Source organism: Ambystoma mexicanum, chromosome 5p, assembly GCF_040938575.1.
Source record: "Ambystoma mexicanum isolate Mex_15411 chromosome 5p, UKY_AmexF1_1, whole genome shotgun sequence".
NCBI lineage: Eukaryota > Metazoa > Chordata > Amphibia > Caudata > Ambystomatidae > Ambystoma > Ambystoma mexicanum.
The window spans coordinates 1,299,222,165-1,299,366,343 of NC_090930.1; positions in this window are offsets into that span (position 1 = coordinate 1,299,222,165).

Consider the following 144,179-nt stretch of genomic DNA (forward strand, 5'->3'; position numbering starts at 1 on the left):
GTCAAGCTCGATGGCATCTCTTCTTCTCACAATTTAACTTCACAATCACTTACCACCCTGCCCGCTTCAACACCTGAGCTGATGCCTTGTCCCCCGTCTATCACCGGGACCTCCCCCAACTTGGTGGATCATCCCTTGGTATTGCTGTGTCGGATAGTATGCAGATGTACATCGCAACCGTCTCTGCGTTCTTTGATTGCAGACTGGGTTTCCTCTCATGCAGCAGAGTGCACCGACCTCAATCTTGATATTGTACAAGGCCTACCTTACATACAAGGCAGACTATACCTGCCTCCGGGAGAGGCACATTTACGTGCTCTTGCATGGTCCCATGATTCCTTGATGGCAGCTCACCCGGGTCAACTGAAAACCTTGGAGCCTGTTCGACATTGGGCATGGAGGCCATCGATGTCCAAGGACTTAACTGACTATCTTGTTTCTTCTGCGGTCTGCTCCCAATGCAAAACCTCACGCTCAAAACCCATGAGTCTTTTACAGCCTCCCCCGGTGCTGTATAAACCTTGGTACATGGTCTCCATGGATTTTATTGTGGATCTACCACCCGTGGGGGAATTTAACACAATATGGGTGGTCATGGACTACTTCACAAAGATGGTGATTTTTGTTGGTTGCACTGGTCTCCCTTCAGCAGCCGTACAGGCTGCCTTGTTCCTAAAAAACTTCTTCAGGTTTTTTGGTCTTCCCTCAGTTATTGTTTCAGACCGGGCTATGCAATTTATGTCCCGTCTCTGGAGGGCTCTTACACTCTCTCTTCAAATTGATGATCGATTTAGCTCCGCCTACCATCCGCAAACGGATGGCCAAACTGAGAGGGTGAATGCCACCCTTGAGCAGTATCTTCGCTGTCTTTGCCTTCAGTATCAATCCACCTGGATGGCGATGCTGGCTCCAGCGGAACATGCATACAATGATTCCATGCACTCAGCCTCTGGGGCATCTCCTTTTTTCGCTCTCTATGAGCAGCATCCCCGGTCCTTACCTCTGGATCCGACCCTTCCTGTGGATAAGCCAGCAGCTCGGGCCTGTGTTTGAAACATCAGTAATGTACACGGTTTTGTCCGGTCTCATTTGGTTAGGGCACAGGAGAGAGCTAAACGTTATGCCGATCGGAAGTGTCTTCATGCTCGGTATACTGGGTTGGCATAAAGGTTTGGCTGTCCACACGGAACCTGAAGATCCCTGGCAAACGTTTAGTTCTCCCAAAGATTTCAGGCCCATTTCCGGTGGCGGCTGTAATTAATCCTGCAACGGTGTACCTTTCATTGCCATCCTCCTGAAGGGTGCACTCAGTATTCTATGTCAGCCTTTTCTAGCTGTGTCTTCTCTCAACTAGACTGCCTTCACGCCGCCCGCATTCATGTGGGCAGTGATCTAGAATATGAAGTGGGTGACATTCTGGACTTTAGGCTGCGCAGGGGTCGCCCCTTCTACTTGGTTGACTGGAAGGGTTACGACACTGAGGGTCGATCTTGGGAACCTCTGAGTAACATTCGTTCACCTGCCCTTGTGCATGGTTTCCATGCCCGCGCTGGGTTGGCGCCGACTTTGGGGGTGGATGCTGTCACACTTCGCAGTGCGTACAAGCGCTTGCAGGACTCCTCCATGCCTCGTATCATGCGCATCTAAATACCCCCTGGTGAAGGGCGTAAAGTCCTCGCCCTTCCTTGTGGTGTACGGCACTTCATGGCACCGTTTTTTACAAGATGGAAACTGCAGCACAGAGCAAAGCAGCATATGTTGTAGAAGTACTACATATCCCATGCTGCCTGGTTGGTTTTCATGTGACCATTTTACGCTCTCCCTAATTACGTTCACCTTCATAAACAGCTGTGGGCTATTCCTTGCTGCTTCTGTTTGAAGTTGCTACGCTGAAGTTCCGTCTTAGTCTGGCAATTTGGATTCTGTTTTTCTAGCTGTGTCCGGACTTCTTCTTGCTAAAACCTATGCTCTACCTGTGTATAAGGACACCTGATTTGTTATACGGACTGCCTTGCTCATAGTTTTTGGTTGAAACTTTGCCCGCCCCTGTACCAGGATTTCTGCTTGTCATTTGGATTGCTTTGACCTTCGTTCTGCAGTTGACCTCACTCGCACGTGTACCAGAACCCTTGCCTGCTTATTTGGTTTGCTCTGCCTTTTGTCTTACTGCTGACTTTTGCATGCCCGTGTACTGGAACCTTGTCTGCCTCTGGATTGCTTTGCCATTTGATTTGGTTTCCTTCATCAACTCCCGAATACCAGGACTTTTGCATTCGTCCTTCGGCACACATTCACTGCTTACCTGCTCATCAGCCAGCACATCTCTGTTCTCCTTCACCACACAGTGCATATGCCTGCACTGGTGGGATGGTGAGTCATTCCACTTCTCTCTGCTTGGAAATGTGTTTATCACATATATGTCTCTAACCTAAAGTACTCCACGCACCTGTATCCTTTCCATTTTATGCACCTGGAACCACCAAGACTCCCTCCTGTCATAGTAACCTAAGTACTGGAACTCCTTCTCTCCTCCTTCGTGCATAAAGGACGCTACGCTGAGGTTGCACCAACCCGGAACCAGAGTGCTCCTCGTGTCGCCCGGGGTAGAATCCTTACTAACCTTCCTTTTTCTTATTTTTTACCTGTCGTTGTCTCCTATTGTACTTTTTTTTGATAGGAGGACAGTCAGTGTCTTTTGTAGCCAGTCTGGGGGAAGACATATCAGGTATACTCTGTGAATCTGTGGGTCATATCTATATACTTAATTACCTTGTACTTATGGTCTTTATTTTTTCCTTGCAGCCGGTTCCATGGCGGTGTGTTCTCCCCACTCTTTTAAGTGATCAAGACCCTTTTTTACTGTTCCTTCAGTAGAGGGCCATATCATTGAAAAGAGTTTAATTCCCTCATAGAGAAGAGGCTCGGGTAGGAGGCTCCAACCCAAGCTCTACAATCAACTCCCAACACCTTCACTGATGTGGTCTTCAATCTCAGGCATTCACCGTTCGGTGAGTAACACCCACACTGCTAAAACATATTTCAGAAATGAGATCTGGCTACAATGCTGTCCTCCTATATGACATTGCTATGTACATTTTTTTGCTGTTAAGCAATAGAGCTTTGTTTGGATGTCTCCTTCAAGAAGTGTATTTTCACACCTCACAGCAAAATTTCACATTGCTTAAACATATGCTAGAACTATAATCTAATTTCGATGTTGTTTTACATCATACGGTTATGTAAGCAACAGAGCTTTTCTTGAGACCTAGCATCATCCGAACAAGCAAACCCACAAAGATCACCAGATACTGGACAAATTGACAATTTATTGTTTCAATGCACTGTATTTTTGCTGTCTTGTGCTCTTGTACTAAGAACACTCGCTATGTTAAAGCCATGATTTATCTATGTATGTGCCACAGAACATTTGCTTCTGCTTTTTGTATTTCTCGAGACCTAGCACCATCCCAATAAGCAAACACACTAAAATTCCCAGATTCTAGATGAATTGACATTTTGCTGTTTCTATGCTCTGTATCTTTGCTCTCGTATGCTCTTGTACCAAGAACCCCGGATACGCCACTGCCATGAATCACCAATATATGCGCCATAGGACTTTTGCATCTGTTATTTGTGTCAATTTTGGACCCTTGTTCTAACAGCACTACAACAAGCAGAATTTTTTTTATTTTCACTGTGACTTTCCAACTAGCACAACAGCCCGCTTCCAACCAATACATTGGCTGTACCCTGATGCGCATGCTGTAGGTGCTGATTCTGATCCCATCACTGTAATTGTCTTGATAGAATTGTCTTCTTTTAAAATCATACATGCCCCGTAGCAATACGTTGGGTCTTTAAGCGCAGAAATTACTAAAAACCTATGAAATTCAGTAAAACATTTTTGTTAAAGGGACATTATGGTTCCAAGTAAAACCAAAAAAAAAACCTGAAATTTGCTAGTTATGGTAAACTAGGCAACCATAACTCGCGCCACCACTGTGCACTGCTAAGACTAACACCCAGGACATCAAAGATGACATCACAAATGTCATTGATGACTGCTTCCCATTCTCTTTCATAAATTGCACATCTATATATAATTAAAAAAAAATATTATGTGTGTTTTACTTCAGTTCTTTGTGTCTTATTTTTTTAAAAAATGCAGTTTGGGTGTCCGCGAACAGAGCGGGTGTCCGAGATGTCCGCAATTAGCAAAAAGGGGTTGTCATAAGGACACTATACCTGTCCGTACTGTTCGTAGGCAAGGTGAAACTGTTCTAAGAACACCCACAGTGTCCGGGGATGTTCGTAATTAAACAAAATGGGGGTGTCCTGAGGACACTATGCCTGTCCGTACTGTACGCAAGCAAAATGGAACTGTCCTTAGAACACACCCAGTGTCCGGGATGTCTGTAATGAAAGAAAATGGGGGTGTCCTAAGGACACTATATCTGTCCGTACTGTTCGTAGGCAAGGTGAAACTGTTCTAAGAACACACGTGGTGTCCGTGGATGTTCGTAATTAAACCAAATGCGGGTGTCCTGAGGACACTATACCTGTCCGTACTGTATGCAAGCAAAATGGAACTGTCCTTAGAACAAACCCGGTGTCCGGGATGTCTGTAATTAAACAAAATGGGGGTGTCCTACGAACACTATGCCTATCTGTAATGTCCGCAGTCAAGTTGAAACTGTTCTAAGAACACACGCGGTGTCCGGAATGTTCGCAGTTAACCAAAATGGAGGTGTCCTAAGGACACTATGCCTATCCGTAATGTCTGCAGGCAAGTTGAAACTGTTCTAAGAACACACGCGGTGTCCGGGGATGTTCGTAATTAAACAAAATGGAGGTGTCCTAAGGACACTATGCCTGTCCGTACTGTACGCAAGCAAACTGCAACTGTCCTAAGAACACACCTGGTGTCCGGGATGTCCGTAATTAACCAAAATGGGGGTGTCCTAAGGACACTATGTTTGTCCGTACTGTACGCAAGCAAAATGCAACTGTCCTTAGAACACACCTGGTGTCCGGGATGTCCGTAATTAAACAAAATGGTGGTGTCCTAAGGACACTATACCTGCCCGTACTGCCTGTAGAACATCTGCGCACATGCGCATCACACCCATAAGTCCTCCGAACATTGAACCTGTTTGTAACTGTTTGTCTCACTTATGTCGCACTTTTAATTAGTTTCAGGACCCGAACACTGTCCGTAGAACACCCGCGTGCATGCGCATAACCGTTCCCGTGCATTTGGTGTCCTGCGGACACCCGTATCCTTCGACGACATGTTCGCGGTGCCATCATGTGACCACACCCATGTTGAGCTTGTGTTCTAATTTCGGACACTGTCCGGGTCTCCAAACATATAAAAAGTACCTTTTCAGGCAATCCACAGTATTTTATAGAAGAAATTCACCATAGCACATGTCCCAGACAATGACCCTGACTTTTTACATACTTTTTGGACATTTTTGAGCCTTTTTGGGTTGTTCGATCTGTCCGTGGACAGTGCGGGTGTCCGCGAAGCACGCACCCGCACCCCTTTAGAAGGCCACACCCCAGAGCTCTTCCTCATTTTGCTTCTGGCTAGCTGACAGAACACTGTCTACTTTGCATTGAAATCTTCCAGATTTTGCTACCTTTGCTGAAACCTGATGGCATCCATGGCTGCTGTTCTTCCACCTGGTGCTACATCTGCCTCAGCAATATGGTGCTGAGTCGCGGGAGGCCTGGTTCGTACAGCTTTGGTACGACATCTATGAAGTGACACCTAAGGTCGTTCCACGGTGGGGCTGTTCGCAAGGTTGTACCTTGCGATCAACGTAGTAGGTTGAGTTCCTCTACTACATCCTCTGTTTCCGCTCCGTTCACCACAAGAGACACTCCTGTGGGAGAGCGCATCCCCCCAGCATCCCTCCAGCTGCCTCATAGGCCATTCACAATGCTGATGACCCTTACCTTTCGAGGGTCACAGTTTGGTGTATGTACTGCGACGCAGTACTCTGCTGGGGGGCAAGACTTCAGAGTGCTTTCGAGACTGCAGTCTCGGAGCACGAGAAGACCTGCTCACTACCTAAGTAAGGCCCACCTTACATCTTCCTATCTCCACCTGCCCTTTCTTATCCCCGTTGTTGGTGTCCCCCCTTACCTTCCTTTCCCCTCCTCTCCAAGTGTGTCATGTGTAAAAAACCAAAAAAATATAAAACCAAAAAAATAAAAAATAAAATGCTCTTTTCAGAGCCGCCTTTCACAGTCTAAAAATAGAAGTGACAAGTAAATGAAGCAGGGCCCTGTGTATTTTTTGGAAGTCTGTGGACAGTTCCTGGACATCTAAGATTTTGGGGTGCTGGCCTATCAAAAGCATTGCACTTTTCTCTGGGAGGAAGTGGTGGCTCTGAAAAAAGCCTTTTGGTGGTGTTTTTTTGTGTTTTAAAAACTTGAAATAGTCAACACCTACTGAAAAATGGATGGCTGTAATTCCACAAAAGGTTGCAATGCATTTTGTACATTTCCCAGAAAAATCTCATTACCAGCATAAGTAAAATGAACTCCATCTCTGCAAAAAATGTATGTGCTAAAAAACATAATATTTTCATTGTGGAAAGAGGACATGCCAACATCTCTTAGGAAGGCACAAACAGTCTTATTAAAATTCTGCCTTGCTTTCTCCATTTGTGGACCAAATGAAGAAGAACTCAGTCACATTTGTCTCTACGCAATACGAGAAACAATTACTTGGGAATTTGGAAACATGTCCATGACCTTCCCAAGTCCTTCTTTCATCACAAATTGCAAAGAAATTCCTGACACATGTCCTAAACTGCTCCCTCCACAATGAATTATAATTATGTCTGGATAAGGCTCTGTCTCCAAAGTAGCACAGAGAGGTACCAAGTCCAACCACTTCATTCCACGCAGTCCATGCCAGTGCACTTCCACATGAGGGAATCTAAGATCTGCAGCTACTCCACAGCATTCTGCATGCACCTCCAACCAATGTATCCATGAGTCTCCGAAAATCCAGATAATCTGTTTTCTGAAAAACACAGCCATAGCTAACTGTTCTTCTCTCAGGAAAAAGACTTTCTGACAAACTCTCTCCTTACACAACACACCCACTAAACTTTACTGACCAATCACTTGCTCGCTCATTCTCATTTGCATGCCTCTCCACCCCAAAATCCCTGTATGTAATACGAGGTGTCCGCGGACTACCGCCATGTCCGCGGACATATCTAAAATCTGAGCATGGTGAATGTATATTTAAATAGTGTGCCCCATTTCCCCTTTGAGGTTGGCTCTGAAAAGAGCAGTTTTGTGGGGTTTTTTTTGTTGCAGATGCTTAATAAACACCTGTTATTTTGTATTCTTTTTTTTGTTCCTTACTTTACTCCTAACATATTCACATAACCTTCTCCAAAGCAACCCTTACATTCCAAAACAGAATTGCATTTCCCAAAAAAGATAAGGAAATACCATCTTCTTCAAAATTAACAGCATTACTGTAATAAATGTTCTCATTATTACAGAAGAACATACCAGCTCTAAGCATGAAAGCACACATGCCTCAGTTGATTGCACACCCAGCAATGTTTTGCTGAGGACAAAAAACAGAACTATTGTCCCATATTGCCCTAGGTACTAATCCAGAAAAAAATACTTTGCAATTTGGAAAGATGTTCATTACTGCTTGAACCAAATGTTCCAAACCTTCCAACAAAGTAGGGGCACTGACATAGCCCAAATGGAAAACTCCATAGTGCAAAACTACCACATCGGGAATGTTCATCCTGCCCACATCTTCATACACTTGTACAATTCCTTGTTCATTGCAGTCAGGCACAGTGCTCCATACCACCTCCACTCCTTTAACATCAACATTATTTGCCACATGCTTGCATTGAGCATACTGCTGTAAAGCATGATCAAACATACCTCCAAGCGCCAACACCCTGACTTTCTCCACCTCTGCCATCTTCACTACACTCAGTCTCTTTCAACACAAATCCACAACCCCAACATCTGATTGGCTGATCCCTAGAGTCCCTTTTCCATGCTGGATTTGCTGGAAAACCCCGGATGTGGCACGCCCTGTCAGCGGACAGCCGCGATGTTTGCGAACTGTGTAACTCTTAGACAGCCCTTCTACCCTTTCCACATAACTCTCTGTGCCATTCCATCATTGGATACAGCTAAGCAGTCACACAACCATCCACCAATCACATCCAAGACCTCTACATCTAACTCCATCATCAGAGTTCAGCACTTCAAATGTACTGTTCATCACTCTGAGTACAAGTCTCATATCATTGGAAAGCACCTACTACAAAAACTACTCTACAAGTCTCAAAGACTTCTACTTGCAGCTGCATGCATATCCACATGCATGAATACAAACTACAGGTATGCATATTATCTTCACAGTACATGTACAACTCTTAAAAATGCATGTAAACAGAGTAACTGCCACTTAACCTGTATAACCTATAAAATGAATTTATTGTCATTTTTTCCATTTGCTATAATCAACTGTCACTTCCAAACCTGTCTGCTATCTAATTTATTGTTTACACACACACCTATCTAAATAATTATAATATTAGAAGATGGAAGAAATAACTATATTTGTGGAAAGACACTTAGTAGTATATCATAAAATTACACACAGACAGTAAAATGTCATGCATCTTCATACACTCACACACATAGACACGATCATTGAAATGCTCCCAGCTGCAATAACACCACTACCTGTAAATCACATCCTTCTGCTTTATTATCCACACCTTCACAAATACATATATTCCATACTTTTCTATACAGTTTCTGCCATTTACCTTATAAAAATTGCAAAATAAATATATCAGTATTTCTTCTTTCTCCTAACATTCTATAACACAGCTTTAAAAAACCAAGTGAATTTCATACACTTAATATTCTACTCATTTACAAAGCATGTTGATCTAACATAATATAAATAAAATATAAAGGTGGCACATAGTCAAATGAAACTGCATGCATACACTATGTTCAGAAATCAAACAAGAATACTACTACAAAGACATAAAAATTAACCTCTCAATTAACATCACTGCTATAAACACACAAAATTACTAACTTCTTACTTTTACAATTGCAGTGAAGACCACTCTCATGGAAAACAGCAACATCCGAACTACAAACACCAACTACAAAGAAACCTGCTCATGGCACAAAAAAAGAGTAAGTACAATACTACCTTTGTTTCTCTGCCTAGTCTTTAAATCTCTCCACGATCTTGCTCCCCCTTATCTCTCCTCTCTCCTCTCTTTGTACACTCCCTCCCACTCCCGTCGCTCTGCTGACCACTTTCTTCTCACTGTTCCTCCTTCCCCTTGTGCCACATCCCATTTCCGCTCCTTCCATCTCCTAGCCCCCTTGCACAGGAACTCCATACCTCTCTCAGTCTGCTCTATTTCTACCTTTTCCTCATTCTGCACTTTCCTCAAATCTCTCCTTCTCCATTCCCCACCATGAAACCCCCCCACCTTCTTGCCCCTAGCCTTATCTCCTTAATCACCTCCCTCCCCTCCCGCACCCCCATTCTCATCCTTCACCCCATCCGTTTCCCTCCTCCTCCACTTTCCCACTCTTCCCTCTCTCTCACTTCTACTGCACTACTCTCCTTCTCCTCTTCAGTTTAATTGCACTACTTACTGTTTTGTTGGTTTGATTCTCAATTTTAAATAGCTTTCCCTGTTACTGTTATAATGTTAATTGTTATATGTATCCTGTTGTTGTTAAAATGTGTTACTCAAACACACTGTGTGGGTGATTCATGTAATTTGTGCACCTAAAAAATGAAGATTTGTACACCATTCTGCCCACAAAGCACCATTTATTAAACAGGGATTAGTACGCAGAACGGAACACAGATCCCCGTTTTTCTGAGCACAAATAACATAACTCAGCCCCTAGAATATTAGTATTACAAAACAAAGAATTGTTTTAATTTTATACCATTTGATTTACTATTAGTGATTATCCTCATCACTAGCTCACTTTCTACTGTCATCTGAACCGCAATATAGTAACACACAAATAGAAGAACAGCCTTCCCAACTAATTGTAGCTGCCCAATGCACAATCACAGACCACCAGATACATTATTACCATCATACTCAGACACTCATGTATACAGAACACATACATTGCACCACAGCCCAACCCATACCTTCTTTTTTTTGTTTCAACAGACCCCACAGAATGCCTACCAGAAAGCAAGTCCGTAGAAACAATGCAGAAATAGAGAAAATGAAAATAAAAATGTCCAAAATAAGCATCCATCTCTAGCAGAGTTTGTACAAAAAGGTCACACAAAACAGCTAATACAGTCATTTAGCAAAACAAAACAATCTTCCAGTACAGAAACGTTGCCTCCTCTGTCAAAATGTAAAAGAAAACAGAAAATGATTAACAAGAATTTAGCTACCACTACTGCTAAAACTATTCCTATAAATCTTGATATAGTAGGACGTAACCATACCAAAAAAGTATATTAGCAAAAATGTTCCGTCACAGAGTCCTTCAGAATCTTATAAAAACGGGAGACTAATCATGCACAACCCTTAAAAACTACTGTAGAAAATTAATCTTCGAAGCTTTGATAGACAGTGAAATCCTTCTCAAAAGAAAGTTATTTATTTTAGTGTTAAACAGAATGAAACCACTAACAAAACTAAGAATTAAATTACAGAAAAACTTCTCAATAAACAGAATGTCAACAAAAATAACTTCTTAAATATCTGTGGAGGTGAATGGAGTCACACCACAAGCAATGAAGAAGCATACAAACAAAATCAAACAAACACAATTATCATACATGGAGGAGGTTATGAAAAACTGAAAAACAGTATCAATTCTCCATTCTACTGAACCAGACGTCCAGTATACAAATGGCCATGCACGTCAATGTGTAACATTGCCAAAAAATCTTTCAAATTTTTATGCCAGTTCCTCAATCAATACGTGAAAGGCAAAATCAAAATAAAACTGCTGCAAAATATAGATACCTGTCCAGTGCGCAAATACACAGGACTTCAAGGACATTAATTGGCCTGCACTTCAGGACCTATTTGCAAAAGCACCTTCCATCATATCAAAATGATATCAACACATCATTCAACTATAAGAAATCTAGTCTATAAACTGTACTATGCTAAAAGTCCTGCTTTAGCACCAGCGAATTTAAATAACAATCTTCTACATGGTACAGCCAAAGACCTACTCGAAGAAATCAACCATATCCAGAGAAAATATTTTGGAAGTGAAAGCCACTTACAAAATATTATAGCTTACAACAGACTAGCAACAATTCTGTACATGGCAACCTTCTACTACACACATACAAAAAAGAAATACTAAAATTCAAAAGTACACCTGCTGAAGTCCCAAACCATGTGTGTGTGTGTTGCCGCAGAACTTTTTATAAAAGTAACATAAAAACTATAGACGTAACATACAGAATAGAAGACAATGAAGATTCCAAATGGTTTCAATTATCTCTCTACCTTATAGCAGAAAACAAATAAGAAATAACTGACCCCTTAATACTTTGAAGTTACTGCACTACAAATTTGACAACAATCAAACTCCTTCACGTGCAATCACAAATAATTTAGAATTATTCACACTACCAAAACCCCTGCAACAACTCAATTTATATGAGAGCATCATAATTCAAACAGTGTTGCGAAGCAATAATACGCCTTCAACCAAAAACAGCAAAATTACCTACCCCTGAATTGGTGAAAGGCATTTGGGGCAAAGTAGTGTATTTACCATTAGATTTAAAAGAAAATGTGCACACTCTGGGAGTGCAACGTCCAAAAGAGCAATCTTTAATTGTCTTAGTAAATGGTGTACCTACAAAAGACAAACAAATTTGGCAACAACTGGTAGACTTAAATAAAGATAGACAAGCCTTGCAATATCTAAAAGACAATAATGAATACTACAAAAAACAATATTGAATAAAACTTAAGGGAAACAACTGAAATAATTCAAGAGTCACCAGAAACTGGTCAATTTGAACTTCTAGATCCTGCTACAGTATCCAATATTTTAGACCATAATACAATTAATCCATTACACTCTAATGACACCATAGAAGATGCACTAGAAACGTACCAAATGCGACAAACGAAAGGATCACCAATCAGCATATGGGAAAAAAGTATAGAAGCACATGCTTTTCCTCTACTCTTTCCTACTGGCAAAGGAGGAAGGTACGATGATAGACCTATTCAAATAACAGCATCAGAATACCGCTTGTTACGGATGTATTCTGAAGATCCCAGATTTAGACAAAATGTGGAATACATATTCCACCTACTCTTTAAAAGTGAACTAGCAACTCTATGTTACGGAGTTGCACACACATTAAAATCAGGAATCCATTTTCAAAATATGCTAGCTATGCTATTATTACAAAAAGTGCAAGAAAAAGATGAGGTTTTGCAATCAAACATTACAAATCTATTAGCAAACATGCGTGGTACTAAAGAGTACTGGTTCCGACGTCATGGAGATGAATGTTATATGATAAGAAACCTTGGCCGACCCACTTAGTTTGTTACATTAAGTTGTGCAGAATATGCATGGGAAGATTTACATGATTTCCTACGCATATCAAACAAAAACAAAACAAACATAGACATACTAACACCTGGAGAACTTTGCTCTCTAGATCCTGTTAATGTTCAAGATATTTCCATCATCGCTTCATTGCTATGCTACACTTCATTTGTAATAAAACTGTTCCTCCCCTCGGAGAAGTGCAACACTTCTTTTGGAGAAAAAAATACTAAGCCAGAGGAGCACCACATATCCACATGCTTTTATGGATTAAAGATGCTCCTAAATTTGGTCAAGACAGTCATGCCACTGTGTTACAGTTTATCGAAAAATATGTCACTTGTGAAATTCCATCAGAAGCAATAAATAGTGATTTTCATGCACAAATTGTACAATTTCAAAGACATAAATGTGGCAAATTTTGTCATCGCAAATACAAAAACAAAGGAAAATACTACACTAAATGCTGTTTTGGTTTCCCTAGACCAGTTTCAGAAACAGGTGAAGTGAACAACTTCATGTCTTCAGTTAGACATAGTGTTAAAGGTAAATCACCTAAAAATACATATTACATAAAAAGAACAGAAGAAGCAAAATATATCAATGATTACAATGCAATCATTGCCCTATTATGGAATGCAAACATAGATGTGCAGTGCATTGTAGACAATTCCACTGCAGTTGCACAATATGTTACAGCCGACTTAACCAAAGCAGAAAACACAGAGCTTCAAGACCTCTTGAATGACCTGTCATCAGACAAAACACTGTCTCAGAATTTGTACAGCTTGGGCATAAAAAAATGCTCTCCCATAGAGAATGTGGCTGCTATGAATCTGCAGATCGTTTAACTTGTAAGACCTCTGGAATGACCTGTCATCAGACAAAACACTGTCTCAGAATTTGTACAGCTTGGGCATAAAAAATGCTCTCCCATAGAGAATGTCGCTGCTATGAAGCTGCAGATTGTTTAACTGGTATTGCTTTGTATGGAAAATCTGAAAATATAGTATGGCTAAGTCTTGGTCCTGCTAAATCTAGAAAAAGAGTTCTCAAATCATACGACAACATAGAAACAATAGCCAAAAATTATCCCAACATCCAAGACATTTTGCAAAGCAATTTACTAGACACATACTACCCAAACAGAAGTACAACTTTGGAAACCATGTGTCTATACCACATAGCCCAAAACTTCACATACGAAATTAATATAAAACCCGAGGAGAAAAAAAAGGTAGATACAGAGTGACAAATTGTGAAGGCAGCTTAGTAAAACTTACCAAACCAAGTTTAATCAATCATATCAAATTGTCATTAAAAACTCCTCAACATAAAGAACTATATTAGATGCCCCTGCTACTACTCTTTAAACCATGGAGAAAAGAAGAAGAGATACTAGATAACTATGACACCTATGAAGACACTTTCAAAGCAAATGAAAGCACTATAACCGATGTAAACTTCACACATTACAAAACAATGTTGCACAATGAACAGCAACACAAAGAAGAATTCCAGGCCCAACTAGATAAGGACACTCCCGACAGTAGTCAACCTTCTATAAGAGGAAGCCAAGAACCACTCGGACAGCCACTAATGGCAAATGAGGCAGGATTAGCTAGGCCAAAAGTAGAAAACACCATGCGTCACTATGAAAATACAGAAGACTTAACTGTACTACAATCAAAACTGAACAATGAGCAGCGTAGCATTTCTCAAGAAGTAACAAAAGAGACTGCACATGGTGTACAACATGAAGATAAAGAATGTACCTGCCAAAATTACAAACCTATACTACTATACGTCAGTGGTGAAGCTGATTCAGGCAAAACATTCTTAATAAAAATCATCAGCAAGTTCCATCAACAATTGACACACAACAAACTTTCAGCTGTTGTAACTGCCCCCACAGGTTTAGCTGCCTACAACATAGGCAGTGTCACTTTAAACCGATTAGTACTCCTTCCAGTAGAATGCCAAAACAAATTAGAATATTACAAACTTTCTACAGAAGCTGCAATGGAACTACGCAGTGTTAAAACAAATGAAAATGTTACTAATTGATGAAGTGAGCATGGTCTCCAACCTAATGTTGGCTTTTATTCACCTCAGATTACAAGAAGTACTCAAAACAAACTACGAAGAGCTCTTTGGAGGAAAACACATTATTGTTTTCAGAGATCTTCTTCAATTGACACCAGTGAAAGGTAAATCTATGTTTAAAACCTTAGGACACAAACTCTGCCATAAAACTGTTGGCAGCATAGGAAATGTCAACCTTTGGCAACATTTCCAATACAGAGAATTAACAGAAAACATGCGCCAGTCTGCAGACCTCACCTACTCCAACATTTTTAAAAGTATTATATTTGGTGTACTATTTCAAGAAGCACAAGCAATATTAAAAACCCGGCACATCCATGCACTTTAAGGCCATAACTCATCTGCTACTGATGTCATGGAACAATTAGAGCACAACAATGTCAATTGTATGTCCTTGATGCCAACTCTTGCAAGCTGTTCCAAATTCAATGAAACAATGTTGAAAAAAGAAATGCAACCAATAATTGAAATTTCCTCCACAGACAAACTGGACATACATGGTATGACACTACCCATGTGTCAACAAGCCACAACAAGACTATATGCCTTAGAAAATTCTATCTCCAACACAGCTGGTTTGGAGAAAATATTAAAATTGTCTTTAAACTATAGAGTAATACTTAAACGTAACCTTGACGTGGAGCAGGGACTAGTTAATGGAGCACTGGGTACAGTTGTTGGCTTTCAAACATACCCACGTGACAATAACATTCAGTTTGTCAATATTCTCTTTGACAAACTTTCAGAAGTAAAAAGGATCGGGCGCTCAACAGCTCGATTCCTTCTTTTCAAAGACATGTATGTACGCAGAGAACAATTTTCTATAACTCTAGCATACGCAGTCACCATTCACAAATCACAAGATCTAACCTTAGATAAGGCATTGATAGATATTGGGAACACAGTCTTCAAAGAAGGCATGAGCTAGGTAGCACTATCATGCTCACGTACACTTGACAGTCTATTTCTAATCAATACTTTGATGCAAGTAAAGTAAACGCTGATATTCATTGCATTTTAGAATACAATAGACTACGTGCACTATACATCCCCCATCTAAAAACATATCCTGTTCCACAAAAAGCAAAACATTGTAAAATAAAACTACTTCAAACAGAAATGCAACAGGATGTCACTACAAATCCTCCAAAGAGAGTAAAAGAAACTAATGCTCCATTAATTAGTACAACCAAAGAAGATTCTATTACTCAAAGTAACTCAGGTACTTCTTCGAAGAAGAAACACACACTCCAAAAAAATCTTGGACACAGAACTATCTCGTCCATTAAGATTTTCAAATGTAACTGGTGTAAGTTGCTACGCAAATGTAGCAATCAATATGCTATTTCAATTACCACCAATTATTGACAACATGTACTTACACAGTACAGACCAATTGTGTTTACAAATGTTAGTCCTTCATAGAAATGCAACCAACAATCCTGACAACACCTGCAGTGTTCATGGAATAAGACAAGAATTGGACTACTGTGCTGGAATGGTGAAATTCACTATAAACTCACAAGATGATCCACAAAAATGTCTAATGTACTTGCTACAAGTACTGGAAAACAAAAACATACCTATAAATGAAATCTTCCAGATTTCATACATGTGGAAACATACAATATGCAATATGAGCAAATCCCTAATGAACGTTTTGTGTATGTATCCATACCTTACTGTGAATCTGTTGCATTTCAGCAACTTGTGCAAAATGCAAACCATGGCAGATTATGTACTACCTGCAATTCAGATAATCGCTCCACCTTACTAATACAAACACATAGTAAATATGTAATATTAATGCTTCTATGTTACAATGCAGATGGTACCAAAAACAACTGCAAGCTGACTGGATTCACACATGGTCAAGTATCGCTTGGTAAGAAAACATTCACAACAATAGGTATAATCTACCACGCAGGAGCCACAACCAATGCAGGTCACTACACTGCATATATAAAAAAGAATTGTGGATGGTTTGAATGTAATGATAGTACCATTACTCTAAAGCAAACATTACCAGCAAATCTAATAAATGCTTATTTAATCTTCTTAAAACCAAAATGTAATAACTAATGTGTACTTACACTTTAACAAAACTTCAATTACAAAACTATAAACAGTTAGAATACGCCAACAGGTATCTAACTGCTCCAAGATTTTTCAACAACCAAACAAATAAATCAATACCAATAATAACTAATCTGTGCATAAACATTAATAAAATTTCAATTAAAAAACTATAAACCGTTGATTGATTGATATTTTATTTCTATCGCGCTCGTACACAAGTGTTTCAGAGCGCTACAAGGCAAGGGAGGGGAACTGGGGAGAACAAAACAGCGATCTTACTAGGCCCAGTGACATTGAGAACGTGCAAGTGCATGGGAGAGGGGGAGGGGAAAAGTGCATGGAAGGGGGAGAGGTGGAAAGTGCGAAGCAGAAGAGAAACAGATAAATAACAATAAATAAATAATAAAGGCAACAAACAGTGGTAATGTAGCCAGCAGTTTGCAAGTGCTAGGTTAAAGGCAGCAGACAGGGTAGGTCTGATAAGTACAGGAAGAAAAAGCAGGGGCTGTATGGGTACAGATACAGACCCCAGTGCAAGGGGTGCCCGGAGGCAGTGCGGGAGGGTGGCAGGATGAGCAGGTACCTGGGCCCAAAGGACAGAGGGTGGCCAGGTGCATGGTGCCAAGAGAGAAGAGATCAGCAGGGGAGAGGGGGAGCGAAGGCAGAAGAAAAGAGCAAGGTCTTGAGGTGCTTCCGGAACCGGAGATGGTTCTCCTCAAGTTTTAGAGTGGCAGGGAGGCTGTTCCAGAGGGAGGCCCCAGCCAAAGACAGAGATCTACCCCCAGCTCATTTCTTAGAAAAACGACTGACCCTGAGGGAGTTGGAGGTAGAAGAGCAAAGAGCTCGAGAGGGGAGGTATTTGCGGAGGGATAGCTGAAGGTATTTTGGACCCAGGCCCCAGAAAGCCTTGTGGACAATGCAGAGGGTTTTGAATACGCAAACAGGTATCCAACTGCCCTAAGATTCTATACAACCAAAAAGATAAATTAATACCACAAAATTATAACAAGAAATAAACAGTTAGAATACGCCATCAGGTATCTAACTGCCCCAAGATTCTGCAACAACCAAACAGATAAATCAATACCTCTAAATTATAATAATATTAAACAGTTAAAATATGCCAGCAGTTATCTAACTGCCCCAAGATTTTGCAACAGCCCAACAGATAGATTAACAATTTGAGAATATAAATAAAAATTATAAACAGTTAAAATTCAACAATAAGTATCTAACAATCTGCAACAAGCCTACATTAGCCAGAAACAAGTAAACACTGAAAACACAAAAAATAAATGTACTATACCAAAAGGGAAAAAAAAGGGGTTTTTTAATCTAACATGGATTTTTTTTTCACAGACCCAATGATTTAACAAACACAGAAACTAAGCAAATTGCACAGTACACTGTTTTGTACTCTCCTAAATATGAGGGTCGAAATTAATACAAAATGTCTATTATTCAATGTTATAAGTCCTTACAAAATACCAATACTAACATGATATTTTCTTTTATCACAGAAATTGGCAAAGAATATATGTACTCCAGTTACCAAACTAAACAGTAAGTACATTATAATAAGTACAACTCATAAATACTGCTCCATAACACAACCATTGAAGCAAACAGTGCATATAACTTTGGTCTTGGGTGCATGGCCTTTGACCATGCACCCAAGACTCTAGGCCCTGGCCACAACCACTGCAGCATATCACACCCATGGTGGCTTATAACTTCAGTGCTTATAACTTTGGTCTTGGGTGCATGGCATTAGCCATGCACCCAATCTGTAGGCCCTAGCCACAACCACCACAGCATATCATACCCATAGATCACACCCATAGAATCAAACATTTTAACTATGCCATATGGGCATTTTTTATATCCGCAGACACCACAAGTGTTCTTAGAACAGTTCCAACTTGCCTGCGGACAGCATGGACAAGTATTGTGTCCTTAGGACACCCCCATTTTTGTTTAATTATGGACATCCCGGACACCGCGCATGTTCTTAGAACATGTCCAACTTGCCTGCGGACAGCACAGACAGGTATGCAAAATGTTTACTTCCATGGATATGTTATACTGCAGTGCTTGTTACCAAACTGTACAATCTTAATGGCATGATGTAGCTAAAACTTCACATACAAACTATACAAATCAATCAGTGCATAAACTGTAGATTTGCAAATATTTCATATATATTTGATTCTATGAGTGTGATCTATGGGTGTGATATGCTGCGGTGGTTGTGGCCAGGGCCTTGAGTCTTGGGTGCATGGCCTACGGCCTACAGCCTTCGGCCATGCACCCAAGACTTTAGGCCCTGGCCACAACCACTGCAGCATATCACACCCATAGATAACACCCATAGAATTAAACATTTTAACTATGCCATACGGGCATTTTTTATGTCCACGGACACTGCAAGTGTTCTTAGAACAGTTTCAACTTTCCTGCGGACAGCACGGACAGGTATCGTGTCCTTAGAACACCCCCCATTTTGCCTGATTACGGACATCCCGGACACTGCGTGTGTTCTTAGAACAGTTTCAACTTGCCTGCGGACAGTACGGACAGGTATAGTATCCTTAGGACACCCCCATTTTTGTTTAATTACAGACATCCCGGACACTGCGCGTGTTCTTAGAATAGTTCCAATTCGCCTGCGGACAGCGCGGACAGGTATTGTGTCCTTGGGACACCCCCATTTTGACTGATTACGGACATCCCGGACACTGCGTGTGTTCTTAGAACAGTTTCAACTTGCCTTCGGACAGTACGGACAGGTATAGTATCCTTAGGACACCCCCATTTTTGTTTAATTACAGACATCCCGGACACTGCGCGTGTTCTTAGAACAGTTCCAACTCGCCTGCGGACAGCGCAGACAGTTATTGTGTCCTTAGGACACCCCCATTTTGACTGATTACGGACATCCCGGACACCGTGTGTGGTCTTAGCACAGTTTCAACTTGCCTGCGAACAGTACAGACAGGTATAGTGTCCTTAGGACACCGCCATTTTTGTTTCATTACGGACATCCCGGACACTGCGCATGTACTTAGAACAGTTCCAACTTGCCTGCGGACAACACAGACAGGTACCGTGTCCTTAGGACACCCCCATTTTGATCCATTAAGGACATCAAGGACGGCTGTCAAAATGAACACAACGGAGGTGCCTGCCGCCTAAATAAGTATAACATTTGACCCATCTCTTACTCCCCCACCCTCCCCAAACACTCTTATACACCAACACACTTGCCAAAATTGTATTTCTCCACCATTTGTCACTGCGCTGTCCGCAGATGTCCGTGGATACAAGATGGCGGGCGTTTCCAAAAATCTGACGCACTCCACGCTCTTCACCATCCAATCAGCAAACACGTCACATGTCCGCAGAAATGACGCAAGTTGATTAGCCAATCAGGAGACTGTCCATGGAGCAAACAGGGAAGTGTGTCCGCGGAGCGCACATAGATATCACTAATTATTTATGACCTACTTTTTGGACATTTTAAAAAAACTAGTAGACAGATTTTCACCAAGTTTACAAAAGCATGCTTTCGGGACCAAGACGCTGCTCCTACTGCACATTTGGTGAAAATCCGTCCAGCGGTTTGGGCTGTAGGCGTGAGTAAAGTTTTTTCCCCATTCAGTTTATGGGAAAAAAAGAGGTTTTGGGAGCCCCCTATAACTTTGCCCCCCTGGACCAAACCTCACCAGACTTTTCAGAAAAATTCAGAGTGGGCCATATACATATTTTATCTTTTGACTAGGACGAACATCTCGGATGATTTGTGAAATATCTTGAAACATACGCTGCTCATGCACGAAAGCCACCACCACAGGTTTTTCTTCCATGACAAGTTCGGAACATTATTGCCTGCATTACTACTGAAAGACACACCTGCGCTTTTATGCACTAGATACTCCACTTAGGTTAAGTGCCACAAATCTATGCTAGTATATCACCCTATACACATGTGTTTCACTGTGTTTGGACAGGGGTACATTTATAATGTACTTCATTTCCTTTATAGAGGCTCTTTTTTTAAATTATACTGCTTCTTTTGCAGAAGCCTTCCAGGAGCCATGACTCTTGTGGATACGTGACTACAGGTATTTGGTTTTCCTTTGTTCCCGTACTCACCTACTCATTTAATTGATTCTCTTGGTACTCAAAATACGTAATTGTTACCTGACTCTTGCAGGACTGAATTTAGAAAATTACGTTGAACCTTTCCACAACGTGACCTATTCAGCACCATTGTATCGTGTTCAGCCCAAAGGCACCCTCTGCTCATTACCCACTGGTATGTTGACACCCACAGCTTTACACACACACTCTGCTTATTTTCGGTGTTACTCTCTAGTCAACAGCAGATTTGTCAAGAAAAATACATTGGAATACTCATGCAAATACATTATATTAGTTTTCCTCAGCCCTTGATTCCAAGACAAATGCAGACATCACTGCCAGGAAAAATCAATATACAATCTGCAAAATACTTTATTTCAGTTTCCCCCCTACCAAGTGAAGGAAAACAAACACAGACACAGGTGATATTTACTGAGCATTGTGTTCTCTCTACAACAAGCATAGTGGTACGGAAATACTACTAAAGTTCCCATAAAGAAATCTGGTTTGTGGAAACAAACGTAACTAACACATCTACAGGCTTACTTAAGAGTTTCTCATTTTTTGATTGATTTGATGTTTCGATTTGTCTTTTGCTAACAACTACACGTGTAGTGAAGCTCTTGGTAAAGAAGCAGTGGCAATAGAGGTGAGTAACATAGAAGCTACTGAAAGAAGAATGATTTAAATTTCTTAAGAAAATCTATCCGGTGCCTGATACTATGGACCTCTAATGGCAAGGAGTTCCAAAGCACTGCCACATGCACTTTTTATACATGTACTTGTGTAGAGGAGACCATGGAATTTTTCTACTTGAAATTGGGAACAACAAACAGAAAATTAAAGGTCGACTGGAGCTCGCTACTTGACACAAACCATGAAACCTTTTAATGTAATTATGTGGGTACATGTCTGGGAGTATTGTGTGGATAAGTATGAATGCCTGGCCTTTGACGATGGTGCATCTGGTAACTAGTAAAGTCTCCTAACAACACATTAAAGGTGAGACTGCTTGGGAGCGTTGGTCGCAATTCTGCCTGTGATTCAAAGTACCTAGAGCCATTGCTCCAAGAAACATCACCTTGCAACACACCAGCTACGAGCAGGCAATTGCATGGGCAGAAGAAGCACAGTTTTCCTGTCATAAAAAAAGACAAAAGCATCAGTTAGTAAGATGACAAAGTATGCTGGAATTGGCTTGGGAAGACATTGTAGCAACAAATAAAGTGCCATACAATCAAGCTTTAGCTACTATTTTTATATACACAATAGGAATATGTGATTAGATAGTATACGGCATGGATTTTAAATGGCCAGTATAAAGAAGAGGAAAATAATTGTGAACTTGGTTGAGGCTAAGAGAGTTTTCCTTCATCCACGTCTCTAGAAGTTTGAAGATATCGTGAATTTGCTCCATAATTTCCTCTGGGCTGCCTGCCAATATCAGCAGGATCTGGGTATCATCCACTTAAGTTGTGAAAAATCACAATGTATCATGAAGAGGCTTGGCAGACATAGACATTGATCAATATGGGCTAACAGCAAGATCCCCAAGCCACACCACAACTCAAAGTGGTAGAGAAGGATTCCTAGAACTCCAAATTGACTGAGGACATCCTATTGCACAGGAAGAAATCATTTGTTAGCCATACAATTGGGTCCGATGCTCACAGTGAGTTCGTCCAGAAGAGTTTGGTTGAAAAACTACAGATGATTTGCGAACTAGCGCAACCCCACCTGCTCGTCCCAATATCCTATCCGTGTTGACTATAGAGTTATAGAGTAGCAATGGGAAGGGCCAAAGATAGTGCCACACCACAGTGAGGTGTAAGACATGTTTTCAAGTTGGCCAAATCACCAAATAAATAGGCATAAAGAGTTTATATATTTCAAACGAATGGCATACTCATAAACATTCATTGATAAGAGCTCAATGCAATGTTTCTCATCAGCAGGTAAAGGGTGTATTGGCAGATGGGAGTGGCCAGTTTATTCGGGGAAAAACCTTACTTCATTGTATTGCTGATAACATGAACGTAGCTGGAGGGCAGCAGAGTGCTTTACATCAGGAGTTTGCCAGCATTGGGCTTGTCATTTGCATACAGTAGCCCAATATTGTTGGTGGATGTTGGACAGAATGTGTATGTATCCCTTAGCTAGTGTTGAAAAATATCGCATTTCTATAGTTTTGTGGAACAGGGGGATGGTTGCAGCATTTCAAGCCTCTAACCGGATATCATTCTAGATGATTGTGATATGACAGGAGAAGGTCTGCATGCAAGTCTTCTCTTTACGCGCTAGCTTAGATTCCAACCTTTTGATGATTGACCAACATGAGGCAGGAGAGCCTCCCAACGTGTAGAGTGTAACCACCAAATATGTTGTTGATCCTTTCGAGACTGCACTTGTAGGTGATGCATGCAGCTTTGAATTTGATCCTGGTGGGGAGGCAGAGCCAGTAGTGCTCTTGAAGTGTAGTAGTAGTACACTCAAATATGTGTCTGCCTGTGGCATGAGTTGCTGCATTGAGGGGGGGGCAGATCCGTTGCTGGAAGCCCTTCAAGGAAGGAATTTATCTCCATGATGTGTGAGATCACAAGTGCTTCGACCATTGTGCAGACGTCATGCTTAATATGAAGATACTGGGGGATATGAAGAAGCCATGAACTGTGAAGCTCTGGAAAGGCAGGGCAGTGTTGTAGGCTAACAAATCAGAAATAGCAAGCCATGATAAGGGGTTGCTTAATAGGGGTATATATTCGCTAGGCAAGAGGGATGTGCAGAGGCACGATAACCATACCAATGGTTCTTGATAATCCAATAGGAATAGTCCTTTCCTTTCTCAACTAGAGATTTAGCATCTGAGATTTGTTAATGGGGACTGTGGTGGTGAAACATGGGATCTGTGAGTATATGATTCCTATTAACATATTTCTGCTAACAGTGCAAATGCAGAAAAGATAGAAAACAGTATTTTTTGATAACTAGAGAAACCCTTGATATGGTGTGAAGTGGAGGAGAACTGGACGTTTTCTCAGAGGAAATCGTTGCAAGAAAACAGGTCGCTGGGATACACAACAAAGTGGTTTGCAATGTCATGCTTCACGTCAGCACTACACTCTGACCCAAGTATTGTGTACCCTCATGTCTCATTGAGATGATGCACCATCTGTGCGATGCAGCATGTTATTAGGAAGTGAAGTCGTAAGGGTGGTCGTAGCAAGAATGGAGTGGGGAAAGATGAAAACATGGCAGTTAGTAGTATGTATCCTAAGGGCCAGAAGATGAAACACATATTCTGGACAATCATAGGCACACAGAGAGCAGCAAGGAGCCTCAACAAACATGTCAGGGGAGGGGGTGAAAGCACCATGCAGGAGAGGCCAGTATGAAATCCAGTATGGCAGCTGACTCCTATATAGCTTTAGGCCAGCCCCTTAAGAGACCGCCTGACCGGGAGCAAATGAACCAATCAGGGAGCAGCCCAACCACCTTCACCCAGCTGCAAGGAATTCCCTCGGAGCCCAACTCAAGGGAGAAGGAGGCACCATAAAAATTGAAGTCATTTCAATCAGCCTTTCTCTATCCTTGTTTCGACCTGGAGGATAGCAAATCCTGGGAGACCACCTGACAGGAAACTTGGCATTTGATGTTCATCCTTGGAGAGAGCTTTGAGCACTGCATATCGTGGGAAACCCTAAGTCAGGGTAATTGACAGCAAACTGGCAGATGAGAGGAGAGCTGGCCAGTGGTGGGTAGCAGACGCTAGGAATCCTGGACCAAAGAGGTCCATTTAGAACTGCAAAAGCAAAGTGCTACAGGGAGGATACCTTTGTGAAAGTTAAGACTGGGGAACCATGGGAGAGTGTAGAAAGAGTGGGTTTAACAGAAAAAGATGAATTAGAGGAGAATAGTATCAGCTTGGTGAGGGAATCTAGGGGTGCTGTTTTGGAAGTGAGTGTACAGGCAGAACAGAACATATACCTGAATCATACAAGGAAGAAAGGGGAGAGAACTTTGAAACTGAGTTAATATTAGACAAACCTGGAAGGAGACTTAAGGAATACCACCAGCAAAGTAGAATGGAAGAAAAACAGAAAGGGAGTGTGAGGTTTACCGAAAGAGGGGAAGAGAATTCTTGTGGCAAGAGTATGGCAGAAACGGTTTGTGAAGAGAGAGGTAAGGATATCATGTGGGAGATTGAAGCAAGGGTCATTATCTGGGAAAAAGGGAAATAGTGAAGCAAGTCAGATCATACCAGATTGAGAGGATGTTGGAGTGGTAACCACTGAAGACAAATTGAACTGAAGAGAGACTAGACAGAGGGACAGGCTTGGTAGTATGTTCATACCAGGATTGTCCACCTGGAAAGAAGAGGAAGTCACACTGAGGAAATTAAGAAAAGTTGTTGGGTAAGCAAGAAGGACGTTGACTACCTTTAGAGGAGTAATAACATATGCAATAAAGAAACAGGAGAGGCAGTGACCAAAATAGATAGGTTATAGAGGACCATATTGGTTAAAGGAAGGATGAAGTAGTGGGTTGAGGCTAGAGACAGCAATGCTTTGCTGCTAGTCAAACAAAGGATACTAGAAAGGGAAAAGAGAAGAAAGGCAGCCCTGGGAAGCAGCATAGGAGGAAAAAGGGGGAGGTTAGGAGCAGGCCCCACCTCTCCATTAAACCCCAACAGGGCCAACAAAACTTCCCAGTGAGCAAGACCGTGAGTGAAGGCTAGGAATGAGAATGTAAAGGTTTGGCAAATCATCAACGCATGTCTCTGCTAGGGAGCTATGGGAATGAAGCAAATGGCGATTTGCAGGTCAAGTAAAGAGCCAATGGAAAAATCCACCTTCCTTACATGTACAAACGGAGGAGAGGAGACCTCCTCTTTGAGAGGTTTGTGCACAATACCTTTGTTTGGATGCTGGAGAAATTTCTGTTGAACATTAGGAATGCGGGTTACCACAGTTTGGGATATGTGTCAAACATTTTAAACAATGCACATTGCTGTGAAGAAGCACCTTTGCTGTAAGAGGAGAACGAGTATTGATTTGGATGCATTAAGAAACCCCAGGGCTCCAATCATCACTTTAGGAGCAGACTTTTGAAGCATTATCCATCAATTTGTTATGAGTCACTTTATCATCTTGTCCCCTTATCATTTTGTTTTCCACCATTATCCTGCCAATGTTAGTATTTGAGTAGAGATCACCTTTACACTGTATATTGTATGGACAGTTGCAGATACAATCTTTAAAACCCCTTTTCGGCCTCTATTTCTGATGGTGTCAGTGATGAAGTGTTGAGTCCATAGTTCAAGAGGCGGGTCCTTGCAACAATACCTTGTGGCTCTATTTGATAGCGGCCTGATAGTTTATCACCTCTTACTCCACAATCATCAGGCTAAGCAGTCTGAATATCAGAAGAATCAGAAGAATCAGGGATCAGAAGAATCTGTCCCCACCTCACATATCACTCCAAGTATACCCTAGTCGTATTGATTATCCTCATAATGCTGCAATACTGCTACAATGTTCTCATGGAGACTAAAGATCCCTGGTTTGGTAATTTCGTTTTTGTATTACTGTTAGCTATCTTTGTCAGGAATATATTTTACCCTGAAATTCATATTAGTATTGATCTTTTTCCTAAAACATTTGATGTTTTGGTCCTCTATTTCCAGTTTTTAGGTGGTCTTAGTGCTCGCATTAGTTTTTGGATATATGTTATTACCGATGTGCAAATGCATTTTTTTCTTTAACACATGTATAATAAATACATAAATAACAATGAGGCTGTATTTATCCCCTTCATCCATATACTCACATTTCCCACACATACTTTCTTCAAACACCTCTGTTCACTCGATCCATGCAGGGTAGACATCTTTACAAAACTTTTACTATTTCAAACCCTCCTCCTTGTCTATGTATTTATCAATGGACTGCCTGTCCTTACCCATCGAACTCCAGCTCTCATTAATCTTCTCTGTAACTCTGTGATCCCAGGTCTTACTAAAAAATCTCTGTTTCACACACAACTTGGCTTGTCTCCCGTTTCTGTTTTTTTTAGCCTTCTTGCTCATTATTGCTGGAGCTCTCTAGCATCTGGTATTACGAATGTTACCATTGTACTAGCTTCGAGTTTTAATTTTACAACATCTGCTATCTGTCGAAGGGGAACCCAAGACACACAGTGACATTGCTGCTTCATCCGAAGGCCGGTTACACTATTCTTACCTCTACATAATGAAAATCCACTGTAAATGTCTGCATATTTTTTTTTTTTTAATATATTCTGCTCATGTTCCATAGTTTCCTCTCAGCCACCCATCGTATGATCATCCCCATTTCAGAAACATATCTGAAAGGTGGAGTGGATTGTGATGTATTACTGCATAGCATTTAAAGGACTTTTCTTCCATTTGAGAAGAAATAAACTAACATCACCTTTCCAAATTTCAAAATGAGCCTGATAGTTATCCATCTATTGCTTGATGTACACTGGGAGGAAAAACTGTTCACAACAAACTGAGATCATTTGTAGCTTGATTCACCCACCACCCCTTTAAAACTTATTGCATGTTCTTGCTTCAAATGCACCATGTCCAGATCTATGTTCAGTGCTAAGATGTGACAGCTCTGAAATGTGCCCTAATTTAGGGAGAATGATTCTGACCATCGTCCATTTAGTATACCCACAGCAGAGTAGCTATCTTATTGAGCAGGCCGACATTTTCAAAGATGGGAGCTACATCCACATTTTCATAGTACGAAAACGTGGAATGTGGCGTTAAACCCCAGTTGCAAGGGTTGGAACAGGGGGGATAACGGAGCAGCATCCCAAGTATTTGGCCTGAGCAAAGCACTTGGAATGGGCTTAGCCGTAACGCAGGGTGCTATATAGTCAAGCAAAAGCTTTCTCAGCAACAGGATGCAGCATGTCTACTTCCTCCTATTAGTGTTGGGCATGATTAATCAGATTCAGAGTCTTCAACCTACTGATTCCTGATACGGCTTGCCCGGCCCTGATGTAAAGCCAAACTTGTACTCTATATGTTCTGTAGGCATGAGATCTATCCAGTAATTTCACATCACGCTTACAGAGGGATGTTTTATTATATGAATCATAGAGCCCAAACCTGGGGTAGGTATGTTTCATAGCAATGCATTTGATTAACCCTAAGGACATTCTTATTTGAATAGGATCTATCCTTGCCTAGACAGACACTTGGACTCTCTCTAAACTTAAGTAAACGGAATCCACTTTATTTCTTAGGGAATGTTCCAATTACATGCAAGAACTGCACATGATATATCTGTTAGGTTAATGGTATAGAATTGGAACTCAAGGGGCTGTTTCAAGCCATATCCTATCCGACTATCTGAATCAACCCATTAAAAATGTAGTTTTTGGAGTTTTTTGTGTGAAGCAGACAGAAGCTCTCAGCTAACTTATCTACTCTAGCTGCAGCACTATGTATTGGCTTGAAAGTCTGTGGAGTCATACTTCTATCTAAGTCTACTATCATATGTGCATATAGCCGTCTCCTTTTGATATCTTCTAATAAAGTATATTTCTGCATATCTGTGCATTTAGGAGATAGTGTGCCTTGGATGCATTGCACTGAACAATAATTTGTCTACTAGGTTATATTTTCAAGGAAATGTTTTCCTTGCATTTTAGTTTACTCTTTTATGTCTAAATCCACCTGGATCCGCATTTTTTAAAAGATATTCACAGCTGGGGACGGACACTCATCCAATCAGGAAGCTGGAACAGTGGGCTAGAATACTCTATGCACTGCCTGCTCTTTCCAGCCACCAAAGGCCCTTTCCCAGGTGGTGCCATCTTCATTGTGAGTAGGCAGCATGCAGCCCCACACTGCTGTTCCCACCACCTTCCCCACCACCCCACCCCCAATACAAACCTTAGGCTTTGGCAGCAGCAATATTTTAATTTTTTTGTCAGGAGAATGGGCTTGTGCAATACACATGGGACCCATCTCCCGAAAACACATAAATTAAACCATTTGAACCCCAGTTGCACCCTGGGGTGGGATTGGCTACCACCTCCTTGTCGAGGGGCAGACATGGACAGTAACGGCACACAGGCCTGCCTTGGCTTGCCGTATATAGCCATAGGATTGCCACATTCTCATACATATTGCAACCAAAGAAAAAAAGAAGGAACATATACTTCATCATTAAATACATACTGTTCCTGTATGGTGTCTAACACATATTTAAATGCAATGTCATTTTGGAAAAAGAAGTCAACGGACTGCCTCCATTTGTCAAATTTCTAATAAGATCAGGCCAAAATTGCCACATATTCTGCAATTAAATGGGAAGAAAGACAAACATATTATTATTTATTCAGAACAAGTGGCGTGTGCTTGAGAGGAATGCATGTATTAACCTCTTTTCTTTAAGTGTTCTACCTTCCTAGAGCCAGCCAAACACATTTTATTACGATAAGGAAAGATCTGTGAGAAATGGGTCAGTCGCCAACCCTCTGAGTAGGCTAAAGAAAACAGATTTGCACAGAGTACCTTGAAACCAGGGTTGAGGACATTGGATGAGGTAACGTGAAAATAAAGCAGAGGCAGTTTCAAGGTAGTCAGATGATGATGTCTCATTGGGTGTAGAATGAAGAAAAATGCATAATTCTCCCATAATCTTGTGCGGACCTCATTTATGATAACATACTGGACAGAGAACAGTCACCAGAAGAAAGGAGAAGTGGCCATCTAACTGGCCTCCGATCAACCTTGTGTAAATGTCAGAAATAGCTATGTAAGAGGCGACAAATACATTGTAAACAAAGGGTGTCTCCTCTGGATCTTTAATCACAGCTTCCAACACAATCACAACATCTTGATTCTTGTGAAATTGAAGATGATTAATTGGCAGCACACTCATAAAGACAACATTTCTAGCGAGATGACATTTGAATGGAGTCTATCAAAATTCGTTATTTGCACCCGGGGAAGGCTGCTCAGCCAATCGGGTAGCTGGAACAGCGAGCGAGAATACACTATGTACTGCCCACTGTTTCCAAACACTCATGGTCCTTCCCCTGGAGGTGCGATCTTGATTGTGCTGTGTTTAGTGTGGTTTCGTCAAGGGGGAGAGAAGGTTTTGGGGGGTTCAGTGAAGGTTTGGGTGGCTCATAACTTTGGCAATGCTTTACGGATCTGCACGAATCTTGTCAAAAACAACATAGACTTGACGGAATATTTTTTCAAGGTTTCATGTGGTTTCATCAAGGGGAGGGGGTGCAAAGTTGTAGGGGGGTCACTGTCGATGAAGAGCAGTTTTTGGGTGGCCTATAATTTTGCCTTTCAATGAATCTGCAGGAATCGTCACATAAACAATACAGACCTAACTTTGAATTTTCTTGTAAAGTTTGGTGCTGCTACGTTAAGGTTGGGTAAAGTTGTAGGGGCAGGGGTCCGACACATTTTCAAATCTTGATAGACTTGAATGGGGACAGCATTTTGCTTGCAGCCATGGCCTTTGACCATGAGCAGTTTGTACATCTTTTATCCATGTTCACTGTATATTTGAAAATACTAACATGCCATAAGCGATGGCCTTTGGCCGTGCCCACTGTATTACACGGCGCGCGGTAACGGCCGTGTAGTTATGGTTAAGTTGCTAAACTCATAGGAAGAGCACTTTCTCAGCGGCTTATAACACATGCTACCCCTGGACGAATCCGCACCAAACTTTGCAAAAAAATTATATGTCCGGCTCTGAATCTTTTCGCCAAGTTGGGTGAGGTTTCGTGCAGGGGGGGGGAGTTTTAGGGGGAATCCCATATTATTTTTTCCATAGACTGAATGGGGAAGAACTTTGTGCATGGCTACACCCCGAATGGCTGGATGGATTTTCACCAAATTTACTGAGCGGGGGCTTGGGTCGGAAAGCGTGCTTTTGTGTGTTTGGTGGCAATCCGACCAGTAATTTGTTTGCAAAATACTGAAATGTTCATCCCAAAAAATTAGTGATATCTGGGTCAGCTCCACTGACCCATTTCCCTGTTCGCTCCATGGACTGAAGTGTCATTGGCCTGCGGTATGTCGTGCTGTCAGCAAACAGTGGACGCGGACGGTGGTTGGCTGGAGGAAAGTGTGCTGTGCGTCAAAGGTTTTGGGAAATGCCACCATGGCGTATCGGTGGATAGTGGCGCGCCAAAAGGCATTGGAAAACATGGTTTGCAGGATCAACTGGGTAAAAGAGGGTCAAGCGAAGATATTGGCAATGTTTTGTGCTGTAGGCTATGGCTGCCGGTGGTTATGTAGACTTAGTGAGTTTGCGTTGTTTTACGGCGGCGGGTTTGTGGGGAATTATTCCCATGCATGTCTGACTTTGCTTGCAGTGGTTGTGGGTAAGGCATAGCCTTTTTACTGCATGGTCATGGCATGTAGAAAGAGGCTAGGGCTTGGGCACCACCCCCGCAATGTAATGCCTCAATGCATGGGAGAGCAGTGAGGCACTTAGCGGTTAGGTATGTGGCCGAGTTTGGTCACACCATTGCTGCAAGGGAGGCCATAACGACATTGAGAAATGGAAGGCTTGTGTGGCAGCCCACTGTTGCGATATGGACCATTCCCGCAGCTACTGACATACACTGCATTGATGGTTAGGTGCACAGGGGACTATAATATGTTGGTTAGTGTAGGCAGACTGTATAGGGTATGGGGAGTGCATTGGAGATAATATGAGGATATTTGCAGTCAGTGTACTATGTTGTGATTTGCCTTCAAAAGCCCTACTGCCTTGTGTGCATGGCTACGGCCCTTGGCCATAATATTGCGGGCACTGGTTGGAAGTAGGTTTGAGAATGTTGCCTTATTTGGGTCCGTTAGTGTAGCTATATGTACTTATAGGCAGGAAAGCACTGTGGGAAATGTTACCATGCATACCTATATTGCCTTACAGTGGGTGTGTAGTAGGACTAGGCAATTGGGTGAATGGGCGGAGGACATAGGTGGGTAGTTGTGGAGGCGACTATAATTTTTTGGTGAGTGCAGGCAGACTCCATTGGGGATGGGGAGTGCATTGGAGACAATATGAGGATATGGGCAGTTGGTGTGCTACGTTGTATTGTGCCTGCAAAACCCATGCTGGCTTGTGTGCATGGGTGGGGCTCCTGGACATGACAGGGTGGGAACTGGTTGGAAGTAGGTAACAGAAAGTTGCCTTGATTGGGTTCATTACTGTACCGAAATGTACTTGTGGACAGAAAAGGTAAGTGGTCACATATTTCCATGCTGGCCACTGGTTGGAAGTAGGTTGAATAATGTAGAGTTGTGTGAGTTTGTTAGTGTACCCATATGTACCGGTAGTCAGGAAAGGTACGTGGCCACATGGTGCCATGCATGCCTCTATTGCATTTTACTGGGTGTGTTGAAGGAGTAGGCTATTGGGTGCATGGGTGGAGATTGTAAGTCTCCACCTATGTACCAAGAACCTAGGCCTTGGGCACAGCCTTGCTTTAGGGAGGGCAGTCAGACATTGGCACATGGAAGGAATTTGTATGGAGGTACCTACTTACACATCATCGGTGGGCAGTTGCAGAGGGGACTATCATTTTTTGGTGAGTGCATGCAGACTCTATTGGGGAGGTGGAGTGCATTGGAGACAATATGAGGATATTTGCAGTTATAGTGCTATGTTGTGTTGTGCCTGCAAAACCCATAATTGCTTGTGTGCATGGCTGGGGCCCTTGGACATAACAGGGAGGCCACTGGTTGGAAGTAGGGTATAGAATGTTGCCTTGATTGGGTTAATTACTGTACCAATATGTACCTGTGGACAGGAAAGGTAAGTGTTTACATGTTTCCATGAATGGCTCCATTGCTTTGCAATGGGTGTGGCGAAGGATTAGGCTGTTGGCAACAAAACCAGAACAAAATTCTGCCATGTATGGGAGTACAGTGATATTGGTATGTGGACTACACACGTATGTACAAAGAGTAGGGTAGGTGTTTGGCACAACACCTGGAACGCAATTCAGGCATGTATGGGAGGATTGTGATAATGGTGTGTGAATTGCACACATACGTAGAAAGAGTGCATTGAGTCCAGGTACAGTGCATTGGGGATGGGGAGTGAATTGGAGGTAATATGAGGGTATTTGCAGTTGATATATTATGGTGTGTTGTGCCTGGAAAGGTGTACTGGATTGTGTGGCTGGCTAGGGCTCTTGGATGTAACAGTTTGGCCACTGGATGGAAGAAGGTTGGTGAATGTAGCATTGTGTGAGATAGTTAGAGTACCCTTACGTACGAGTAGCCAGGAAAGGTACATGGCCACATGGTAGCATGCATGCCTCCATTGCATTTTAGTGGGCGTGCTGAAGGAGTAGGCGATTTGGGTGCATGGGCGGAGGCTATAGGTCTCTGCCTATGTACCCAAGAGCGTAGGGCTTGGGCACAGCCTTGTTTTAGGGATGGTAGTCAGACATTGGCACATGGAAGGAATTTGTAAGCAGGTACTCACATATACTTTATAGGTGGGTAATTGTAGAAGTAAGTATATTTTTTTGGTGAGTGCAGGTAGACTCCATTGGGGATGGGGAGTGCATTGGAGACAATATGACGATATTTGCAGTCAGTGTGCTATGTTGTATTGTGCCTGCAAAACCCATACTGGTTTGTGTTATTATAAGCATACCATGTGCCATACAATACACTTGTAAATATGTAAGTGTCCTAAGGTCCGTGCCTTTGGAGAATCACTGTGGAGAACATGGTGTAGTTTGTAAAGGAGCATTGGTGAGAGAAGACACCATTCGCGTTAGGAGTGGTGTAGCTGTGAACCGAGCCTCGCCTCAGGGAGTGTGGTAAGAAAGTAGGACATGAAAGGATTGTTTTACTGCGTAACGTTGGGGGAAGGTGCACAGGCGACAACCTTCAGAGGCTATTGGGGATGGGGAGTGTATTGCAGATGATATAAAGGTTTTCTAATCGGTGCACCATGTTGTCTTGGGAGTGGAAAATGCCTACTGCTGTGTATAGATGGCTACGGGCCTTATACGTAACAATGTGGACATTTTCCAGAAGTAGGTTTCAGAACGTTGCCTTCTTTGGGTCAGTTCTTATACTGATATGTAACTCCAGTTTACACGGTTGGAGATATGTATGTCTCCTGTGGGTGCTCATTGTCACAGCATGGTTGTGGAGGACATTTTGCAGTTGGCACACCTGTAGAGATGGCGTAAATTGACTGCACTTGAATATGGTGTACATCATTGGCCTTGTTGCCATTCACAGACTGAGATGCCACAATTAATGCACAGTATGTTATACCTCTCATAATAGCATGTAATCTGAGAGTGAAGGAAGGTAGTGCGACATTACACACGTTAATAAGCATTACACATGTAAAGTATGGATAATGTACAGTGCAACACACAAACATTTGCATCCGACAACATTATGAACATCGTTAAGCCCAGCCATATACAGGATGGCAGGCCATCTGACTGTTACCTGTGTTTGGTGTACTTGTTGAGATGGGCAATGGAAGCAGTTGGAGCTTTTAATGTGTGCAATTTTAATGTGTGCATCTCTTCCGTTAGCTATGCTTGTGTGCCACATACACCATCACAGCTGTCACTGGCATCAGTGACTTTACTTGTGGACAGCCTTTCCTCACGTCGTGCACTTCAGGTATTTATTTTATGTGCATGCCAAGCGTAGCACACTCTGTCATGTGAGCACCTACCTCTGGAAAGGAACAATATAAACAAAAGCAAAAGCGGACATGCGCACACAAAGTATACGGTTCCAGAACATTCTGTACTTTAGTAACAATAGAGTGAGTGGTTGGAAGTGCTTTATTTTGCCACAGAATATAAGTGACAGTGTGCCAGTTGGTGCATTTACCATTCTTTTATTTCGCAAACAAAATCCAGTGACCAATGCCATCTGTCATCTGTGCAATTCTGTACTTCTGTTATCGTCTGGCAAAGTGGGAAAAGGAGTACGCAGTGGTGCTTGGTGGATTATGTGGAATAATACATTGGGCCTCATTACACGGTAGGAGGTAACCATGCCGCTATTAGCGGTATGGCTACTCCCTTACCGGATACCGGGTCCGGGTAGGTGGTATGGGGACTTAGCGGGTCATTCCGACCCTGGGGGACCCGGTAACTCCCCATTCCAAATACCATTCCCCATTCCCATTTGAGGCCCCATAGGGCTCGATGGGAATGGAGAAGGAGCTAATACTGGTACCGCAATTTGCGGTACCGTTATTAGCTCTGAAGTCCCTCAGTGGCTCCCGTCCTGGACCCGCTGAGGGACCTCGTAGTAGGCCACTAAGGGATTACCAGCACTGGTGACCTTGCCGGTGCCGGTAATCCCTTAGCGCCTACCGTGTAATGAGGCCCACTGTCTTGGAAAGGTAGAGGAGGTAGCATCTGGTGCCTCTGGGATGCTTTACAGAGTAAAGGTTTCCTGCTGGTTCGTATAGTAGGAACCGCAAGTGGACATACCGGGCAATTTTGGTTGGCCCAGATAATAACGATGGAAAAGAAATTGCTTATGGTAATCTTCCAATGGTTGGACCACCAGCCGTCTATTGGAAACGGAAGGTGTGGGATGCGCAGTACGGTGCATGATATCTGAGTAGAAAGAGGAATAAGAGTAGATGTAAGTAGCGGGTATTAATTGTAGCATACAGGACAAAACTTTGCGGGAAGGATGTTTTAATAGCTGGCTGCCTGATGGACCATGTACTGTGTGTTAGTGCGTAGCGTCACATGTTAACTCACTGCCTTGGTGTCTGGTTTGTAGGTAATATTGTGATTGTACGGCAGCACACAAGAAAATGTCTTGGAACCATTTGGGACTAGATGCTGTTTTCATGTATTTCCTTTTACAAAAGTTGACAGTGGTAGCGAGTGTAGTTGGACCCATGGCACGAGGTGTCTGTGTGTCTGCATAGAAAGTAATACAACAAGAAACCTAATGGGGGTCACCTCGGATTACTGGAGAATGGAGGAGCTGCTTTGTTAAGAAGTGCGTCAATGAAATGTGACCCATGGATGTTTGTGTGCCGGTTGACCACTGCATGCACCTATGGCCATTATAACATTGAGTACACTGAGGGTGCGTAGACATAGTAATTTTGCGAAAGGGCATACAAAGGGCAGAACAGGGAATGTAGCAGTGTCCGAGTACGCAGAGGGTGTGGTGCTTTAGTGTACGACTTGCGTTCCATGTTCATCTTGCCTTGTATGTCTGCATTTGGAGGGGATGGGGAAGAATGGCAGCAAAAGAAAGTGCAATAACAGCTCCAATTTACTGGGAATGGTGGAGATATGGCAGTATAACAGCGTTTTTTTTACTGCTGTCACAAAGGTACGTGTAATGTACAGAGAGAAAGTGAGTGGTAGAGTACATTTTTAAATATGCATACTGTGGAGCACGTTAATACATGTTAATCGTAATACACATGTGATGTAAAGGTGTACTTACATAATTTTGGCAAATTCCATGCTTCTATTGTGTAGGCGTGAAATTGCAGTCTACCTTTGGGGCACATGGACAGAGGAACTACAGTGTAAGTTGTCTTTTTTTGCTAGACTTCTATACAATATCTGAGCTTGGAGCTAAACATGCTTCCCCTTCACGGCTGTTTTATAATGAGTGTGTGCCCCGTTGAAGGAGAGGCATGTTAGGTTTCGATTTCCAGAATGATGCAGGAAAAAAAGAAAGGAATCAGCCAGCAACATGTTTTGATTGTAGCATGTATTTACGAATGTTGGTAGTGTCATTACGGTGAAGGCAGTGCAATGTACAAGTTGATATGATGGTGCCATACAAATGGTGCCGTGAATGCACAGATGGCAAAATATATAAAATGTGCTCGTGCAGTGGGTAAGGACTAGTTAGATGTGCAGTGTGTTACGAGGCAATGGTGGGTGATGTCAGACTGTGTTTGCTGCTTCAGAAGACGTGAGTGGTCCATCGTACGCAGTTTGGTGCCGTGCTGCATGACCTCGTTTGGGGCTACTGTTCAGGAAAGGAAAGCAGTTAGTGTGAACGTTTGTCTAACATTGTAAGGCAGCTATGGGATTTAAACAGTGTTTTCTTTACACAATAAAAAGGGAAATAGAAGTTTAAAATGTTAATCAGAATGGCAGTGGCTGCAATATGGCTGGGAAGCTATGATCTATGTGTTGCAGTGAAATATGGGTTGGATATGTTTCTTGGAAATGGTGTACATAACAATGAAAATGACCTAATGGCCTACACGGTACCAGTCGAAAGCAAGGAGCAAATGTTTCAGCATTTAGGACAGCTACGTAAGATGTATTGATGCATGCATGAAGTTGTATTGTTGTGATTGTGCATACTGTAGGGTTGGTTACTATTGTGTTGTTAATTCAGCGTACGCACTTATGATAGGCTTAGGTGACCAGTGTACGTAGGAAACAGGTTATGTAATCTGTGGAAGAAATAGCAGGCAATGTCAACTGTAGTTGCTAAGGGGTAGCTGCCTGTGTTATGTGTGGGGGTGGTGGTACATGGATAGATGTTTGTATGTATAGTTCTGCAGTGCAGCAGCAATAGTTTGCAGGGTGTACAATGTTTAGTGTATGGCTGGAGGCCTTTCAATGTACAGGGTGTAGTGAAGCATGTACGGCATAGGCACACGCTGCATAGTGTATTATAGGTGTGCATTGTGAATGGTGGTATTGGTATGTGTATAGCAGAAATAAGTGCACTTATTTCACTTGTAGAGAAGTATAATAGCAATCATTGCACACTTGCTGTTTGGATTGAGGAAGGATTGCACTGTGTTTTGTGTATGGAGTGTAAATGTTGTGGTACTGGTTGCTGCATTATCTGTGGGAAAAGAAAACAGAATATGTTAGCGCAGGTATTTTGTTAGTTTGCAATCTACTACATGTCTTTCTTTTGTGGACCCTCATAACTAGTACTTCCTAAGTACTATGCTTTGAACCAGTGGACTGTGCAATTAGCACAGTTACTATGGTTCTTTGCATAATCATTGGGTCTGTGGGGAAAAAATCGATGCTGCCATTTTTTAAGGTGTACTCTTGAAGTTGGAGGAAATGTAATGGTGTACAATATCTGGACTATACATGCTGGTAGGATGGGTGGCGTTGTATAGCAGATGTTGATTTGTAAATGTTTACCTGCTTCCTTTTTGTACCACTGTTTCTTTATGCGTTTGGTTGCTGCTGGTGGTTTGCAAGTATTATGACATTGTTCTGTGCTAGTGCAGAAAGCGACGGTAATTACATACCTGTTGGCGTGCTTTAACTGCTCATACTTTGGATGTGTTTGACGTTATGTTTGTAGCACAGTAGTTGTTGAAGGTTGAGTTGGGTAGTTGTGATGTTGCAAATAACATTGTCATATTCAGGTTGCAGTTCGATACCAGGTGGCATATTCTAACTGCTTACAGTGTCCTGTTCGTAAAGGGTACGTAGAGAAGCCTGTGCATTCTTACTTGGACATCTGTGTACATTTTGAAGTGGTACTGTCCAATTGCAGATTTACGTGCTGATACGTCCATATGTGTTGGTGTTGTATGACTATTCTTGGAGAGCTGGTGAATGATTTGTGTAAGTGGTGATTTTAGAGGTTACTGAGGATAGTTATGAACCCCCATACTTAGCACTTTCCCTTCCATGTATCCAGTGGAAAATACTGGTACTGTGCCTTGTGTACATGTAGTGTTTATGTGACTGTACTCCTTGGGTTCATTGTGGATAACATTGTCCAACAGACACTGTAGTGGATTTCGTCAATGCTTCCAATATGGTACGTTGCTTTAGGTCGATAGTGTGGAAGGAAAAACATTTTTTGTTCTCTTACGAAGATACTGGTTGGTGCTGGGGAGTAAGGTATAGTAGGTTTGTACATCAACAAGTACATTTTGGCTTCAAGAATATTAAGTAGGCATTTGCAAGTTTTGCAGGTAGCCTGTGCTTTGGACAGATGGAAATATCATTGCATTCCCACCATGATGATTGCTTTCTAATGTATGCAGTATAGTGGACTCCATTGGTGGTGGCCCTTTTGTGGTAGATTACGGCTACAGTGTGAAGGTTTTTTTGCTAAGTGATACATGTCCATGTGTGAAGGCAGTAAGTTTGCAGTTGTCTGGTACTGTCGGCATTGTATCTTAAGTTGCTGAAATGGAATGGAGTCACAGTTAGGTATTGATACATACACAAAAAATTCATTAGGGACTTGCTCCTCAATGGCATGGTTGCAAAGAGTGCGTGTATGTTTCCACATGTAGGAAATGTGTAAGATTTCATTTATAAGTATGTTTTTCTTTCCAGTATTTGTAGTAAGTATAATAGAAATTCCTGTGGATCTTCTTGTCGGTTTAAAGTGAATTTGACCATTCCAACACTGTAGTCCAATTCTTGCCTTATTCCTGAGACACTGTAAATGGTGTCAGGATTACTTACTGCATTTCTGGTAAGGACGAGCATTTGCAAACACAAGTGGTCTGCGCCATCTAAATAAATGTTTTCAAAACGGTTCTACGTTATTTCGCCGAACGAAATTTCATCGTGGGACTTTTCATCGCCGACCCTTTCATCACCAACATTTTTAAAGCCCCCTTACTTAAATAATCATACCCCAACCCGCACAAACACCCCCTCCTGAAAAAATGTTTTTTAAAAAAAATGGTGGCGATGAAAGGGTCGGCGATGAAAAGTCCCACGATGAAAAATACTTCGACGAAATGCGTGCATACCTTCAAAACTAATGCTATTTGGAATAGAACATTGATTGTTACATTTGCATAGCAATTAACACCTGTTGTATTGGAAAATTTGAATGGCCCAGGTACTTCTGTGCCTGAGCCCTTTTATGGAAGGGTACGTGGTTTCTTTGCAGAGGCATTTTTTTGTGGGTGGAGTTGGGTTTGGTTTGTTATTTTACTCCTTTTGTATGTGCTTTTGGTAGTTGCTGTAGTATGAGTTTCTTTCAATTTCTTTGATTGTGGTGTGGCGAAATCATTTAGTACTTCTGATGGATTGAGCCTTCTTTTCAAACCTTTTGGTTTCTGAGGAATAGCGTACATTTTTAGATGGGGTGTGTACAGTGCAGGTAGTCTATTATGCTCTATGATGCAAGGAATTTCTGCACTGACTGCAGTTGCATCAAAATGAACTAGATACAGTCCTTACAGTGTACATAGCATTGACAGAGCTACGTAACTCATGCCTTCTTTGAAGACTGTGGGCCTCATTAGGACCCAGGCGGTAAGGGGTTTACGGCGGCGTAAACAGCGCCGGCCCTTACCGCCTGATTCCGAGGTCCCTTAGCGCCATGGAGGATTTAACACCTGCTTTTAGCAGGTGTTAAAATCCATTGCGCTAAGGGACCTTGTTGTTAATTACGCCACCGTAATTTACGGTGGCGTAATTAACGCGTTCCCCACTCCCATTATGCCCTATGGGGCAAACATGGGAATGGGGAAGGGTAAATGGGGATTGGGGATTTACCGCCCTGCCAACCTCGGAATGGGGCGGTAAGTCCGCCAACCACCATGGCGTAAACGTAGTTTACGCCATGGTGGTAAAGGTACGACCCAGGCGGTAACTTACCGCCTGGGTCGTAATGAGGCCCTGTGTTGCAAATATCAATCAATGTTTGATCTAAGGTTAGACCTTGCAATTTATGAATAGTTACTGCATAAATTAGCGAGAGAGAAAACTGTTCTCTGCGTACATAAATGTATTTGAAAAGAAGGAATCTGGCAGTTGTGCGTACTATATTTTTGATTTCTGTAAGTTTATCAAGCTTGATGTTTACAAACTGAATGCTGTTGTCCCATGGGTATGTCTGGAAGCTAACAACTGTACCAAGTGCTCCATTAACTAAACCTTGCTCTACGTCAACGTTACAATTTTGCATAACTCTACTGTTGACACACAAAGGTAAAACATTTTCCAAACCAGCTATTTTGGAGATGGAGTTCTCCAAGGCTTGTAGTCATGCTATGCCTTGTTGACACATGGGTATTGTCATACTGTGTATGTCCAGTTTGTCTGTGGCATGAATTTGCACCAGTGGTTGTTTTTATTTTTGCGGCATGACAATGACATGTTTTCCTCCAAAGAGTTCTTTATAGTCTGTTTTGAGTACCTCTTGCAATCTGAGGTGAATCAAAGCCAACATTAGGTTGGAGACCATGGTCACCTCATCTATTAGGAGCATTTTCATATGTTTCAAAACTCTGCATAGCTCCATAGCAGATTCTGCTGAAAGTTTATAGTACTCTAATTTGTTTTGGTGTTCTACTGGAACTAGTAGAAACCGGTGCAGAGTGACTCCACCTATGTTGTAGGCAGCCAAACCTGTAGGGGCAGTTAAAACTGCATAAAGGTTGTTGTTTGTTAATTGTTGGAGGTATTTACTGATCATTTTTATCAAGAATGTTTTACTTGACCCAGCTTTACCACTTACATCCAACAGAACAGGTGTTTGCTTGTTACAGGTGCAATGTTTACTTTCATGCTGCATACCATGTTCAATGGTTTCTCTAACTTCTACAAAAATGGTACGCTGTTCATCGTTTAGTTGGGATTTAAGTACTTCTAACTCTTCTGTAGAGTGCTCATTCTGAAGCATAGTGGAGGTTACCTCCGTCATGGCAAATTCTGCCTCATTTGCTATGAGTGGCTCTCAAAGTGGTTCTTGGCTCCCTGTTTGCGAAGGTTCACTGCTCTAAGTGTCTACAGTTAGTTGTACTTGAAGTTCTTCTTCTTGTTGGTGTTCACTGTCCAATATGGTTTTGTAGCGTGTAAAGTTTTCATCTGTAATTGTGCTTCCAGTGGCTTTGAAATCATCTTCATATGAGGTGTAGGTGGCTAATAAACCTTCTTCTTTTCTCCATGGATTGAAAAGTTGCAGTAGAGCCATGTACAACAGTTCTTTGTGTTGAGGAGTTTTTAATGACAACTTCATATGATTAATTAGGCTGCATTTGGTAAGGTTCACCACGCTACCTTCACAACTTTCCCCTCTGTATCTACCTTTTTCCTCCTTTGGTGTAATGTTGTTTTAGTATGAGAAGTTTTGGGGTAACTGGTACAAGCACAAGTCTTCTAAATTACTACTTCTGTTTGGGTAGCATGTGTCCAATAAGTTGTTCTTCAAAATGTCCTGGCTGTTGGGATCGCTTTTGGCTATTGTTTGTATGTCTTTGTACGATTTAAGTACTCTTCTTCTGGATGCAGCAGGCCCAAGGTTTAGCCACACTATGTTGTCAGATTTCCCTTGTAAGGCTGTGTTAGGCAGTCAGCGGCTTCATATCTGCCACATTCTCTATGGGACATCATTTTAATGCCAAAGCTGTAACATTTTTGTGTCAGTGTTTTGTCAGAGGATATGTCATCCCAGAGGTATTTCAGCTCTGTTTTCTCTGCTTTGGTTAAGTAGGCAGTGACATATCATGCAACAGCAGTGGCATTGTCTGCAATGTACTGTACATCAACATTGGCAAAGCATAAGAGGGCAATAATTACATTGTAATCATTGATGTGCTTTGATGCTTCAGTCCTTTTTATGCATTATGTGTTTTTAGGAGATTTTCCTTTCACACTGTTTCGAACCAATGACATGAAGCTGTTCACTTGACCTGTTGTTGAAACTAGTATAGGGAAACCAAAGCGGCATTTGGTATATTATTTGCCTCTGTTCTTATATGTGCATCAACAATACTTGCCACACTTGTGTATTTGGAATTGCAATCTATGTGCTTGTAGGTCACTATGGGTACTTTCCTAAGGGATTTTGCAAGTGACATATTTATGAATCAAATGAAAAACAGTTTCATCACTTTCCTTACCAAATTTAGGAGCATTTTTAATCCACAAAAGCATGTGGATGTGTGGTATTCCTCTGGCTTGATATTCTTTTCTACAAAAGAAGTGTTCCACTTCTCTGAGGGGAGGAAGTGCTTTATTGCAAATGAAGTGCAGCATAGCAAGGAAGCAATGATGAAAGTATTGTGAAACATTTACTGGATCCAGAGAGCAGAGCTCTCCTGGTGTTTTCATGTCTACACCTGTTTTGTTTTTGTTTGCTACCCGTAGGAAAGTGTACAATTCTTCCCATGCATACTCAGCACAACTTAAAGTGACAAACCATGTGGGAGGGCCAAGGTTGCGTAGCATACACCATAGATCGCCATGCCGTCGGAACCAGTACTCTTTCATACCACGCATGTTTGCCAAGAGATTTGTAACACTTGACTATAAAACGTTGTCCTTCTCTTGCACCTTTTGAATTAGTTGTGTAGCAGACATGATTTGGAAATGGGAACCTGTTTTTAATGTGTGTGCAACTTCATAACATAGCGTTGCTAGTTCACTTTCAAAGAGCAGGTGGAATATGTACTCCACGTTCTGTCTAAATCTAGGGTCTTCAGAATACCCTTGTAAATAGCTGTATTTTGATGCTGTTATTTGTTTGCTTCTTTCATCATATCTTCCACCTTTTCCAGTGGGTAAGAGTAGAGGAAAGGCTTGTGCTTCCACACTTTTTTCCCATATACTGATTGGCGCTCCTTTGGCATGCTGCATTTTATATGTTTCTAGTGCATCGTCTATGTCATCTTTGGGGTGTAGTGGGTGCATTGTATAGTGATCTAAAATACTGAAGGCTGCACTAGGATCTAGACGTTCAAATTGGCCACTTGTTGAGGAGTCCTGAATAATTTTGGTTGTTTCTCTCAGGTTTTCTTGAACTTTGGTTAAGTCCACTAGGTGGTGCCAAATTTTGTAGTCTTTTGTAGGTACACCATTTACCAGGATAATCAAAGATTCGTGTATTGGCCTTTGCACTCGTAGAGTGTCTACATTTTCTTTGAGAACTAATGGTAAATAGACTACTTTACCACGAATGCCTTTCAGTAATTCCGTGGGAGGTAATTTTGCAGTTTTTGGTTGAAGACCTATTATTGCATCAAATGGGTGCATTCTTTGTATTATAATGCTATCATCAACTACCATGAGCTGAAAAGATCCTCTTTTTAGGGGCTGTGTGGGTGAGGATCGTGGAACACAAAATCTAAGGAATCCCACAGAACAGCTTCCTTCCCTTTCTGCTAAGAGTGAGTTATCCTAGATGCATGCAACCCTCGTCATGTTCACCCCTTAACCAAAAAAGGGCGAATAACCATGTAATTATCAAAAATACACATTTTAATATTTAGCAAAAAACACTTTACACATTACAATATATTTTTCTAAAACAACACAACAATATGTTTAAAACACTCACTAAAATTCATACCAGTGTGTGTACATATTCTACAAATGGCAAACAAGCAAACATTTAAAATGTGTTTTTTGTGCCTAACTGGAGGGTGTGTCTCTATTTACCCCTCTACTGTTGTTAATGATACCCTTCTTGATTCATACAGGAAAAAGAAACTGTGCCAACACTTAAAGAATGTGTTTCTAGAACCAACATGAATCTCAAAAATAAACACAGGAATAAATCCCCATTGTATATCCTGTCGGTGCTGTCATCAGGGCACTTAATTTTTGTTATATACTGGTACGTATATCTTCACGTGCCAATTGCCATAGTTTCAATATTTCTAAAAAACAAACAAACATTTAATCTTAAAAACATGGTTTTCAATTTTTTACACAACAAGTCGTGCATAGCATCTTTTTCAACTTCATCTCCATTTCTACTGTAAGCAGAGGGATTTGGTAATTCGTGGTCTTATTACTGTCCACTAATACACAATTTTTCAACATTTTACATATCCTAATTTCGTACAATGTCCTGATTTCATACAATTTTTCAACTTTTTACATGTCCTACAAGGGAGAGGAAAACATCCCCATTGTTCAGAACAAGGCGTTCCCTTATGTGAATGTTTACCTTTTGCTGGTTCTCCAGACATCGACACTAGTAACCATTCCGTATTAGCTATACGGTTCCACCCTTCACTCCTCTATTCCTCCAAGGGGGTGGGGGGACTGCGCGGAGTACCTATCCGCTGTCCACGATATTCTATGCAGAAAGAAGTAAAAGCCCGTATTACTGGGGACTATCCAGAAAAAGACTGCACTTCTACGTCCTATTTCACATAGGGCTTACCAATTGAAATATCTCCCCAGAGTCTCGCTTTTCAAAAGGACATGTGGAGTCCAAGACCTCACTGGATATTGTTGCCCGTATTGTAACGCAATCTAATCAAAACAAAAACAAGAGGGGAATGAAATTTCTTCTCTGCGGGCAAACCGAGGGTATTTGTTCTTAGCGCATTCATCTTACCTTACGAAAAGACTTGTGCGCTTCCCATCTCCTGTCCGTGCCATACGCTGTCACCTGGTGTGTTGAAGCGGCAGAACGATCATTATTTGTCCTGGGCTATTTATCGAAAAATGCCTCGAATCACGTGAGGCGCACGCGAACGCGTGCGTCATATTATCACGTGATCGGCGGCCATCTTAGTATGGGTATCATGTCCACCATCTTGGAGCAGTATCTATACTTTGCTCAATACTCCACTTCAACTGACAGTAGCCCGTAACTAAGAGATTGTATGTCCCAGTCCAGATTTTTTATCTAGATGTAATAAGATGTCAGGCACCATGTGCATTGTCAATATACACATGTGTGGATTGCTTTAATGTCATATTTAGTCATGATCATATCATCTCTCATGACACCTAGCTACGTAATTTAACCCACTATTTTTTGTAATGGATGAATAGAGACCATTCAATTGAAATGTTTAAACCGTTCCTTACGGTATCCAAAGAATAGATCCACTTTTGTTCAGCTTGTCTCAATTTTAAGTCTCTGTTCCCTCCTCTTGGTTGGAGACTTATCAGCTCAATAATGAACCAGTGGATGTCATCCACACCATGGTGAGCATCCTTAAAGTGTGCCACCAGGGGTTTCTCTGGTACCTGGTTCTTCACACAGGATCTGTGCTCACAGATCCTTTGCAGGATAGGTCTCTTGGTTTTGCCGATGTACAACAAACCGCACAGACACTTTATACCATACACCACCCATTTAGAGTTGCAGTTGGTGAAGTTTCTTAGTTCCCACTTTCTACCTTTCAACTCTACATATTTCATGTTTGATGTTAATTTACAAATGAAAAAGTACCTCAAACGAATTGTACGGAAGAAGTTCCGCATTTCTACTTCCATAGTGAAGAGGTCAGCTTTATTCACTGGTACAAAAGATAAACCTTTACTTAAGACACGGATTTCTGCGGGTGTCAGAATATGATTACTCAAATTGAAAATCGGGATCACCATATCGGTGGTCCTGGTTGCCACTGACGCGTTCGCATTTCGTGGTTGCCCGGTTGGCAATGATTTGCGGAGGTGTATACTGAAGCACCGGAGCACTGGAGCATTATTAACACTGATGACTTTTCCATCAATAAACCGCGGTTTGCCTTCCGCCGGATGCCTAATCTGAGAGATAAATTGGTACATACCTACAGAACCCCCATGGATGGGCATTCAAGCCCCCAACCGACATTGTGGAATTTGCCACCGGTGGTAGGTCATTACACGTGTGGCAGATGTTCGGTTTGTAAATTAATGCGTAGATAGTTGTACAGTACTTTCTTGTGCAGGTGCTTTTGATTTATAGGATATTTGACCTCTGCGTGTTTAACGGCTGTTATGCACTGTTCAATAGAGGTGCTGGCATTACATGCATGTAATTGGTGGATGCGTATCTAATACTTTAAGAGTAGCCAATCAAGGAGTGCTGCTGAAAGAGTACTTGAAAGGGAAGAAGGACTGACCCTGCTTTACGGGGCCGCGGCCCTCGCAGTAGTTGGGGAAATCGCAGTGCTACATGCTGTCCTTCGTAATGTGCTTGCTATGGAAATGGGACTGCGGTTTAGCGATTCACGTATGTGTGTGCTTTTGTGTTCCATGGTAGGATGTTCTTTTGTGCCCATAACAACGTTAGTGTTTTTGTGTGACGTTTGTCAGTGGCAGTGAATCATTTTTTCCCCTATTGCAATTAGTAATCCGTTGCGCTATGCAATGTATGCTGCAGACTCACATGTAATACATGTAATACTGTATGGAGGACAAGCAGAGAACAACCCCTAAAAAGGAGCACTCAAGGTGTTTCTTTATATGACCCTTTAGCAAAATGAGAAAAAAACACTTTGCACAACTTCTACGAAGACGCCCATTTTCTATGACGCTTAAAATGTGTTTGTGCAGTCCCGTATACTGGGCAATATTTTGGTGAAAGCTGTGCCTTTTGGGGGTGCGCATGTGCTACATCCGGGTCTGGAGGAGTTGGGATTGGTCAATATGAATTTTTGGGTGGGTTGTGTAGCAACAGATTGTGCCAGAACGTCTGTTTGCCAATAGGAGTGGACATGGCTACGGGCACGAGTGTGTCATTTAGTAGGCGGACTATATCGCTGTTGGGCGGCTCGTGGATACTTTGGGTACAAGTTTATGCAGAACGTTGTGCACTAGCAGCACACCTTGGTTTCCATAATGTCGATGTGCACTGGTATGGAATACGCAGGGTGCAGTGGTTCCATGTGGGTTCTCTTTGTGCCAGTTTGGTGACACTTCCATCCAGATATTATTGTTGTTCATTGTAGAGGGAACAGTTTAGGGCGTGTTACCGGCATTTCACTGCAGTTTGCAATGAAGGAGACATTTCGGCAACTCATGAAAATGTTTCCAAATCACACATAATTTTTTCTTGCATTGCCCAGAGACAGATGTGGCTGCGTTCTTCCTTCTGTGGGCCACAAATGGAAATAGCGCGGCGCAATGAGAACTAGGCTGTTTGCGCTTTTATGCGTGACATTGGCATTTTCTCCTTCCACAATGAAAACATTACGTTTCATAGTAGGAACATTTTTCATTCAGATGGAGTTCTTCTGATGGATGCTGTCAATTAGATCTTTCTGCGTAATATGCAAAATGCTATGCAACACTTCCTGCAAGTGTAGGACGCATTTTCCCTGTGGTTGTTCACTACTTTTAATGTTGAAAATACAAACAGCAAAAAAAACACTACTTCTTTTAGCAAATGTGTACAATGTTGCCATCTCTGTACGCGGGGCTTATAGGCAGCGTCCCGCCTGCATGCTTGCATTCAACTTCTATTTTTGAACACTGCAAGGTGGCTCCGAAAATAGCCTTTTTGTTTCCCCCACCCTCTGGCTGTGTAGCATTTTTCCTGTTGTTATAAGACACCAGAAAAGCCAGCACTGGAAGGGTGATTTGGCTAAGGGTACCAACCACAGGGATAATAAATCGTACGTGGAGAGCACAGGATGTGGGGTGCACCTTACTTGGGTAGGGGGCTCGTTTGTTATGCTCCCGGACCGAAGCCTCAAAAGCACCTCGTAAATTGTCTCCCCTGCACAGTACTGCATCGCAGTATATGCACAATACAGTGACCTTTGAAAGGTAGGGGTCTGTTGCACTGCGTATGTCCTCCAAGGCTGCTTGCGGGACGTTGTGGCCCACTGGAGTGTCCCTAGTGGTGGCAGGAGCAGATGCAGAGGATGATGTAGAAGACAATAACCTACTGCCTGCTTGGAATAGCTGCCAGGTGGTTTGCTTTCAGGTGGCGCAGCATGGAGCTGGTGCCATAGCTGTACAAGCCAGGTTTTCCACGACTGAGTACTATTTTGCACTCAGTGCACTGCACCTGGTTTGCATGAGATTTTGGCCCATCTCTAACGGTCCTAAATAGTTTCCACACCCAGGATTGACCTGCTTTAGGCAATGGTGATTCCTTCAACTTTATTCTCATTTCTTTTTCGATGTCCCTCCACATTATGATGCCTGTCCCCTTGATCAGGACTTTCAGAAGGAGGTGTTGTGGTGAGGGCGTGGCTGCTCCTGAGTTAAAGATAGTAGCAGAAGTTCTGGTGGCCATTACTTGGAGAAGTAGTTTTCAGGCACACAATTGGTGAGAAAGCAATTTCTGCCCCAACGAACGTGCACCGGTGCTCTTCTGTAGAAAGCCAAACAGAGCACTTGTGGGGTGTACCCTTTTATAAGGCTGATGTGGAGCATGTGACACCACAAAGTGGCACTAACTCTCTCCCTACAATATCTATATGTAGAAGAAAGAGTGGAGAATATCTGCAAGGGTGCGTTATCACTGTAAATGTCCTCTTCCGATGTGTACGGATCTTGGTTGTGTCAGCCAAATAAGGGACCACGTGCACCATTGATCCTTTACCATGGTGACATCGCCATTGTTCTCCATTTGCAAGCTTGTCTGCTGGATGTATATTGGCTGTTATACTTTGTAGCCACATGCATAGTTCTCCTACCAAGACTCTTGGCATCCCCGGACTACTTAAACATATGGCTCACGCACATTGCACATTTCTACGTACGCTTGCGGTGAGCACGATACAGTAGGTGGAATGTTTACGTGCAAAAATACTTGCATGACGTAGGTGCACGCTTCCAGCTAGTACAACTACATCACACGTTTATTCTCATATGTTCACCAGGGACAGTGTTACCAGGCGTCACAGGATGATATACGCATGTGCGCAGTTATGCCACAGATATACAGATGGTCCTGCAACTTTTTACAGGCAGTTGTGTGCATGCAAACATGCGGCCCGTAGTGGCATCCTACGGATGGTTTTATTGTGATCGCGCATACGGCACCCAGGTACAGCGATCAACCACCTCCTCCATTTTTCTCACTTGCAATCATCCCCACTAGTGCTGTGCCCTTCACTCTTACAATGCCTTGTGAAACGAAAAAAAAGGGACATACACAATCAGTACTAATTAATATATCAATCTTTATTAGCACACATTCATAGCAACTATTCGGAAAGGAAAGGGGGACAAGAAACAAATACATATATTGGGGATTTTCCCATTTCAACAAGCTGCTGGTGAGGGGAAGAAGGGATTGAAGTCTCATCGAAGCGTCTCTCATCACTCTCAATTTGCAGGGAAAGGGGGCTGGGAAATGGGGAAGGCGGGCATGTGCAAGTTGAGCAATGATATCTTATTTTCCCCATTATATGTTCTTCTACAAAATTTCTCAAATCGGCAAATTGGAGGAGCAACTGATCGATGTTGGTGTCCAGGCGGTGGACTTGTATATGCCCAGCGTTGACTTCAGTTTCAGTGTCTGTATGTTATTGTGGAAAAGGTGCTGCTTCTGGTGCACTGCTTTGCATTCCGGTTTGTTCTGTTAAAAGACAACAAATGTGGTTAATTCACATGAAGTATTACATTGTGATTGTGTTCATCTTGCCACTGCGTTCCATACCTATGGGGTTACTATGCTCCCTCATTTGGTCATGCGGGAAATTCTCCTCCAGCCAATCAAGAGTGCTTGCCCTTGCAGTAATTCTTTCCCTTTTCACAGTGCAGTGGGAAACAATGGGCCTATCGTTATCACTCATTTCTTCATTCAGAAAATTCTCCTCCAGCCATTCTAAGGTGGAAGCCATTGATGCGCACAAACAGAAAATATCATGCTTAGCTATATTGTACACTACGGGACCTTTGCAATTACAACAAAAATTTTTGTGTACTTACCACGTTGTTTTGACATTCTGTTCTCGGTAGTTGTCGTCTACTCCTCTGCCTCTTCGTTCTTTGTTTGATTGTGCAGCAGGTGTGTGGTAACATTGATGAAGGCAAACGTCACTTCTCTTGTTGGTGCTTTCCGTTATGCTGCATACCCTATGACTTTGTGCACTTTGTTGCGAAAGTACAGATTTTGTACAGCTATGGGATTTTCCCTTCCTATTCACACATTTGCTGCTGTTTGTATATGTTTTTTTGTCTTTGCTGCATGTTACCACTTTTTATGACCACTCCTCCCTTTCTGGGCATGCTGGACTTCACAAGATCTCCGCAAACTGATGCAGTGTTCCCAACATTTGTGCCTATTACTATAGAGCCAACGGCTTCAGTATGTTGTACAGTATATCTTTACCAACTAAGCGTATCCTGTAAAAAAACTAATGCAATTCAGTGAAAGACACATTATTACACGGATGCTATGGTTTACTTGTGCAACTCAAACAGTATCACTTTTCCTGAAAAAACTATGATATAGAACATTATGGTTAAAGTGCCCTACTAAAAACCAATGAAATTCACTAACAAAAAACATTGTTAAAGGGACGTTATGGTTAAGTTGCACTACTAAAAACATTTCCTCTTTATTGATAAAACTAGCTTAAAGCAACGTTACGGTTAAAGTTCCCTAGTAAAAACCTATGAAATTCAATGGAAAAACGTTGCTACAGAGACTAGCTATGGCCTTTAGCTATGGCCACTAATTACAGCTTTCAACGTTGCACACTCTATAATTTAAAACAGTGACAGGACAGTAGGCAGCGCTTTAGCCATACAAATTGGTATGTTGCAATACTAACTGAGCACTAGCTATGGTGTTTGGTGATGGCCATTGACCACAGCCTTCATCATGGCCAAGTCCATGGCCTAAATTGCTATTAAGAACATCTATGTTTTTATGAGCTAACATATAAATCATGTTATGTCTAATGCCACTATTTATGTAATCTGTTATATACAATGTAATTAGTGTTGTCACCAATGATGTAATCAGTGATGCAATTTAAGGTGTTATCAGTGTTCTCCTACAACATGTAATTAGTGATGTCATCAGTGATGTGATCTGTTATGTAATCATTGTGGTCATAGGCTGCACAACAGGGTTGCACAAAGTTAAGGTGGCTTTAGCTGATTTTCAGCAGGGTGGGGGGGATTTACATTAAGTTCTCACGTTAACGTCCATGAAACTAAAGTCTTGAATTCTTTGCCATTTATTCCATAATTAACATTAGTAAAAATGCTGATAGGGTTGCAGTTATTATTTTACTGGACAATATTACCAGATTAAAACTTTTGTACTTCTATTGTGCATTCTGCAGCCATTGCCTCTGTGTATGTATTATTAGGTTCTTGTATTAAAAATAGCACTCCAATATAATATTTTGTTTAGATGAGTACATTTTTAATACATTGCGTAGTTCATGAGAGGTATCCCAATCACCCATGACATCTTGGTAGCAAAAGTGCATCCCTGTGCTTTGATGCATGTGGGCTTAAGCGCCATATACATTTGTAAACATAAATAGTGTAAACACAAACCCTTGTACGGACTTTTCATCAAAATTAATTTCAAATGTGATGTCATCAGTGATATCATCATTGATGTCCTGTGTGGTGGCATGAGTTATGGTTGCTTAGCTTACCATAACTGTCCATTTTCAAGGGTTTTTCAGTTTTACTTGTAACCATAACGTCCCTTTAACAATTTTTTTCACTGAATTTCATAGGTTTTTATTAGTGCAACTTACCCATAACGTCTTTTTAACAACGTTTTTTCACTGAACTTCATAGATTTTTACCAGACTCCCCTTAATTTGCTACAAGTTCCTTATACCTATTTTTAATGATTACAAAAACCAAAAATCACACTCCCCCACAATGTAGCTGCTCCGATTGTACGTGGACATCAGGTAGCATTCACAAAACCCAGAAGCACAGGGGACAACAGAAAATGTTATACCCTTCAACCAACACACACATATACATAAAACAACAACATACATAAAACAACATTATCGCGTCCATGTAGTTATGGTTAAGTTGGTGTTTCCATAGGAAGAGCATTTATTGGGTGGCTTATAACTTCGCTCCCTCTGGACGAATCCTCACCAAACTTTGCAAAAAAGTATATGGCCCACTCTGAATTTTTTTGCAAAGTTTGGTGAGGATTCGTCCAGGGGGGGAAAAGTTATAGGGGGGGTCCCAAAACTTTTTTTTTTCCTATAGACATAATGGGAAAAAACTTTGTGCACGGCCACAGGCCAAAACGCTGGACGGGGCTTGGTCCCGAAAGCGTGCTTTTGCAAATTTGGTGTAAATCCATCCAGTAGTTTTTTATAAAATGACCAAAACGTAAGGCAACGTAAGGCAAAAAAATTAGTGATATCTGTGTTCGCTTCGCGGACAGACTTCCCTGTTCGCTCCGCGGACAGCACCCCGATTGGCCCATGGCCTTGCGTCATGTCCGCGGACATGCAACGTGTTCGCTGATTGGACGGCGAGGGGCGTGGAGCGCGTCAGATTTTCTTTGGCGCCCGCCATCTTGTATTCGCCGTCGACCGCGTACAGCGCGGTGAAACGTGGATAAAAAATTGTATTTAGTGCTGTGTGTTGGTGTGTAAGAGTGTTTGGGGAGGGTTGGGGAGTATGAGATAGGTTCACTGTTTTGTTTTTTATGTGCTAGATGTTTTTGTTGTGTTCGATTTGACCGCGGAGAACACGGCTGTTCTGACATTTTGTAAATAAACTAAATGGTGGGGTGTTTAGAGGATGGAGTATGTGTCATTTTTGTTCGCAAGGAAGGTGAAAATGAGCTATGAACACTCGCGGTGTACTTAATTGTTCGTAAATACACAAACTGGGGGTGTCCTCAGGACGCTGTCCGTATTGTAATCTGTCTAGTTGAATGTGTTCTAAGAACACTCGCGGTGTCCCAAAATGGTTGCAATTACAAAAAATGGGGGTGTTCTGAGAACGTTGTTTGTATTGTTCATTGTCAGGGTGAAAGTGTTTTAAGACCACTCCTTTTGTCCGCTAATAGTACAATTTACTATGGGCGTCAACCAAATTTTTGTCCACTAAAGAAACGATAAATCCGCTGGTGTGCGCCGACATTATGTGATAATCCTATGACTGGTGCTATTGACCTGGCTGACTTGCTTTTGCGACACTAAATCATATCTCCCGCCCCTAAGCCTGATATTATCAAAGCATTCATATTCCCCGCCTCTCTCCGTGACGTTACAGGGTGCGTCATCAAACGCGCCCAGTCCTCTCCAGTCCTAAGTGACTTTACACAGAACCCGGAAGACAACACATATTATGTCACAACACAGCGCGCCACAATTCAGAATATGAAACAGTGATTTAAAAGCAAACAGCAAGATTGTAAATTTTGTAAAGTACATTCATTTGACATCAAATGTTTAGAGAATATTCAGCAATTTGCATTTGTCTTTGTTGTCGATCCGCAAAAGTTCATGTTGAGGCACGCGATGTTCCTTTGCGGTACAGAGGGTGTTAGATCAGCTTACAACTCAGTGTGCCACAATTCGGAATATGAAACTGTGGTTTAAAAGTAAACAGCAGGATTGTACATTTGGTAAAGTACATTTATTTCACATGAAATGTTTAGTGAATATTCAGCGATTTGCTATTGTCTCTGCTGTCGATCAGCAAAAGTTTATTTTGAGCCACGCGTTGTTAGGTAGATAGGCTGTTGGTTTATGATAAAAGCAGTAAATGGTCGCTCTGGTAATCAGAAGGTTGCTCCAACAACGAGCCATTAGACCACCCTATTGGTTGGTATGTTGTTTTTAGCCGCAAGTACTGTGTAAGGGCATATTGGTTCTTGGCGATTGTCCCATAAAATGGTGAGGGTCATGAAGTTGCATATTTGGACCTGCACCTGGCAGTAGAAGACCCCATCCGCTGGGAGTCTGTAAATCGTGACATAGGCAAAATGGGGCCACATTCCTGTTTTAAAAAACATAAATTAGTCCCACCGGCCGATCTTCATTAAAAATCATCATTTTATTTATTAGGGTGTGAAACTATTTGCTATCGAAGATAGTGCAACGGAGTATGTTAATAATAACATAATAATATTTTCCCATTCATATAGCGCTAAGAACCGTGAGGTATCTAAGCGGTGCTTATTATTAACCACGGTGTGTGGTGCTCATTTATCGACCACGGAAGGATGAAAGGCTGAGTTTGGCCTTGCCGGGATTCGAACTTGCATTAGCAAGCTGTGCACGGATGTCAAAGTGAGCGTTGTACTCGCTGTGCCACTTGACAGGCTACAGTGAAGTGGCACAGCGAGTATAGCGCTTGACCGCCTATAGACCGGTTACATTATTTCTATTAACCCACCCTGTGTCGTCTGCCTTTTTCAGAGCCCTCTAAACAACAGGGGATCAATTCGGCGGTGATAGTGCGCGGTAGAAAACATTATGCCACTTTCAACGAACAAGTTCAACTTGAGCGGTCTTTAATGCTACTCTATTGTAATTATATTTGGTATAAAATAATCTAAAGGGTTACTTACAGTACAATTGCAATTTCCATTGTCTACGAGTAGTGCAGTCCCAAAATACGACTCTGCGTGTGCGAACGATCTTTCGCATAGTGATATAATATATAAAAGTGGTTTTGTTTCAGAAATTTCATCCTTATCTTCTCTTACGTTTTAGCAACACTCCTTCAAGAGAAGTCTTTCATAACAATCTCTGTCTGTCAAGGTCAAAACACAATACAACCTTATAGTCCGCTTCGTGAGCCTCTCCGGGGTCCGAGAAAAAAATGGAAGCAGCTGACCTTCACTGTGAACAACCATAAATTCTTACTTTGCAACATTCTGTGTAAAGCCGTCTGTGAGAAGTTGGTTTTTGCATGCCATGTTTGTATATTGTTTGCGTGATATTAAAAAAAGTTTGTTTAAGGGACGTTATGGTTCTAAGTACAGCTGAAAGACCCCTGAAAATCGCAAGTTATGGTAAGCTATGAAAAATAACTCGCGCCACCACCGTGCACTGCTAAGACTAACACCCAGGACATCAAAGATGACATCGCAAATGTCATTGATGAAATCACTGATGACATCACATGTGTATGTACTTTTCATGGAATTTGTGTACTAGGTATTTTTATTATAATGTTGCGAAAAAAGTGTCAAGGATATTGCAATAAATATCATACCGTTATTAGTGCTTTGAACGATGCATTGATATAAATCGCATTGTATTATGGGATTCTATCTAGTATACTGAGCTACGAATGGAGAAACATAGCATTGTTTGCAGAGTACAAGATGAAAGTATAATATTTGTAATGTTAATATGTTGAATAATGAAATGATAATTGTCCTGAAATGTTCGAAAATTCACAAAATGGGAGTGTTCTGAGGACGTTATTCGTATTGTGTGATTGCTTAGCTGTATGCAATGAGGGAATGGCACAGAGAGTAAAGTGGACGCCGTCCGCGGACACCGCGGCTGTTCGTGGACAGGGCGTGCTACATCCGGGTTTTTCCAGGAAATCCAACATGGAAAGAAGACTGTACGGATCAGCCAATCAGATGTCGAGGTTGTGGATTTGTGTTGAAAGAGACTGTGTGTAGTGAAGATGGCAGAAGTGGAGAAAGTCAGGGTGTTGGTGCTCGGAGATATGTTTGTGCATGGTTTACAACAGTACGCTCAATGCAGGCATGTTGCAAAGAACTTTGATGTGAAAGGAGTGGAGGTGGTGTGGAGCACTGTGCCTGATTGCAATGTACAGGGAATTGTACGAGTTTGTGAGGATATGGCCACGATGAACAGTCCGCATGTGGTAGTTTTGCACTATGGTGCTTTCCATTTGTGCAACGTCAGTTCCCCTACTTTGTTGGCTGATTTGGAACGCTTGGTTCAAGCCATAATGAAGAGCCTTCCAAATGCGAAAGTAATTTTTTCTGGATTACTACCTAGGGCAATATGGGACAATAGTTCAGTTTTTTGTCTTCAGCAAAACATTGCTAGGTGTGTCATCAACCGAGGCATGTGTGCCTTCATGCTTAGAGCTGGTATGTTCTTCTGTAATAATGAGAATATTGATGCCAGTAATGCTGTTAATTTTAAAGAAGATTGCATTTCTTTATCTTTTACGGGAAATGCCTTTCTATTTTGGAATGTAAGGGTTGCTTTGGAGAAGGTTATGTGAAGATTTTAGGAGTAAAGTAAGAAAAAAAAACAAGAAAAAAAATACAAAATAACAGGTGTCTGACAAGCATCTGTAAAAAAAAAAAAACGGCTCTTTTCAGAGCCAACTTCAAAGGGGAAATGGGGCACACTATTTAAATTTACATTCACCATGCTCAGATTTTCGATATGTCCGCGGACATGGCGGTAGTCCGCGGACATGAAAATCACTACGAGGGGGTTAGTATGTTCTATGTTACATGTATATGAAGTCAGGGATATTATGGTTAAGGTGTGCTACTAAAAACCTATGAAATTCAGTGAAAAAACTTTGTTAAAGGGACGTTATGGTTAAGTTGCGCTACTAAAAACCTATGAAATTCAGTAAAAGAACTTTGTTAAAGGGACATTATGGTTAAGTTGCGCTACTAAAAACCTATGAAATTCAGTGAAAAAACTTTGTTAAAGGGACTTATGGTTCAAAGTAAAACCGAAAAACCCCTGAAATTCGGCAGTTATGGTAACATAAGCAACCATAATTCGCGCCACCGTGCACTGTTAACACTAACACCCAGGACATCAAAGAAGACATCACAAATGTCATTGATGACATCACTGATGACATCACATGTGCATTTACTTTTCATAAAAACTCTGTACAAGGGATTCTTATAATGCTGACCAAAAACGGTCAAGGATCATTGGGATAAATATCATGAGCTAATGAGTGCATTAAGCAATGCATTGATATAAATAGCATTCTATTATGAAGTTCTATCCAGTATACTAAGCTACTCATGCAGAAACATAGGCAGTGTGTGCAGCATACATGATGAAGGTGCCATATTCATAATCTTGCCATGTTGAATACTGAAATGATAACTGCTTTCTTATTAGAGTTTTGCGTACTGTGAAACATGTAATAAGTAGATAATAAAACCCACTTAATACATAATTATTACAGACAAAACACAAAGAGACAACAACACATACAAATATGAGTATATACAGGGACAGTGAAGTAAACAAAAAAGCAGAAGTAGTAGAGCAATCGCCCCATCAAATTCCCAAAATATAAATGAAAGACACTTCAATGAAACTTCACTCCCTCCCTCCCCTGATGATCATTGTATAGAAATTCCAAACCCTCCCATTTATGTTTCCCATTCCTATACCCCATTCCCTTTTTTATAAATAAATGTATTTTTATACTATAAATATCTTGTATATTATTCAGTCAATCTTTTTTTCTAAATTCCAATGAATAGTCCACATACTATACAACTGTTCAGGCTGTCTGTTAACTTACAAGTGTTCAAGGTGTCTGTTTACGAAATAGTGTGTTCCTGGACATCGCGTTGTGTCCGGACATGCCCGGTCTGGCAAGTACTTTTAATTAGTCTGTGGGCAACATGCCAGTTTGCGGACATCCATGCCCATGCGCCCTGCATCTCCTGCTCAATGGATGTCCGTGGACACTCACCGCCACGAATGTCCCCAGAAGTCATCATGTGACTGCACCTATGCAGCATGATGGCATGTCCACGGATGTGTGTGTCACACAGACAGTTGAAACTGCATTTTTGGCCAATCTAAGTTGTTTTAAGTTGAACATTTACCCTTCCAGAGTTCCTAGACCCATTCTTAGTTAATCTGTCAACTTTTTACAACTTTCCAAGGCCTATTTTCTACTCAGTAGTCCATGGATAGTTGCATGGTCTGCGGACTGCTCCTCTGAAGGGACCCGCCCATTACTGTTAGTCATTCTCAATGTGGCAGATCAAGAGAAAGCATCTGTTCATAGCTACTTGCTGCAGGAGACCTACAATGGCATCTGTCATGGCCATCACTCCTCCCCAGTCACCACCCCCACCACTACCACCACAACAACCACCTGGAGAACCTGGACAGGGGAACAGTTCCATGTATGCAGAAAAGGACGAAGAAGAGCAAGATGTGGTAGAAGAATTGCCTACCTCCAGCACCTGGAGTGAGTCATGGGTGTGGTGGTTTTTTACCACTGTTGGTAGTGTACGGAAGGCTTGGGCAGCCAAGGTAAGATGCACTGAGTGGCATGTCATACTCAGTTGTGGAAAACCTGGACTGTACTCCTACGAGACCACCTCCATGTGCCACCACACCAATCCAGCCACCCGGTGCTTTGAGAAATGCTGTTTCTTTCTCATGGAGAAGCAGGTTGGCAAGCTCTACACCATCTTCCTCAAACACTCCTTCTACCACACAGACTACTCCTGTGGGGCAGAGGAACCACGCTGTTGACCCTTACCTTTCTAGGTCACAGAACTATGTTTGTACTTCAACACACCGATCTGCAGGTGGCAAGCAGTTTCATAGTTCTTTTGAGGCTGCGGTCAAGGAGCACGAGAAACACTGCTACCTACCTTAAAGTTAAGGCCCACCCACCATCTTCTCTCTTCTCCCTCACCCCTCACCTTATCTTTCCTCTCCTGTAAAAACCAAAAAAAAACAGAAAAAATACAATATCAAAAAACACAAAAAAGGCTCATTTAGGAGCCACATTTCACAGTAAAAAAATGGAATAAAAATAAAAATCACAGGACGTTTGGCAGTCTGCATAGTCCACAGACAGTACGAAAGTCTACAGACACCTGGAAAATTTCAGGCGTGGGGTGGGAATTAAAATGAATGAACTTGTTTTAAATAAAAAAAATGGTGGCTCCCAAAATAACATTTTTTGTTGAATTTTTGAGGGATTTCTTTCACTTTTAAAAAAACTGCTTCTAATTTTTTTCTGTTTTTGTATTTACTGAAACTACTAAAAAAATACTCCACAACATATTTCACATAATCACAAAAATCTTTCAATGCATTTTGGATATTTAAAAGAAAATCTGATTTCTGACATCGGTCAAATGCACTTCATCTCCTGGAAAAATATCCACAATATCAAACTTGATATTTTCATTATGAAAAGATGTAATTCCAAAATCCTGCAAATACATACAGCTTTCTCGATTTGTGGACCAAATAAATTAGAGCACATCCACATTTGTCTTTGAGCTATGAGAGCACAAGCAATCTTGGAATGTGAGAACAGTTACATTAACTTTGCAAATACATCCTCAATGGCATTCTGTAAAGAGATTCCAGTGACATAGCCCAAACTGTTACCTCCACAATGATGAACAATGATGTCCGGATCTTTGAAAGTAACCATATTCTCACGAAATGGGAGCAATTCTGCTTCACTTCATTCCTTAAACTCCATACTATGAAACTTCAAATTCTTCTAATCCAAGAGTCTCAGAAAATCCAGACTGCTCAGAATATACCTTTAGCCAATGAACCAAGGAATCACCCACAATCCAGACATTCAGCTTCCTCAAAGACATAGCCATAGCCATCTTCACTGCATACAACAAAGATAAATCTTGCTAACCAGTCTTCCTGTACTACACTACCATGAAACCTGATTGGCTGAACCCCAGATGTCTGCGGCCATCCATGACTGTACGTGATCTCTGCAGTCTCCTTTCCATGCATGGCATGCTTAAAGGACCCAGTTGGCAAGTGCACTGTCTGCAAAGTACTGCAGTGTCCATGGACGCCGTACCACAAGGCAGCTCTTCTACCCTTTTTACTTTTATGTTTGTAACACGCCCCTTACTGGCTGTTTTCAAACAGTTACACATCTATCCACCAGTCACTTTCAGAAACTCTACATGTAACCCTGTAATCTAAGTTCAACACTTCAAATGTATCCTTGAACTCTCAGAGTACATGTCTCCTGTTACAGCCACCTGCATCAAGAACTACTGTGAAACTCTGCAAAATTTCTATTTGCAGATTCAACAATATCTACACCTAAACAGACATAGTACAAGTATGCTTATATTTTGAAAAGTAGTTTTTTTCAACAACCTTCATAAATATATATACAGAGTTTCTGCTACTTACCCTGTAGTAACCTTCTCAATAAGTATATTCTTTTTTGTAACCACTCCACTAAATGCCTTGTATTGCAGCATTCACCACATGCTCACATCAAGTGGCAGTTCATTTCAATGCTATGCTTTTAAAAATGTTTCTTTTTAGATTATTTAGATGAAAGTTAAAAAATGCATATGTGCATTTAAAGCAGCACTGTGTGTAACTTTTTTCTAAACGAAAGGAAAAGCAGTTGGAAAAGATTTGTAGAAAAGACATTTTGGAAAAATTGCATACAATCAATATCAGGTGTTCGTAAAGCACAAGGACATTCTTGCAGTAGAACAGTCTGGTTTTCCTCCTAATCATGGGCAGAGACTGCTCTACTAGACTTGAACTCTAATATTGCTAACATTTCGAGGATGGTAATGCAGCATTACTTTAGCTTTTAGATCTTTCTACCACATTTGATTTAGTGCACCATTGCCTTTTGGCAGATAGATTGACCAAGGTTGGCAAATGTACTTCAAATAATTGCTTGGTCCTAGAACCATGAATGTGCTGTAAGACAGTGTGCAATCATATAGAACCTCCCTTGCATGTGGAGTCCCTCAGGGCTCCTGCTTGTCGCCTTTGCGTTTTAATATCTACTGGAGACACTTATGTGATCTTCTCTTCTGTCTGCTTTGGGGGTGCAGTTCGCAAACTATGCGGATTATACCCAAATTGTGTTGAAGCATTCTGGTTCTTATGTTCATGACTCTGAGACAATTAACAAGGTTGTTTTAGCCATACAATCATGGATGGCTCTGAACTCTCTGGTTCTGAACAACTCTAAAACAGAACTACCAATTTTAGGGACACAAAAAGTACTGAAAAAAACTGGACTCAAGTTATAAGAGCTTTACAATTGTAGACCATGTTATCCTAGTCTCTAACTCTGTTAAGACATTGGGAGTCTTTTTTGACTACCAGTAATCATTTAAGAAGCAGCTCAGCCATCTTAAATTGTCCTACTCTTATTATGTCCATTTGTTATGGCAGATTTGCCCCTTCTTATTGGAGGCAGATTGAGCAATGATCGCTGTCGCAATCTTAAACACAAAACTGCATTACTGCAATAGTCTGTTGGTAGGGACCTCACAGACTAATATAAGAATATTGTAGGTAATTCAGAAAAGAGCTGTACGGTTTGTCTGTGGGTTGACACGTCTTGCCAAGGTCACTGAGGCCCGGAAGGGATTACACTGGCTTCCGGTCCAACATAGGATTCAGTTTAAGGGCCTAGTCATGGGTCCTCATTAGGAGGTTGGAGGAATGGGTTCACCGGTGCCAGTAATGGTGCCGGTATACCCATTCCGCCCTATTACAAGGTCTCCTCCCAGGACCCGCAATGGACGCCTGGTAAAACCAGGCGTCCTTACCGGGTCAAGCGGGGAGACCAGGGAGCTAACAACTATGGGGGCTCGAATGGGAATGGGGATGGACCGGGTCTGGGTTCCTCGCACGAGGAATTACCGTGTCCGCCAAGGTTGGCATGGCCCGGTAAGTCCTCATTTGAGGAACCCGGGCCTGATATGCGGTAAGGAGGCAACCATGCCACTAAATGCGGCATGGTTACCTCCAACCTCCTAATGAGGGCCATGGTCTTTAAATGCCTCCGGGATAAGGCCCCTCCTTATCTAACATCAAGAATAAATAGGACTCCTTTTGGACGTGTTTTAAGCTCTAACAGCACCACCAGAAACCTCAAGAAATTTGGTGAAGCAAGCTTGAATTTTTGGGCTCCTGCTCTATGGAACACACATCCCTCGGATCTTGTGGAGAGCGCCTCGACTACCCACTTTAAAAAAAACATCTGAAGCATCTACTTTTTGACAAAGAACTTGGTTAATGTGCTGTAGGTGCTGTAGGTACTTTGCCCCTCTGTACATTCTTTCCTGTGAGTTATTTTGATGATCTGTTTTGTGAGCGCCATGAGGCCTTTGGGCTAGTGGCACTATATAAAAAATAAAATAGATAGAACATTTTTAAGTGGCATTTATATGATTGGAATGGATCATGTTGGAGAGTATGCATGTACTGCCAACATTTTTTTACTTCCACACACTAAGTGCCACTTAAAAAATGTTTTTCAAATCTTTTCCATCTGCTTTTTCTTTCTTTTAGAAAAATGATACACACAATGCTCCTATAAATGCACATATGCATTTTTTAACATTCATGAAAATGCTCCTAGAAAAGAAACATGTTTAAATGGTTAGCATTTTCCATTTTTCATTCCATATACATGTCACACTTTCCAATCTCTCATTACATCCCTTAATTTAACACTATTCTTCACCTGCTCATACATATTTCTATACTGCCAAAGTATCTATTTGCACCTCACCTTACATGTAAAATACTGTTCTTTCCCAACCTCTACTATAAGACATCAACCACTGCTGCAACAACAATCTGCCATTACATTCCCACCAGGCCATAGTTTCCCTACTCTTCAAAAGCACTGCAACGCATTACAAATACATTGCACTGCAAGCACAGCACTTCTTTTATTGAAATCACCAGCATACAAATAGCCTAGATGTGCACATTTTTTAATTCCCATTTTTGGCCTGTTCCTTGTAATGTCCCAAAATCACTACTCATACTCAAATTGCAACATAGTGAACATACTTTATTATACCACCCATAACACAACTTTATTTAATCCTTTTCCTAACAAATCCTCCTACCTTTATAAATAACAACCTTTCTTACTAAAAGTAATTCACCATTACAACATATACCCACTAACTTTCTTTTACAATTACAGATAAAACAAGATTGCAGAAGACAGCTTCCAAAAAAAACCACTCTTCACATCCTACAAAGTAAGTACAGTAATATGGCATGTATACCTCTCTAATTGTAACAATGTACATTTACTATATATTAGCATAGAGTATTCTCTTTTAGTCAACAACATGTCACTCTTACTCTTTCTGTTCCCATCTAGACATTGCTCTTTGTTCACTACACCACCAATTCCTTACTGGCTACAATACATCCCTCTCTCATCAACTTCTATCCCATAATTGTACCTCCTTACTATTTGATACCCCTATGCATACAAGGTCTAAATTCCAACCCAACATGTTTCACACTTATTGCATTCCAAATCACTATCACACATCACCACACATACATACATTACCTCTTCCATTTTTCATTATACTCATACAACCCTCATACCTATGCACTAAATCACACCATTATAACAACCACTGTTTTCTTCAAAACATCATAATGTCCCTACTTATTCAATCACACCACCACTACCTTACTTACTAGCCCAAGCCCATCACACCTGTACAGATTCTTACTCTAACAACCTTCCCAACCACACCTATCATCCCACTACATATTCACGCAGTGATCTGTTAATCTCTACAAACACATGCACACACCCATCCACAATACATGAATATACATTCCACAACTTTCAAACCCAAACTTTATTTTTTCCCAACAGACAAAACAGAATTACTACTAAAAACCGAATCCATAGAAAAGAAAGAAAAGATATAGCAGATAAGAATGCAAGCAAGCCATATAGTCATCCACCTCTAAAACAATGTATAGAAAACATTAAAACAAAAGAGCTAGTAACCTCACTCAACAAAACTAAACCAGCCAAAACTAAAAAAGTAAGGTCCCACCTGCAAAAAGCTTAAAGTAAAAAAAGATGTACAAACAAAAGCAGACCTACGAATGAACCTAATACTATGGGACTCATTCTGAGTTTGGAGGTAGCCATGGTGCTATTAGCACCATGACTGCCTCCAAACCCGGGTCTTGGTCCAGTCTGGCTGAATGGGGACTTACCGGGTCATTCCGACCTTGGATAGGGCTCAATGGGAATGGGAAAGGCGCTAATTACGGGCCCGCAAATAGCAGGCATGTTATTAGCACCCTGGTCCCTTGTGGGTCCCGCAAATGATGTGTGGTCTGACCACACATCCGTTGCGGGTCCCGCTAAGGGACCTTGGAATAGGGCGGTAAGGGTTTGCCGGCACCGCATCCAACTCGGAATGAGGCCCTATATATAGCAATGCTAACATAGCCACAGTAAAGCATCCCCAAAAATAAATTTTCAATGTTCCACCATAGAGTTCTTCACAATCTTATAAAGACAGCTAGAAAGACTGTTAAAAACTGCTCTTCAATCCTGAAAGCTCTAATTGACATCACATTTCTAATAAAGACAACGTTGTTTATATCGATTTTAAACAGAATTTAAACAACTAACTAAATTAATCAATAAATGACAACAAGTACTTTTAAACATCCACAATGCCAATATAGATACCTTTTCAAACTTCTATGCAGGTGAATGAATTCACACAAGCAGCACTGAACCATATTTCAATTAAGAGGTGTATTAACAAGAACAAAATAAACAATGTTCATAGACAGTAATGGCAGAGGGTATGAAATGGTAGGAGACCCCATTATGGCAAAAGACAACCTTATAGAAAAAATTTCCCCAACAAACTTTCAATCAAATGTTCCTTTCGTCCAACCAAACCATCCAGTGTACAAATGGACATGCAGCTCAATATGTAACGTACGTCAACACTCCCTTAAGTCTTTACAACAATTCCTCATCACCATGTGAAACTAAAAGACGAAGGTAGTATGAAAACTTTACAAACCATAGACTCCTGCCCAGTGCACAGCCACACTGGACTGTCAGGTTGTTCATTAGCCTCCATTTCAGGAACTGCTTGCAAACGCACCTTTCACCACATAAAAATGTTAGCAATACACCATTCCACTATACAGAATCTTGTGATTGGACTACACTATGCAAAATACACCATTCCACTATACAAAAAAGTCCTGCTCTAGAACTCCAAAATTTAAATAACATTCTCCTATATGGAACAGCCAAAGAACTCCTTCGAGAAATAGAGCACATCCAAAGTAAATATTTAGGAACCGAAGTTGACTTAGAACATTCAGTAACTTCAGAAAACATTAGCAAAAGCCTCACAAACACCAACCTCCTAACAAACACAAATACAAAGGAAATAGCTACGTTTCAAAACACATCTGCCAAAATACCAGACCAAGTATGTGTCTGTTGTTGCATATTATTAGATGTGGCCTACAAAATAGAGGACAATCAGGAATCCCAATGGTTCCAATTAGCTTTATATATAATAACAGAAAATAAATACAAAATAACTGACCCCTCAATAGTTTGCAAATACTGCAATACAAACCATCAAAATAACCAAATGCCATCAGTTGCTATCACCAACTTAGAATTATTCCGACTTCCAAAGGCTCTCTAACAACTTAACTTGTATGAGAGCATTATAATACAAACAGTACACCAATTTCAAGCTATAGTACGCCTTCAACTGAAAACAGCCAAATTGTCTCTATCTGAGTTACTAAAAGGCATTTGTGGCAGAGTAGTATATTTGTCATTAGATCTTAAAGAAAATGTAGAAACTCTAGGAGTGCAAAGGCCAATAGATCAATCTTTGTTTAAACTAATTAATGGTGTACCAAAAAAAGAGAAAACAACCTGGCAACAACTAGTCGACTTAAACAAAGTTAGACAAGCCCAACAATATCGCAAAGAAAACAATATAAACATAGAGGAAATCTTAAGAGATATTACCCAAATAATTTAAGATTCATCACCAACTGGCCAATAGCAATGTGTAGATCCTGTTACTGCAGCCAACATTTTAGACCAGTATTCAATTCCGCCACTACTACACTCCAAAGACAACATAGAGATGAATTAAAAAACATACCAAATGGGTGAAGCCAAAGGATCTCCAATGAGCATATGGAGAAAAAGTGTAGAAGCATGTTCTTTTACTCTACTCTTTCCTACAGGAAAACAAGTAAGATATGATGAAATATTCATCCAAATTACTGCATCAAAATATCAGGCTTTAGAATGTATTCTGAAGACCCTAGATTCAGTAAAAATGTAGAATACATTTTCCAATTTATGTTCGAAAGTGAACGAGCAACTCTACGTTATGGAGTTGCACACACATTAAAAACAGGGTCTCATCTTTTTACATGTACGCTACCAAACTGCTTCAAAATATAAAAGACAAAGATGAAAATTTGCAGTCAAGTATCACAAAACTCTTGGCAAACGTGTGGTATGAAAGAATACTGGTTTCAATGACCTGCTGATGTACGTTGTATGCTAAGGAACCTAGGCCCACCCACATGGTTTGTTACTTTAAGTTATGCAGAATATGCATGGGATGACTTGCATGGCTTCTTATGCAGTGCAAACCAAAATAAAGAGGGAGTAGATATAGAAACACCAGGAGAGCTCTGTTCTGTTGTCCCTGTCAATGCATCATGGTACCTTCACCTTTGCTTCATTGCCATGCTGCACTTCATCTGCAATAAAACTACCCCCCCACTCTGAGAAGTAGAACACTTCTTTTGGGCAAAAGAATATCAATCCAGAGGGGCAACACACATCCACATGCATTTGTGGATTAAAGATGCTTCAAACTTGGCCATGACAGTAATGCCACTGTTTTACAGTTTATTGAAAAAACATTACCTGACATCCCTTCAGAAACCACACATAGCGACCTACATACACAAATCCTACGCTTCCAAAGTCTGGCAAATACCGCCTACGTGGTTATAAAAACAAAGGTAAATACTATTCCAAATGTCGCTTTGGCTTCCCTAGACCAGTTTGCACAAAAGGACAAGTAAATAGCTTGATGTCTTCTCTTAGACACAGTGTAAAAGGCAAACCCCCTAAAAACACATACAACATTGAAAGGGACGAAGCATCCAAGTACATAAATGATTACAATGCAATAATTGCCTTCTTGTGTAATGCAGATATAGACATACAATATGTTGCAGACAATTCCACTGCAGTTGCAAAATATCTCACAGCCGATCTCACCAACGCTGAGAAAACAGAGCTAAAAGATCTCGGATGACATATCATCTGACAAAACACTGTCACAAAAATTGAACACCTTTGGTATAAAAATGCTTTCCCATAGACTATGCGGTTGCTTTGAAGCTGCAGACCGTTTAACATGTACAGTGTTATATGGCAAATCTGAACACACTGGGAGTCATTACGAATTTGGAGGTAGCCATGGTGCTATTAGCGCCATGGCTGCTTCCAAACTCGTGCCCGGGTCCCGGTTCCTTGAATGGGGACTTACCGGGGCATTCCAACCTTGGGGACCCAATAAGTCCCCATTCAAAATACCCATTCCCATTCCCATTCGAGCCCCCATAGGGCTCAATGGGGAGGTAGCCAATAACGGGCCCGTTAATAACGGGCCTGTTATTAGCTCCCTGGTCCTTTAGAGGCTCCCACTAAGGGCGGCTGGTAAAACCAGCTGCCCTTAACGGGACCCGCTAAGGGACCTCGTAATGTGGCAGTAAGGGGTTAATGGCACTGGCATCCTTACCGGCGCCATTAACGCCTTACCACCACACTTGTATTGATCCCCATTATCTGGCTAAACCTTGGCCCAGCTTCATCTTGAAAAAGAGTACTAAACTCCTACCAAGGGATAGAAACAATAGCCACAAATAATCCCAACAGTCAGGACATTTTTAAAATAATTTAAGTGACACATACTAGCCAAACAGATGTACTGCTTTGGAAAACACGTGCCTGTCCGATATAGCTGAAAACTACTCCTACAAAAATAATTTCACACCAACTAAGACAACTGGAAAATATTCAGTCTCAACTTGTGAAGGAAGCCTAGTAAAACATCTGAAAATCAGCATAATTAATCATATCAAGTTAACATTTAAATCTCAGCAATATACAAAACATTATTACATGTCCCTACTGAAACGTTTTTAACCTCGGATAAAAGAAGAAGAATTATTAGCTGTCCATGACTCATTTGAAGATGATTTCAAAGCAAATTGAAGCAGTATATCAAATTTACATTTAAAAAAATACAAACAAATGTAGGACAAATGTAGGATAATGAATACCAACAAGAGGAAGACATTTAAGCACTACTAGTAAATATACTCCTATGGGCAGTCAACCGTCCCGTACAGCAGAGGTCTTCAAACTGTGGGGTGCACCCCCTGAGGGTTGTAGCCCTATTCCCGGGGTGGGGGGCAAGACCCCAGCATGAAATGTACACATTTAAAAATGTACACACACAATCACGTTGATTGTGCAAGTGTGTTAGGTGCTGTGGGGCCCAGGTGAACGGGATGGCATCTTTTAACTAGATACCTATCATAGATTTCTATTAAAAAATACAATTCCTGCCCCCTGGGCTCACCAGCATCAATTGTACACTGTTTGGCCTTTTAACCAATTGTATTTACAAAAGTATGTTCTAAAATGCAACATTTTAACCAATTATTTAAACAAATTTCATGGGGAAACACCCCAAACCCACTTTGATTGGTTCATGCTCCCTCAATATGCTTTTTAACTGTAGCATATCTGTGGAAAATATTTATGCCCCTCCACTTAAAAAAATGAACAGCAACCACTGCCCCATGAACTGTGCTTGGAGCAGTGTGAGGGGAGCCCGTTGACTGTGGTGGGAGCATTATGGGTGGAAGCCATGGATAGAGGTAGGATCAGGGTGGGGAGAATCTAGGGTCTGTGGTGGGCTGTGGAGTACTCAGGGATTGGGTAGGAGTGGGATGAGGGAGCCCAGGGACTGTGATGGGGGCAGGTATGGGAGCCCAGGGACTACACAGGGAGTACTGTGCTGTGACGTTGCACGATAGTTCATAGCCATTTGGACTTAATGTCCATTTGGAAATTTTGGGGGGGGCAGTCTACCCAAATTATGCCCGGGGGGACCAGGCCAGAAACGTTTGAAGACCACAGCCTTACAGAAAGTCAAGAACCACTTGGAGAATCACTCATTCTAAAAGAAGCAGAAATAGCAAATGACAGAGGTAGAAAATACCATGTGTCAATCTAAAAAATCTGAAGAAGATTTGTCAGTGCTCAAATTACAGCTAAATGATGAACAGCTCACCATGTATCTAGAAGTCACTGAAGACATTGAACATGGTTTTAAACATGGAACTCAAACTTGTAGCTTTAAAATGTATACACCTCTTCTTCTGTATGTAAGTGGTGAAGCTGGTTCTGGCAAAATCTTTTCAATTAAACTAATCAGAACATTTCTACAAAACTTAACAAATGACAGCTTTTTATCTTTTGTAACAGCCTCAACAGGTTTAGCTGTCTACAACATAGGAGGTGTAACTTTACACTGACTACTGCTCCTCCCAGTAGAACACCAAAACAGTTTAGAATACTACAAATAATCATCAAAAGCTGCTACTGAAGTACACAGACCTGTTTGGAGGAAAACACATCATTGTTTTCGGACACCTCCTACAGTCAACACCAGCAAAAGGTCAACCTATTTTCAAAACATTGTAATACAAACAATGTTGTAACACACTCGGCCGCATTGGAAATGTAAATCTGTGGCAACATTTTCACTACAGAGAACTAACTCAAAACAGGCATCAGTCTGAAGATCTCACCTATGCTAACATTTTAAAAAGCATTAGAACTGTTCTGCCTACTAAAGATGCAAAATGCATCTTAAATACTAGACTAATCCATAGCTATATTGGCAAAACACATCTGCTCCTGATGTTATGGAATAATCAACTCCACAAAATATAAAATGCATGTCCTTAAAGCCAACCCTTGCAAGCTGAAGTCTATTCAACTTTACAATGTTGAAAAAGGAAATGCAACCCATACTGCATATCAGCTCCAGAGACAAAATGTGTCAACAAACAAAATTACAACTAAATAGCTTAGAAAAATGTATCGCAAGCACAGCTAAATTAGAAAAGTATTAACTCTGTGTCTAAACTGCAGATTAATTCTAAAATGTAACCTTGACGTAGAACAAGGTTTAGCCAAAGGAGCAATTGGTACAGTAGTTGGCTTCCAAACATTTCCCCATGAAAACAACATTCAGTTTGTCAACATTCACTTTGACAAACTTGCAGAAGTTTATAAAATAGGCCACACAATTGCACGTTTCTTTCTTTTCAAAGACATGTATGTACACGGAGAACAATTCTCTCTATCGCTTACATATGCTGTCACTATTCACAAATCACAAGGTGTAACCCTAGATCATGCATTGATTGACATTGGCAGCACAGTCTTTAAAGAAGTTATGAGTTACGTAGCACTTTTTCGTCTGTGTACACTCAATGGTCACTTCCAAACAACTGCAAGCCCGTCAAAGGATACAGAAGCACAACTCTCTGGTCAATTTAAATTCAGCAACACAACTGGAGTAAATTGCAATGCAAATATAGCAATCAATCAACTCTTCCAATGGCCACCAATTGTTCACAACATTTACCAAAATGTCTCGGGCCAGTTGTGTCTGCAAATGCTCCTCCTTAATAGAAATGCCACAAATTATCGTGATATCACTTACAGTGTCTCAGGTATGAGGATTTTTCTCGAACCTGACTGCAGAGAGGCTCTGCTTTGATGAAGTAGTTCCTGCTGGAGCAGGACACGAATACCGCTGTTATCCGATTTCTGCTGCAGTGTTTGACAGAGAAACGTGCCTGTCGCAAACCCTCACAAGTCAAACTCTGGAATCTAGTTTCGTTAATCAACATGTTCCCATTCTGATCTTGAATGGAGGGTCAAATCAGAACACTGAGTAAACTACATATTTGTGTTCCTTTCTGCTAAGCAATGTATTGTAGCGAGTGTTATGTAAAGTAAAACAAACAAATTAACAAAGCTAATATAAACTAGTAAGTGTTTCGAACAGTTAAATATGCGTAAAAAAACTGAATATTTGGCACTTGCGCGACTGGATAAAAAAAAGCAATTGAAGCTTCAAACATGCACGTTATGAACAAACATTAAGTATAGACTATGTGAAAGGTACAGTGAGCAAAAAGCGTGTGCTGCAAACTCTCATCTCAGAACAGGTTATCATGCCATGTTCATTCTGGAGAAGAGTGCCTGCTACCTTTTTTTAAAATATGTGCAAGGAACTTGGGGTTGGTCATCCTGAGTTACCTGGGGGCAACCAGACATTGACTCCCTGCTCACATCTGCTCAGAGAGGCACAGCTTCACGTCACTGATGAGGCCCAACAAGGCTGAAACACGTGTATGGGGATTGCTGTTGGTACTCTTGTGCAGAGAGGAATTGCCATAGCATTTCAGTGCTGGACTGCCCATGTGGGCGGGACAAAGACTGATATGCAAATTGGTATTTCCCATCTGCGAAAGGTACAGTGAGCAAAAAGCGTGTGCTGCAAACTCTCATCTCAGAGCAGGTTATCATGCCATGTTCATTCTGGAGAGGAGCGCCTGCTACCTTTTTTTGAAATATGTGCAAGGAACTTGGGGTTGGTCACCTTGAATTACCTGGGGGCAACCAGACGTGGACTCCCTGCTCACTGTGCTCAGAGAGGCACAGCTTCACGTCACTGATGAGGCCCAACAAGGCTGAAACACGTGTATGGGGTTGCTGTTGGTACTCTTGTTCAGAGAGGAATTGCCATAGCATTTCAGTGCTGGACTGCCCATGTGGGCGGGACAAAGAGTGATATGCAAATGAATATTTCCCATCTGTGAAAGGTACAGTGAGCAAAAGTGTGTGCTGCAAACTCTCATCTCAGAAAAGGTTATCATGCCATGTTCATTCTGGAGAGGAGCGCCTGCTACCTTTTTTTGAAATATGTGCAAGGAACTTGGGGTTGGCCACCCTGAGTTACCTGGGGACAACCAGACGTGGACTCCCTGCGCACTGTGCTCAGAGAGGCACAGCTTCACCTCACTGATGAGGCCCAACAAGGCTGAAACACGTTTATGGGGTTGCTGTTGGTACTCTTGTGCAGAGAGGAATTGCCATAGCATTTCAGTGCTGGACTGCCCATGTGGGCGGGACAAAGACTGATATGCAAATTGGTATTTCCCATCTGCGAAAGGTACAGTGAGCAAAAAGCGTGTGCTGCAAACTCTCATCTCAGAACAGGTTATCATGCCATGTTCATTCTGGAGAGGAGCGCCTGCTACCTTTTTTTGAAATATGTGCAAGGAACTTGGGGTTGGCCACCCTGAGTTACCTGGGGGCAACCAGACGTGGACTCCCTGCTCACTGTGCTCAGAGAGGCACAGCTTCACGTCACTGATGAGGCCCAACAAGGCTGAAACACGTGTATGGGGATTGCTGTTGGTACTCTTGTGCAGAGAGGAATTGCCATAGCATTTCAGTGCTGGACTGCCCATGTGGGCGGGACAAAGACTGATATGCAAATTGGTATTTCCCATCTGCGAAAGGTACAGTGAGCAAAAAGCGTGTGCTGCAAACTCTCATCTCAGAACAGGTTATCATGCCATGTTCATTCTGGAGAGGAGCGCCTGCTACCTTTTTTTGAAATAGTTAGAATACGCCAACATGTATGTGGCTACTTTAAACATTCCCTTAATTACAAAAGACTTCAAACAAACATACTACCACACTTATCCTAACATAATTACAGCAAGTTTTATTGTAATCCTCTATGGATTTTATTTCCCAGTGATTATTTCATGTCAGTAAAACAGTGTAGCACACACTAATGTTGTACCAAACATAGTACATAGAATGTACTGTTTATGAGGGTCACAAAAGTAAATCTGTATGTATAATTGTATGCAATTAAAGCATTTAAACTATCATGCTTAACAAATTTTACATTTTATTTCACAGAAAAAGAACCAGAGATTCTGTCTTTATTACCACATGCAACTAAGTATCCATACAAATTATTATCCTATTTGTTATCTTCACAAAGAAACAAATACATATTCCATAAGCACTATTCTCAATAGTACTAAAATCAAAAATACTGTATACACTTCAATTATATCATTCCACCATATTACAAATACTGTATACTCCCCCTACAGTACCTATATTTAATATACCCATATTACTATAGTATGTGTGGCCAGTATCCAGATTCTTGGGGCAGGGCCCACAACCATCACAATATAATGAAACCATATGACAAGTGCTTTCAATACACCTTCAAATAGCAAGGCCCACCTAGAACCCCCTGCAATCCAAATGATCTCTGTGGACAGTAAAATTGACTGCGGACTCGGCAGCACCTGCATACCCTTTTTCACCTATAAAAACAGCTTCATGACAACTTTATTTCACTCCCCCACCCTTTCCAGTACCTCTTTGGGCCATCAAATAACCCCAAATGTGTTTTCCAGACTTTTTGCTCACCACAGTGTCTGCGGTTAGCGGCGGCTCTCTTTGGATCCAACGATCCAACATGGCATCTGTTTCAAAAATTATGACACCATCCAATATTCGTGCATTTCTGGTGTCCGCAGACATTGAGACACGCCCTGATTTGCCCAGAGCCGTCCGTGGACTCCAAATCAGGAAATGTGTATTTTTTTTAAAAAAAAGATTTGAAAACTACTGGACAGATTTACCCAAAATTTACAAAAGCACACCTTCGGGACCCAGCCGCTGCTCCTGGCACAAGTTAGTGAAAACCCATCCAGCGATTTGGGCTGTAGGCATTAGCAAACCTTTTTTTTCCATTGTGTCAATTGTGGATTTCATACATCTTGGGACCCCACTATAACCCCCACCCCCCAGATGAAAACTCACCAAACTTCGAAAAATCATTATGAGGGGACCATATACTGTTTTTACTATGTTTGGTGAGGATTTATCCAGGGGGAGCAAAGTTATAAGCCACCCAAAAGAGCTCTTTCTATGAGTTGAGCAACTTAACCATAACTACAGGGCCCCTAATACAGGCCCTGTAATAGTCACTGAAAAAAACCTTACTTACTTTGCAATTACGTTTTGCAGATTTAATGCAACAAAACCCTTGAAATTCAGTGGATGTGGGAAGTCATGACCAGCTTAACTTTGTGCTGTGACCATAATACATGTCTTTCAGGACTACAAGCCAGGGCCTTTGGCCCTTGCCAGTGAAAACATCCTTTGGTCATATATTTTAATACACTTCCGGGCCACTAGCCATGGCCTTCAGCCATGGTAAGTGGCCATACCCTTTGGCCATACCCATTATTATACATGTTCCCCCAAAGTGTTTCTTTTGAACCCTCTAGACAGCCACAGACTTTGGTCTTGGCCACTATACATGTCTTTCGGGCCCACTGCATATTTCAAAACTCTACCGGGCCACAAGCCCAGACCTTCCGCCATGTTCCCCCACTGTACATGTTCACCCAATATGTTTCTTTTGGACCCTCTAGGTGTCCACGGCTGACTACACATGTCTTTTGGGCCCACTACCCATGGCCTTTAGCTGTGCCCACTGTATTAGGAATGTAACGGTATAACGGTATACCGTTAAAGATACCGTGAACCACTCAATTGAACATTAATAACCGTCACATCATTTATACCGGTATACCGTTTATACCGTTAAGTGTGCTTTTCAATCTGATTTGAAAAGGCTGCAGTAAGCAAGTACTGCACAGTCTTGGTCTTGCACCGTTGGATGTGCCATCTGCCAAGTAGTTTCAGTTGGAGCAGTTTTTAATGCCATTCCATAAACGGCACATGCCTGACACAAGATCAATGTGTTAGCAATAGGAAGAATACATACAGGGCCAAGAAGGAAAAGGGTTTACTTTGGGTTGGCAGCTTCGGGGTTTATTTATTTATAATGGATAATGTTTGCTAAACATATGACAATGGGGGATTTCTCTGGTTCTATTATTGAATTTACATATAATAAGTCACACTGAGAAATTCACTAATCTCTGTGGGTATTCCCTGCTGCCATACCAAAGGGTAACATGTCCGTGATTACTGAACACCTTTTGGCCTGCAAGTAAACTAAAGGCTGTAGCGTAAAGAGAGCGTGCGTGTGTGTGTGTGTGTGTATATACACAAGCGTATACTACCATCAGCCTCCATTGATCTGTGGGATGCAGGTTATAAAGATAGCAACATGTTCATCTTCACCAGTAGCCAGTGGGGGAGCTAAAAGCCTAAATGACCACTTAAGAAAAGCTTTTCAGTTTGCTTTGCCAGTCGCAGCAACCCCCCCTCTCCACATGTGTGTTTGGTGGAAGCAAGGGGTGGCATTTCAGTGGAAAGTATGTTGAAAAGCCCAATTCTGGCCCTGGGTGCCTGGTTTTGTTTGTGATGATAAATCTGACAATTTATAACCTTTTAGAAAATATTTGTTAAGATTGGTTAACTCCACCTGTTATACTGCGATAACCATGATATACTGTCATTTGGCAAGAAGGCTATCGTACCATCATAAAACTAATACCGAGACACCCCTACACTGTATATTTTAAAACACTACCGTGCAACTAGCCATGCCCTTCAACCATGTTGGGATGCAAGTGCAGAAACTCAATTGTGAAAGGAGGTTCAGACTGCATAAATTCTATTAGCAAGGAGAGCTACTACCTTAGTGTCAGCATTTCCACGTTTGGGTTAGCATTTCAGCACTTGTGCTATTTGTAGTTAGCTTTAACACACTTTAGAGAGCATCACATAGTGAAGGGAGGAGCAGCAACAATGTTGTTGCATATGTTTACAGTTTAGGCCCAGGATATTTTAAGGGCTGTGTATCTAGCATTAGTGAATTAAGTGTGCTTTGTTTGTATTTAGGAGAGCTCAGAATGTGTTGCTTTGGTAATTGGTGAAAGCAGGTCAAGATTGGGGCCACCTTGAGGCAAAAGAAATCAATCAGTGGAACCAGATGATATTTACAGTATCTAATTTTTCATGACACTGGCTTGGGCGGCTAGGTTCCTAGTCTAGCTCCACAGCACCTGCTCTCTTTGTGCATCTGCAGAGCTATCATTTAAGCACAAGCCCAGGTAGGTAAGGGCCGTCACCTCAACAATCTTTTCTCCATTGATAAACCATGATTTTGAGGAGCATACCTCTTTTTCTTCTTACCAAAAGTTAGAATTCTGCTTTTTTCACTTTGATTCTCAATCCATTCAGTTCTACATACTCTTCTAGGGCATTCAGCTGTCTTTGTAGCCCCACCTTAGTTCGATCAAGTAGGATTAAGTCATCTGCAAAAAACATTCTTCCAATGGGTATTCCCGCTAGCTTCGGCGGAAAACACCTTACTTTATTGAAGGCTTCTTCTACATCAGAGACAAACAGGTTGAAGACCGCTGGAGCAAGAGGACATCCCTGTTTTAAACCGTTAAAAGTTTGAATTGGATCAGTCACAAGGCCTTTTCATACCTTATGCTGCTGTATCTAGCAGCAGCCATTGCGTTGTCACAAGGTAACTGTAATAGGAGTAGCAGTGTCATTATTATTACAGAGCTGGACTGTTAATAAGAGTGTTACTTACAGTCTATCAGACAGAAATAACAGGCTTACATGCATTATATGTATATGATTCTTCTTATAAATGCAGCTTCCAGTCACTGAATATGCAAGCATTTTGCATCGCAAATAAAGCGCTCAATGATTTCAGTTAGTCTCCCAGGACTTCAGATGTTATGAATTACATATTTGATGTATTTTCTGCTTCAGATGTTTCAGCTGTATATTTACAGCAGGTCACTTCACTTTTGGAGAGTTCTGTGGCTGAATCGCAGTGTTAATCATTTTTGTAAATCCCTTTGAACGTCCCCCTTCTTGTTTAGTCAGGGACATACAAATGGCAGCACAAACACTTTCACTATGAAAGTAAACTTTACACAGACTTTCGAACTTGTCTGCTCTTCCTTGAAGGTCGACTAGGTTTTCAAATCTCTTATCTGCTAGTTGCTTGATGGAGTGGTCCGCATAACAGTGAGGAGAGCAAAAGGAAAATAATGTTTTTGAAGATCGAAATTGGCTGTTCATTCTGTTATCTGACCCTATCTGTTGTCATAGTAACTGTTTTCTTTTAACCTAGGCCATCAGAGGATTTTTCTCGAACCTGACTGCAGAGAGGCTCTGCTTTGATGGAGTAGTTCCTGCTGGAGCAGGACACGAATACCGCTGTTATCCGATTCCCACTGCAGTGTTTGACAGTGAAACGTGCCTGTCGCAAACCCTCACAAGTCAAACTCTGGAATCTAGTTTCGTTAATGAACATGTTCCCATTCTGATCTTGAATGGAGGGTCAAATCAGAACACCGAGTAAACTACATATTTGTGTTCCTTACTGCTAAGCAATGTAATGTATCGAGTGTTATGTAAAGTAAAACACACAAAATAACAAAGCTAATATAAACTAGTAAGTGTTTCGAACAGTTAAAATATGCGTTAAAAAACCCGAATATTTGGCACTTGCGCGACTGGATAAAAAAAAAAGCAATTGAAAGCTTCAAACATGCACGTTATGAACAAACGTTAAGTATAGACTTACACGTGAATTTATGTTTCACTCTTTCCTCTTGAATTCAGCATCATACGTGTGATTTAAAAGTAGATACACATATTAAATTCATTAAAAGAGATAAGATGCGTGTTTAAAGAAATGCCATCTAATGTGCGCCTGAAAGTGTCCAAAACAGAATGATCAATACATGTGTACAAGAGGAATGAAATAAGCAACTATTACAATGTTCATCTGATTACCCATCATTGCTAATTATAATCTAAATATCTTATTATGTCTGGACAACACCACTAAAATCCCGGATAATGTATTGATCAGATGGAAAATTGAACATGGGCCTTTTCCACCTTCTCACTCTCTTTGTTTAAGGTAATGACGGGAAGGTTAACTTAGACAACGCCAAATTAAATACACCTGGCCTTTCCGATAAGTGACATTTATAGCTGTTTGTTTTACTTTCTAAAATTGAGAAAATACAGCCAGTCCTCTTGTTTCAACCTGCGGTGCTCTCTTCAAACAATAGTTATCTCCAGTGTATGCAACACAGTGGAGCTTTACTATTGGGTTAGCTGATCTGAAAATATATTTTAATAATTACATTAAAAAAAAACTTCATGTATGGTACTTACCAGGTTCCATTAAAGGGTGTGCCACAACAAATGTACCTCCTGCAGACATCTCCAACTTACTCTCCTCTGCCAAATTAGCACATTAAAAAAAGTCTTTCTCAGTGATTTTAGCGTCCCAGAGTCACAGGCGACAACCACATTCAAAGCATGCATTTTGCACTGATTGCTTCCACGGACCTTAAGCAAATTGGACTCTCTCCCCTACACAACAGAGGCAACAACCTAGACTTAGTCGTCACATCATCCCCATGCATCGCCTGTTTAGACCTTATCCCACTTGATTGATCTGACCACACCGCCATCCAATTATTAGTCACCCACTGCACTACGGCTCACAAAGGTCAGGCTAAATGCTCTCTCACTCAACGCCACTCATTCAAAACCTGCCCGGTCATTGAGCTAGAAGCAAACTCTGCAGACTTCCCAAACAGAGGGAATGCCTCGGGAATGGTGGAATTATTCAGCAACTGTGCTATGAAACTGGTGGACACTCATGCCCCCCTAAAATCCAGCTTGGCTAAGACCACACCATCCCATTGTACACCCCGAGCTAGCCTCCAAGAAACGCTCAATCAGAGCCCTAGAGAAATGGTGGCACAAAAACCATAAATCAGGAGACCTCATTAGCCTCAAATCTCTGCATGCAAACCATAGGATTATGACTACCGAGTCTAAGGCTGCTTAGTAATCTACCACCATTGGGAGAGCCTCTAACAGGAGAAAATCCCTCTTTGAAGTAGTAAAGCATTGTACCAAACCATCACCTAACCCAGAGGTACCAGCAACTCCGGACAAATGTGACAGAATCAACACATTTTGTCTAGAAAGAAATGACTAAATCTGAGAGACAATCAACTCAACCTCTCACAGCATTAGCATCGCCTGCACATCAGCAGGAACACTGCCCCTCTGGACCAAATTATCTCCCCTTTTTCTCCCAGATCTCCCAAAAATGATTGCCTCCCTCAAACCGACTTCCTACTCTGACGTTATAATTCCGGTCTTCATCATTAAACAATTGATGGGACTGGCACACTCTTCAGCATCATCAATGAATCCCTCACAGAAGGATAATTCCCAGACACCCTCAAGACTGGTCTCATACGAACTCTTTTGAAAAAAAACAACCCTAAATCTGGATAACTGGGTCAACTACAGGCCCATTATGAAACCTTACGTTTATTGGGAGAATCTTGGAAAAAAGTAGTTGCTATACAACTACGTACCAGAATCGAACAACTCAACGTCCTAAATTACTATCAGTCAGGGCTCCACCCAAAGTGTAGCAATGAGACAGACACCATCCGGGTGGTGGATGATTTTCTCCAAATCATAAATAAGGTCAACTCTGCCTCCTCCACCTCCTTGCCATCTCAACTGCATTCAGTACCGTCAACCACTGCATCTCTCTCTCCCTCCTTGCTGACAGGATGGGATTCTCTGGCACTGTCCCAAATTGGTTTACCTCCTACCTCTCAGGCAGACACCAGGCTGTGCAAATGAACGTGTGTTCTAACCAACTCCAGATTTCCAGTAGAGACCCCCGAGGCTCCATCCTCTCACCAGTCCTTTTAAACCTTTACAGGGAGTCTGTGGGCACTCTCTTCAAAGATCCCAGTATAGCCATCCACCAATACGCAGATGATACGCAGTTGTACATGAGAGTAAATAGCATGCATTACATCAATTGTCTCCGTAATTACCTATCCATAGTCCAGTCCTGGATGTTGACTGTCTACCTCAAACTAAACCTATCCAAGACTGAATTTGAATCCTCATCGGTCAGCCCGCTAATAAACAACTTGTCCTACAATGACTCAATGATATGCACCTTGAAGGATTTGATCTACAACTATCAGACTGTGCAACATCCTTAGGCTTTACCATTGACAGTAATCTGTGCTTCCAGAAACACATAGGCAGGAGAAGGCCTTAATTGCCTGCATCAGAATCTCTATCCTTTGAAAAATCAAACGCTTCATCCAGCATCATGACTTCTGGACTGTAGAGCAGGAGCTTGTGGTCTCGCACATCGATACTTTTCAAGACTGCATGTATCAACTTCAAAGAGGTCATTAGCAAACCAGTGTACCTGGCAGCTAAGCTCCACAAATCTGCTGGCACACGCTCCTTGTGCTGCAAACCGACCAAGCGGCCTGAATCACTACTCGTCCGCAACGAGAGGACCTTAAATAATTCTTCTTTTGTCATGCACTCACCATCTAGAACTTGATCCCCCACAATTCCCCAATAGCGCAAATCTCCCGAAACATGGCTCTTTCAACAACACCTGACCAAGAACTAGTTACATTGGACACACATACCAACATAGAGACCTCACAGGTCTGCGATACTATTAAAAGATGCCAGCCCAAATGCCGGCTATGCACACTCTGTAACGCGCTCTTCTGCTCTCGAGCTAGGTCTGCGCTTTAAACAATAAAAAAATAAAATTAAAGTTAAAGTGTACTTTTACTTGTCTAAACATATCCCAGTCAACGATTGGTATTATTTTTTTCTCCCTGGAGGATCTTTGCAACATTAGCTTCTCTAAAGTGTAACACTAGGGACCTGATTTACTAAAATGTGTTCAATGGTCTTCCCATTTAAAAAACATTTGTTTTGAAATTGGTTAAAAATAAAAACTTAACAAACTCATCAGTGAAAATAATTTACCTGATTTCACCATTTTACAAAACATTCTAAACACTCAAATACGTACATTAACATCCAAATTACTAAACACATAATAACACATGCAGCTTCATATACACATCCCCGTGGTAACCTGATAAAAGATAGACATTGATTAATGTACATTTCAGCCAATTTCAAACATTTTACGAAACCCACATTATTGTAAATCTGACCTTGGTGTGTACCTGGCGGTTTCACATGCTTTTCCTATGTGCTACAACAAATGGATAAAATGGCCCAAAGTGACAGTCTACTTGGAAGCAAACTGTAAGGTGGAATAATGACAGAAAACAGGTTTTACCGCTCTTTGAGCATTCCAAAATTATTGATTAGTGTGAAATACGGGGCAAATTAGGTGTGATACCTTTAAGGGCAAAGCAGGTGCCCTTTGTACAGAATATCAAATTGCCTCCACCTCGAGCTTTTGTTGGAGTACATTTTAGGCTCCTCCTTTTAACTGCAACACACATTTGTAGAAAACACAATGCAACAAAAAACATACAATTACAGTTTTCAATAATTGAAAGGGTACTCAAATCAAAGGTAGCGATTGAAACCTTTAATAACAATATTTGTATTTTTTTTCAAATGGGTGGAGCATATTGACACCTATGTAAGCTAGGATGTGAGCTAAATAATGTGTGCAGCACATGGTTGGTGTAGTGTAGTACATGGGTTACTAACATTTTGTTTTTGCGACAACAAGGGAGTGACATTGGTTACTAACACTTAGTATAGGGAGGAATTGGGCTTGATTTGTTAGGTCACAGGCTGTGAGTGTACTAATATTGCAGCAGTTTCAGAAAGTAATGCGAACATTGAAAGCTGAACAGCAGGAAAGGTTCAGAGAGTGCGATGCAACAGTGTCATAGTGCTTGAAAAGAGCATGTTTCTTGTTCATACAAAGGCAAATGTGGGGAGAATAGAGGGAAGTAGGATGAGGTGTGGTGATAGGGGACATCACTGAATGGGAGGGAAATGTTACAGAATACATACAGAGCTTTATGAAGGGCGTAGTGTCGGGAAAAGATGCTGGGAGAAGACAGGAGAGGAATTCATTTTTGGACTTTTATTTGGGCTACGGTGACTGGGTTCTTTGAGGAGCGAGAGCTGAAAAACTGTGGGACTTTGGGCAGACTGGCTCTGCTCTCTCCATTTGAATTGTGTGAGAAATCGTGGGACTGTCTCAATAAATTTGCCACTCTCAAATACAAAGCATTTGTTTTTTGTGATTCCTGTTTGAAAGACCGGGGCCTTGGGTTGCTGGTGGTTGTGATTACCTGCTATCTTTTGGAAGCTGACAGAGAGAATGGCACACATTATGAAGACTGTGTCCTGACAGAACCGGGCCCAGATGTTCCTAGCTGCAGAAAGGGGGCTGGCGACCCAATGACGAGGCAACCTTTGCGAGAGGCATTTTGAGAGTGTCTAGGGATCGCTTGGGGGGGTGAGTATAAATAGGTCAACAATCAATCAGGACCCCCTTCTGCAGGGCATTATAATTGGCAAGGTGTCAAAGTGGACAAAGAAGGCACACACCCACCCCCCTCTTTGAGGTAACAAAGGACGAATGGAGTAGCCGGGATCCAAAGTATTAGATGAAGGTCTGTTTTGCTACATAGAAGAGGTCATAATCTCATAAATCTTACTGCCAACCTAATGTTAGACAAGGGTAGGGATATAACCAAGGGTTGAAAATGTAATCATATTGTATAGCCTTCATCACTAATGAATACCAATTAGGGTTTTCCAGGTTAGAGCCAAGACTCATATATGTGCCCATTGTAAAATGCTTATTGATGCAGAGTGTGTCTTTCTGGCTGATGAAACTGAATATATATATATATAAAAGTGCCGAACTGTGAAAGCGTGCAGTGGTCATTATTTTGTGTAGTTCCTTTTGGTTTGCACCTAGCGGTAACTGCACATCTAGAATGAAATGCATGGCACAAAGCATGTAGATGCCTAGCTAAAATCCCATGATATAAAACTGTGCCAGAAAGAGAAGTGTGGGACTTCTCCAACACCACCTAGCATTAAGAATATTACAATACTTTCACACTATAAAGGCAAGGCTCACCAGATAGGTAAACTTTTTCCAAGGTGTAAAATCAGATTGTGAATACATAACAATCAACAGTTTATAACTGTAGACAGATATTGAGATACACTTTTGAGAGGCTCAGCTTCACCTCACTGAGTGGGCCCAACAAAGCTGAAACACGTGTCTTGTTTTGCTGATGATTCAGAGAAGAATTGCTTAGCATTTCACTGCTGGACTGCCCCTGTGGGTGGGACTGACCAGACTGATAAGCAAATTAATATTTCTCCTCTGTGAAAGATCAGTGAGATAGACCCTCCTCAGTGGAAGAAATAGCACAGAACATGTGTTTTGACCTGTACTCTAGCACCTTGAAGCATCTATTATGCTACATGTAATTACCAATTAATTACTTCAGAACCAATAACCTGTCAGACTTGAAGGAGGTTGTAAAATACTGCTTTAATCTCAAGACGTAAACCAGGGTGAATAAACACACATCAATTCGACTCATGCAAGATCACAATATTGTATCATTTAGTTCTATATTTTCTAATACTAGATGGGTTATCTATGATGTCATCCTACGTGACAAACTTCAAAACCTATTGAGGGGTGGAATTGGACTAGGGATCATGTATACTTATAGAAAATGTGTGTGTTAGTTTCTCATTGGTGATCTCTTTTCTGTGAGACACACCCTGAGATACCGCTAATCACATGGTATAGGTTATTTGTCATAGCAGGAAATGTTGCAGTGGACTAATATTTTGCAACATTGTATGAATATAAAAATGCACATGGGAGGCTACTCTAATTGGTTGGCAACCCAAATGCAACCTTGGAAATTTTACTTGTTAGCAGTCCGTACATAGAAACAAAACCTAGGTGGTTGGAAATATGTCAGCTCTTCCTTTCTTTCCCAATTAGACCATCCTCTTTCATCGGTAGGCCTCATGCAATGTCTTCCATTTGAAGACTGACCTTGCCAGTCTGCACTGTCTTGTGACTTTTCGAGGAAGTGTAGGTAAACTGCGATCTTAGCACCAGGCCCAATGAATAGTCTTGGTTTGCAAGCTCCTCATTACATGTTGCAAGACCATGACAATGTCCGTTTTGACGTTGCAGTTAATATCATGTGATTCAATTATACTGGGTGTAGTTCTCCTTGTAGCCTTTAGAGACATGCTCACTCTATCCCATGTTAACTTTGTTCCCTTTTAATTATCTAATACTTAGCATCAGTAAATATTCTTATCTTCCTAATCTTTGGGAAACATGTCCTTGCACATAGTTTGCTTGTTAGACTACCTTTGTGCTTTTTCTTTCATCTCTCGAAATAGCATCCTTGGTTTTAAGCCAATGTACTCCAATATTTTGTAAGGAAAACAGCTTCTTCATCATCATTTCACATTAAGATCTTGGGCTTGTATTTTGAGGTAGTTGTGTTGATTGACATAAACCTTCATCCATCGTGTTCTGATGGTAGTTCTAAACAATAAATATATATCTCTTATAAGCAAGCTTCTATGTATTCTTTCTACTTTGCGTTTCAGCGTATTTACAGTTATTGACTAGTGAATATTTAATTCTTCTTTAAATTCATAAATGCTGCATCACAGAGTACATGTTCCTTCTTAAGTATTTTTATATTGTTTCAACATAGGCTCATATATTTTCTTTAGGACATTCTTTTGCTGTCATTAGACTTTGTTTAACGTATACCCATATCCTGCACCATTTTATCCAGGGCTGCTTTATGACAATTCGGCAAGGGACATCCTTCTTTGTAGTTTTCATCCACTGTTTCAGGATGGGGGTATCTTCTGAATGGTTGCCTGAGTGCATATCATTTTTCATATAGTCAACGGGGTATGGACATATTTCATGAACGTGTACATGGGTTCCCAATTGTAGCTCTTTGTCTGTTATTCCTTTAGGGAGGGTAAGGGGGCGGTCACTAAGGAGAATGCATCCACCTGCTCCTCTACACAACCATGTTTCTTCTCAGTAGAGGTGATCCTATATTCTTGTTAGTATACAGAGATGACCACAATAAATATCAAATAATGTACTCAATAGCCTGAAATATGTGCAATTAAAAACTAAATAAACAATACAAGTGATTTAGACTTTTTTTTTATAAATTCAAGTACTTAGTAAACAGTTTGCCTCTGTCCTCTCTTTATAGATTTGCTGGGGATATGTACTCCCTCAGCCCCAGAAGCTAAGATAAAGTTCAAAACTTTAAACACTGTCCAATGTTCCTTAAATGACGATAGGTTCACTTGAGGTCCCAACGCGCTAAGGGGGTAATTCATAGAATTTAGCGCACAAGTGGCACACGCGGCTGGCGCACAGTGTGCGCGTGCAAATCTCTGCGCCAGCCACGTGCGTTAAAATCCATTTCCGCGCACAGCGTATTCATGGATTTTAGCTACCAAAACCAGCCGTGGTGCACAGTGGCGCAGCGACCCTGCAGCAGCGCCAGTTACGCCCCCAAGAACGCCCCTTGTGCAGGGAAAAGCCATCAAAATCCCCAATACAGTGCAAAGGGCTGTGCTAACCCTCTACCAGTATACATGGCAGCCACACATCACATGGCAAGCGGGGAACGTGTATTACTGGGGTGCGCAGGAAGTTTCACACGCGATTGGCCCTGTGCGAGTGGGGCACGTGTATTACTGGGGTTCGCGGGAAGTATCACACGCGATTGGCCCTGTGCGAGCGGGGTACATGCATTAATGGGGTTCGCGGGAAGTTTCACACGCGATTGGCCCTGTGCGAGTGCGGTTCGTGTATTAATGGGGTTCGCGGGAAGTTTCACACGCGATAGGCCCTGTGCGAGTGAGGTACGTGTATTACTGGGGTTCGTGGGAAGTTTCACATGCGAAAGGGCCTGTGCGAGTGGGGTACGTGTATTACTGGGGTTCGCAGGAAGTTTCACACACGATTGGCCCTGTGCGAGTGGGGCACGTGCATTACTGGGGTTCGCGGGACGTTTCACACGCGAAAAGGCCTGTGCGAGTTGGGTACGTGTATTACTGGGGTTCGCGGGATGTTTCACACGCGATAGGCCCTGTGCGAGTGGGGTACGTGCATTACTGGGGTTCGCAAGAAGTTTCACACGCGAAAGGGCCTGTGCAAGTGGGGTACGTCTATTACTGGGGTTTATGGGAAGTTTCACAGGCGAAAGGGCCTGTGCGAATTTGGTACGTGTATTACTGGGGTTTGCGGGAAGTTGCACACGCGATAGGCCCTGTGCGAGTGGGGTACGTGTATTACTGGGGTTCACGGGAAGTTTCACACGCGAAAGGGCCTGCGCGAGTGGGGTTCACGGGAGGTTTGATACACGATTGGCCCTGTGCGAGTGGGGTACATGTATTACTGGGGTTCGCGGGAAGTTTCACATGCGAAAGGGCCTGTGCGAGTGGGTTACGTGTATTACTGGGGGTTGCGGGAATTTTCACACGCGATAGGCCCTGTGCGAGTGGGGTACGTGTATTACTGGGGTTCGCGGGAAGTTTCACACGCGAAAGGGCCTGTGCGAGTGGGGTTCACGGGAAGTTTGACACACGATTGGCTCTGTGCGAGTGGGGTACGTGTATTACTGGGGTTCGCAGGAAGTTTCACATGCAATAGGCCCTGTGCGAGTGGGGTACGTGTATTACTGGGGTTCGCAGGAAGTTTCACACGCGAAAGGGCCTGTGCGAGTGGGGTACGTGTATTACTGGGATTCGCCAATGTTTCACACGCGATTGGCCCTGTGCGAGTGGGGTACGTGTATTACTGAGGTTCGCGGGAAGGTTCACACGTGAAAGGGCCTGTGCGAGTGGGGTACGTGTATTACTGGGGTTCGTGGGAAGTTTCACACGCGATTGGCCCTGTGCGAGTGGGGTACGTGTATTACTGGGGTTTGCGGGAAGTTTCACACACGATTTCACTGTCAGAGAGGGTAGGTGTATCTAGTGGGATGCACGGGGAGTCCCACACGTGAATTGGCAGTGTGGGTCCTCCCAGGTGTGCCCTCCACCCCATCCACAGCCCCTGCAGGCAACCCACAACACAGGGGACTACCCTGCAGCCCTGGGCATGCCCCCCAGCCAGCACACATGTCACCTTCCACTAGTGATCACCAACTCATGTCCCCCTGCACCCCCACCCCCCAGCAGTGAGGGACACCTGCCAGCAGGCCCCCACTCATGTTCCACTCATGTCCCCCTGCACCCCCACCCCCCAGCAGTGAGGGGCACCTGCCAGCAGGCCCCCACTCATGTCCCTCTCATGTCCCCCTGCACCCCCACCCCCCAGCAGTGAGGGGCACCTGCCAGCAGGCCCCCATTCATGTCCCACTGATGTCCCCCTGCACCCCCACCCCCCAGCAGTGAGGGGCAACTGCCAGCAGGCCCCCACTCATGTCCCACTCATGTCCCCCTGCACCCCCACCCCCCAGCAGTGACAGGCACCTGCCAGCAGGCCCCCACTCATGTCCCCCTGCACCCCCACACCCCAGCAGTGAGGGGCACCTGCCAGCAGGCCCCCACTCATGTCCCACTCATGTCCCCCTGTACCCCCACCCCCCAGCAGTGAGGGGCACCTGCCAGCAGGCCCCCACTCATGTCCGCCCCTACACAAAATAAAGAAGCACAATCATGGGCCACTTCGACACCAAAAAACCACATCACACCACCCCATTCTTGAGACGCAATGCTTTCCCAATCCACCCCACACTGACATGCCAATCTCAAGACACAAACCAAAAGTCAACTATGTACATCAACACATGTCCGTCACACAGATACACTGGTTGGCATTGATTGTGTAAACCCACATTTTCACATGCTTCAACCCAATGAGCGAATCCCACACATGGAAATAAAATATGAATATGTATTATGAACAAAAATAAATAAATGAAATGAAATCATACAGAAATAGCAAACATGAAATGAAAAGCATGTGCAAAAGATGAGTGAATGAAAATTATAACCAATCCAATAAAATGTGAAAGAAAAACTGTCCAAACTCTCCCTCCACCAACGCAAATCCAAAGGAAAGGTAAAAAAAAAAATCCATTGCTTCAAAATCATCATGAAAAAAAAAATCAAATTATTCCATAGCCCAACTATTTCCAATACATTGTCCCAAAAAAATAATCTACGAAACTACATAAAAATAAAACTATATACAAATGTGTGTGGCATTGTCCATTGACCACAAATAAAAGGAAAAGGAAAAGGAAACCTAACTCTAAAAACTATTTACAATGGCAGCGGGCTAGTCCGACGACTCACTTCCCGATTTCCAGGTCCAGGGTATCATCGAACTCCTGCTCGATGTCCCGGAGGCAGTCCTCTTCCATGGCCCTGAGGGTTCGCAGGGACGATGACATGTGGACCTCCAGGTCCCTGCGAATTGCCTCGAGGCACTCGGCCCGCCTCAGAGCCCTACGCATGGAGTTCTCCGCCCTGACCATTGTGAGCTGTGCCTCTTCTGCCCGCTGCCACTCTGCATCTGTAGCATGGCCTAACCGCTGCCACACGGAAGACACTTCCAGTCCTGGGTCCTCCTGCCCTCTGGCCGATGCTTGCCCCTCCGATGTTGAAGGCCCCGAGCCATCATGGCTCCCACCTTGTTGCTGCTGCTGCTGTGCCTCTGCCTGTACCCTGGCTCTTGCTGCCTGCATATCCTCCTCTGGCTGGAGTGCAGTTGTTGAGGTGGCCACCCCTGCTGGACGTCCGACTCCCGCCTGTAGCAGGGATGTGTCCTCCACCAGCCTGGCCGCAGGGTCAGAGGCAGCTCCACAGGGTACCCAGGTGATACATGGGTGGGAAGATGGCATGGAGGACGACTGGCGCATAGGGGGTTCAGGTGAGGAGGGGGTTGGAACAAGGTCCAGCAAACGGAGGAATCCAGCCCTGGTGACCCGTCTCAGTAGGTCAACGCGGTCAACGAGGCATTCGAGATGACATGCAGTGTCGTCACGAAAACACTGCAGATCACCTTGCATGCCCCGTTGATGCAACGCCACAAAGGTCAGGCTAAATGCTCCCTCACTCAACGCCACTCATTCAAAACCTGCCCGGTCATTGAGCTAGAAGCAAACTCTGCAGACTTCCCAAACAGAGGGAATGCCTCGGGAATGGTGGAATTATTCAGCAACTGTGCTATGAAACTGGTGGACACTCATGCCCCCCTAAAATCCAGCTTGGCTAAGACCACACCATCCCATTGTACACCCCGAGCTAGCCTCCAAGAAACGCTCAATCAGAGCCCTAGAGAAATGGTGGCACAAAAACCATAAATCAGGAGACCTCATTAGCCTCAAATCTCTGCATGCAAACCATAGGATTATGACTACCGAGTCTAAGGCTGCTTAGTAATCTACCACCATTCGGAGAGCCTCTAACAGGAGAAAATCCCTCTTTGAAGTAGTAAAGCATTGTATCAAACCATCACCTAACCCAGAGGTACCAGCAACTCCGGACAAATGTGACAGAATCAACACATTTTGTCTAGAAAGAAATGACTAAATCTGAGAGACAATCAACTCAACCTCTCACAGCATTAGCATCGCCTGCACATCAGCAGGAACACTGCCCCTCTGGACCAAATTATCTCCCCTTTTTCTCCCAGATCTCCCAAAAATGATTGCCTCCCTCAAACCGACTTCCTACTCTGACGTTATAATTCCGGTCTTCATCATTAAACAATTGATGGGCCTGGCACACTCTTCAGCATCATCAATGAATCCCTCACAGAAGGATAATTCCCAGACACCCTCAAGACTGGTCTCATACGAACTCTTTTGAAAAAAAACAACCCTAAATCTGGATAACTGGGTCAACTACAGGCCCATTATGAAACCTTACGTTTATTGGGAGAATCTTGGAAAAAAGTAGTTGCTATACAACTACGTACCAGAATCGAACAACTCAACGTCCTAAATTACTTTCAGTCAGGGCTCCACCCAAAGTGTAGCAATGAGACAGACACCATCCGGGTGGTGGATGATGTTCTCCAAATCATAAATAAGGTCAACTCTGCCTCCTCCACCTCCTTGCCATCTCAACTGCATTCAGTACCGTCAACCACTGCATCTCTCTCTCCCTCCTTGCTGACAGGATGGGATTCTCTGGCACTGTCCCAAATTGGATTACCTCCTACCTCTCAGGCAGACACCAGGCTGTGCAAATGAACGTGTGTTCTAACCAACTCCAGGTTTCCTGTAGAGACCCCCGAGGCTCCATCCTCTCACCAGTCCTTTTAAACCTTTACAGGGAGTCTGTGGGCACTCTCTTCAAAGATCCCAGTATGGCCATCCACCAATACGCAGATGATATGCAGTTGTACATGAGAGTAAATAGCACACATTACATCAATTGTCTCCGTAATTACCTATCCATAGTCCAGTCCTGGATGTTGACTGTCTACCTCAAACTAAACCTATCCAAGACTGAATTTGAATACTCATCAGTCAGCCCGCTAATAAACAACTTGTCCTACAATGACTCAATGATATGCACCTTGAAGGATTTGATCTACAACTATCAGACTGTGCAACATCCTTAGGCTTTACCATTGACAGTAATCTGTGCTTCCAGAAACACATAGGCAGGAGAAGGCCTTAATTGCCTGCATCAGAATCTCTATCCTTTGAAAAATCAAACGCTTCATCCAGCATCATGACTTCTGGACTGTAGAGCAGGAGCTTGTGGTCTCGCACATCGATACTTTTCAAGACTGCATGTATCAACTACAAAGAGGTCATTAGCAAACCAGTGTACCTGGCAGCTAAGCTCCACAAATCTTCTGGCACACGCTCCTTGTGCTTCAAACCGACCAAGCGGCCTGAATCACAACTCGTCCGCAACGAGAGGACCTTAAATAATTCTTCTTTTGTCATGCACTCACCATCTAGAACTTGATCCCCCACAATTCCCCAATAGCGCAAATCTCCCAAAACATGGCTCTTTCAACAACACCTGACCAAGAACTAGTTACATTGGACACACATACCAACATAGAGACCTCACAGTTCTGCGATACTATTAAAAGATGCCAGCCCAAATGCCGGCTATGCACACTCTGTAACGCGCTCTTCTGCTCTCGAGCTAGGTCTGCGCTTTAAACAATAAAAAAATAAAATTAAAGTTAAAGTGTACTTTTACTTGTCTAAACATATCCCAGTCAACGATTGGTATTATTTTTTTCTCCCTGGAGGATCTTTGCAACATTAGCTTCTCTAAAGTGTAACACTAGGGACCTGATTTACTAAAATGTCTTCAATGGTCTTCCCATTTAAAAAACATTTGTTTTGAAATTGGTTAAAAATAAAAACTTAACAAACTCATCAGTGAAAATAATTTACCTGATTTCACAATTTTACAAAACATTCTAAACACTCAAATACGTACATTAACATCCAAATTACTAAACACATAATAACACATGCAGCTTCATATACACATCCCCGTGGTAACCTGATAAAAGATAGACATTGATTAATGTACATTTCAGCCAATTTCAAACATTTTACGAAACCCACATTATTGTAAATCTGACCTTGGTGTGTACCTGGCGGTTTCACATGCTTTTCCTATGTGCTACAACAAATGGATAAAATGGCCCAAAGTGACAGTCTACTTGGAAGCAAACTGTAAGGTGGAATAATGACAGAAAACAGGTTTTACCGCTCTTTGAGCATTCCAAAATTATTGATTAGTGTGAAATACGGGGCAAACTAGGTGTGATATCTTTAAGGGCAAAGCAGGTGCCCTTTGTACAGAATATCAAATTGCCTCCACCTCGAGCTTTTGTTGGAGTACATTTTAGGCTCCTCCTTTTAACTGCAACACACATTTGTAGAAAACACAATGCAACAAAAAACATACAATTACAGTTTTCAATAATTGAAAGGGTACTCAAATCAAAGGTAGCGATTGAAACCTTTAATAACAATATTTGTATTTTTTTTCAAATGGGTGGAGAATATTGACACCTATGTAAGCGAGGATGTGAGCTAAATAATGTGTGCAGCACATGGTTGGTGTAGTGTAGTACATGGGTTACTAACATTTTGTTTTTGCAACAACAAGGGGGTGACATTGGTTACTAACACTTAGTATAGGGAGGAATTGGGCTTGATTTGTTAGGTCACAGGCTGTGAGTGTACTAATATTGCAGCAGTTTCAGAAAGTAATGCGAACATTGAAAGCTGAACAACAGGAAAGGTTCAGAGAGTGCGATGTAACAGTGTCATAGTGCTTGAAAAGAGCATGTTTTTTGTTCATACAAAGGCAAATGTGGGGAGAATAGAGGGAAGTAGGATGAGGTGTGGTGATAGGGGACATCACTGAATGGGAGGGAAATGTTGAAGAATACATACAGAGCTTTATGAAGGGCGTAGTGTCGGGAAAAGATGCTGGGAGAAGACAGGAGAGGAATTCATTTTTGGACTTTTATTTGGGCTACGGTGACTGGGTTCTTTGAGGAGCGAGAGCTGAAAAACTGTGGGACTTTGGGCAGACTGGCTCTGCTCTCTCCATTTGAATTGTGTGAGAAATCGTGGGACTGTCTCAATAAATTTGCCACTCTCAAATACAAAGCATTTGTTTTTTGTGATTCCGGTTTGAAACTTTGAGAGTGTGAAAGACCGGGGCCTTGGGTTGCTGGTGGTTGTGATTACCTGCTATCTTTTGGAAGCTGACAGAGAGAATGGCACACATTATGAAGACTGTGTCCTGACAGAACCGGGCCCAGATGTTCCTAGCTGCAGAAAGGGGGCTGGCGACCCAATGACGAGGCAACCTTTGCGAGAGGCATTTTGAGAGTGTCTAGGGATCGCTTGGGGGGGTGAGTATAAATAGGTCAACAATCAATCAGGACCCCCTTCTGCAGGGCATTATAATTGGCAAGGTGTCAAAGTGGACAAAGAAGGCACACACCCACCCCCCTCTTTGAGGTAACAAAGGACGAATGGAGTAGCCGGGATCCAAAGTATTAGATGAAGGTCTGTTTTGCTACATAGAAGAGGTCATAATCTCATAATCTTACTGCCAACCTAATGTTAGACAAGGGTAGGGATATAACCAAGGGTTGAAAATGGAATCATATTGTATAGCCTTCATCACTAATGAATACCAATTAGGGTTTTCCAGGTTAGAGCCAAGACTCATATATGTGCCCATTGTAAAATGCTTATTGATGCAGAGTGTGTCTTTCTGGCTGATGAAACTGAATATATATATATATAAAAGTGCCGAACTGTGAAAGCGTGCAGTGGTCATTATTTTGTGTAGTTCCTTTTGGTTTGCACCTAGCGGTAACTGCACATCTAGAATGAAATGCATGGCACAAAGCATGTATATGCCTAGCTAAAATCCCATGATATAAAACTGTGCCAGAAAGAGAAGTGTGGGACTTCTCCAACACCACCTAGCATTAAGAATATTACAATACTTTCACACTATAAAGGCAAGGCTCACCAGATAGGTAAACTTTTTCCAAGGTGTAAAATCAGATTGTGAATACATAACAATCAACAGTTTATAACTGTAGACATATATTGAGATACACTTTTGAGAGGCTCAGCTTCACCTCACTGAGTGGGCCCAACAAAGCTGAAACACGTGTCTTGTTTTGCTGATGATTCAGAGGAGAATTGCTTAGCATTTCAGTGCTGGACTGCCCCTGTGGGTGGGACTGACCAGACTGATAAGCAAATTAATATTTCTCCTCTGTGAAAGATCAGTGAGATAGACCCTCCTCAGTGGAAGAAATAGCACAGAACATGTGTTTTGACCTGTACTCTAGCACCTTGAAGCATCTATTATGCTACATGGAATTACCAATTAATTACTTCAGAACCAATAACCTGTCAGACTTGAAGGAGGTTGTAAAATACTGCTTTAATCTCAAGACGTAAACCAGGGTGAATAAACACACATCAATTCGACTCATGCAAGATCACAATATTGTATCATTTAGTTCTAGATTTTCTAATACTAGATGGGTTATCTATGATGGCATCCTACGTGGCAAACTTCAAAACCTATTGAGGGGTGAAATTGGACTAGGGATCATGTATACTTATAGAAAATGTGTGTGTTAGTTTCTCATTGGTGATCTCTTTTCTGTGAGACACACCCTGAGATACCGCTAACCACATGGTATAGGTTATTTGTCATAGCAGGAAATGTTGCAGTGGACTAATATTTTGCAACATTGTATAAATATAAAAATGCACATGGGAGGCTACTCTAATTGGTTGGCAACCCAAATGCAACCTTGGAAATTTTACTTGTTAGCAGTCCGTACATAGAAACAAAACCTAGGTGGTTGGAAATACGTCAGCTCTTCCTTTCTTTCCCAATTAGACCATCCTCTTTCATCGGTAGGCCTCATGCAATGTCTTCCATTTGAAGACTGACCTTGCCAGTCTGCACTGTCTTGTGACTTTTCTAGGGAGTGTAGGTAAACTGCGATCTTAGCTCCAGGCCCAATGAATAGCCTTGGTTTGCGAGCTCCTCATCACATGTTGCAAGACCATGACAATGTCCGTTTTGACGTTGCAGTTAATATCATGTGATTCAATTATACTGGGTGTAGTTCTCCTTGTAGCCTTTAGAGACATGCTCACTCTATCCCATGTTAACTTTGTTCCCTTTTAATTATCTAATACTTAGCATCAGTAAATATTCTTATCTTCCTAATCTTTGGGAAACATGTCCTTGCACATAGTTTGCTTGTTAGACTTACCTTTGTGCTTTTTCTTTCATCTCTCGAAATAGCATCCTTGGTTTTAAGCCAATGTACTCCAATATTTTGTAAGGAAAACAGCTTCTTCATCATCATTTCACATTAAGATCTTGGGCTTGTATTTTGAGGTAGTTGTGTTCATTGACATAAACCTTCATCCATCGTGTTCTGATGGTAGTTCTAAACAATAAATATATATCTCTTATAAGCAAGCTTCTATGTATTCTTTCTACTTTGCGTTTCAGCGTATTTACAGTTATTGACTAGTGTATATTTAATTCTTCTTTAAATTCATAAATGCTGCATCACAGAGTACATGTTCCTTTTCGGGCATCAATTACATTGACTTTCTTAAGTATTTTTATATTGTTTCTACATAGGCTCATATATTTTCTTTAAGACATTCTTTTGCTGTCATTAGACTTTGTTTAACGTATACCCATATCCTGCACCATTTTATCCAGGGCTGCTTTATGACAATTCGGCAAGGGACATCCTTCTTTGTAGTTTTCATCCACTGTTTCAGGATGGGGGTATCTTCTGAATGGTTGCCTGAGTGCATATCATTTTTCATATAGTCAACGGGGTATGGACATATTTCATAAACGTGTACATGGGTTCCCAATTGTAGCTCTTTGTCTGTTATTCCTTTAGGGAGGGTAAGGGGGCGGTCACTAAGGAGAATGCATCCACCTGCTCCTCTACACAACCATGTTTCTTCTCAGTAGAGGTGATCCTATATTCTTGTTAGTATACAGAGATGACCACAATAAATATCAAATAATGTACTCAATAGCCTGAAATATGTGCAATTAAAAACTAAATAAACAATACAAGTGATTTAGACTTTTTTTTTATAAATTCAAGTACTTAGTAAACAGTTTGTCTCTGTCCTCTCTTTATAAATTTGCTGGGGATATGTACTCCATCAGCCCCAGAAGCTAAGATAAAGTTCAAAACTTTAAACACTATCCAATGTTCCTTAAATGATGATAGGTTCACTTGAGGTCCCAACGTGCTAAGGGGGTAATTCATAGAATTTAGCGCACAAGTGGCACACGCGGCTGGCGCACAGTGTGCGCGTGCAAATCTCTGCGCCAGCCACTTGCGTTAAAATCCATTTCCGCGCACAGCGTATTCATGGATTTTAGCTACCAAAACCAGCCGTGGTGCACAGTGGCGCAGCGACCCTGCAGCAGCGCCAGTTACGCCCCCAAGAACGCCCCTTGTGCAGGGAAAAGCCATCTAAATCCCCAATACAGTGCAAAGGGCTGTGCTAACCCTGTACCAGTATACATGGCCGCCACACAGCACATGGCAAGCGGGGAACGTGTATTACTGGGGTGCGCAGGAAGTTTCACACGCGATTGGCCGTGTGCGAGTGGGGCACGTGTATTACTGGGGTTCGCGGGAAGTTTCACACGCGATTGGCCCTGTGCAAGCGGGGTACATGTATTACTGGGGTTCGCGGGAAGTTTAACACGCGATTGGCCCTGTGCGAGTGGGGTACGTGTATTAATGGGGTTCGCGGGAAGTTTCACACGCGATAGGCCCTGTGCGAGTGAGGTACGTGTATTACTGTGGTTCGTGGGAAGTTTCACATGCGAAAGGGCCTGTGCGAGTGGGGTACGTGTATTACTGGGGTTCGCAGGAAGTTTCACACAATATTGGCCCTGTGCTAGTGGGGTACGTGTATTACTGGGGTTCGCGGGACGTTTCACACGCGAAAGGGCCTGTTCGAGTTGGGTACGTGTATTACTGGGGTTCGCGGGATGTTTCACACGCGATAGGCCCTGTGCGAGTGGGGTACGTGCATTACTGGGGTTCGCAAGAAGTTTCACACGCGAAAGGGCCTGTGCAAGTGGGGTACGTGTATTACTGGGGTTTATGGAAAGTTTCACACGCGAAAAGGCCTGTGCGAGTTTGGTACGTGTATTACTGGGGTTCGCGGGAAGTTTCACACGCGATTGGCCCTGTGCGAGTGGGGTACGTGTATTACTGGGGTTCGCGGGAAGTTTCACATGCGAAAGGGCCTGTGCGAGTGGGTTACGTGTATTACTGGGGGTTGCGGGAAGTTTCACACGCGATAGGCCCTGTGCGAGTGGGGTACGTGTATTACTGGGGTTCGCGGGAAGTTTCACACGCGAAAGGGCCTGTGCGAGTGGGGTTCACGGGAAGTTTGACACACGATTGGCCCTGTGCGAGTGGGGTGCGTGTATTACTGGGGTTCGCAGGAAGTTTCACATGCGATAGGCCCTGTGCGAGTGGGGTACGTGTATTACTGGGGTTCGCAGGAAGTTTCACACGCAAAAGGGCCTGTGCGAGTGGGGTACGTGTATTACTGGGATTCGCGGATGTTTCACACGCGATTGGCCCTGTGCGAGTGGGGTACGTGTATTACTGGGGTTCGCAGGAAGTTTCACACGCGAAAGGGCCTGTGCGAGTGGGGTACGTGCATTACTGGGGTTCGCAGGAAGTTTCACACGCGATTGGCCCTGTGCGAGTGGGGTACGTGTATTACTGGGGTTTGCGGGAAGTTTCACACACGATTTCACTGTCAGAGAGGGTAGGTGTATCTAGTGGGGTGCACGGGGAGTCCCACACGTGAATTGGCAGTGTGGGTCCTCCCAGGTGTGCCCTCCACCCCATCCACAGCCCCTGCAGGCAACCCACAACACAGGGGACTACCCTGCACCCCTGGGCATGCCCCCCAGCCAGCACACATGTCACCTTCCACTAGTGATCACCAACTCATGTCCCCCTGCACCCCCGCCCCCCAGCAGTGAGGGGCACCTGCCAGCAGGCCCCCACTCATGTCCCACTCATGTCCCCCTGCACCCCCACCCCCCAGCAGTGAGGGGCACCTGCCAGCAGGCCCCCACTCATGTCCCTCTCATGTCCCCCTGCACCCCCACCCCCCAGCAGTGACAGGCACCTGCCAGCAGGCCCCCACTCATGTCCCATTGCACCCCCACACCCCAGCAGTGAGGGGCACCTGCCAGCAGGCCCCCACTCATGTCCCACTCATGTCCCCCTGTACCCCCACCCCCCAGCAGTGAGGGGCACCTGCCAGCAGGCCCCCACTCATGTCCACCCCTACACAAAATAAAGAAGCACAATCATGGGCCACTTCGACACCAAAAAACCACATCACGCCACCCCATTCTTGAGACGCAATGATTTCCCAATCCACCCCACACTGACATGCCTCTATCTCAAGACACAAACCAAAAGTCAACTATGTACATCAACACATGTCCGTCACACAGATACACTGGTTGGCATTGATTGTGTAAACCCACATTTTCACATGCTTCAACCCAATGAGGGAATCCCACACATGGAAATAAAATATGAATATGTATTATGTACAAAAATAAATAAATGAAATGAAATCATACAAAAATAGCAAACATGAAATGAAAAGCATGTGCAAAAGATGAGTGAATGAAAATTATAACCAATCCAAAAAAATGTGAAAGAAAAACAGTCCAAACTCTCCCTCCACCAACGCAAATCCAAAGGAAAGGTAAAAAAAAAAATCCATTGCTTCATGATCATAATGAAAAAAAAAATCAAATTATTCCATAGTCCAACTATTTACAATACATTGTCCCAAAAAAATAATCTACGAAACTACATAAAAATAAAACTATATACAAATGTGTGTGGCATTGTCCATTGACCACAAATAAAAGGAAAAGGAAAAGGAAACCTAACTCTAAAAACTATTTACAATGGCAGCGGGCTAGTCCGACGACTCACTTCCCGATTTCCAGGTCCAGGGTATCATCGAACTCCTGCTCGATGTCCCGGAGGCAGTCCTCTTCCATGGCCCTGAGGGTTCGCAGGGACGATGACATGTGGACCTCCAGGTCCCTGCGAATTGCCTCGAGGCACTCGGCCCGCCTCAGAGCCCTACGCATGGAGTTCTCCGCCCTGACCATTGTGAGCTGTGCCTCTTCTGCCCGCTGCCACTCTGCATCTATAGCATGGCCTAACCGCTGCCACATGGAAGACACTTCCAGTCCTGGGTCCTCCTGCCCTCTGGCCGATGCCTGCCCCTCCGATGTTGAAGGCCCCGAGCCATCATGGCTCCCACCTTGTTGCTGCTGCTGCTGTGCCTCTGCCTGTGCCCTGGCTCTTGCTGCCTGCATATCCTCCTCTGGCTGGGGTGCAGTTGTTGAGGTGGCCACCCCTGCTGGACGTCCGACTCTCGCCTGTGGCAGGGATGTGTCCTCCACCAGCCTGGCCGCAGGGTCAGAGGCAGCTCCACAGGGTACCCAGGTGATACATGGGTGGGAAGATGGCATGGAGGACGACTGGCGCATAGGGGGTTCAGGTGAGGAGGGGGTTGGAACAAGGTCCAGCAAACCGAGGAATCCAGCCCTGGTGACCCGTCCCAGTAGGTCAACGCGGTCAACGAGGCATTCGAGATGACATGCAGTGTCGTCACGAAAACACTGCAGATCACCTTGCATGCCCCGTTGATGCAACGCCATCCCACTCAGGACAGGCTCAACCCGGTCCCGGATAGCCACGTCCGCAGGGAGAGGAAGGCCAGTTGTTGTAAGCGGATCCCCTCCCTGAAAACGGGTTTGGACATAGGCATCCCTGCTGGTGCAAGATGATGTAGTCACAGGATCGGGGACAGGATTACACACAGGCACCTCCGCGGTGGCCTGTGCTGCCTCCTGCCCCTGCACTGCACCACTAGCACCAGTGGAATCCCAACCTCCAGACCCCGTGTCTGTCCCTTGCAAGGCCTCCTCCTCCACCAAACCCCCCCACCAACCTGGACGACTCTGTGCCATCTTCATCCGTCGGACCCTGTAGGATCTCAGCTGCCCCTTCTGCTGCCGAGGAGTCCAACTCCGACCTCCACCTCTTCTACCTACCCTCAGCAGCTGTGGCCTGGGACGCGACACCGGACTCCTCACTCCCTGACGAGATGACAACCTGGGAGGGGAGCCGGGCCTTGCATCTCCGGCTGGCGGTGCGATCCCTGCCGCTGTATTCCAGAGCACCCTCTCCACCCTCTTCATCAGTTGATGCTGCAGACAGGGAGAGATAGGACACAGGCATCAGGCACTGTACAATGGACTGATACACACATGACAGTTGCACCTGAGTGGCAGTGTCAAACTTCAGACATGGCATCACAATGCCCAACACACCTGTCATTTCAACTCACACACATGAGCAATTCCACAGCCATATCACAACAGCCAGCACCATCCATACACATACAACAGCATGAGCATCCAAAGGTGAGCCAGACATCACATAAAACACAGGGAGTGGAGTAGACATGCACACACACCACCACACTTACATGCATGTCTACATCTCATCCAACTGTTGCAGTGATGAGATCGCCATACATGTCAGATCTGCCATTCAGCCTTCTACATATCAGTGTCACATGCATCCATGTTGCATCACAGTTGCACATTTGTCAAATGCACACACATATGCACATGTACACAGTGCAGATACATGCATTAGGAACCACCATCCATGCCACAACCATGCCAATGTACATACACAGAAATTCAAACATGAGTGCTCCCACACCTGCATTTGTCCAGCATGCTTACCAACACATACACCATCAATGTGTCTCACAGCTGAGAGGACACACATGTGGCAGCCTCATGTCCATGATTATACACATCCCTACATGGCCCTACAAAAACACGTGTGCAACCTGCACACTACTGGCACACCACCACACGCACAGCGTCCAATCACCCTGCATGTACACTTACTGCTCGACTCCAGACGGGTCCGCCTCTCAAGGATCTGGACGTAGAGCGCTGGGCATATGCATTCCAGGACCCTCATTTGGTGGGCTGACAGCTGGCCCCAGCACCCCTCGGCATCTGCTGCCTTCGCGAGGCGCCGGGCCTTGTTGAGGGTCCTGGACCTGAAGTCCTCCCAGCGCTTCTTGACATGATGTAAGTTGCGGGCTGCCACCCCCTCCGCGTTGATGGCAGTGAGGATGTCCATCCAGATCCTGGTCCATCCTTCATTGTCAGCACGCAAACTTCCAAAGAGGGCATCATACTGCCCCAGGACTTGCTCCACCAGGACACCAACTTCCCTGGCACTGAAGCTGGTGGCACTCTGCCTCTCTGGCTGGGGAATGCCAGTGCTGCCAGATGGTGTTGTGCTGGACATGGAAACCCCAGAGGCAGGAGTGGGTGGGCAACTGGGTCCTGGGGCTGGGCTGTGGAGCGATGGAATCCCAGTTGGGAGTCTTCGGTTCCAGCAGGGGTGGTCACAGCAACTGCACCCCTGGCTGACGTGCAGGCAGCAAATGGCAGGGCACGTGGGCAGCAGGCAGTCAGGCAGCAGCAGATTGCAGGTGGGAGCGTGCTCGGGGCTCTGGGGGGCAGTAATTCGGCCTTCTGGGCATGAGCGTGGTTTTCCATGTGTTTTCACGTGGCCAGCTTGATACGGAGTGATTTGGCACATGAAAAAATTGCACGTCAGCGTGTAATTGGAGGAAAGGCCCTTAGCGCGTAACCGCGTCAGCACACGTACGCGGTTTCATTGGACCAAAGGCCCTTAGCGTGTAAGCGCTTCTCTGACGTTACACGCGTGGGCATTTCCCTCGTGACGTGGGCATAGTGGTTCAGCGTGCATGAAAAAACTGCACATCCACGAGTGAATGCGTGTAATCCGAGGAAAGGGCCTACGTGCGTAAGTGACGTGACGCGCGCAGGCGTTTCCCTCAGCACGGGTTAAAGGTAAGCGGGGCCAGCAGTTCGCTGTATGTGCCTTTCGTGGAGCCCGATGTGTGTAGCTGCTTTGTTTTGTTTCACGCGCCATCACATCTTCACAGCGATCGAGGACGTATCTCTACTTTTGGCAGGGGTATTGGCTACGCGTGTTTTTCATTATCACGCTAGTCAGACGGTGAGTCACGCACGCTATTTTTCCCACTGCAGGTGCCCCTGTGTATCGCACCCGTTTTCAAGGTCATGGTAGCCTGCGTGTCCCCGATCGTATGCGTTTTTTGTGTTACTGGGTGCCACCGCGTACTGCGGGAGGTTGATTCCACGCACGTAGGCTGCAGGGTTGCGTGCACAATTTTACTGTAGTTTTGGGGTGCCTGAGCGTAGCGTGACCCGTCACTACATCACCAGGCTCACATACAGTCTTGCAGGTGCAGGGGGGCTGTTAACATCTTGCATCTCACCCCCTTCTCCCCAATTGCCCAGGTCAATTGTGGTGAGCACCTCCCATTGGCACTACTCCATCTGTGCCGGCACTACTCCATCTGTGCCATGGTTGGGAGGCCACCAAACGTGAGGGGTGCCTCAGCTGGGCATACTCCTCGTGGCGGGCGTGGTCAGGGACGTGGCTGGGGTGACCAGGGAGTCGGGGGCTCCAGGGTGTCCAAGGTGGCCGCAGAAGGGGAAGAGGCAGGGATGCGCCACTTGAGCACGATGTTGTGCCATGTGTCGGTGCAGTCATGCCACCACCCCCTGTGGTTCTGGAGATGCAGCTTCTGCATCTGGCACTGGCGCCCGTGTGACCCGGCAGTCCGTTTCATCGACTGCCACGAGCCCAAGGGTAGTGGTAGCTGCAGGTGCAGTTGTGGACACCACCACCCAGGCTCAGGGTCTGCCAGTGCAGGCTGCGTTGGTGATTGAAGAGCCCTTGGAAGATTTACAACAGGACCGGAGGGAAACCGTAGGGGCACGCAGGGCTGCCCTGACCAAGACAGTAATGTCATCTGCTGCCCCGAACAGTCGGGTTTTGGCAAGTGCAGGGGCAGATGAAGCCAACAACACCCCGGTTGTGAGTCTGCCAACCAGGACAGTTGCGGTCAATGACCATGCCACAGCGGATGTTGATGCGCAGGGTCCATTAGAGGGCACCCAGCTGCCACTGACACAAGTCAGCCCTTTGGTCATTCCTCCAACTGCCACTCCCTTGGCTCAATCCACCAGTCCCACTGGCCATACTGATCAGGGTGGCATCAGCCAGCCAGGGTCTGCGCCACAATCCAAGAGGAGGAAGGTTGCACCTGCAGCACAGGCTGGGACCAGCCACGACCTCCTGCATGTCGAGGAAGAAGCCTTTCTGCAACCAGGAACTGGACTTCATTGTGGGCTACGTGCGAAAACACAGCCGTGACATGCTAGTGGGTGCTAATTGTCAGACTACGGCTGCCCACCGTGATACCCACTGGAAGCAAGTTGCGGGACATTAGAGTGCATTCAGCTATGAGGTGCGCACGGCACAAGAGTGCAAAAAGCATTGGAATGACCTCAAACGCAGCGCTAAGGCTAAGCGTGCCTCAAATTACAACTTGACTTTGGTGACTGGCAGTGGGCCTGCACCGGAGGAGGAAGACCTCACTCCGCATGAGTCACTCGTTGCAGAGTTCATACTATCTGAATTGGTCGAAGGAGTGGGAGAAATACCAGACTTTGATGCCCAGTCCGGTGAGTGTTGATGCGTGTTTGTCGAGGAAGTGTGTGTTTTACTTGTGTGATGTGTCGTGCATGACTGCCACTACATGTCACGTGTACATGGTTATGATGTGTGAGTAATGCAATGCTTCCCTGATGCATGTCTACTCTGCTGTATGGTGGACATGTGGAGCAGACGTGGACTGTCCACATCACCACTTTTGCACCGTAGTCACATGCTGGTTACCATTATGCCCCTCCGGTCCATGTTCCAGCTCACTGGCACTTCTGCATGTAGCGTGGGGTGAGCTTCCTCTCAGCCCAGGAACTATGCATAGCATGACTGACGTGCATGTGTCCTCTTCCTGCAAGGGGGTAGCCAATGTAGGCATGGTCCCTTGCCCCTCAACCCCCTGCTCTGCACCCCAATTCCATTTTAGCACTGGTCTGTTGCAATATTGCATTTGGTTACTTCCCTGGTCATGCCTCCTGTGTACATTCTAACATCCAGTGGCCAATCTGCCAGACATATCCATTGTGGTACATCCTTGATGCAGGGTTTCTCACTTGAACTGTGCAGAGGTCAGATGCCCCGCAGGGACATGAGTGCACATTCATGCACCATGTGCATTCCACGCATGCCCATATGTGTCCATGGGCTTCATTACACGGACGGCAGTGGACCAAGGTGCTATTAGCACCTTGGTCCATGCCGGTAAAATACCGGCACCGCCTTGGTGGAAAGGGGAATTACCGCCCTATTCCAAGGTTGGTGGGGCGGTAATTCCCCCTTCCCCCATTGCCCTTCCCCATTCCCATTTTTACCCCATAGGGCATAATGGGAATGGGGAAGGTGCTAATTACGGCACCGCAAATTGCGGTACCGTAATTAGCTCCCTGGTCCCTTTGCGGGTTGGTTTTTAACGCCTGCAAAAAGCAGGCGTTAAATTCTCCAACCCGCAAAGGGACCTCGTAGTAAGGCGGTAAGGGTTAACGGTCACCGGTACCATTAACGGTGACCGTTAACCCTTACCGCCGTCTGTGTAATGAGGCCCCATGACTGGATGATCACTGTTACACAAGTCCATTATGACCCAAATTGCATGGCATTTCATGTGCCTTCCTGTGTCAACTGTGGCTCAGTACTGCGTTGCACACATGTTTAGGGTCTGAGAATCTATGAGGGTCACAGGCCTCAGCCTGTTTAATGGCCAATGACTCTGTCCAACTGGTGTAGTGTCTTCTTCACACGTGGGTGGACTCCAGAGGTTTCATCATGTGTCCTGCTTACTGTCCCATCATCATTTGCAGTGTTGTCACTTGACTCACATGAAGCTGTTGATGCTAGTCAAAACTGTCTGTCAATACACAGGTCTATGGTCAGTCTTTTGATACCATGCTAGGCATCCCTGCTTTTGCACTTGGGTGGAGGGGTGCTTTGCTTGTATATATGCTACCCATTGAATGCACATTGCACGTGATGCCTGAAGTTGACCTTGCACTGCCTTCACATTTACTGACACACACCATGGAGTCCTTGTACATGTAGGTAGTGAGTAACATACATATTTGCTGCACTGCATAGACCCACTTCAATGCAGACTGCCACCTTTCAACAGGTCTGATCACAGAAGCAATTCCAAGTTGACCCAGCATGCATGCCAGGTTCTATTTTGTGTGTCACATGTCTGCCTGATGTGTTTGTTGCCAGTGTGTGCGTGTGTTGTGTGCTTCTAACATGTGTAGTGAACTTTTTTCTCTCTATTTTTCAGATGATGACGCAATGGAGCCAGAGGATGGTGTTGTCATGTCAGGCACAGGGTTGTTATCACTACATCAACCCAGCACGAGTGGGGGTAGTGGGGTGGTAGGCCACGAAAACCCCCAAGTGCTACAGTCCATCTTGTCTCTGGCTGCCTATGAGTCCAACCCTGAAGAACACTCTGACAACCATGTCGAGTTGGATGAGCATCAGGTCCATATGTCAGGGGTGAGTGATTCTGATGTGGACACTCCTCTGTCCGCGACACCTGCACTGAGGGGTAAGACAGTCTTGGAACCTCCACCCGTGGTGGATCGGGACGCAGGGTCACCCTCCACACCAGTCACTGATGTGCCTGGGACATCACGTCGATGGGGGCATGTAGTCGTGCAGCCGCGGGCGGTGCCAACACAACGAGGACTCACGGTCCTTGGGTCCCGCAGGGGTCAAGCCCAGCAACCTGGTCGCCGCACGCAACCACAGTATACTGAGTGGGAGCAAGACATGGCTGCCAATTCTGAACGGCAGGGGGCAGCAATGGAGAACATTGCTGAGAGCATGGAGCGTGTGGCCCAATCTGTGCTCCCCCTGGTAGGCAGGTGCTTCTCCAGCAGCAGGCGGCGTGGTCCACGGCCCGCTCGCTCAGGCTGGGCATGGCGGCCTCAGACAGGGCACGCCAGGCTGAAATGTCGTCTCTGCATCAAGCAATTGCTGCTCACGCAGAGGCACCCATGAAGGCCCTTAGGGAGGAGCATGCTTCCCTCAGATCCACTCTGGGTGTCCTTCTGATGTCCCGGAGGGAGCGGGCAGAGGAGAGGTTTGCACAGCTTGAGCGTACCATCTCGGCTGAGCTACATGCTTGCCGGGAGGTGCAGCGGTTGTCCAGCCAGGCCTTGCAGGAGGAACTCCGTGTTACATGTGCTACCTTGCAAGAGGAAGCACGTGTATCATGGGAGGTTCTGCATGCAGATCTACATGTCATCGCCACACAGAACCAGGCTCACCCGTCTGGCAGACCTGCTGCCGACGATGGGAAAGCTGCGGCTAGGCGTGGTCATGCTCCTGTGCCACGTCCTCCTTTCCAGGAAGAGCCAGACTCGAACGACAATCTATCTCCCACATAGGTCGGGCTGTGCAGGCGTTGATCCCATGGAGGCTTTTTTTTTCCTCAGCATCATCACATGTGGGTGTTGAGCAGCTCCCTGTACCTCCCCCCTCCTGGGTGCCTCCCCCCCCGGGTCGTATGTGGCCATTTTTGATTTTTCTTTTAGTTTAGTTAGTTACGTTTCTGTTTGATAGTTAGTTTAAATAGGTAAAGTAGGTTTTTCATATTTAGTGTAATTAGTTAATATAGTTTAAAATTGCTAGTCTATTGTGCCTTCATGTGACGGTGTGGTGCTTTGTGGCTTTTGAAAGCATCCACTGTCTGTTCCAGCTGGGCCCTTATAGCTTGTCTTGTGTATGTGTTTTCTGCTTGGGGTCCTTGACTCATATATGCCACTCCTGCTTCCCTTATCCATGGGCTCGCAAGGATGGTTCGGTGTAACAGCCTATTACACAAGGGCAATGGACTGTCATATCTGTGGCATGTCTGCTGCTGTGGAACTTGTGTTAACACCCCTAGTGGGGATGATTGGGGTGTAATTGACCACTGTTCTTCTTTTGCTAGATGGGGTGTTTAATGATTCATGTGTACATTCATTGCTATGCATTGTGTAGTATGTTTCTTATCTTTAATGAACATGTGCTTGTTGAAAATCATGCCGTAGATAGTGTGTTCCACACTGTTGCTGTGAAAGACGGACTGATGGTGTGATTTCTGATGTACGTCTCTGACATAGTCCACTCATTGTAATGCCTGAAGAGACACACACGGATGAATATTGAGCATTAATCATGTGTTTCCTGGACTTTCTGCAGGGGGATGAGCCTCACGACCACCTTTGCCAGCAGACATGGGCCATTGGACGTCTGGAATCTAGACACGTTTGGTGGTGCCGACATGCACATGTTTGCACAAGCAGAGGCACAGGGATTGCGATCATACATCCAATAAACGATGACGTGTTTCAAGGGACTCCAGGCAAGGTGAGCAGCACAGGGGGGTCACAACACAGCAAAGCTGCCACCTGGCCAGTTGAACATGCATGCTTAGTAGCAGCACTGACGGTGAGCTTGGACAAATATTGGTGTTGAAGCGCACAATACAGCTCAAATGTGTTGGTAGACTGATGGATAGTTGATGGGAAATTTGTCTGGGGCACCTGCATGGGCAGTGGCACATACCCTCCTTTCCACCATGGTCCATTGAGGCACTTGTACTGGCCATGTAGCATTGCAAGACATGGAATGAAGCAGCTCACAGGGACAGACAGCAAGGGACAGACTCAGGTGCAGTGCATTTCATTTCCGAGTAGAATTTGATACATGCACTGGCTACTTTATTTTGGTCATGGTGGTACAGGACTTGTTCTGAAGTCAGACCTTGCTATATGCGTCTCTCTGCTTACCCAGGGAACATTGCATGTTGTGTGAATCGTGACACATTGGTGTTCCATTTGCCATGCACCCACCGGTGCCTGACTTAATGCATTGACTGTGTATGAACCATCACAGGGGTAATGTTACGTATTGGTATGGAGCATCCTCACAACATTGTCTGTTTGTAGAGTATTTTGTTACTTTGGGGCATATTTGGTGGTTTGTTTGTGTGTTTTGGGCACGCACAGATTATTAACTGTGGCTCTCTTTGCAGCATTGAACTGCTCCTGTTACCGGACCGGAGAGTGCGCAGGCAAGAGGCCAGCAGTCACCCCAGAGATAAGTTTCTCTTTGACTTCCATTTAAGTAATTTGCTGCTATGTGCATGTGAACAAGTTTGGTCTATTTGTGTATGTGTTAATGTGTGTACTACATTTTGGTGCATTCCCTACTTTCCCGTGCCAATCCTACTCCCCTCTCCTGCCCCTCATTCCGGTTATCCAGTATGCCAATGCCTGTGCCGACTGTATATCCCTGACCCTCCTTTCCCACCAGGGTCTCAGAGGCCTGTGTGAGTTAGACCTTGCAGGCACCCATACCACAGTGGGGGTGGTTGTTTTGTGCCACTCCTGCACCTGTACACGGGAGTTGTGACAGTAGACAACTGTTCGTGTTGCATCATTCTATGTTATGTACCACACATGGTTCAGATCCTGTTGTGACATTGTTTTACTGTGCTACCTTGGTTGTTAACATCATTGTGGTAGTACTTGGCCTTTGTGGCATACTGCTACTTGAAGTCATCTACTGGAGGCTGTTATGGTTTGTTTTACTGCCTGCAGGGTATTTGCTTGGCTTCTGTGTTGTCCTGCTTTGAGTTCTCTTGGATTTTGTGCTTTTGCAAATCTAGGTGGACTCTGAGGGCGCTGGCAACTTTTTACACACAAGGTGGGAGATGGTGACAAAGGGGAAGGGTGATCCTGTGGCCAGGTGGAATTCAAGGATGTTAGATGAATAACCCAGATGCAGTTGTTCAATGGGTCGTGGTGATTTGTGAGGGAGGGGGGGGTGTTTTGTTGTTGATAGTTGCCTTGCCCTGCAGTGTGATGGGCACCCTGAAATTGTAATTGTGCTTTACTATGTGCATGATGTATTCTGCTCATCAAAGCTCCTTCATGTGTTGTGTTTACCTTTCAGGTGTGAGGGGATTGTTGTGGTTTACCATGCTGGGGTATACACATGGTGAATGTTCACATGTGATGTGTAGAGGACAGTGATGGTCACTTGATTTCACATGCATATGTTGAGTGCATGTCCCTACTGACCCACACACTCGCACTATGACCCACTACATGTACAACCACCCTTACATGTCCACGTGTACACTCTGTTTGCCTTCTGGTGCCCACTGTGTCCCTGCTGCGAATGTTCTATGACCATTTGTGGATCCTGTACATGCCTAATTTTGTTATTTTATGTAGTTTGTCGCTTAGATATGATGCGCAGGATGTGCATCACACACAATGGCTGTTCACTGTGCTGTGCGCTGAGCAGTGTGTTGCAGGAGGTAGACATGGGACACAGTAGCTGCAGTGTTGATTATGCAATGCACATTGTGCATGTGGACAGGCATTCATTGTTATGTTTCAAATACGACTTTTGGAATGCATTTGGGTATGACTTATTTTGGGTGGGAGGTTGTTGGTCAGTCATTTCATCTGATTCCATGTCAGGCATCATTGTCTGATGCCCATTTACATTTTTCACATGGCAATGTGTACCTTATTGGTACTGTGTTGGTGTATGGCTATTGCTTGTCATGTCATGTTGTGGTTTGGGAGGGTTTGAGTGACATACCAATGATAGTCATGGCCTGTTTTGCAGGTCTGTGTGATTCACACCTTGCATGTGTGCTTTTTGGTCACACAGGATTGCTTGTGTTTAAGTAGCTAGGGATGCACACAATGTGGCAATTCCATGGCAACAATCTCAGGGTGGTAAGGTTGTGACAGTTGACTGTCTCTTTGTCATCATCGATTGTCACCTGGTATGTGCCAGGCCTGTGTGTACTCCGCAGGGTTGGGAGTTTAGGTGAAAAATCTGGCCACAAGCTGGGGCCGGGCTTCCTCGCCACGTGCCCTATCCCCTCCCATGGGCAGCGCCTGTGGTTGGGGATGTGGGAGCACCACCATGTCCACCGGTACGCCCTGCCATGTTGCAACATTTTGCAGGACACATGCTGCCACAATGATCCTGCACACTACTGGGGATGCATAGACTAGCTGCCCACCAGAGCGGTCAAGGGAGCGGAAGAACACTCTGAATGTGCACTCCACTATGGCCCTGGTTGCAATATGGGCCATGTTGTATCTTACCTGGGGTGATGTGGTGGGGTTCCGAATTGGCGTCATCATGTGGTTGCTCAGAGGGTAGGCACTGTCCCCTAGAGAGGTGATAATGGTTGTGATTATTGGGGTTTGTGTATTTGTGTGTGTGTGTGACATGCATGCATGTGCACAGGCATTTGTACTCACCTAGGAGCTTCCAAGGCCCGGCTCAGGGCGGACATTCTGTATATGAAACTGTCATGGGTCAAGCCAGGGTAGTTTGCATAGACAGAGGTGATGATTCCCTTTGCATCTCATACCACCTGCACGTTGATGGAATGCCAGTGCTTGCGGTTTCGGCAGATGTGCTCAGTGGCCCTAGGTGGACCTAGGGCCACATGGGTGCAATCTATGGCACCAAGCACTTTGGGGAAGTGTGCCACCCTGTAAAAGTCCTGGACAACGGCCTGCCTTTCTGCGGGTGTTCTGGGCATGTATATGTGCCTGCGGTCTGAGGGGCGTGCTGTCATGATTGCCAATACCTGGTGTAGGCAGCGTGACTGCGTGTCCTGTGAGACCCCACCCACTATGGCAGTAGTCCGCTGAAAAGACCCAGTGGCCAAAAAATGCAGGACATTGAGCACCTTCTCCAAGGGGCTCAATGCTTGGGAGAAGAGGGTGGGGGATGTTAGGTCATCTTCCCACTCCCTGACCAGGTCGAGGATGATATGGGGTGGAAACCTATATCTGCCATAGACCTGGTCATCAGGCATCCCAAAAAGGCTTGTCCGTGGTGTGCCCTGGCTATTCTCCTCCTCCTGCGGCGTCCCACAATCAGTGTTGCGACAAATGGGGCATTCATTGTAGCTGTATATAAGTGTTTGTTGTTTGCGCGCACTTTTATGCTGTGCGTGGGGACGCTTCCGCCTGCCTTCGTGTGGCAGACGCATTGACGCCTGTGTGCGTCTTTTGCCGTGCGCGGGTTTCCCTGTATTCGAATCCATGAATACGGGTTGTTCCCGTGCGTGTGGCCGTTCCGTGTAGTTCCCTGCAGTACTACCCCAGTTACGCCTTCTTTTTCACGTGTTGTTCCCCATTCCGCGTGTTCCGCCCACTGTTCCGCCCTCTTTTGTTGTGTGCGCTGCGCTGTGTGCGCTTTTGCTTTGCACGAAGCGCACGCCGTTTGATGACGTGTGTGCCCGCGTGACCAATGCGCGGATTTGGCGCACAACCAGTGGGAAAGTAGCGCAGTGCCTTCCTTGAATCGCAAATGTGCGCGTGTGCTTGCTTTCTCACGCTTGCGCCTCCTTGCGCCTTCTTGCGCTGGGATTTTCAGCACAGGTTTGTTCCATGAATCGGCCCCTAAATCTCTGATTCTGCAAAATTCCTATGACTAAAATGGACAGTTCCACCCTGTCAAATATTAAAAGGTAAAACAAGATTACTTATAAGCATGATGGCACTCCAAAATGAACATGTGTTCCACAGTACCTGATGTTGGATACTTTAAAAAAAAAAAAGTATTGAGATGGTTTAAATAAATTCAACCTTTCACTTTTAGTCTTCAGTAAATCACTTGTTTTAACAACTTTATTTACAGTTATAGCTTTTGTGCAGTGGTAGTACTATCATATTATCCTCATACATTCCCTTCCACCCCCTTAAAATCTATCCGGTATCTTGTTCCCTTTCTTCTGGGTCCGCTTCTCCTTGCAGTCTCTTCTGTCTGTTACTAAGTCTGTAGAGTGAGTCTCGCCTGATGTGGCTGGAAGATCAGGGCCGGGAAGGTCTTGTCAAATTCCAAGACTGGGTCCCAGCAATCTGTGAAGCGGTGTAATGGCCCTTCTTTCGTGGCCGTGACTTTTTCAGCTACCAGAATGTCTCAGATCTTGACCCACCACAGGTGGAGAAGGGGGCCTTCCCTGGATTTCATCTGCGGGCGAGGGAGATTTTAGCCGCCAGTATGAGCTAGGTGATCACTTTTGCTGTTGGGCCCAACTCAGGTAGCAGTCCGGCTGCGGGTTGCCCAAGAGAAACACCTCTGGCGATAGCAGGAGTCTGCAGTGGGTGATAACTTCAGTTGTCTGGAGAACCTGCTCCCAGAAGGATTGTGCTAGTGCGTATTCCCACCACATGTGGAAGTATGTTCTCCGGGCTGTGCATTGCCTCCAGCATTTCAGGTCTAGCGAGCCTTTAAAGTGGTCTGGTCGCTCCGGAGGGTGGGGGGGTGTAGTAACATCGGTACAGCAATTTGAGTGCTCCTTATTTATTGGTGATGCATCTTGAGGCGGAATTGTTTCTGGACCAGATTTCGATCCATGTCTAGACCTCAATGTCATGCCCCAGGTCTGCTTCCGATTTGGGCATATATGTAGGTCTGATGACCAACATGTCTTCTTGTAGCAGCCTGTAGAGTTTGGTGATGTGGCCTTTCCTGGCGCCTTCTGACAATGAGAGTTCCAGGGGGAGAAGTGCTCTAGTGGCTCTATGTTTGATTGACAGCTGGGAGATCCAATGGCACAATTGTGCGTAGGTGAACCTGCCTGCTTCAGGTAAGTTAAAGCTGGCTTTGCATTCTGTGAAGTCTAGGGGGGATCCATCGTTAAACAATTGGGATAAAGTTTATAGGCCCCCTTGGGTCCAGTTATTAGGGAGAGTTCTAAGAACTTTGCTAATTCCTCTCTACCTTAGAAACCCCTAGCAACTTTGCTAGATTGTAAGAATTTTTATGTTTAACCTGGAGAGAGTGAGACCCTTTTTCCCATGTATTTTTAATGTGATTTGAACTCTGTGTTTCTTTGTTAAGTATGGAGTGTGACAAACTCCATAGGCATCATCATCATCTTTACATTGTGTCACACAGCACCTTCAGTGCAGTGGCACACGGAAGTCTTTCAGATTTCCCAAAGGTTTTAATACCTTTTCTTGGATAAACTACTGTTTCCAAGAGCAGTGAATTGAAATTGACTTTACTTACATTTGTAACTTTCTAGACCCAGCACACACTATGTTACAATAGGGTGCTGGAGGGGTTACTTAGTATTCCCTTTGTCTAGCTTCTCATGTAACATTTTTATTTACCCTATCCTCGATGAACGGCAGTTGGCAGTGGTTCAATTTTAACTACCACCCTGCTCGGTGACTGACAGCTAGGCTGGAATGAATGGGAGAAACCTGCATTAAAGGCTAGGCTTTTTGGCTTGAAAGGCAGAGTCAACCACTGGATGAAGGAATCCAAAGTAGAACTTGGAAGAGATGCCTGCTGCAAATCCGGGAATATTGGTTTGCCCGGTGAAGCCATGCTGTTGTGCTGGAAGTCCGAATTTTGTCTAGACTAGAGAAGCCCTACAACTCCAAAGTAACCCACCTGGACATCTTCTCGAAGCTGGTTGAATTTCCACTGCAGTTGCTGATGGAAACCGAAGAACCAGGAGAGGAAGACCAGTTTGTGTGTGTTGCTTTTAAGTTGGCCAAGAACTCCAGGAAGATCCCCCGGACTCCCAGGAAGCAGGACTGACCAAGCCTGAGCCACCTCAACAGAGTGCTGGACCACAGATGTAAGGAAAGCCCAACCCAACAGCCAAGAGTCTGCAGTGGTGCTATTTGCTGAGACGCGAGGAACTGAAACCGTGAAGTGCCACTGAATAGAAGTCTTTTTCTATCACCGACCATCCTGTTGCAGTGCAGGAGTCCTACAGACGTCCTCCCTCTTGTCCCCACAACTGAGGCCCAGCAACACAGGATCTGCAGAGCTGCACAGGAACAGAAACCAAATTGAACTGCTTTCTTCTAACCAAAGGTACTGTAAAGTCTAAGAGAACTTACCTCTTGTTGTGTAACCTCACTTGTTCTCAGTTGAACATTGTCTTGTTTGCTTCTGTAGAGTTGCTAACAGCTTCTTTACTTCACAAGCCTAATCAGCTTGTGGCCTTACTTTGATGTCTTCTCTTCTACAAAGACTTCTAAAACAGTGTGTAAGACTTTTACTTACCTGCAAGAATTGCTTCAGCTCACCTAGACTTTTGTCCAATTGACTTTGGCATGGCCTGGCTCCCTGAATATCTCTTCTTCCCTCCAACTTTGTGTTTAGCCCTCCTTCCAGGAAGGGGTTAACTTACTTTGCATTGGGGTTACCAAAAGTACTTACCTGCCTCAGAACATTTGTGAGATATCTTGATTTATTCTAATAACCTTTTTCTTTGACCTGCCCCTAAGTATTGCTCTAAATGCAACAGTGATATATTAATGTTCACAGTATCCTAGCTATTTAAGTCGTCACCTGAGGGTGTAGGAAGTGTCTGTGTGCCATCCCAAATGGGTATTTGCTGATTTAGAGAAACTCATAGTGTGTACTTTGGAGTGTATTTGTGTGTTACTATATTATTTCCCCTTCTGAAGAAGGCTTACTCAAACTGACTGTTAAATAAATTAATAATTGTTTAATCAAGAGACCCTGTGTTTAAGAGTTTATTTGAATACTTGTCACTCTGAATCTCTGTGTAACTCCCCTACAGCTCACATTGACCCTTCCTGAGATAAGCCTGGCTGCTTAACACACTACCAACCTGTGTAGTACAGACTTATACCAAAGGTTGTGTTCCTATTGCCAGGAGGTCAGGGTTGTTTTAGTACACCCAAAGGGTATTGCATACCACCTTGCCTAACACTGGTGTCAGATATGGGATCTATTGTAGAGTTGTTAAGCTAAGTATATGCTTTGCTTTTGTTCAACTAAAAACATTCACAAGGCTAAGCTCCACTAGAAAAGCAATTGTAACATGCCAAATATGGATAACTTCAGTCAGGAAGCCCTGATCATTTTAACAGTAGAGCAACTGAAAGAAATGTATAAAGTCAGGAATCTCCCTGTTAAAGGAAAGAAAAATGAATTAATTGCAATATTGTTGAATCATCAAAGTCTGGGTAGCAGGCATGTCACACCTTCGAACCCAGGAAATGTGGGAAATGAGAATGAGGATGATAATTAAGAGTCTCAATCTAATGTTTTAGAAGAATCAGAAGAGAGAGAGGAGTCCCAGGAAGGGAACCCCTCTTTGCCTCAACTGGCTCTTTTGCCTCAACCTTTAGCCTCTGGGACCCCCCCAAGGTCAATCACTGAGTCGAGAATGTGTGTCTCTTGAGAAAATGAGACTTGAGTTGGGATCCAAAATATTACAAATCCAAGCTGAAACCAAACATCATGACATCAAACTCAGGGAACTAGAATTGCAGCATGCTCTCGAAATGTGGAAATTGTCTCTTCAAAATGTTTCCGTTCAGGAGTCCTCTAGGTCTTCCTTGCATGCCCAAAGAAGCAGTGAGAATGTATGATGTGAAACTTGATATTTTGGATTGGTTGGGTGCTTTTAAATACAATTATGGGATTCAGGGTTTCACTGGGAATCAGTTGTTTCCTTGGCGTTTTCTAGGCTGCCCCAAGTTGCACCTGATGCTGTAATGGAGGTGGGGGAACTTGAAAGATTGGAGTATGAAAATGTGAAACTAGCTTTGATAGCTAGATTTGGGAAGACTCCTTCCCAGTACCTTAAGAGGTTTAGGACCCTCAAAAAGCCTGATGGTACCCCTTGGGCTACATGGGTGTGTGAATGAAAGCCTTAGATGGTTGGGTTAAGGGTTACAGAGTGAACTCCTTTGAAGGAATGAGAAATCTATTTGTTTTGGAGTCTATTTTTGATGCCTGTTCTCCTGAGCTGAGACAGCACTTGGCTGACTCAAAAGAGATTGATCCCAAGAAGCTAGCAAAAGATGCTGACTTGTGGGTTGCCAACAGGGCCCCTCACAAGGATTCTGGGGCCATTCACAAAAAGGAAGAGGGGAAACAGCACAAGAAAGATTACAAAGATAATTCTAAATCCTCCCATCCAAAAGAGGGCCACAAGAAGGGTAAGCCATATTGAAAACCAGGTCCGTCTAGTGAAACCTCTGGTGCCAAACCAGAGGGAGGTAAGCAGAAACCCTTATTCCAGAATGTATTTGGTAAATGTTATGCTTGTGGGTCAACTGGCCGTGTGAACTGGGATCCCAGATGTAAGGGTCAACCTTCAGGGGTCCACACTGCCTCCTTAGCCTTCATCCATGAGGGAGGAGTTCATATGGCAAGTGGACATTTTCATCTTCTGGCTGAAAACCTCATTGTAGTCTCAGTCAGTGTTTCTTTAGTGTCCCAGGGTCTGTGGGAACGGCAGAATTTAGATGTGTATAACTCTATTCCAGATAACATAAAAGAATACTATAAGTCAGTGTACTTGTGAATGTTCAGGAAACCCCTGCCATTAGAGACACTGGGGCCAGCATTACAGTGGTGGAAGAAACCTTTTTCAAACCTGAGGATGTTGCTAAGGGACCCAAAGGCCCCACTAAGCTTGCTAGAGACCCTGTCCAGATGGTTCCAATACTACCAGCTCTTATCCATTGCAACAAAATGACTGTAAGAATACCTGTCAGTGTAAAAAATGAGGTGCCTGGGAGAGTCCTGTTGGGCAATGACTTAAAATCTCTAGGGGTTGTATCAAGCACCCCCAGGCCTCCCAGCAAAAGGAAGCAGGAGCAAACTAGGAAGGCGAGAGAGCTCACTTTAAATGACTCTCAATGGGAAGTTACAGAAGTACCTATAACTCCTGGTTCCCAGGAGGAACAACCTTCTGGTTCCTTTAAAGAAACAAAGGGGAAACGCAAGGTCTCAGGAAACAAGAAAAGTATCACTCCTCTGCACACAACCAGGACATCCCCAAGAGGACAGTCCAAGGTCACACCTGTGACCCCTCCACCAGCTGAGGCTGATTGGGAGGACAAACCAAAGGATGGTGAAACAGCAACTGATGACACAGAGCTGGAAGAAAACCGTCCCCCTGTTGGAGATCTGGATCCTAAAGACCATCCTGAGCTGCAGACATTGCTTGCAGAAGGTGGCCCCTGTATGGCAGACTTCAGGAGAGGTCAAAGAGAGTGTCCTACTCCTGAAGGACTTTGCCAACAGGCAGCTTCCCAGCTGTAAGGGCAAGAGCCAGGGAAGTACAGGATGTACTGGGAGGATGGTCTCCTTTACAGTGATCCTATTGAGTCTACCCCAGGGGACTACAGAAGACGTGTAGTGCCTCAGGAGGTGAGACCCCAGTTTCTACAGATAGCACACGAGATTCCTTTAGCTGGTCACTTAAGTTTTAAGAAGACAAAGGAAAGGATTTCTCTTTATTTCTACTGGCCCAAGATGAGCTCTGATGTAGATACATTCTGTAGAGCTGTCACCCTTGTCAGAGTTCTGGCAACAGTGGAGCGAAGAATGTGGCACTTTGGTGCCTCTCCCAGTGGTGGGAGTGCCTTTTGAGAGGGTAGGGATTGACATTGTTGGTCCCTTAGGCCCTCCCACATCTTCAGGCAACCGATTTATATTGGTTGTGGAAGACCATGCTACCAGATATTCTTAAGCCATACCTTTGAGGAATGTTACTGCTCAGGCAGTGGCAAATGCCCTACTTGGTATTGTTACCAGGGTAGGTGTTCCTAAGGAGGTTATCTTAGACAGGGGGACCGATTATATGTCCCACCACATGCAAGCCATGTGGAAAAACTGTAGAGTGACCTGCAAGTTCTCAACAGCCTACCATCCCCAGACCAATGGATTGGTGGAGAGGCTTAATGTAACTATGAAGAGCATGATAGGTGCTTTAGAAGAACCCCTTAGAAGAAAGTGGGACCTTCTACTGCCATGCCTTCTCTTTGCTTATAGAAAAGTCCCTCAAGAAAGGGTTGGCTTCAGCCCCTTTGAGCTCCTCTATGTTCATCTGGTTAGAGGTCCATTGGCCCTAATGAAGGAGGGGTGGGAGAGTGCTCCTTTCCCCAAGCCAGTGAGAGTCACTGAATATGTGTTAGGTCTCCGAAGGAGAATGACACACATGATGACAGAAGCTTCTGATATCTTGAAAGAAGGTCAGGCTCTGGTTAAACATTGGAATGACCAGAAGACCAACACGGTTGAGTGTACTCAAGACCAGCTATTGTTAGTTATGGTACCTACAAGGCAGAGGGCCTTACAGGACAAATGGATTGGACCCTTCAAGGTAATGGGCAAACTTGGAGAGGTCAATTATTTGGTGGATTTAGGCAATCCTAAGGAGGCCCCCATGGTCTTTCACATGAACCGTCTAAAGGCCTATGTCTCTAGACCAGAACTAGGAGCTTTGCTCTTAGCCTCTACTCAGGAGGAGGAGGAGAGTGAGCCTCTACCTGACCTCTTCAGGGAACAACCTTTAGATGGAACAATAGAAGGAGTTAATCTCTCTTCTGATCTGACACTGGAACAACAGAAGGAGTGCAAAACTCTGTTAAATCAGTTTGCCCCTCTGTTTTCATTATCACCAGTATTGACCCCTTGGGGCCAGCATGAACGTCTCACTGGTGACTGTCTCCCTGTCAAAAGCACGGGTTACAGAATGTCAGACCATTTAAGAACCCACATAAAGGAAGAGGTCAAGAAGATTCTTAATATCTTGGGTTAATAGAGCCATTTACAAGTCCATGGGCTAGTCCTGTTGTACTAGTGCCAAATGCAGGATCCAAGGAGTTGAAATTCTTTGTGGATTATAGAGCTCTTAATACAGTCATTACGACTGATGCCCATCCTTTACATAGGACAGATGAGCTGGTGGACAAACTTGGTTCAGCCAAGTACCTGAGTACATTTGACATAACCTCAGGCTATTGGCAAATAACTCTGACAGACCATGCCAAGGAGAAAACAGCATGTTCAACCCCAGGAGGCCTCTACCAGTTTAAGGTAATGTCTTCTGGACTAAAGAATACACCTGCTACATTCCAAATGATGGTGAATCATGTTCTGAATGGGATGGAAGACTTCTGCATGGAATACTTGGATGACATTGCAGTGTTCAGCCCTAACTGAAAATAGCATATCAACCACCTAGGATATGTATTGCAGGGTCTTGAGCAGGCCAATCTGACCATAACGGCAAGTAAATGTCAAATTGGTCAGAGTAAAGTGGTCTACCTTGGACATGAGGTAGGAGAGGGTGAAATAATGCCTTTGCCTAGCAAAGTACAAGCTGTACAAGACTGGGCCATCCCTACTACTCAAACCCAAGTGAGAGCCTTTCTAGGTCTCACAGGTCACTAAAGGAGCTTCATTGAGAACTATGGGACCATAGCGTCTCCCTTGAATGTTATCTACACACACACATTCTCCAAGAAGGTCAGGTGGAATGAGGAGTGCACTAAGGCATTTAAAGGATTTAAGAAAGCCCTTTGCCAAGCTCCAGTCTTGAGGGCTCCTGGCTACAACCAATCCTTTATTGTACAAACTGATGCTCCCAATACAGGTATAGGTGCAGGTATGAGTCAGCTGGATGAGAAAGGCAGGGAAACCCCAATCTGCTTCATCAGTAGAAATCTGAAAGACCCTGAAACAAGGTGGGCAACAATAGAATGTGAATGTTTTGCCATTGTGTGGTCTTTGAAGAAGTTTAGACCATACTTGTATGGATCTACTTTTGTAATTCAAACAGACCACCAACCCTTGAGATGGTTAATGCAGATGAAGGGGGGAAATCCTAAATTGTTAAGATGGTCTATCAGCCTTCAGGGGTTTGATTTTACCATAGAACACAGGTCAGGGTGTAATTGCCGGTCAAGTGGCACAGCGAGTAGAGCCCTCGCTTTGACATCAGTGCAGATCCCGGCAGGGCCAAACTCAGCCTTTCATCCTTCCGAGGTCAATAAATGAGCACCACAGACCGTGGGAAATAATAAGCAGTGCTCAGATACCTGAGGGTTCATAGCGCTATATAAATGCAAAATTATTATTATTTATTATTAATCACCAGAATTCTGATGGTCTCTCCAGAAAGTATGACCGACTCGATCCAGGGGTGGATTAAATCCTCCTGTCCCTTAGTCTGGGGGGGGGGGGTGTTAGGGAGAATTCTCAGATATGTGCTAATTCATCTCTACCTTAGAGACACCCAGCAACTTTGTTGGGTTTTAGGACTTTAAATTTTTAACCTGGAGTGAGTGAGACGCTTTTTCTCCTCCCTCTCATGTATTTTTAATGTGATTTGAACTCTGTGTTTCTTTGTTAAGTATGGAGTCTTACAAACTCCATAGGCATCATCTTTACATTATGTCACACAGAACGTTTAGTGCAGTTGCACAGGGAAGTCTTTCAGATTTCCTAAAGGTTTAAATACCTTCTCTTGGATAAACTACTATTTTCAAAAGCAATGAAGTGAAATTGACTTTACTTATATTTGTAATTTTCTAGACCCAGCACACACTATCTCACAATAGGATGCTGCAGGGGTAACTTCGTATCCCCTTTGTCTAGTTTCTCATGTAACATGTTTATGTTACCCTTTCCTCAATGAATGGCTGGTGTCAGTGGTTTACTTTTAACTACCATGGTGTGCTTCTACCGCAGGCTGCGTTCGCAGCTGCAGTAAAGCACCCAAGGATGCCATTTTTGTCAAAATGGCCCAGTCTTCTTTTTTCTCCATTTCTTTGTGGAATGGTCCTTCTTGAGATTTACTCTGCACGCCAAACCAGGTTTGGTCCCTTTGTTCATTTTATTTTCGGCGGGATTCACGAGTGAAGCCCGTCTCTGGCTCCAGGGTTTCTGGTGGGGGCAGGAAGCGGGGAGGTGCCTGATACTTTCTGTGCTTAGTCTCCTAGGAGACAGGAATGCACTCCTAGGTGATTGGCTAGCTGGCTGTCTGGCAAGGACAGCCACCCTCCTGAGTGACTGACAGCTGGGCTGGAATGAATGGGAGAAACCTGCATACAAGGCGAGACTTTTTGGCTTGTAAGGCAGAGTCGACCACTGGACGAAGGAATCCAAAGAAGAACTTGGAAGAGATGCCTGCTGCAACTCCTGGACCGTTGGTTTGCCCGGTGAAGCCCTGCTGCTGTGTTGAAAGTCTGAAATTCGCCTCGACTAGAGAAGCCATGCAAGGACGACTTCTCCCCTTGAGTTGGTGGGACCAATCAACTCCAAAGTAAGCCACCTGGACATCGTCTCGAAGCTGGTTGAATTTCCACTTCAGTTGCTGCTGATATGATATGATATGGCATTTGTAACACGCCTATACACAAGTGTTTCAAGGCGCGACGAGGCAGGGAGGGGAACAAGGGGAGAACAGACAACGATCCTACTAGGCCAGGTGTCATTCAGATCGCGCAAATGCAAGGGTAGGGGGACTGGGAAAAGTGCAAGGAGAAGGGGAGAGGGGAAGTGCAGTACATGGTTAGTAGAATACAAGCTAAGTAATAGGGCCAGCTGGTGGCAAGTGCAAGGAGAGTGCAGTACATGGTTAGTCGAATACAAGATAAATAATAGGGCCAGCTGGTGGCAAGTGCAAGGTAAGTGCCGGGAGAAGGGGCTGTAGGATACAGAGACAGTCCCGTAGAGCAGGTAGGCAGTGCAGAGAAGAGTGGCAGGGCCAAGGACCGAGATCGGTGAGTGGCCAGTTGCAGATTCAGTGCAGGTTCAGTGTTTTTAGCAGGGGAGAGAGGGATAGAAAGCGGAGGCAAAGAGGAAGGTTTTGAGGTGCTTCCAGAACCGGGGATGGTTCTCCTCAAGTTTCAGGGAGGCAGGAAGGCTGTTCCAGAGGGAGGCCCCTGCTGCGGAGAGAGATCTACCCCCAGCTCGTTGCTTGGAGAAGTGGCTGACCCTGAGGTAGTTGGAGGTGGATGAGCGAAGAGCTTGTGGCCTTGTGGACAATGCAGAGGGTTTTGAACTTAATCCTCGCGGCCACTGGGAGCCAGTGTAGCGATTTCAGTCCTGGAGAGTTACAGTCCCTGGGCTTGAGGCCAAGGACAAGTCTCGCAGTCCTGTTCTGGATGAGTTGCAAAGGGCGGAGAGTAGAGGCAGGAAGATTTAGATACAGGCTGTTACAGTAGTCCAGCTTCGAGAGAACCAGGGCTCTGGAGACAGTGAGCTTCTGGGGGAAGGAGAGGAAAGGAAGGATACCTCTGAGGAGGTGTAGCTGGTAGTGTGACTTCTTAGAGACGTCAGATATTTGAGGAGAGAAAGAGAGTGTGCTGGAAACCGAACAGCCAGGGAGAGGAACACCACTTTGTGTTTGTTGCTTTTAAGTTGGCCAAGAGCTCCAGGAAGATCCTCCGGACTCCCAGGAAGCAGGACTGGCCGAGCCTGAGCACCTCAACAGAGTGCTGGACGCCAGATGCAAAGAAAGACCATCTCATCAGCCAAGAGTCCGCGGTGGTGCTATTTGTTGAGACGTGAGGAGCCGAAACCGCAAAGTGGCACTAAATAGAAGTTGCTCCTTTTCTGTCACTGACCATCCCGTTGCAGTGCTGGAGTCCTACAGACATCCTCCCTCTTGTCCCCATGACTGAGGCTCAGGAACACAGGATCTGCAGAGCTGCACAGGAACAGAAGCCAACTGGAACCGTTTTTCTTTTAACCAAAGGTACTGTAGAGTCTAAGAGAACTTACCTCATGTTGTGTAACATCACTTGTTCTCAGTTGAAATTTGTCTTGGTTGCTTCTGTAGAGTTGCTAACAGCTTCTTTACCTCACAAGCCTAATCAGCTTGTGGTGCTACTTTTATTTCTTCTCTTCTATAAAGACTTCTAAAACAGTGTGCAAGACTTTTACTTACCTGCAAGAATTGCTTCAGCTCACCTACACTTTTGTCCAATTGACTTCGGCCTGGACTGACTCCATGAATTTGTCTTCTTCCCTCTGACTTTGTGTTAAGCCTTCCTTTCAAGAAGGGGTTAACTTACTTTGCATTGGGGGTCACCAAAAGTACTTACCTGCATCAGAAAATGTGTGAGATCTCTTATTTTATTCTAATAACCTTTTTCTTTGACCTGCTCCTAAGTATTGCTCTAAATGCAATAGTGATATATTAATATCCCCAGTGTCCTAGCTATTTAAGTCACCCGAGGGTGCAGGAAGTGTCTGTGTGCCATCCCAAATGGGTATTGCTGATTTATAGAAAGTGAGAGTGTGTATTTGTGTGTTACTATATTATTGCCCCTTCTGAAGAAAGCTTACTCAAACTGACTGTTAAATTAATAATTGTTTAATCAAGAAACCTTGTGTGTAAGAGTTTATTTTAATAATTGTCACTGTCAATCTCTGTGTAACTCCCCTACAGCTCACAATGACCCCTTTTGAGATAAGCCTGGCTGCTCAACATGCTACCACCCTGTGTAGTACAGACTTATACCAAAGGTTGGGTTCCTATTGCCAGAAGCTCAGAGTTGTTGTAGTGCACCCAAAGGATACTGCATACAATCTTGCCTAACATTAGTTTTGGAATTTCGCCACCTGGAGTCCAGGGGCAAAGTCTGAGTTGTGGAGGACCAGAGAGAGGGCCCAGCCTCTTGGGGATCTTTTTCTTCTGTAGAGCGTTATACCAGATTCTTAGGATAGCCGTGGTTAACAAGAGGATTGTTGACCATTGTCTGTGTGCTGTTGCTAACGTGAGTAGAAGGTCAACGAGTGGGATCAGGCTTCTAGATTGTTTGATGTGAACTAATTTCGGGGGATCTATAGGGTCAATCCACGCCAGGGTGTTCGGCAGCTGGGCCTCTGTGTAGTAGTTGCAGAGGTTGGGTATTCCCATTCTGCCCCATTTAGCAGCTCCTGTATTCACTTTCTCCAGTATCTGTGTTTTCCCCCTTTCCACATAAATCAGAAGATTTGTTTCTGCAGATGGAGGAGCTGTTGCAAAAGGATTTCTACCGGTAGCGAGGAACAAAGGTACAGGAATCTCGGTAGAAGGTTCATTTTGCATGCTGTCACTCTCCCCAGTAGTGAAATCTCCTGAGTTTCCCATCTCCTAAGATCTGACTTTAGCTTGCTATATAAATGGGGGAAGTTTGCTGCGTATAATTTTTTTGGGGTGGGCTGCAATTTGTACTCCCAGGTATCTGGTTGTTGTCGTGCTTCATTTCAGTGGGCAGATCGGGTGGAGCAGGAGGAGCGTCTCATCAGTCAGATTCACGCCCAACGCCTCAGACTTGTAGTAGTTAATGGAGAAGACCGCTACTTGTTCAAACACCTCCAGCTCTGTAAAGGCAGCTGGCAGTGAACTCCAGCATTTGGTAAGCGATAGCATCATGTCATCGGCATACAAGGATGCCTTGTATTGCTCCCCTGTTAGCGTTATTCTTTCAATGGCACTGTTGTCACAGTCTTTCTGGGCCAAGGGTTCCATGATTAGGGCAACGATTAGTGGGGAGAGTGGACATCCTTGCCTTTTTCTGCACATAAGGGGGATGTGGGCCGACCAGTGTTGGTTTACTCTCAGAATTGTTTTGGGGGCTTTCTAGTTAGCTAGCATCATGGTGCAGAAGTTGGGGCCAAATTGGAATGCTCGTAGTGTTAGGTTCATGAATGACCAGTCAACTCGGTCAAAGGCCTTGGCGGCGTCTAGGGTGAGTAAGGTCATTTCTTGGTGTTTCCCTGATGCTATTTCCACTAAGTTCAGGGCTCGGCGAATGTTGTCTCCAGCGCTTCTCCCCGCAAGTAAGCCTGTCTGGTCTGCATTCATGAGCTTGAGGTGAATCCTCTTTAGCCTTTTTGCCAGCACCTTATTGTGGATATTAGCATCTGTGTTAAAACAATTTAAAACAATTAAATGAAAAGATTATATAAGTGAGAAAAGCAGGGAAAAGTGAACAAAAAAATAGTACATAAATGAACAGTAGACGACATCATGATATCAATCAATAGCAAGCTAGTATCTCTAAAAGCAAGCAAATATTTACTTAAGAAATGTGCAATCAGCAAATAAACACAGCCCGAATATGATATCAATTGACAAACAATCAATAATAAAGCAAATGGGTCTCACAAAAAGAAAGATCAGTTAATAATATGGCTGCTCCATAAAGGGCAAGGTATTGATTCTTCGTCTTCCAAAATAATAGTGGTCTATATTCAGTGCTCTGAAAGGGTATGGGCAAAGCAAACCTAAATTAGAACAAAGCGCTTGCACCATGCAATAGGTGAACGGAGGGCTGCAGTGGACAGGGGTTTGTGGGTACCTTGCCTAGGTATACCACCTTAATGTCAAGACAAAAGAAAGGGTTCCAGTCTTGCTGCGCCGACACACAATAATACTACACACTGCTGCAATTGCAGATTTATTTTGTACTGAGAAAGCCTGACACGTGTTCGAGCATTCCTTGCTCTTCATCTTAGGCTGATAGAATTAAACAATAAAATAATAATTAGAAGGTTCAGACAAATAATGTTCCAAAAGACATTGGGCCTCATTACGACCCTGGCGGAGGACCATGGTGCAATTTGCACCATGGTCCATGGCGCAGAGCTGCCAACTCCGCCATGGGGGTTGGCGGACTTACCGCCCCATTCCGACCTTGGCGGGGCGGTAAGTCCCCAATCCCCATTTACCCTTCCCCATTCCCATTTTTGCCCCATAGGGTATAATGGGAGTGGGGAAGGCGTTAATTACGCCACCGTAAATTACGGTGGCGTAATTAACAACAGGTCCCGTAGCGCCATGGATATTTCCGCCCGGAAAAACCAGGCGTAAAAATCGCCATGGCGCTACGGAAACTCGTAGTATGGCGGAGAGGTACGCCATGCACTACGCTGGCGTAAAACCCTCTCCGCCAGGGTCGTAATGAGGCCCATTGTTAAACAGAAATAAAGAAAAAAGGGAAGGGGAAAGGGTTGACATGTCGGCACAAACCCATATCCATTAAAAGAAACAACCAACAAGGTTATTCTGTAAAGGGCAAACCAAAAGGGGCGAGGTGACAAAAAAACACACACAACCAATTGCATGAGAAATTTCCAAAGCAAAATATCGCATTGTGACCAAAAACCACCACCAATTGCATGAGAAGTTTCCACAACATGGTATCACATTGCAAAAATAACACGTCATCAATGTACATTGGTGAACGCATCACAGTGATACAAATATTTATGCAAAATAGAAAGAGAGTACCGTCAATTTATGATGTGGCATGAATCAGAAGTAGTTTCAGTTGTTGAATCCCAGGTGGGATGAGGAAAAGATATAAAGAGAGAAGGAGAGAGTGAGGAACAAAGAAACAGAGTTAGTAAGTTTCTGATCTCTCTACCAAGTGATAGCGTGGTGTAGTGGGACCAAATGAATTCCAATTCCAAATGCTAAATTGTACCTTAGAATTGTTGAACAAGTGTCTTAGCTCCTGGGAGATATATCTGTGAATACACAATGAGAGTATTAGCATGTTGGCATGCTCACTACATAAGAAATCATGCGCAGATAGCGCATGTGCCAAAGATACTGTATAAAAGAAAAAGTGCGTGGATACGATCATACCTCATGTATTCAGATGCATCGCTGTTGCGGCATGCTCTTAAATGTAAGAGTCGGGCTGTACATATTCAGTTTAAAAGTTGACGAGGTGAATTTTCCAAAAATTACCCAGGGGCTCGTCTCGTTCCGTGCAGTAGACCACCAGTGTGAGTAACTTTTTTACATTCCCTTGGACAGTCGCCAGATCTACGGCCGTCCTCCTTAATCAAGAGTGCTTGAGGCACTTTCCAGAGGCGGACGCCTGCATGGCTGCATACTTACCTTACCTTCTTTCATTTTGTTTTTGTTTTTGGGTAATTCACCTCATCAACTTTTAAACTGAATATGTACAGGAACAACAAGGAAGGCCTACACCAACTTGATCGCCACTCCCAAGACCAGGAGAGTGCAGGCAGACAGCACTAGCTTCCCCACTATGGCCGTGCATTCTGGAATGCCCTTCCAGCACACCTCAGGATGATTGACTCCCACCTGGCCTTCTGCAAAGCCATCAAACTAGGCTATTTGTTTGACTCATCAACATGTATTCCATGCAATATCTGTTCGTTATGCTTTTTCTAAGTTTGCCACTTTCCCATGCATCATTGCTGTAACATGCTGTGTAACCAAGAACGTAGTCTCTTTAACATAAATTAAGTCTTCGTACACTCTCATGAAAAGCACCTCGATGCCTGCGGGCTGCAGTGTGCTCGATAGATTTAAATGAATAAAAAATTAATAAATTAAAGCTGCTACAGTCCCAAGTAATGCTTTGTTATTTAGTTCCATCAAGCATTTTCTGAAAAGAGCACACACTTTCCATGCATACATGATTTTCAGGGATGTTAAACCCAGTTCAAAACGAATGATTGCTACTGGAACGCAATTTAGTAAGTGCAATGCTTTCCTCCAGAATTTCTCATCTACTTTGTCACAGAAGGTTGCCCGAAATGTTTCTATTGACTCAGATCCACATAGAGGTATTGGAACAACCTTCTGAGCATAGTAAGTGAGAACAGGTTGACATGTAAATTTACCATACTTAAAAAGTATGGATTTCACTTGTGAGATGGCAGTGTAGTTTTGGGCGTCATCAGGACGATCATTAAAGTTGACGCCTAGGTAAGTATAATAATGGACTAGTTCTAAGCTTCTAGTCTGCAATGTCCAACTCAGGGTTTTGCTAACATGACTTGACTTGTCACAATGCATTACTTTGGTTTGGATGAGTTAATCTGTAAATGATTTTTATCAACATAGGAACATAGTTGGTCAAGTAACCTTTGGAGACTTTTAGGGGTTCTTCAGAGAAGGACAAGGTCATCCACGTACAACAAGTCTAGGGGCGCCAGAGATAATAGCAGTGAACCTCACCTGCATGTCAACAATGAAAACATTAAAAAGGTCTGGGGTCATAATGCAGCATTGTTTGAGGCCTCTGTATGATATGAAATGATATGATTTGGCATTTGTAATGCGCCTATACACAAGTGATTCAAGGCGCGACAAGGCAAGGGAGGGGAACAGAGGGAAGACAGAGACAGCGATCTTACTAGGCAAGGTGACATTGAGATCACGCAAGTGCAGGGGAGGAGGGAGCGGAAAAGTGTGAGGGGGAAGGGCGAGTCGAAGTGCAGTATATAGGATGACAGTGATAAATAAAACAATAAATAGGAACAATAATAAGAAGTGTGGCCAGCTGGTGGCAGATGCAAGGGTAAGTGCAGATGTCAGGTGTCAAGTGCTGGTAGGGGGCTGTGGGGATATAGAAACAGCCCCAAGTGAAAGGGTTGCCAGAGGGGCAGTGCAGGTGTGCAACTGGTGGGTAGGGGACCTGGGCCCGAGAACAGAGGGTAGCCAGGTGACTAGTGCAGTTTCAGTTTCAGCCAGGAGTACAGCAGGGGAGAGGAGGAGAGAAAGCAGAACCAAAGAAGAAGTTCTTGAGGTGCTTCCAGAGATGGTTCTTCTCAATTTCAGAGAGTCAGGGAGGCTGTTCCATAGGGAGGCCCCAGCTGAAGAAAGAGATCTACCAGAGATCTACCACCAGCTTATTGCTTGGAGAAGAGACTGACCTTGAGGGATTTGGAGGCGGATGACCGAAGAGCTCGAGAAGGAAGATATTTAGGAAGGGAGAATTGAAGGCATTGAGGCCCCAGGCCCCAGATGGCCTTGTGGACAATGCAGAGGGCTTTGAACTTAATACTCGCAGCCACTGGGAGCAAGTGAAAAGATTTCAGTCCTGGAGAGATACGATCCCTGGGCTTGAGGCCAAGGGCAAGTCTTGCAGTCCTGTTTTGGATGTGTTGAAGAGGGTGGGGCATAGAGGCAGGTAGGTTTAGAAAGAGGCTGTTGCAGTAGTCCAGCCTAGAGAGAACCAGAGCTCTGGAGACAGTGAGCTTCTCGGGGAAGGAGAGGAAAGGAAGAATACATCTGGGGAGGTGCAGCTGGTAGCATGACTTATTAGAAATGTCAGAGATGTGAGGAGAGAAGGAGAGTCGAAGAACACCCCAAGGTTTTTAGCCTCAAAGCTGGGAGCAGGAAGAGGGCTAAGAGAGGCCGGCCAGAGAGTGACAGAGAAGGAGGGAGCGGATGTGCCGATGAGGAATATCAGTCTTACTGGAATTAATTGAGCTGAGTGTCATCCCCATAGCACTGAAAGTTGGGGCAGAGAGTGGCAATGCAGTGGGCAAGAAGTCAAAGGCACAGAAGAGATCAAGCAAGCTGAGGACACAGGCGGTGTTGGAATCAAGGTTGGAGAGCAGGTCTTCACAGATGTTCAGGAGAGCAGTTTCCATGCTTCTGGCAGCTCTGAAGCCAGACTGATGGTCATGAAGACACCCAACAAATTCAATGTGAAGATTAAGTTGGGAGATGGCCAGCTCTTCCAGGAGTTTGCCCAGGAAAGGCGTAATGGAGATTAGGCAATAGTTAGCTGAGCAGGATGGGTCGGCAGAGGGTTTCTTAAGAAGAGGGTGAACAAGGGAGTGCTTCAGGGAGGAAGGTAAGACTCCAGTGGTGAAGGAGTGGTTACAGAAGTCAGCCAGAGCAGGAGCCAGGGTGTCAATGTGGTCCTTGATGGTTTTGGAGGAACAGGAGTGAACCTGTTTTGACGAAACTTTCACCGATCGGACTTGTCTCGAAACCTCATCTGGGGAGAACAGGGGAAAGGCAAAGAAGGAGGGGGGAGGGGAGGCCAAAGAAGGGCCAGAGGAAGAGCAGAGAGTAGATGGAGGAGCGGGAGAGAAAGAGAGAGATGACAGGAGTTTTAGAGGTGAAATGAGAAGCCAGAGCCGTGCAGAGGGCCTGGGAGGGGACCGGAGAGTTAGAGGCAGCAGCAGGATTGGCCAGTTCCTTGCAGATCTTAAAGAGTTCGGCAGAGTTGTTAGATGCTGCAGAGACACAGGCTTGTATGTGAGCTCCATTCTTGGTGCGGACAGAGAACAGGTTTTGCCTTTGGAGAAGGTGACAGGCCAGTTTGTCAGAGGATGTACAGGAAACACGCCATTTCCTCTCAGCCACCCTGCTCTTGCGTTTGAGGGTGACAAGGTCTGAGTCATACCAGGAGTTGCACTTGGCTTTGGACTTCTGGTGGATCATCATGACAGGGGCAAGAACATCAAAAGTATCAGAAATAGCAGAGGGGAGCATGCCAAGGGCTGTGTCAGGGTGTGAGTCAGCCAAAGGGGGAGGAGGGGTGACAAAGTGGTGGTGAAAGCCTCATCTGACACATGCTTCATGGGTCAAATAACTGAGAAGGTGTGTGGCAGTGCTGGAGTTAGCTTGGCCTGAGGAGTGCGAGAGAGTGAGCTGAGAGGAAAGGTGGTGAGAGGGATAGGAAGGAGAAGGTCTGAAGAGATCAGAACATCCAAAGTGTGCCCTGCAGAGTGAGTCAGGCTAGAATTGAGATAGAGAGTAAGAGAGAGTTGCAGAGGTCCCAAAAGAGTCCAGAGGAGGGACAGGAAGCATCCAGGTAGATGTTAAAGTCTCCAAGAAGGAGGAGTTGAGTGGTCGAGACCAGAAGGGAAGAGGAGAGGTCTGCCCACTCAGAGAGGAAGGAGGAGATCTGACCAGGTGGCCGATAGATGGAAGCCATGGTAAGGGAACGACCAGGAGAGAGAGGGAGCCTGCAGGAGAGGCATTTGGAAGAGGAGTAGGCCTGCATAGGAATGACAGATGCAGGGATCCATCAAGCAAAGATCAGGGCTACACCACCTCCAGAATAGTTGGATCTGGGCGCAGAGAGGATCTTGTAGCCATCAGGGAGGAGAGTGTCAAAGCTTGTGATAGAGCTGGCCATGAACCATCAAGGACATCAAGGTCAAGTTCTTCCAGGAGACGGCAGATGTCAGAGGAGTGTTTGACAGCAGAGCGAGAATTGAGAGTGGCAATATGGAGAAGGTTGTCCTTGAAAGACTTCTGGGGAGGGGTACAAATTGGAGGTACGCCCTGCGGAAGTGTAGAAGAAGTCAGAAGGGGCAGAAGAGGAAGGAGGAGAGGGCAACGTAGCCAAGGAGGAGACCATAGGGGGAGGCAAGGAAGCCGTGGGGGGGGGGAGAGGACAGCAGGAGAGGAAAGGAAATTGATGAGGTGTGGGAAGCGTCTATTGAAGAGGAGAAGGTTGGCCTGAGGGCCTTGTACCAAGACGGTTTCATTCAGGTAGACATTAATGATGATGTTAGAGGAGTGGAAGGGGGTGAGGAGGACGAGAAAGGAGAAAGCACAGAGAGCATATGAAGAGTCTGTAGGTCTGGCGAGGGAACGACAAAGAGGACCGGAGTTGGAGGCCAGGATGTCCTTTTTAAACTTGTCGCTGCCAGATTTAGTGAGTAGAGCAGACTAGTCAATAAAGAAGCTGTTAGAAAAGATAGGAGAGACAGAGAGAACCATAAAGTAGGTAGGGAGAGGAGAGAGGAGGAAGGGTGTATGAAGAGGAGAGGAGAACACTAGAGAAGGAAACAAGCAGAAGCGACAGAGAGCGATAAAACAATAGTAAACAATTGGACAAGACGACAGGAGCTTAGATATGTGAGAATATGTTTTGAAAGAAGTCCACCAAGAGTAAGTCGGATTTGAATGGTCATGGCTGTGTGAAGAAGACTGGTGAATGTTACAATGGAGGGAGGGCATTCAGCACGCTTCAGTTTATTCATCAATAGCTCCCCGGACACAGGGTCAAAGGCAGATAAAAAACCTACAAAGGCCAGGTGTAGCGACTGCCTGGTTTGCATACAGTGTGTTTTAAAGGACATAAAGGTCAAGAGAGTGATGCTAGTGCCCATCCCTTTGATGAACCCTGTTTGAAACCAATCTTGATGTTGTGTTCTCAGGGTCCAGTCAGTGAAGTCTCTGAGAATAATCCTAGCAAATATCTTGCCCGGGACGACAAAGAGTGCTATTGGGCTGTAGTTAGCAGGTGATTTCGATCACCCTTTTTAAAATGTATTTATTTATAGTGTAATTGGTTAGTAAAAACCTTAAACACTTATACAAATTCATTACAAATACATTACAGTTACATTGCAAATGCATTAGATTTTAAAGCATATATGCAATATAAATCAATCTAAAACAATTTTATATAAGTCTTATGCAAATTCATACTATAATCCTATGAATTGATCCATACAAATACAGCAGCCCTAAGACATTAAAAGCATTAAAACATTCAAACACTAAACAAAGCAATGATGCCTACAAGTTTCTTTCCTAGCCAAGTATCTGAAGATATGGCAATATAATTGTCAATATAACTAAATTGCTTAAGTCTCCACGATCTATGCAACATTCCAATTAGCTATTTTTACACAAACTGATCAAGTAAAAATAAAGTAAATGAGATATCAGGTCAAATTTCACCCTAATAATCTATGCGAGAAATAGAATGAGGTATCAATTTAAAAGTAAGGGGAGCCAGCAATATTATTACTCTGGAATAGCTGATGCTACCTCCCATTTCTTGACAATCTCTTTCCATATAAAGTAGACTGCACCAACATACACAAGAGAAAAAGCCATATAGACACTTGACCCGAACTGATCTGTTACTATCATCCTTAAATCGCATATCAGATCCTTATACCCTCTATGGTATAACTCTGATAATTTATCGCAGTTTGTTAGCATGTGTCTAATAGTTTCCACCTTGTCTTGGCACAACCTACAATATATTTTCTCTCATGGAATACCCGTCCAGCCTCCCACTGATTCAAGACAGGGCAACAGATTTAATCTTAGTAACATGATGATCCTAGACAATTCCGCATTTGCTACTTTAATAAGATAGCTTCTAGGTTTAGAAGCTTGTAATCCCTGTAAACTATATTCTTTGAATTGTTTCTTGTTTCCAAGGGAATCCAGGTTTTTGCACATATCCCACTGTATTGCTTTCATTTTCAGAATTTTAAAGAGATGGGATGTTTCCACAATTTCTCTGGGAAGATTGAGATTAATATCTTTTGGAAAGCTTATTGAATATGTAATAGATCTTTCATAAAGCTGTTATTATTATTCGTCTTAGTCATACAACTTCCAGCCAATTTCAACAAACTATCTTCCTTTAGTGATAACATTCTTATATAAAGCTTGCAACAATTGATCTTCCATAATGTAGTAAGAGAAGTAAGGCCCAATTCACATTTAATAGCAGTGATAGGGGTAGATCTGGGTAATCTCAGTGCGGGTGTCCACATTTTCCCTTCTATTTTGTCCAGATCCACCAGAATTCTAGATGTTAGAGATTCCAGGGCATACAAAGCACTCGGGACAATGCAGCTCTTATAAATTTCCAGTAGGCCTTCAACTGAATCCCCTCCCTTAGATCCAATGAATGCTATGATCACATTCCATTTCCTAGAGACTTTATTTACTATCATCTCATAATAATATTTGAGGGTAGGTTTGTCACAACTTGGCATGCCCAGATATGGATATGCCTCAACTATTTTGATGATTTGTGTGTCAATTGTCCATTGGTATTTCAACTTCTTAATTACTTCCCCCAAAGATCATTATTTTAGTTTTCTTGGCATTTATGTTTAGGATGTTTTCTACGGCGTACCGTTGGAGTTCATACAGTGACCTCTGCAGACCAACCGGAGTCCTATCCATCAACACAGTATCGTCTGCGTAAAACAGCCAACTAACATGACACCCTCAATCTTTGGAGGGAAAATATTCATATTATCAAAACCTCCCACCATATCTGCCACATATAAGTTAAACAACACAGGAGAGGTGGCACATTCTTGTTTTAAACCCAAATTAGTTGATAAAGGTGAGGATCTGGTAATGCCTTTATTCAGGCAGATAGTAACTGATGTTTCTCTGTACATTTCCCTCAAAGGTGCAGTACCAGTTGATTCATTTTCCAACCTACTAACTTACTCCATAGCCTATCCCTAATAACACAGTCAAAGGCTCTGGAGAAATCTATGAAACAAACATAGAGCCTTGAATCCTTATTTTTTCTTGTTTCTCCAATTATACAATTCAGATCTATCACATTATCTAAGGTGCTAAAACCCACTCTGAAGCCTGTTTGATAGGGCGATAAAATCTTATTGTCTTTGATCCATCTATTAATGATAATGAGTAAAAGTGAGCAGAAGATCTTACAGCTGGAGTCAGCCATCGCAAGTAATCAATAGTGGTTAGGGCAATTTCTATTTCCTTTTTTTGAAAATGGGAATGAATAGAGCTTCTCTCCAGCTAGCAGACATTTTTCCACTTTTCTATATTTGTGTGAACAAATGTAACAATATCTTATCCCATTTCAGGGGGTTTTGCTTAATAACGATGTTAGCTAATTGATCCGGGGCGGTGGCCATTGATGATTTCATCTTGTTAATAATAGTCAAAATGTCATGCAAATTGAACAGAAAGATTCTGTCCTCTCCAGATGACCCTATTTCTTGCCTAACAACCGGCACATTTTCTAAAAAGTACAGATCGTTAATATACTTAATCCATATATCCAATGATATGGTGTTAACATCAGAATCAATTTCCTCAGTAAGGTATTGCCTATAAAATAAAAATACCAAAACATTTGCGAATCGTGAGTACGACATAAGGACAGAACTATTTTCCAGTTTGCATTTTGTATATAACTCTTATGCGCCCTGATCCAATTTTTATATTTGGTATGCAAATTTCTGATCGCCAACATTTTATCTGCATTATGGATATACAAATCTTTTCTAATTTGATTTATATCCATCTTCAGTGTCATTTTCTTTTGCTGGATCAGACAGTCATAAAGATTCTTATGTCTCTTTAATTTATTTCCCTTTAGTTGCGACAATGTAATTCTACTATTTGTCTTCATAGCCATGGTTAGTATATCCCCAATCACCTTTAGGCCATTAAGCGTTATCTCCTGTCTCGCTATAGCTAAATAATCAAACAGTTTATCAAATTTATTTAGATTTATTTCCCTCCAGCATATTCGATTTGCAGCCCCATTAATTTGAATATTCAAACTTTCGCCTGCATAGTCCTCTCTTGCCATATGACCTCTAAAAATACATTTTAACACACTATGATCACTTAAAAGAGTAGGGACATGCTCAAACCTTTTCATTCTACTTTCCAGACCATGGTCTATGAACTTGTAGTCAATTCTGTAACTCACAGAACCCTTGCTCCATGTATTATGTTTGATGCCATACTTAGTAGGCTCTACACAATTTAGATTCCAATTCTGAAGTAAATTCAGCCAAGCAATACCCTTATTCATTTGTGATGATGATTTAATACCAACACCCGTATTCCCAATCGTCGTAGGGGGAATGACATCATAATTACCAACTTTTTCTGCCCTATCCGCCATTTTTTCCAAGGCCACATCACAATAGCAGTTTAGATCTCCCACTAGCATTAAATACCCATTGGAAGATTATTCACACCAGCCATTAATAGTGTCTCTAATGAAAAATCCCCCCCACCTGGCCTAGAATAAACATGAATCAGTAGGAGGTCTTTCACCGAGAATTTTTTTTCTATGATAGCACACAATACCCAATTAGAGGAATCACATTTCTCATATTTTCTGATATTAAAGCAGGATTTCACACCAATACAGAGGCCCCCTATAGGTCTCCCCCTGTCTCCAGCTATTGCCGGATTCAACAAAATAGTGTAACCATCATTACTATGGTTCCCAAGATCCATGTTTCTTGGAGTGCAAATATTTTCCTACTCTTTATTAGTAGCTCACTTTCTTTCAGTAAAATCAAGCGATTACCTCTGCTATTCCATGAGATTACCATAATAGTTGATTCCTCATCTCAATTTTCCAGTCTATAGTTTTCATCAGGAATCCATATTATTGATTTAGTAGGTTTTCCTAGGCAGGAAATTAATGGCGTGTTGTCATCCATCAAGCATTGTCTATTATTGCTAGGAATTTCTATTTTATTACACAAGACAATTTCATAGTCATTGTTCAAAATCTCTCCTGAATATTCTCTCAGAAATTCGACAATTACGCTGTGCCAAACTGAACAATTGCCCAATTTTTCCAACTTCCCACCTTAGGTAAAATAACTCTATATTAGATGATTTTATGCTATGAAGCTGTGGTATTTTTCCTAAGCATTCCAAAAGCCATTGTCTATTGAGATAAGGGCTATTCTGTAGGATTTCTTTCAATCATTTTTATACTTTTGCCTCTTTTTCTTGCCAATAGCTCATCTATCCCTATGCACTTCATCAATAGGCAGCTCATAACTCCTGCTGTATTTACTCATGGCTAATCTTTCCATTTCCATGTCATAGATATCCCTATCTCTAAGTTTAAGACTTCCCCTTTCTGGGTTCACCGGGATATCTTAGAATCTTACTGTCGATTCCCTTTTTTCTGCCAAGGGGTTATTATCAGATGGTACACTATTTTCTTCAATATTTATAATGTTGACATTTAAATGAGGATCTATAATTTCCTCGATAATGGGCATTTTACTATTGCCTTTCAGCCAGTTACTCAGAGCTTTTTCCTTAGGTATATTTTTATTTATGATACTATCGTTCGTCACACTCTTTTCATTTAATTAAAATCTATTTGCAATTTCTATACATTCTACATTGTTGAGTGTGGTTTCTGCTAACGCTAACATATTCTTTCCGATAAAGTATTTCTTATTAACTTCACCTGATTTACAATGGTTGTTTTTAGAGCCTTTTCTATGATTTATTTTACAGTGCAATCTGCGTCTGTGGCCTTAAGACTGTCCTATAGATATCTCATTAGCTATTTCCTCCACATTCCCACTTGGTGGCATTAACTCCTTATCATTATTAACTGTGTTAACAGCTGCATTTTGGCTTAATTCAACTATTTCCTCCTTGACCAATAGACATAGTTCACTCAAATCCCCCCTTATTGTGGCATTAGAACCCTTTTGATCACATAGATTTTAAAATTTTAACCACTCAGCAGGGATTACATTCAGCAATTCTTTTGTATTAGCATTGACCTGAGGCACAAGATCCTTCACAATTTGTTGCTCATTTATCAGCCTGGTACAAATGCCTAACAGTATGTCTACTGTAACAATAAGTTAATCCATTTTCCCTCTCATATTAATTGTATTGTCTGCCACTATCTCCGAGTCATTCCAAACGTCACTTATATCATCTTGAGCCAAAGAAACAATAACCTCCTGTGCTATTTTTTCAATTCAGGTGTCATAGATAGGTTAGTACCAATAATATTATTCATACTACTGGTTACTTCAGTGCTTTTCTCTAACTGTGAGGGTAAGGAGCCTACTTGGAAGCCCATAGAGTGACGGCAGAAATCATGACAAAGATTAAGTAAAGAGTTATTGTCAATCATTGAGCTATTCCCAGGCGTAGGGATGATATTTCCCCAGGAAAAATCTTTAACCAAATATACTTTTGTCAAAAAATCAGAAATTTTTGGCTGCTCTGAGGCAGTGGATTCCTTGTTGCACTTACATTCTTTCATAACTGAAGTATAAGCTTTAGAGGCAAGAGACTTAGAGTTATCTATGACACCCTTCTTCTTAACATTTGTGTTCAACCTCAATTTAGGGGCCATATTCAAGTAGAAAGATAGCTAGGTTAAACATGTGAGTATACCAAATATGCCACTTTCACAGAATCAAAATTAGAAAAAGATTTCAAGTAAAATCTGCTAGATTAAAACACCTGTTAAGAAGATAGTATTCCACAAGACTGCATCAATTGAAAGTGGAGGTGTCTAATATCATACAATAAAAAACACAATCCAGATTGAAATCTCTGCGATAAAACTATAAGGATCACTGGTAAGATACATAAGTAAATAAGATGCTAAATGTAGCTTTAAACCACGTAGGTAATACATTTTAAGCCGGGCGAGGAACACCCGACAGCTCGAGGAGCCGCCAGAGTAACCCTTTTTATAAATTGGGATGACAATTGAGTGTGTCCAGGAGGTCAGCAAGCACTGTGTTTGAATGGCATGATTGAAGATGTTCCTGGTCTGACCAGGTGTTAAGGATGGGACCCGTTAAGGGACTTCAGAGCTAATAACGGTACTGCAAATTGCGGTACCATTATTAGCTCCATCCCCATTCCCATTGAGCCCTCTGGGGGCTCGAATGGGAATGGGGAATGGTTCCCGGAATGGGGATTTACCGAGTCCTCCAAGGTTGGAATGACCCGGTAAGTCCCTATTTCGGGAACCCGGACCGGGAATGCGGTAAGGGGGTAGCCATGGTTCCAATAGCACCATGGCTACCTCCGACCTCGTAATGAGGCCCTATGTCCTCTAGGCTCGGGACATCTGCAAATATAACCAACAAGGAGGTGCTATTGAGGTTGTAGGCCAGGTGCAGAGCAGGGCAACATCTTAATATCAGTCAATGAAATTGTGAGTGCAAAATGCCAGTTTGCTTACCCAGTTTGGTGTTAGATGGGACGAGCAACGAATGGTTTGTATGGTTCTTAGCCCAGGCTTCAGATACATTACTCGTTTGATGGTTATGCATGGGTGCAAGAAATGCAGAGGTTTCACAATTGTGGGTTTCTGTCACAGATATTGGAGCCTGAGCCCCACTATTAAGGTTGTGGAAAGAGGTCATATAGTGGTCTATCTCTTTTCAAATGTCAATTCGTCCTAAGTGTCCTGAATGGGAGCAGAGGGGAGGACAGGACAAGCACTAGTGGTGTTGCTAGCTGTTGTCTCAGACAACATAGATGCAGTCAGCGGACAAGGATTAGTGTATTGATAATCAGGAGCCATGTTAGGAAAATTGTCAATTTTTGGGGCTATAATTGGACCCTTGATGTCAGCGACAGAAGTACTCTTGGTGGACATCCACCTCCTTGCGAACTTCTGCCCTTCTCAAATTCACAAAGTCCTGCTGTTTACTTGGGGGAGGCAGGGAGTGTAGCACCACTCGAATTATTGAGTGATAAGCAGTATGGTTGCTTTATAACAGAAAGCTGCACAGGGTTTGCATGTTGGAATTGCGTAGTAGCTTCGATAAGTGCATCTAGTGGAGCGTAAAGTTCAGCGCTCGATGTATTGCACAATGTAACACTTTTCTTAGATTGTGCAATTTTGGCATATTTCTCTATGACTGCCAACGGCGCTTTGGAGGTTTGTTTCTTAGGAAAAGTGATCTGTCTGATAAACTGCTTGGTGTTTGTTTTTGCAGGTTGAGAGGGCTTGCTCATGTTTTTCGTTTTCATCTTTTGATTGCATGGCCTTTCAGATTTTTTGGAGATTTTTGCTCTGTTAGGAGAGAAGATGGTATAAGAGCGCTTGGAATGCTTAGTTGCAGAGTCAGGAAACCGTACTGCAGATGCAGTGTGGAACATTAAGCATGAATCGTCAGTTGGTTCTGAACTGGAATTTTCCTTTGGGCGGATCACTAAGTCAAAGGCCAGAATTGCAGATCTCATGAGGGGTCGATGCTGGAGGCACCATGTCCTGCTCGGAGCTAGAATGTGTGGAAGGTGGATTATTGGCTCATGTTACCACTCAGGGGGGATGCATGGATGTATTGTTAGATAATGTGGATAGAATGTGGGAGTCTCGTTCTAGTAGTGTAATGAGTGCTGTCTGTTGAGTTATCTTGGCATCTAGGGTTTCGAAGAGCTTAACTAGAGACAGAATGGCTGTGTTCATGGCGCATAGCGTAATGTCCCCTAATGTGAATGAAGATAGTTGGGTTAAGGGAGCCATTGCTGGCTGGAAAGGAGCAGCGGATTTACAGGGAGTCGGACGTGAAAAGGAAGTGACAAAGCAGAGGAGTTGTGATTAGAGTGATTGGAGTGTCCAAACATGAAAGGTGACTGGGAAAGGTTAGCGTTGTTTCCAGAATTTTAATGGTATAATCAGCTGCTCGGGATCTAGTATTAAATTCCACTGTAGAGCCTGGGGTATGGCAATCTAAAGATCCGTGCTGGGTGTTGGCTTTCAGAGAACTATTCTGAGGTGAGCGTGGCTGACTAGTTGGAGCTAGTGGTGTTATCACTCTAGGGGAAGAGTGCAGCACATTGTGAGTGAGTAAATCAGAGTGTATATTCTCAGAAAGAACAGTGTCGCAAAGACTGGAGTTAACAGTCAGATTTGGAACTACAGCGCATGGCCGGGCTTGAAAAGTTACAGCAGCTGGTTCCATAATAGGGAGTTTGTTGTTTGCGTTTTTAATAGAATCAAGGCAGTGTTCATATGGTGTGGCTGGATCGCCTGCTAGCATCGCAGATTCAGTGATTAGAATCACACTATCTTCCTCTAAGCAAGCCAAGGAAGTTGAAATTAGAGGGACAGTAGTGGCTGGAGGAGAACCCAGAAATCTTACCTCTTCGGACCGGCAAAATCATCTAATATCAGTGTATGAAAGAAACAAGTGAGCATTTTTATACTCTACTGTTGTAGCTTGGCGACCCTAAAGTCACAGTGTCAGGAATGATCCGGTTGTCACATCTTCTTGGTGTATGGAGGTAAAAAAGCTAAAAGCCGCTTAAACTAGTGAATGTCGCAATACTTCATTGAAGACAAGCCCCAAATTGTTTTTAATTATCACTATTTAATCTCCATAGTGTGGCGCCCTTTATGATGACACGTGTTTCGGCCATTGGCCTTTTTGAAATTAGGGCATAGCCAATTAATCGTTTAGTTATTTCATCAATGTTAAAACATTGTCCACAAAACATAACACAAAAATATTGGTCATTACATATTCATGTACATTGAGGCAATTTGAATAAATGGCATGAAAAAAGAGGAGTTTTGGAAGTGGGTTCATAGGGACAAATGGAAGCACACATTAATGGACAGAAGAGAACCAAAAAAATCACAAATAAAAAAAAAAGTCCAAGGAAAAAATCAAAGGAGAAAAGAGTGAAATAATGTAGAATACTGTTAGTATTTCCGTTGTCTTATCTAATTTCATTAAAAAATTATATATTTACACCTTAGATTGTTTCATTAGCAATCATGACATATAATTTGTGTTTGACTTTATATAACATTGGTTATGTTCTGTTCCAATTGGAAACAAATTGCAAGTATTCCATTAGGCATATGGTGTATTCGCTATATATTGGAGTCAATCTAGTCCTTTAGCCCTCTTTTTATAGTTTAATTTAAGATAAAAATAACTCTAGCTGGTGGGGGCGACTCAGATACACGAAAACCACGTTGTTTCTTGCGAGAATATTTGTAAACTCCGGTACCGAACCGATCATATATGAGTCCTGCAAAAAGCACACGTGGCCAGCGCGCACACGATTTAGAGAAACGTTTTTGTTAATGGATACAATATAAAGCATACCCGGCATAATGTATGCAGACATCAACTGATGAGTGCTCAATCAATATCCCTTAAAGAGCAAAGTGAGAATTTTGAACCATAGCTATACGCTGTAATATTAGTCATTATAAGAATCAACGAAAGTAAAAGTACACAGTGCCAAGCACGGAAAAGTCAGGTTATTCAAACCTCCACTGATATATGCAGATTGAATTTACTATAATCTTTTGCTAATAATAGTTGAATTACTGATATTTACCATTGTATTGCATTCATCTCATCAAAGTGAATTGAATCACTAAAGACCAATGGTAAGCAATCGTCTGACTCACTAATGTGAATTCATATATACTATAAACATGTTATATGTTTTCTAAATAAAATGTAGTAAATAATGCAAACTGTCAATAAAGTACAGATGTAATAACCATTAAAACATATATAAAACAGTTAAACATTTTTATTAAAAACAAATATTCACACCTCATTAAATTACTTTCACTAGTAAGCTTTGCAGAACAAAAACGAAAATGTGCACAAAAAACAGAGTTAGTTAAGGTTACTATGATATTTGATTTTAATATAATAGTTTTTCAATTGTACTAATAAAGTTTATTCTGTTGTTACCTTAACATTATTATTTCTGATGTGTATAGACTCTGCATTTGTGTTGGTGTAAACTTAACTCTTTTGTAAACATTTCTTTTCAAATAATATATCTTTGTATTACAGGATCGGTGATAGCAACCCTGTAGTTAGGGTTAATGAGGCTGTCTCATATGAAGAGCAGTTTTTGGGTGGCTTACAGCTTTCGCGCTGTTATATGCATGAAGACGTTGTTCGGCCAAAATGATGGACAAGATGGAGTTCTGAGTAAACACCTCCTCATACCCCCAGAACAGAGCTCAACCTGCCCATGCAGCCATGAAACTCTCTTTATCCATCACCCTAACATATAACAGCAAAAACGATATAATTATGATAGGGTCAAGAGCCAGTAAAAGGAAAACAAAAGGGGCATATGCTCTTGACCTCGCGTTTGCACTACCCAATGCATGTATGGCACCTAGGTGACACCCAGTCCCCATTATAAGTGGTTATGCACAAGCAGACGACAAGGGAGCTCAGACTATGACCCTGTAACTGCTCTTGTAAGGATACAAGCAGCCTCAGGGTGACAAATACGCACGTTCCCAAATTCTCTTGCAGTGGTTAACTGCATCTATATGCTCCAGGTGGGCTCTATATCACCTGGCTATTTATTCCAACACTGGCAATCTGGTCTTGATCACTGAAGCCACTCAATCCACTCCAATGCCTGTTTGGGATCACTAAAAAAGATAGCTTCGACCTTATACAGGATCTTCAAATGTGCAGGGTAGTAAAGCACATAGTTAATGTTCATGGTTGCAAGGCGTTTCTTGAATGCATCCACAAATTGTCTAGCTTTCTGCATGCTTTCAGTAAAATTCAGAAAGACTGCAACTTGTGCACCTTGCAGTTCAATGGAACCCTTCCTGCGAGTCCCTGTAGAATAGCATCGCCCTGGGAGCGGCCCCAGGCGAACGTGGTGCATCTGGGACATGGTGTGCTTGCTCAATTGAGAAGAAGTTGGACAATCCAGAGGGCCCAACTATTCCCTTGAAGCATGCTTCCAAAAAATGTTCAGCAGAAGGACCATTGGCCTACTCAGTGAGTCCAACCACACAGACATTGTCCTGCCTGGACCTCATCTCTGCATCTTCCATTCGTCCCTCCAGGATCTTGGTACAACGTAGTGCCTCTATCAGTTGACATTTGACTGTGGTTAGTGTATCTCTCTGTTGGAGACCCGCATCTCCACTTTGCCTGCACAGGCCGATATCTTGTGGAGATCTTGTTGGAGTTGACCCACAACTATGCCCTGTTAATCGATTTTCCCCTCCATAGATGATCTGGAGTCTGTAATCACCTGCATGATATCCTGAATAGAGAGGGCTGATGGGGCATCGGAGGGCTCAGTATTTGTCTTCGCCAAACCCTGGGTGGTCCCCGGTGACACCGGTGGTGTTGTGGGATACGCCTCCATTCTGCTCTGATGGGCAGGTCTGCAGAACTTATATTTAGTCATGATGGCAGTGGGTAAGAATGCTCAGATGATATACCAATCCACCAAAATCAATGCTGATCTAGGACACAGACTTTAGAGGGGGTAAAACACAGGAAGACTGTACCCCAACAATGTCAGGCAACAGACAGTTGTCCAACTAACCATCAGCAGTGTGAGGCCCAATACTGCACAGCGACCTCAAGTACTCACCGCCTTCCTGAAATCTTCAGTATCCTCTCCAGAGAATGTCTACTGGGCGTGGAGGCTTGGCAATGGCATTTTAGGACTAGTAATCATTCTCAGTAATGCAATGCCGGCAGCCATATCTAAACACATTAGGGTACCATGCCCCCTTCGACACACTATCCAAATATACACATACATTGCTGCTAATGTTGTTCCCCGGTGCCTCTCAGACCTCATCCAGTTTCACCCAGCTCCATGGATTCAGTGGCTCAACAAAGCAGAGGGCTGGCAATCGCACCAAGGAACATGCATCTCTCAGTCCAAGAACCCTAGAAGCCAGCAGGACAGAGCCATCAGTCTCTCTGTCATGCAGTTACCACCCTGGAAAACTCCATCACTGGGTATGGGACGACAAGCATCCTGGCCAGAGGGTCCTCCAGCATACCACTGGGCCACAGGCTGATGCCTCCACTAGCGCCGAGCAGTGGATCTGTGGTTGACTCACCAGCCATCCCCACTGCCATATGTCTGGATTCAGAGGAGGTCTTGCCCCACATGGCCTCAGCACCAACAGTGTACCTCCCGGCCAAAGTCAGGAGATCTAGCCTCTAACAGACAGAAAAGTCTCTGTTTGCACAC